At 40.6% G+C, this 144,179-nt stretch overlaps 4 long non-coding RNA genes across 6 annotated transcripts; 1 reads left to right on the plus strand and 3 right to left on the minus strand.

The window, feature by feature from the left end:
- Positions 1 to 307: 307 nt before the first annotated feature.
- On the minus strand, positions 308 to 39,861 carry LOC135284327 (uncharacterized). Of its 2 annotated transcripts, XR_010349754.1 has the most exons (5): positions 16,838 to 17,033; positions 11,950 to 12,047; positions 9,391 to 9,515; positions 8,058 to 8,360; positions 308 to 5,402 (listed from the first exon to the last, which is right to left on the minus strand). It is a non-coding gene; the product is annotated as an uncharacterized LOC135284327 (long non-coding RNA). The 2 variants fall into 2 exon arrangements; XR_010349753.1 differs by lacking the exons at positions 11,950 to 12,047; positions 16,838 to 17,033 and adding an exon at positions 39,046 to 39,861.
- Positions 39,862 to 44,073: 4,212 nt separating this feature from the next.
- Positions 44,074 to 47,629, minus strand: LOC135284169 (uncharacterized). The gene is made up of 2 exons (XR_010349636.1): positions 47,452 to 47,629; positions 44,074 to 44,193 (listed from the first exon to the last, which is right to left on the minus strand). It is a non-coding gene; the product is annotated as an uncharacterized LOC135284169 (long non-coding RNA).
- Positions 47,630 to 61,885: 14,256 nt separating this feature from the next.
- On the minus strand, positions 61,886 to 89,745 carry LOC135284334 (uncharacterized). 2 transcript variants are annotated; one of them, XR_010349756.1, is made up of 5 exons: positions 89,633 to 89,745; positions 82,711 to 82,796; positions 81,153 to 81,256; positions 62,930 to 63,057; positions 61,886 to 62,673 (listed from the first exon to the last, which is right to left on the minus strand). It is a non-coding gene; the product is annotated as an uncharacterized LOC135284334 (long non-coding RNA). The 2 variants fall into 2 exon arrangements; XR_010349757.1 differs by lacking the exons at positions 61,886 to 62,673; positions 62,930 to 63,057 and adding an exon at positions 68,539 to 71,323.
- Positions 77,578 to 81,152, plus strand: LOC135284335 (uncharacterized). Its single transcript, XR_010349758.1, has 2 exons — positions 77,578 to 77,788; positions 80,434 to 81,152. It is a non-coding gene; the product is annotated as an uncharacterized LOC135284335 (long non-coding RNA).
- Positions 89,746 to 144,179: the final 54,434 nt, after the last annotated feature.

Genomic DNA, 144,179 nt, shown 5'->3' on the forward strand with positions numbered 1-144,179 from the left:
TCCCACCCTGAACAGCCTCTGACTCACTTCAAGTGAGGCACCCATCCTCTGCCATGTCTGGGATTTCAGTCTGGACATGTGTCTCCAATGAGAGTTTCAGCCTCCAGACTCTAGTCCCAAGCAGGATATCAGGCTGTGAAAGCACCCAGCACCCTCAGCTTGGGAGCATTCAGCTATGCTCAGTCTCTGACCTGGGATTTTGAAACAAAGCAACATTTTCAATAGGGGATATCTTTATTGAGGATTCAAATCAATAGATCAATAAGAAAATTCCCACCGCACACACCCCCAGCCCTGAAATCTATAAGAGATAAATGATATTAGTTGAATTTTTCAGGTTTATAATATTGAAGAGAATTGAAGTTCTGTGTTTCAGACATGTGGAAGGATGGAAATCAGAGGTCTGATAATTCTTCAGGAAAGTGAATTGTACACCAGGCAAATAAAGTAGGAAACTAATGCTTGAGAAGAGCAACAAAAGAAACAACAAACAAAAAAAATTAATCTGTCAAACATTAAGAATATTAAACCATTCCCTGCACCCCTCACTCTTGAGCTGGCATCAGACAAAAAAGGTACAAAGAGAAATATTCAACACAAAAATGCAGTTTTCTCTTCAGGGAAACCAATAACCTTAATAGAAGGAAAGTGAGGACGAAATACTACATCTAAAAATGTAGTGGCTCACTTGGAAATAACACTCCTTGGTTTTCTTTTGAAATCTCCCCCATACATATGCAGTACAATGAATTATATTGAAATGGATGAGCTCCTGTCATCTATTATTTGAAATGTGAGTTGAGGTTCACTTTAAATCATTCCTCTGACAGAGAACAAATAAAAAAAAAGAGCATCCAATAGTTTCTACCCTGAAAGCCATTTCACTATAAATATTTGTCTCCTGTTGACAATATATTGGATGAGCTTGTTTACTGTTCCTATGGTCTTAGATAGTCCCCAGCCACCGAGCTTTATTCTCACCACAATATGTATTTTAGGTAGTCATGTATAGTAAAGTAATTATGGTTTTAGAAATACTTGTACTTTCCCTTGATGAATTAAGAAGAACTAAGAGAAAATAAAAGATAGCACGTGATACAGAGCTTTGCTTCAGAAGTGGCTTTGACAAATAGTATTGCTGCACAGACTCTGCTCTGGACACTGCCCCTGCTTGCAGAAGGACAAAAGTCATGTTTAATGCATATATTTCCCAGTAAGCTTGTTATATAAAAATGAATGCTGTTCATGGAGGATTAGACATGCTAAGGCAGTCAGAATAACAGCAATCTAATTTTAGCTAATTTGCTTTCTCCCTCCCTTTGTACAGGCCAGGTTATGCCTCCTAAACATGCAAAGCAGCAATATCTTGTTATTTTCCCTGCCATTTCAAAAGCCAGGCCATGGTCATGGTCACCATTATAACAGACTTGAGAAAGTGGTTCTTCCCTTTCACAAAGATATGAGCAGTGGAAGACTTGATAACTGTACTCAACAGCCATCAATCCCCATTTTCCTGCTAATGATAAATACATGATGTGTCCAGCTGATGGATGGCTCAGGCATTGGCTGCTTCCTGGCTTTGGCATCACTGTGACAAATAAATATGGATGTGATGCAGGTGGGCTTGGTACTTGTGCTTTTTGTTTGGCCTTTTTGAAGAGAAATGCTCAGTCTTCTTCAGTCTTCCTCACAGATATGATCTGATAAAATTAACTTCCAGCGAGATCCCTGAATAAACAGTCACATACCCTAGCAACAATTTTTTCTAGCAAAGCTAGAAAATGATCTTTCCTGCCAGAAAACTGCCTACATTTCTTGCAACAATGCACAGACATATTGGTGAGAAACAATAGAAATTATTTGCCTGAATTTCCAGATCCCAAGTACTCCATTCAAACTAGAAACTACATACTAAATGTGATGGATATGTGGGGAAAGCAATGATTGTATATGAAATTGTGTTGGAATGAGGATTATTATTTTGCAGGGTAGAACAGGAACATTTGATAGACTGTGCTTTCATCGATATTTGAAGGATTATTGTATACACACATGTACAGGAATACACACAGACTTGCTAATTTCTAAATAAAACAGTTTTTGTCTACCATACTACAGGCTAAATGATCATTTTCCCTCTGAAATCACAACATCTTATTGAAAGTCCATTAAGCTTTGGAAGAACTTGGCCACTGGGAATTTTGAGGCACACTTGCTATGCAGCAGTTTCAGTTGTGAGGTTTGAAGAAAGGTTTAAAAGGAGCTCTATATTCAAGAAAGAATTTAATATTGAAACAATTTGAATCAAGTCATACCTCTAAATATTTATATGACAATAGCTCCCCAGAGTGCTTACCAGAGAGTAGGACCCTGCTGTCCAAGGCTGTCAAACACACAGACTTCAGCCACACCCAAAAGTTTAGAAGGAAAAATAAATCTCAAGCAATTTACTGCATATCTTTCCAGAGCTACTGCTTGAATCTGCAGTTCTGCTGAATTCTGAGTTCCTTGTAATTAGATTAGACATATTTCTGCCACACATTTGCTTTAAAACACTGAATGCCTGTTGGATTACAAATTACTTATTCCAACATATGTTAAACATTCCATAGCTCTTTGAGCATAAAACAAACAGCTACAGATCTAAAACCACTTATTTTCAGTGACAGGTTTTAATGACATAGAACTGGAACTCAGAGCAGTGTTCAGTCCAGTAAAGACTATTAATAGCCATGGACCATGAATGTAATTCCTACAAATGCAATTTGAAATACCGGTATGTACAATTTTAGTATTATCATTATTCACTGTGGACTGTTAAACAGATCTCTCTCTATATTGTTTCACTGATTCAAATCAACTCTAATTAAAATCTCTAAAGCACTTAGTCATGCAAGACATGATGTGAATGCCAAGGATTTCTGCTTGCAAATGCAACTTTAACAAGTACTCCTACTATTGATTATTTATGAATTATAAAAAGGTGTTTGATACCTCATGGACATACAAAATGACAGATTTTCTGTCCTTGTATGCTGTATAAAATAGAGGAATATAAAAAATAAGTGTATTGGTTTGGTTTTTGCCAGTTTATCTTGACATAACATCAGCCTAAAGATTTGCTTAATCGGAACAACTTGGTGGATCTAAACAGAATCTTAAAACTCTTTTGATTTGAAGCAAGCTGTATTTTGATGCCAAGTACAGAGTCAGACACTTGATACTTTAAAAGATGTTGAAAGGCTTAGGATAAACAATTTAAAACACTCAGCTAATTGCAGAAGAAAACATGTGATTTACTTTAGAGAATAATCTTTTATTTTTCCAAAGCTAGTAATTCTAGCATTTCTCTGAAGGAGTTTTTCTTCCTTTTGGTATGCAAATCAATTTTGTACATATCACTAATTAGATTTATAATGTGCATTTGGAGGAGATGTTGCCCTATTTGCTCATTAACTGAAGGGTGAGGAGGCTGCCTCGTGCTTTGCTCTCAGGGTTCAGCATGTTGCACTCTCAACCACATGCTGCCCACTCTGGCACTTTCTGCAGGGTATGAGCCTGAGGGGCAAATGTTATTTTGATGCTGGAGAGAGGGTGAACTCCCCTCTGCTCTGGTGGAGGTTACAGACAGCCACTGTGGGAGGTTCAATCTTCAAAATACTTAGCAAATCTCCATACAAAGTCACCATTTGGGGTCTGAGGTACAGTGGCTCCTATAATCTACTTTCTACTGTTTTTCATAATTAGAGATTGTAAGTCCACCACTCTTGTTTTGCACACTTGTCAGAGTTCTCCTTGTCTAGTATATTTTATTAGAGGATACTCCCACATCAGCCATATTCTTTATAGGCACTTCATGTGAATACTAAGTAGTCTGCTAAATGATATAAACACTAGGAGACTGAAAAAATATTAAGGGAAAAGAACATGCATGGAAGCAATTGGACAAAATCAAGAAGAGAGGCTACAACTTCAAGAAAATTCAGGAGTCTCTTATGAGAAGCTGTTAATTTAAAGCACTTGAGCATAACCCCAAATGTGCCTCACCAAACCAGGCTGGAAATGGACCTAGTAGGTTAATAAATGACAGGTTGGAATAACTGACAAGTGCAATTACCAAATAGCCTCATGACAGGTTGAACACAGGCTAAGAATGTATATTGTATGATTCCAGCTTAAAGAATGGAAATCAGCATTCCTTGCATGAGGATGTAACTCGTTCCTGGGGCTGTCTTCAACTCCATCTTCTCCAGAATGCCCCAGCTCACTCATCCCAGCCCTAATTCTTTCCCAAACCCCACTGCTACACAAGATCTTTCCCATAGAGCACACCTATATCCTCTCTGAATAACTGAAACCTGGTTTGCACTGTAAATACCTGCACCTCCAGTTTAAAGACAATCCCCCAATGCACTGCAAAGTGATAAAAAAAAAATCCTCACTCAAAACTGCACAGAAAGAGAAGAAATCCTGAACTCCATTACATCAGCTTTTACAGTCACTTGATGGGAAAGGTACACCTTATCACCTCATAAAAATATAGATACATGATTATTATAGTTTTATAAAGCAAACCCATGTTGGATGTTACCAGGCAGGGGCATTGATGTTCTACTCTTTACACAGCTTCTCAAGCTGCTCTGGCAAGGCAGGTGTTGTTACATTCCTACTCCCCATGCAGAGCATAAGGTCGTTTGTCCATGGCACAGCTTGGAGCAGAGTCAGATGCTCATTTCTTCTTCATTTGTGTACTGCACTCGACTGCCAATGCAAAGCACTCCTGTAATGCATGCTGTGACATTGGGAATACAGATATAAAGCTCTTATTGCAGCTGTATTCCTTAGCATTTATAATATGGATGGAGCTGATGGTGAACAGGTCAGACCTTTCTCTATCAATATTCCTTGACAAAACAGCCTTTGCTGGTTGGCAACAGCACATCATCACACACTTCCCAGGGGGAAGCACAGAACACAGCTCCCTCACTGACATCCCATACTGAGCCATTTGCTGCCTTCAGGTGTTTGTGGAAGGACTGTTTAGCATAATGAGAGCCAGCTATGCTTGCCATGAATTTCACAGCAACCTCCAAGAAAATCTATGGGGGAACTATTGGCTGGAGTGGTGTGCCAAGCACAGTTTTGGCTGGAGTGCATCATGACTCACAGACCATATTTGGGACCCAACTGGTCTCAGCAACAGAAAGAGGCAGGAATAAACAGTTTGGTTGATTCAGTATTGGATAAGTAGTACTGGTCACTTAGCAACGTTCACTTCTTGGAGAGATACAGATGGTTAAACACCTGCAGCAGCCTTCAAATCACAGACTAGATTTCTGTTTCATGCCTGTTTGACACTCCAAAAGCTTCTTCCATTTTACACGGCTTCTAATGTTCCATCCCTGCAAAGGGAGGAGAGTCACCAATCAATTGCTGTAAGCAAGGCTGGAGTAACCCATTCAGTCACAAGAGAAAGAGATAAAATGAATGTGAACACAGTCTTGGGCACTGAGAATTTTCCTGGCAAAAGTTTTTGTTTTAAATTCCTTTAATGTAAATATATTGCCAGGAAATATCAATCTGCAATTCAGTATAACAATCACGTTTAGGCAGCTAGTAAGAACATGAATAAAAAAAGATACTCCCTTGACTCTCCCTAGTTACATTTGTTTGATGTGATACACATTGACTATTAGCAATCTATCAGCATCATATTCACTGCTCTTCCTCATCCTGATAATTTCATATACAGTATAAAAGAGATTAAAGAACCACAAAGCAGTCCTTTGTTGCTGCACACGACTGGACAAGTTGTGTTTTTTGTCATGTTCATCCCTTGGCAGAGACCTGGGTCTAAGGGCAGGTGTGTGAGCAAGGCAGCGTTCCTTGCAATGCCACTGACCCAGGTGTAAATTCAGGAGTGACACTCCTTCCCTCCACCTCTGGGTGGATCCAGAGCCTAGGAATCAACGTGGGAGATGCATGGAGGATGTGGATATTCTGAGGAACACTATTGCAGTGACTGAGCTACTGGTCCCATTTTGCAGAGCAGGAACAAAGCTGATGAGTTCACTTCTTTCCAGCAGATTCCAGAATGACTCCAAGAGTCATTCTTAGACTGATGGCAAAAAATGAACAGTCAAACCAGAGAATTTCTTGACTCAGTGCATCTCTGAGTCCATAAGTGAATGAGGAGTTACAGAGATTAGGCATTTACAAGAATATCAGTAATATCTAGTGTTGTGATAATAAATTCAAACCAAAAACCTTATCCCTTAAATGCTTTAGAGGGCATATAAACTCCTGTGCTGCAGGGAAGGTTTATAGATCTTCTCCTGTCTTTGAAGATGGGAAACACTTTCCCCCTAGAGCTCCTTAGACTGTAATTGTCTTTTGTTTGTGTTTGCCTGTGATACAAACCCTTTCTGTGACAGCTATGGGCTGCATAGACACTGCACTGATCCAATGCAGTAACTCCCATGTTTTTCTGTTCTGGAAATACTATCAATTTTATATAAAACTTTCTGCTTTCCTTCTTCATCATATTTACCACATGAATGAGCCAGCAGAGAGGTTTAATCTCTCTCTTTTGAAAGACTGAAGACATCATTCCAGCCTGATACTGATCTACTCAGGCTCTTTTATCTCTCTAATGGTCAATACTGACATGTATTTAAGGAGGCTGAGAAAATAATGACAAAATAAACACTGGCTAAAGAAAAATCATTTCTACCACTGATTAGATAGCTCAGGATTTCTGCACGTTACTGAGACCTCTGTGGCTCAAGTCTGCTGTGATCCACCCAGACACAATGGCTGTGTACTTTACAGCAATTCTAAATGTTCCTGTTGATTCAAACACCCACTGACATTTTTGTGCATGGACAGACATAATTTTAAGCAGTTCTTTTGCTGTAACAGCAAATGTATTTGTGGGTGAGTTCATCACCAGAGGACTGTGTGCTTGATTTTCAACCACTAAGACACAGAATAATAGAATCACTTAGACCAAGAAAGAAATTTAAGATCATCAAGTCTAACTGTGCTTCAATTATATCTTCCTCAAGAAGGACACCCCTTTCATTGTGAATATTATTTATGGTTTATAGGTGTTGTTGTGGCCCCAAGGTTTCTGGTTTAGGTGTTGTAGTTTTTTTTCCTCAACAAATTAATATTCATGTTTTGGGCTTTCATGATGTTCCTTTCCATGTGTGCCTAAGAATGTGGGGCAATGCCTGAGGTTGCCTCACTAACAGCTCTATGGAAGCCACAGCAGCAAAAAGTTGAAATGCACTTTGTGATGTCAAAAATCCACTCTGGTTAGGTTTTATTCTTCCTATACAATCAGATTCAGGTAGAAGATTGTGGGATCACCTTATACAAGTTATCACTCTCCAGTTGTACCTGGTTTGTGCTCTGTTTTTAAGAAGGAGTTGTGGGTTTTTCCCATGGTAATATTGTGATCAAAAACCGTGGCAACCAAGCACTTCACACTTTGGTCACCTAAACTAGTAGGTGCATGTTCACATTGCTACATGAAAAAATACATAAAGGAAAATAAAAAACAGCATGAGCTAATTAAAGGTGCTCCTAGGCTTAACTTAACTAGCTGTATAAAAAGATATTTCTTTTTAGAGCACTTATAAAAATCCTAAACTTTCATAAAGGAGTTATGGTGAACCATTAGTGATGACACACTAAAATGGGATTTATCATCCTGTACAGCTCTCCATACAGCCAGCTCACAAAGGTTTGCTCTTAGGACAGAAATAGACTTCATGGTTTAGATGCCAAATTGTATTTCACATTTAATTTACCATCTATGAAGCTGTAATATTTCACATAAGCAGAAGAGGAAGAAAACAGCAGGAAATTCCATTTGCCAGTAAGAAATGCCAACTCTCCTTGCTCTAAATAATTTGGTGTCTGAAGTACTAGATTACTGATCATAACAAAGTACATCTACACATGATTAATGTGATGGAATAGAGAGGATATTTTGTAGATAGAAGTGAAGGAATAAAGCATATAACAGGAATGAGTGTCGTGGTTCTGACCTGTTTTTCCTGGCTTGGTCTGTAGTAACAGTTGTCAGACAAATGCTGGTCCCAAGCAACATGAAGTTAGAACCAGTCACATTTCCAGTATCAGCAGACTTGGAACCAGTCACATTTCCAGTATCAGCAGAGTTAGAACCAGTCCTGGACCAGGAGGAGGGATGGGGTTTCTCACACAGTGGGACAAGGAGCAAGCACAGTCACAGACTCTTTGTACATCAACATTTTTCACAGTCACTGTGCCTGAATCTTTTGTGAAACTTTGAAAGGCAAAGCTAGAGATGTTTCCAATAACTTCATGTACTGCAAAAAAACCCCAAAAAACCAACAACAAAAAATATTTATTGAGAGCATACCTCAGCAAAGAAAACCTGCATTTCTCCCAAGAAGACTCAGGAAATAAACATGACTACAATTATACCTTGTTCTATATTTGTAGCTGCCAAAGTGATTTGAATATTCTGAGCTATCCAAGTGAAGATTTCATTAATGGAGGACATAAAATTATTCTTACAGAGCATATTAAAATTAATTAGTCTTCAGGAGAAAAAAACTATGAGCAAGAAAATTCAAAAACAACAAAATCATCAGTTACAAAGAATCTGTGTTTAGACTAGATGCCATGGGACTTTATAGTAAATCAGGTTTCAAAATAACCTTTTTTTTTACCTGCAAAAGAAAACTTGTAATTTTGTTGTTGCACAGGGGTTTAACTCTGGTGTCACTGCAAGTGGGCACTGAATGGATTCAGAAACACTTTCTCAAAACAGTAAAATACTGGTTACTTTCCTTTCATCCAAACTATTAACCTTGATACTATTATTATTATGAAATCAAATAAATGTGGCCCACGTCTGAGGCAGTAACATAAAAGACTTATTGTACTCTTAATCAGTTTTGATTTGTCTGTCAGTGGTTACCAACTAAACCTATTTGTTTTGACATTTGCTGGTGCTGTCATGTGCAGAAGAGAAATTGGTTGGGATAGTTTAATTTAAGCTTGTCTTAGCTGAGGGCAATCACTACAGACATTCAGGCAACTCCATGTCTATGGCTTCTCCTCAGAAGTTACAGATGTCCCTAGGCCTGATCCAGTCAAACAAACTTGACAGAAAACACACTATTATTAACAACCACAAATATATATTATAAAGCAGCTTTCTTGCTTATATCAAGCCAGTTCACGCAGAAAGCAACTTGACAAATAAAGATGCTGAGATGCAATTGATTTTAAAAGTGATAATCTACAATGCAGTGGCAGCATCAGTAACGAAACTCAATTTCCTGATTCCCAGTCCAATCCTTTATCCACAACACATCATCTATATATTACTTGCCACGTCAGGTGTTCCCCTCTCAGAGCTGGATGGGCCAGTACAGCTGCACCTCATCCACCATTACCATGAAATCACTTTTTAAATGGTGCCTCTTTGATTGGACTGTGCTGGATAAATCAATCTGTGAATAACATAAAGAAAACAGGTTTTGGTATTTATAGCTATCATGAAGAATTTAGTGATGGCAGTACTGTATATCACTGACATTAATTTCAGTAGATAGAAATTGTACCAGCATGACATTGATATATTATAATTAAAACTAATGATCCATTGATATCCATCCAGAAATCCAGTTAGGATGACAAATATTCTTCTAGAACAGACCAATGAATAAATATTAAAAGCATACTAAAGTCCAGGAGGTAAATTCTGTATTCAGCTATGCCAACATTCATATGCCAGTCATATTATTTAAGTTAGGACTAGAGCATGAATAAAAGGAGAGTTTGTGATGATTTGGAAGCTCACTGTGTCAGAAGCAGCATGCCATCAATTCCCATGAGAAATCTGCTGGAGGATGAGCACTATCAGAGGAATTTCAAGTTGCACAGGGGAACCTCTGCTGTCCCTCACCCAAATTCACATATATCTACATAGAGTCAGAAGTCACTGTAGATTAGAACTATTCAGACGTAAGGAGGAAAATATTTTGAATTCTTCAAATGGAATTTGAATGTCAGACATATCTACACTCCTCCATGAGCACATCAGCTCTTTCTGAGAAAAAAAATCTGCTGGCAGCTACCCAAGACCCAGTACTAATGATCCCTAAGTGCTTAGCCCAAAATTATCAGAAGAAAATGAAAGGAAACAGCAGGAATTCCTCTGAAGAAATGGACTGAATCAACCTAAAATGCATTTTCTTTCATTGTTTACCTCAAGTGTCATTCAGGACAAAGAATAATACAGATTCTTCTTTCCTCCCAGATAAAGAATCACTAGTCTCATGTGTGCTGTAGACACAATTACTTATATCCCTTGATGTCCTTTGCTTTTGTTACATGATTTTCCTACAATTAGACCTTAAAAGAATTGGCCCCACTTTCACTGTAAACTGGAGAGACAACTTCTGAATGTTTAATAAATGCAGTAAAAGCAGATTAGACACAGTCTTTTAACCCAGCAGTAGGAGCATCATCTAGATTTCAGAAGCTGTTCCTGATTCTGTTTTTGACTTGCCAACGGAAACAGTAAAATTTGCCAAATTTTAAAAAGTTTGGAAAAACTTCTCTTGATTTGCGTCAGTATATGCATATTTGTTATAGGCCTAACATCAGCTGAACAGCTCTGTTTAAAACATTTGTTTGACTGAGGTGGCCACCAAGTGGGTAAAACATATCTATTTGCAGATGTGAAAGACTTTCTGCCTGTCATTTCTTTGGTCACCACCTGGCTGAACAAGCCCTTTAAACTTTCTGTTACAGTCCAGGATAAAAAACTGACAAATTCCAAACCATCACAGAGAGATCCAGCTGGTTTAGGACCTGCCTCTCCCATTAATCATAGGACGTATCTGTATCTTTATACAGCAAACACACATCTTTCCTCACCTGCTTGAACTCAGACATGTTGTTTTTCTTCTCTTCCTGACTAAGAAAAGAACATTTTCCCATTCCCCCTCTCCTTGCCTGGACCAGAGACAACCACCCCCCTCATTTCACCATCTCTCTGGAAATGCAGATCTTGAGGAGGAGAGAAGATCAGCAGGAACCCACAGAGCCCCTGTGTGACCTGAGACAAATGGAAACTGAGGTGTGCAGGGCCATCTCCCAAGGGGCAGGATATATTTGTACCTTAATTGAGCCTTTTTCTGCAGGCTGATCTGACTCATTGGGCCAATAGATGCTGTTTTTAGGAGAGCCCATGTTTAATTTATAAATTACAGGATTACAGTAATATGTGTAACAACATATTAAATGAAGCATTAAGGTAATACAGCCAAATGACACATGATAAACTGTATAAGCATATATACAAATTTGATTTAATATGTTATCTTCCTCTGCCCTCTGCCAGTCTGATTGCCTTTGCATAATCCATGTTTCTAATTATCCCCTGGTATGCCTTGCATATAAATAGCTAATTAGATAGTGTCCCTGTCAGCTATGAAGTATGTAATATCTGAAAAAAATACTCCTTTGGAAATTTAATTTAGGATAACAGATTGTGCTATCCAACTGAAGAATTAAAGCTTTCAGTTTACTAATATGTTTGTGCATTTAATATCAACCTCATGCTATTATATTAGTGCCCCCAAATGCATCCAGTGGTTCTATTATTTTTTTTAATCCTTCTGTCAGAAGCTTGTAATTACAGTAAGATGCTTAAGATCTAAAAATCACATTTCAGAAGATGATTTTATGCGTAGGTCAACTGCCTGCTGAATATATGCAAAATAAGTGCAAAATTCTCACCTGCAGCTCTAGAAACTGTTAGAGCAAATCAGACCAAAGGGCTGGGTAGTGCTCTGGGCTGTTCCTAGCCACAGCCAGGCATTCCAGGGGAAGGGGATGAGCCTGCCACATATGGGATAACCATGAGCATTGTGTTACCTTGCATCAAACACCTTTTCTCCTCTCTTGCCTTGTCAGGTACTGCCCAGTTCAGATGCCACCCTGGTCAATGCACACAGAACACTTCCAAAACTGTCCTACGTATATAATAATAGTAATAATAATTTTAAAAAAAAGAAATAAAATCTACTTGTCCATCATTCCAATCTACTTGTCCATCATTCCAAACTTGACCTTCATTCTTCTACAACTACTTAATTTATTTTTCCTCCCAAACCTTTACTGGGCTTCAACCCTTTTCATTTAATCATTGAAAATCAATGACAGTTTTCTGCTGTAAAAATGCAAATATGGAGTTAAAGGTGAAATGTTGCTGCAACAATCACTTTCTCCTTCTTGTCTCCAAGGAGCAGATATTAGGGAGGTCAAGGCTGGGAGGAGCACAGGAGGTGGCCCTGAGGCTGGAGCAGGTTGTGTAGCAGAGCTGATGCCATGGATACACAAACACCTTGCTTTCCTCTCAGTGTACTGCTAAGACTTCCAAAATAATATGTGAAATTTAAATAATATTCCTTATTCATTTTATGGGTAAGAAATGTTCTTTGGCTTTAACAAACTTTGTGACCAACTCTGGAGTTATTTAAAATATGTGTAGATGAGGGATTTAAGAGCATGGTTTAGTGGTGGATCTGGCAGTGCTGAGTAATAATTTGACTTGATCTCAAAGGTCTTTTCTCATCTAAAGACCTCTATGATAAAAAAAATATATGTTTCATGTACAGGTATTTTCATCATAAGCACTGAGCTTAAGTGCTTTATAGGAGTATAAAACTTGAAATATTCTGAAAAATAAAAGTAAGCCACAACCACATGATCCTCTACCAAAACAAAATGGGAAGATTACAGTTTTTTCTTTAAATGAATAATAAATACTATACAGCAATTTAAAAACCACTACTTGATCTTTTATTCATCATGTTGTGTCTGGTAGAAATATTAGTGGATATACTGAAAATCCCGGCCATTGTGCTGGAAATGAGATGAAGGGGATAAAAATCCCAGTTATGTGATCTCCAATTTCCAAACACCACATCAGCTTCCCCAGTACAGCTTCACTGCAGAAGTAGCTCAGTATGTTCTGCTGTGTGTGTGTTATATAGCCCACGTAAAAGGCAATGATGCTCATTTTGGAGTAATTATGGCTAATAAAATACTGGGATTGCAAAACAAGTTCTTATAAATAGCACAGGAATAAGCATTAAAAAGATGGAAATGAAAATCTTTTCCATTCAGGGTGGAGATGGTTTTTAAAAGCAATTGCTTCCTGAGCTCACACTCCTTTTTAAGAGTTGTTCCAGGTGCAGGAGAAATTCACAGGAATCTGTACCCCTGCTCCAGACTATCCCTATCCCCATCAGCACACGGAAATGGGGAAGAGAGCTTCCCTCAGGAAGGAATAAGACAAACCTCAGGAAAGGACACACAGGAAAATCTGCCACAGAACAAGTTACAGCCTGCAGCTCCTGTAATGCAGAGGAAGGTCTCTGTGTGCCCACAGCCAGCTAAAAGTCAGGGTGATTTGTCATCTTAAATTATTCATGAGAGCCTGATTTATGTTCTTAGTGGCATGCAAGCAGCTCTAGATTTTTCCCCTCTCCTATAAAGGTGCATTTGCTCATATGGAGACTTAATCCATGTTGGTTTTGCATTGTTGGGGTAAATGTTGTAGAAAAAGCTGGTAGGGCATTAAAAATTATTTAGTACAATTTATATGGATTTTCTCAACTATTTAGAGCATAGTATGAATATATTTGGCTTTTTTTTGTAGCAGACATTTGTTGTAACTGGGAAAACATAGCCAGACTTCTTATAATAATGTTAATAATGTTTTGGAGACAGAACAATACCCCCAGATCTCCTGAGAGTTATACACTAACTCATGCTGTTATGTGCCAACGTTGTAAACGACTCTATCTGGTCAGAACAAATGTGGGGTCTTTGGATCCCATGCACCTTTCCTTACTTTGTTATGGAAGCCTTCTCAAAACACTGTTTTCTTACAATCAAAAAGATGAAAAATGCATATAGATATAGATATATACTAGCTCTTTTCAGCTAGTATACATATATATATATATATATATGTATGTATACTAGCTGAAAACAGCTGTCCTTTGCTGTCGTGACTGTGCTCCTCAAAGTCCCAACTTTACAGAAAATCCTTTCAGCATTAAATACACCCATACATTTTTAGGGAGTAATTGTTTATACCTGAGATATTAATTAGAAGTGTCAGAATCTTCTGTAGTAGTCTGCACTGTTTCATTATTAGCGGGTTAGCAATACAAGTAAGAATTTCTGAGCATTCTTGATACAACAAGAAGTAATTCATAAAATGAAGCCTTGCAGTAATATCTGGAAGGTGGCAACAAGCACAAACCATTCAGGACTGCATTCTAGAGATGACACAGCACCTGGAGCTCCCTCTGTATGTGCAATCAGGCATCTGAAGACAACACCTTTCTGGTGAAGCATTTTCACTGGCCAACAGAGTGACAGCTTTTCCCACTTGTCTGAAGTATTTGCATATTACAGTCTTTTCCCCACATGAGGGAGTTTATGCTTTTAATCTTCTAATATACCATAGCAACAATCATTACTTGGAATAAATATATTTCTGTGATTATTTTGTATATCATCAGCAAGCTTAAATGAAAATGACAATGTCTAGAGATACTCTTTAGTTGATGACTGTATTTATTCTGTATGTTTATGCACTGGCTGTCAAAACAGCTGTAAAATATTCATGTGAAGATACAGGTTCCTTGGAAACTCAGAAAAGGGAGGTGGATCAGTCTACCCTATTTTAGATACATTTTGCAGTGCCTCTGTATCTCCATTGATGTTTTTATTACAGTATAAAGTAGGGAGGCTTTTTAATGCTTTTCTGGATGTCAATGAAAGGATCTCTATCCAATTCACTTACCAATTTGTCTATTATTAAGTGTTCACCAGGCTGTGAGAACTCTAGTAAAGTGGAGAGAACTCTAAGGGAGCCATGTCTTATGAGTTTTCTTTTTCTTTTAAAGCAGATCTAACATTTTCCCCCTGCTACAGACAAAGTTACAAAAACATGATTCATTGCTATCTTTTAAATGTTGTTGCATGAAAAAGATCAAACTCAGGAAACCATGCAAGATTTTTCCAGAATTTTGCATGCACTTTTCATGCAAAGACTGCAAATTAATATTCAGCTAAACCTCACCCTTTGCTTAATATTTGCCTAAATCCTGGTTTGAGCATCACTCTGTTTAACACCAGTATCAAGTTCAAAGTGCAGGGTCCGGACTGTGGTTTGGTGTATGATTTGCAACCATCCACATGAAAAAATTATTTTTACACATGTCCAGATCACTGGCTGTACATACCAAAGAGCCCTCTTTGCCCATATGGAGCAACATTTACCCCAAATCAGCCACAGAACAGGAGTCAAGCAAAATCAGGCCCAGCTGACAAAATATCCATCAGAAGCCTGGGTAAATTCTCTGGGCTGCATCAAAGATTTTCAGCCGTTAGGAGCAGGGCTTGATTTTTATGCAAAGCCATTCTGAGACAGACGCTTGCTTGAGCAGCCCACACAGTCAAACCCACAGCTAATTACAAATCCTGTCTCTTCTGAATGAATAAGCATCTGTGCATCTGGTACGAGTCATGGTGCTAACAGTTTTGTCAGGTGCTTGTCTTCATTTAGCAATTAAACCAGCACAGCACTGAGAGGAGGCTTTTCAATTTGCATTGTGGCTACCTGTGAGATGTCTGGAAGCAGCAGCACAGGGTAAGATTTCAGGGTGTGGGGGGAAACAAGTTTTGGGTTATAGGCCTTCAAAGAAAGCTCAGAGCCCAGGCAGGTTCCAATTCCTAAGGAATTGTAATGAGAGATGGACACTCTCTTGTTAGTCTGTGTGTGTCAGTGCTGCTGGCAGAGCAGCCAGGGCCATGGATCAGGCACAGGCTGAGTTAAGTCCTTTCTGCAGAAGAAACTTAGATTCTGAGCACATTTCTGCTTTATTTCTAGATGGTCTTCCATGTTCTTTCTCTTGGAAAAAAAAAAAAAAAGAAGCAAAGCAGCAGCATCTTTTTGGATATAAACCATCTTCAAAACACTTTCCCATAAAGAATCTGATTTTACTTAACCTGATACTCCCAAAATAATATTTGCTTTTCTCTTCCTTGATTCTGCCCTTGGAAACTGTGGTGCAGCTCTAACATTCAAATACATTCTTGGCCTATGGAAACCATGTCATACATTCTGCTCTTATGCAGGCTGAAACCAAACTGTGCAGGCATTTTCTCCTGGCTGGCTGGAATAATCAAACAGGTGCACCGCAGGAAATAATTTTTTTAAGTGTAAAGGTAAAGTACATTTTAGGCTGGCAACAGAAGCAGAGCACAGGAGGCAGAGTGGCAGATTCTCCATTCTAATCACTTGTCTCAAGCTCCTTTGCAGGACACTTTGGGCAGTGCTTTTTTTATGATTAAAATCACTTGAGATTGGTAGATAAAGGTGTAAGACTTGGAGGAATCTAAAATGTGAACCTGCTGTCAAGACACTTTACAGCATTACCCGAGGCGTGCTCTATTTCTCTGGATATGCACCGCCTGTCATCACATATTGCTTAAATACTTTAAATCTTTATTGGTATCACAGCCCATGGAAACTTTTCTCATCATTCCTACATTTATATCTTTGCTCCAGGATAATTATCCACTGCTCTAGTTCTCTCTGAGCCGCTTCACTGAGTTTCAGTCTGTCTTCATGACAGAGAAATTATTTTTCTCCTCTGCACTATCTTTGATCTGCCCTCGGATGCAGCTGGTAAGATCCTGACTCCTACTAATTTTGAACTAGACTCCCATTTTTACTTACAGAGTATTCCACAGTTTCTGTTCTTCCCAAATTAGCTAGTGCCATCTAAAGTGAAGCAATCCTAGTGCTTGCAGGGAGGAAGGAAAGGTTCTTTGTACTGCATCACAATTCCACGGGTGAGTTCACAGGGCAGAGGGAATTTTATTCTTGTTTTAGCTACAACTCTAAATGCTTTGCCTTTTAACCTTTCTTTAAGAGACTCTTTAGATGGACTCCAGGCCTTGCTTATTCCAAGCTCCTGACAGCAATAATAGGTTTCAGCAGTAGAACCTGTTTCAGACAGGTAACATTCCCTTAGTGCCAACATCTCCCCACTTAGTCTTACGTACAATAAAACTTGGACAGCTCCACTGCCTCTGAATGCTGAGGACAGCTATGAGAGAGAAAGGAGGAAGAGAAAAGTCTCACAAAATTGCCTTGTGAGTTAAAACAAAATTATGAAGACTAGCATGTTATGTGAATTTAGAGCTAGGTGTTCAAAGGAGCTAAATTCTTGGTTAAGCACCTAATTAAATGGCCAGATGTTTCTCTGCAGGTACTGAGACCTCAGCTATGAATACTGAGCCCACCTAAACATGCTTTCCTGAAAGTCATTCCTCTTAGCTTCCCTTCAGTTTCTCAAATGTAATTAAACTGAATTAAAAAAAAAAGAATCTAGCTGTGAGATTCGTGAGCAATGGGACAATTTTACAAGGAAAAAAAAAAGAAGCAAAGCAGCAGCAACTTTTTGGATATAAACCATCCCTTGCCAACACTGCATGGAGAAGAGAAACACCAGTGGCACTAGTGGTGCCTTCAAGCCACAATGACATCCCAGTTTAGTGACCAAAGGAAATAAGGGAAATGCCTCAGTTTCTTCAAAAGCTGGAGCTGCTATTTCTAGCCTGGTTGCTGCACTGGGAGTTGAGTTTTAATGAGTTTAAAGTAGTTTCATACGTTTCCTCTCTTTTCAAATTAATTAAGGCTGTATCAGGCTGCCACACTGAAAGCTAATCTGTCCAGCTCCCTGTCATACTCTTCAAGGGGATCAGAATAATATATTAAATAAGAGCAGTGACCTGAGAGTTTACAAGGAAGATTACTATCTGTGCTGCATCACTTAGATGCATACACACATATACACATACATATATAAACATATATATATGAAGGTATCTCAGAAAAAGCAGTGGCCATTGGCCCGCACTATAAACAAAATATTTTATGGTTAAAAAAATATGAAATCAATACACTGCCGATCTGATTTTTCAAAGATCTCAATCCAAGCTATCAAAATGAACAGGAAGCCTCACATCCCACAGCAAGGAAGAATAATGTTCCACAGGAGTCACATGTTTGTTACACACTCACCTCACTTGTGCCCAGTCACAGATACTGGGGAGGGCCCAGCTGGTCAGAGGTGATGCTTTGTTGCTACCTCAAAACATAAAAATCAAGTTTTGTGTCTTCATGCAAGGCTTGAAGGAGCACATTTCCCTGTGGCTAAGGCAGTACTTCGGTTTAAGAGAGTCTGGATTTCTCAGCCTGGAGGGAATTCAGGGCCCAGTGCAAGGACAAGCCAAGGCCTTTGCAACTTAAACTTTCAACACCAAACTTAAATGAGGTTTGTGTTTACACCAGATCCCCACTGACCATCTAAGGCTCCATTCCAGCTGCTCTGGAGCCTTCAGGGAGGACCAAGACTGAGCAGCAACAGTAAAGAGAATAATATGAAATCTTCAGGTACAAATTTAAAGACAACCTGGCTCCTCTTTTCTTGGCTTATACAACTTCAGGCAGAAATCTTCTACCACATTTCATCCATCATGGAGTGGACATGAAAACTCTCCAAATGGACTGAGAGGCTCCAGAAACCTGAAATTCTGTGCACCAAGGCTCAAAAGCCATGTGTTGTGGCTGGGGATTGCAACCGCCTCAACCTCAGTACATTTAATTAAATGAAAATCTATAGTGCAGACTTTTTAGGTTTGTTTTTTTTTGTCCCCGAAATAGAAGAGTTTGCTCATGTGAAGCAAAATGCAACAACAACAAAAAAATAATACTGTCATAGCAAGGAAAATGGCTAGAATGACTAAGTAATTAATGCAGGGGCCTTGATTAAAGTCAATTTGCCTTCAGGAGCACAACGTACAATGTGCCCTGGGCCTGCATTAATAACCCACCAGCACATGGCTTATTTGGCTCTTTAATTATTTATAATTTTTATTGCTTATTAAAAAAAAGTAAGCAGAATGAGATTAATAAAATTATTACTTCTACTTACTAAAAGTAAAAAATGTCATTTCAGTGCAATCCTTGATAAATGGGAAGAGAGCCCTCAGCTCTCCTCTCACCTGGCTGGCTGGAATTTTTCCCTCTAAGATAAAGACGGACCCATCTGCTGGTCCTCAACTCAGAATATAAACAAGGGAGGCAAATATCCTCACCAATCCCACATCCAGCCCTGGCGTGGGCACGAGGCCAGCCAATTGCATTTTTGAGGTCACAGCTCTGGTCTGGCCAAAGCAGTTGTATTGGAAAAGAGCTTCTGAGCATCATTACATGGTACCACTTCATTTCAGAAAGCTGACTATCAAAAGCAGAAATGCTACTTGCAATTAGGGAATATTTCCTCAAAATATCACAATTTATTAGTCATGTGGAATTCTGCCTTCTAAACTCTGGGCTGAGTTAAATAAGTGCAGCTTTTCCTCTACAAAATCACCTGCACCACCACAGCAAATGTACCTCTAATCAAAAATGACTTTTCTTAGATTCCACCCTTATAATCCTTAAGATGTCATACTTCTGAGTTGTCACCAAGGGAACACTTTCACACATTCTTATCTAGGAAATGTAATTTTTTTATCTTAGAAGTTATTGAATAAACTGTTTATTTTGAAATATACTTTGACATACTTCTGTGATTTAAAGACATATTATGAAATAGCATTTTCGAGATCAGAAAAATCCCATATAATACCTTTAGAAAGATCTGTTTATAGTTACTGGGATGAAATTCAGAAATACCTAAATTAAAAATACACAAAAAGAATTATTTAGTGCAATTACAAGCATCAGGCTGGGCATTTTCTTTCATATCTCCCTCAAATGTTAAATTTCCTTTGTGAATTGACTTTGGTATTTCTGTGAAGGAAATTGCTTCCTGCAAAAGCACCTACTAAGAGCTTTACTAATTGCAAGAAGACTGCATTTACAAAAAGAAACCTACTTGGGCAATAAATATCTCATGTAATACTATGCACATCAGCTCAAGTGAATTTGCACAGCTAGAAACAGCTGTTCAGAATACTGATAGACTCAAAGAATTTTACTATTCACCATCACCTTCCTTTGAAATATTTGATTAACCTCGAAAGGCACAAATTCAATCAGTCAGAGCCTGCAGAACTCATTCAGTGTAAGGGTTGCATTTGTGCTATTAATAAGACTAATTGCTATCAATCAATTTGTTTCACTAGCAGTGGAGATGAAAAACCTGGAGCAAAGTAAGGCCTTGCTTTCCAGAGCAGTCCATTTCTCCAATTCACCCAGCAGTTCCAACAGCATGATTCACTTAAAAAAAAAAAAAAAGGAAAGCAGCAAAAGAAATCTGCAGGTATCTGGCCTTAAACATTCTCGGGTGGGAAAAGTGCATTTGCATGCAAAAGGAAGTATTTGAAACCTAATAGGAAAAGGCATTTTAATTTCATTGTTCTAGGTAAAGACATCAAATACAGTCCCCCAGCTGCTCCAGAGGATCTGGGGCTGTCACTGACAAAGGCTGCTTGAAGACTGAGTCCTGGAAATGCAAAGGGCTTGGGCTGTCCTCCTAAACCTTCCTGCACCACATCAGCCACAGCACCACCATCCCTGTCCCTGCAGCCTCCCTGTGCACGTCCCTTCCTGCCAGGACTCACAGGGTTCTGCTGCATCCTTTCTTCTGAACTTGGTGCTAAGAACATTCCTTTTAAAACAAATATTATCCTGCTTAATCTTTCCAGATTTCATTGTGGCTGGCACTGTAACCACAGCATCCAGTGGCAAATGAACTTGTGTGCACAGGGAGTAGATGCAGCACCTAAAGCAGATTTATATCTTCCCTTGATATTTTAACACTAACAAGTTTAGTACTCAAGAGTTGCAGGCTTCCCAGTGGCATCTTTATGAGGCCCAACTGACTCTCCACCAAAATTTATCTCTGCTTCAGCATGTTCCCCAAACCACAATCATAGACACAATAAATTTAAAAGCTCCTTTATATGACATAGACACTTTTCAATGCTTCCTGTACATGGCACAGAAGAAACAGCACTCCTTTTATTTGGCAAAACTCTTTCTTGGTACTCACAAATATTTTGCAGTTTGGAAAATACAAATGTCAAGGAGAAGAAAATGAGAAAACCAATTTATTTACTTAATTCTCTCCAAGCCAGAAGTGTGTTTTCATCAATAAGGCCTCAATTTCTTCTGTTCATTCAAAACCCAGCAGTGAAATTTATACACAATACTGTCAATATAGAATGGTGTCCCATGGTGAAGTCCAAATGTCTTCTCCAAATTCATAACCATAATGTGGTCCACTACATGTTTTCACCTTGACCTTTAAAGTAATGACCTCCATTTGAGCAAATAATCTGCAGAACTTCATAAAACCTGACCAGCTAATGTGTTTTCACCTGAGACAACTTCTGAAGAGGAATATATCATATTATTGCTGAAGTTTAAGTTGAAGGAAGGTTTTAGCTGTAAACATAGCTGTTCAAAAGATAAATATTTAAACAGAATCTTCATGTCAGAGTCTATAAAATATAATATTCACCACTTTGTTGTAAGCCAATGGGAAATTTTAACAGAGAATAGACTACTTCTTTTCACAGATATTTAAAGCAAATTAACAATGACAGTAATGTAATTTTCTTGGCACAACTCTTCTTCATTTCTTTTCAGCTGTCTCCTGCTAGAATCTTTAGAGAAGTTTAAACTGATTTCAAGAAATCCTTAAGAAAAAAACCCTGCACTTTGCTATTATATATACTTCAGGTGTTCACAGAAGTGCAGGAGAAAGATCATTTGCATTTCCACTTAAATGCTCTGTTTATACAGAACTGCAGATGGGAAATGACAACATGAGTTTTTTGGGACATAAATATTTATCTTTACTAAACTGAGAAGTTGGTTTTGGACCGTGACCTGTTTCAGGCAACTTGTGCAGGAAATCTCCTACATTAGATTCTAGTAAGGAGGGAAGCCATTGAAGAGCCAGTCTGATACAAAGCCTAATTAAAGGGTGTTACAAGTTCACAACTAGTGAAGGAACCACTGCAAGAGAACCATTTCCAGAATTCTACTTGCTTAGTCTAACAGTGATTCTGTGCTGAAACTAACTTATTTGAAAATATCTCTTATTGCCTAAAATCATTGTTTCATATGTGAAAAACTATAAAATGCACTTGAGAATAGAGAATTCTCATCCACTGAGGCCAACAAAATGATTTTCTTTACATTCAGTTGGGTGTGAGGATCTTTCTTTTTCTTCCAAAGATTGATAAAAACACCTCTGAATTCAACTCATCTTTGACTTCACTTTAGTAGTCCTTGAAAGATATACCCAGAGAATACTTGATCAGAGCTATAAATCATAGATGTCATAGATGAAGTTGAGCTACAGCTTTCAAAGTCCCCTGTATTGAATGGAGATTTATGCTGTTGAGAAAAGACCTCAAAAGAATTTGGACTTTGGGCTCTTTCTTCTCCAGTTCCTTGTGTCTGCCATTGAAGATGCTGGCCAAGAGCCAGCCCATTCCTGCAATTCCACCTAATGTCACTCACTCCTTCTCTGAAAAGTCTTTTCCAACAGCACCACCCCATTATTTACTGCAGAGCACTGGCTGTTTAAAATACAGGGGTCCTGTAGAAACTCCTGATCTTTTTACCTGCTTCTGTCAAGACATTCATGACACAAACCTCTGGATCCTTGGGGAAGCTTATGGTCCCACAACGCCTGACTGCATCCTTAATTCCCCAACTCTGTTCCTAGCAATAGTAATTAATACAGGTCACATCATTTGTGGTAGAGTACAAGGCAATGGAATTAAGTCTCTTGAAAGCAACCTGACTTTCAGGGCTGTCTGCCAAGAAACCTAATTGCTATAACCAATCATTTGTGGAAAACACAGAAAACCAGCTTGCTGGTAGACACGGTGCTGGTCCAGTGGAAGAGGGGGAGGGAAATCAAAGCAAGACAGTTTAGGTGAAGCTATTAGATAAAATGAAAACAAGATTGCTAGGTTTTGTCTTAAATAATCAAATCTATTATTACATTCTCAGAGGGGTTGTCTGTTTTACTAATATCTCAATTTTTCATGCCAGGGTTACAGCTGACACAGCAGGAAGAAAGATGACTTTTTGGGAAAGATGATTTTTTGATCTACTTTTGAGAAGAGTTTTGGGAAAGCTGTCTCATGAAAATAATGCAGTCTTTGGACATAGGTACTTACAAGAAGGCAGCCTCAGAGTTGCACTGCAAAAATCAATTCTTAATTTCTTACATTATCATTATCTAGTATTGGACAAAATTTGCTTCAAGGGAATTGAGTCCATCCCAATAATTGAGGGGGTTTTGGTGAGGGTTTTTCTGTTTGGTTTTTAAATTTCTTCTTCAGGCAACATCTGGAAATGGCACAAAGCAGCTGATGTTGCTTTTCAGAAATCATATCCAGGGCTGGTTCATTTTCTCTGGAGGTTCAGCAGTGCTTGGACTCTACAGACAACAGCTCAACCTTTGCCAGTTTCTGTTCTGGATAAAAAGCTTTGTAATTCACTGAAACAACAGAGCAGGGATAGCAGCTCTTTATGGTATTCCTGATACATCTGTCTAAAGATAAGCTGCTCTCACAGGTGTTTTTATATTTTGTTATTGAGATATGGTACAAATTAAGATATAAGTACAGCTATTTTAAAAACTTTCCTCTCTGAATGATTGTATAAATAAATTTTCCATAACACCCCTCCTAAAATAACTCAATTAATGTAATAATTAGCACCAAGTGCATTAAACATTTCATAATTAATAGTTCCAAATGGCCATATTTTCCTTTATGCAAATAAGCAGCTACGTCAACCAAGTGCTAGCAGAGGGTGCTCTATTAAAGAAAGACATTAGGGGAGTTTCAGCTTTGTTTTTCCCTTCTTCTCTCAGCAGTCTCCATTAATATAATAAAACTCTCATTATAAAATCATTAATGTAAATACAAATAAAGTTTTACATTGTTAATGTCCCCACCATGTCCTTAATCACTTGCCAAGTCATGCTGCATTAAGTATATCATTGATTACACATGATAAGAGGCGATGACGCAGGAGATGTTGCATTACCTCAGACTGAATGATTCATAGGACACAGTGGGCTTTGTGTTCAAAACTATTTTTCTGTGTTGTTCATGTGCTACAATTTTAAAAGTCTTTACTAAAAATATTAGGCTAAATTGTGGATTTCAGCCCTACTCTTCCTGACTTCTCAGTGCCCTTGCCATGTTACCCCGATCCAGCTCAATCCTTCCCCCGTATCCCTGCACCAACTAACCAGGGAAAAATGATGAAACCTCCATTCAGGGATTTAGATTAAATGATGCAGCATAAAGCTACTGAATGCATTTCCATCACAATGTTTCTCCTGCAGCCACACTGCATTTTTCCATTTATCTGGGAATCATTAGTGTGATATTGGCTCTAGTCACCATGAGACATCAAGACAGAAGTGCACTTACCAACCACCAAATTAAAAGAAGCACCTTCTGCACAGCACAGAAAAATCTCTCTGATATAAGGCAATAGCAAGAGACAATGTTGCAGCCATATTTTCAGTTTTAAGTCCTAGCTATTGCTACTGAAAAAATATGTCTTACACATTGAATTATTGGTGTATTTCTTTTTAAAAGAACTGCTGTGTACATTGTAAATATGTGAACGTGATATAACTGGAGTGCAGAAGAAGGTCTTGATCTGATGTCTCATTTTTCCATGGTTTCTACCTACTCCAAGGTGGTTTTGTTCTTCCAGGAGAAAATAATGAGGATTATTCTAATTAATTACTCCAAGAAGGAAGGGGGCTGATTGCACAAATAATTATGAACATTTCAGAGAGACATGAAAAGTAGAAAGCCAGAGAAAGCAAAAAGGTGAAAATACCTCTTCCAGATTTGAGAAGAAGAGTGTATTTTAATGAAAGAAATTCACAACTCCTCGTCTTAAACTGTGAATGTAATTTTTCATAACCCCCCCCCAAATATCAAAACAATAAAAGAATTTGGGACAGAGACTTTGGGTAAACCAGCATAAAAAAATGGAAACTGAGTTTCTTGACTTCTGATATTCACTGTCTGTTAAACCCACAGCTAAGTGCCTATCTCAAATTAACCTGGATCCAATCATGGAATGACAGCCTACAGCCATGGTTAGTCTGTCAGCAACCCATGTGACAAGTGTGTCCAGCTCTGCTGATGCTTTATGTGACCAAGAATTGACATGCTACTCAATGGCAGCTGAAAGTTAAACAAGAAAATAAATTCCTCTAGGAAACTCCTTATAAATACTTTTTTAAGGGGAAACACTATTGAAGTTGCCAGCCAAGTATTTGAATGCCAGGCAATGCCGAAACTTGGTTGTCTGTGCAACTTGAATTCAGCCTTTTGGAGACCCTCCTGTGTGCATGATGATACACTCTTTAATTACAGAGAGCAACATCCAGGTGAGTTCTGCCAAGAGACATGCCAGTCTTCTGAAGTGAGATCAAGGAAATGGTCTCCTTTTCATCTTGAGGCACTGTGTGATGCAGGCATTGTTAGCATATTGTAGCTGCTATTTCCAAAGGGCTTCTGAGATTTACAGCTTAGAGAAGCACTGAATACCTGAGGCTTTCAAGTTAGTGAAGGAATGACAATGAATGCTCTCAACATCTGGTGAGTGTATTGGGGATAGAGGAGGGGAGAGAGAAAAAAAGTAAGAAAATGTCATGTTTTGATATTGGTCGAACACCAGCACCAGAAGGGAAGGCAATGCAGCAGCATTAGCTCAGTTTGGGTGTTCTGCCATGCTAAGGGAGCTCTGCTGCAGCTGGGACTTAGGATACAAAGAAGGCAGCTCAGTCAGAGCCAGCTCAGGTGTCTTTACACCACAGTGGATCTGAAAGTCAAACACATGTTAAAAGTGCAGCTACACTCAGTGCCAGCTACTAGAGTTATTCAGCTGGTCCTTCACAGCTCTTTCCTCTTCCCTTCCTCTGTCCCAGCAGAACCATCCCTGCTCTGGGGCCAGGCTGCTGAGCCCATGGAATTTGGAGCCACTGCTGGAGTCAGGATTAGCTCTGGCAGGAGCAGCACCCTCAGATGAGCTGGAGGTGGCTGTTCCAGAAAGGGGACAAGGGCATTTCACTATCCCCAGAGAAGTATCAGGCAGTGGGGACAGGGAGTCAGGAGTTATCTGCTGGAGCAGGGCATGCCAAGACAAAAAGAAAGAACACACATCAAGGAAAAGAACAAATATTCACTGTTTCAAAAATGCCTTCTTTTACTTCCATTATGAGCAGCAAAGTATTTAGGAATCACCTGCCTGTCCAATTGTTGCATGTGGAGTTTTGGGAAGGAACTGGATTTGTTGCTGTGGGGGTGGCTGTGAAAGATCCAAGGCAGAAATGAGATAATTAAGTAGAGACATTTCCTACTGGACATGATTACAGGAGGGTCACCTGTATGTCTGGAGAAATAGTGCCACTTAATTGTTGGAAGGTTAATACTTAAGCTTCATTCATGCCCAGGTGGCATTTCCCAAGGCCATGGTTGAGGCTTATGCATTTTCTTTTTCCCTTCCTGTGAGAAGTGACACAGATTCACTTCAAGGTTGAAGTTCAGAGGCAACTCAGGCTCAAAAGCTCTCAGAGTAGCCAGGGCAGCTGTAAAGTCACAACCTCACAAACCAGAGGCAAAGCAAAAGGATGAAGAAATGGTTTTGTTTGGTTGGTTTTTTTTTCCCCCTGCTTTTTAAATTTTTAGACAAAGAAAATTTGGTATTACCCTGTGATTCACCAATCTCTTATGGAAATTTTTCAGCTTCAGTCTTCTCCAAAAACTCTTAAAAACTGGATTCTGCACAGTGCAACAGTCCTACATCCTGGAGTTAGATCCTATTAAATCAAGCTTGTCCAGGCAGTCTATTTGGCACCAATTGTGCTGCCAAGTCACAGGCCTTGTCACAAAAATAAAAAGCTCATTGCTTTTTCAATAGAACAGCTAAAAGTAAATTGGAATTAACACATGGTGCTGCCTTCCTATTAATTCTCACTGTCTCATACTTTTTCTTTCACAGCTGTTTACATGGGAATAAAGGATGTATTTACAGTGCCAGCCTTGTTAAACACTGTAATGCTCAGCTGATATTCAAGGAAACCTCTGGAAAGAGAACAAGATGGAGCAGCAGGGCCCACATTGGCAATTTGAGTCTTATTTTCAAGTTTCAGCAAAAACCTGCTGGTAACCAAGAAAAATTGTAACTTGTAATGAAAGGGAGCTTTCCTCTTAACACAGCTGTATGGGTGTTTTGGCAGCACATATATTGGCAGATGCACAGACTCACTTGGGGATTGATTATCTGAGTGAGAGCAGCAAAAGGACAAGATCCAATTCAATTCAACAGCCTGCCTGGCCTCCTGGTGCTGTGATATTACCTCGGTGGTTGGAGGTGTTACATGAAGAGCTGGATTTGTACAATTCATTCTTACTGACCAGCACCACTTGCCCAGGAAGTTCCCAAATCAAAGGGCCAGGGTAGGTGCTGGTTTGAATAATTTGTTTCAGCAAAGAAACACTGCTAGGTACAACCAAATAAAACCAGGTTCAAGCAGAATTTGTTTTTTTTAGATGTCCTACCCCTGCTTGTGCCAGTTTGGCACATGGGCAGAGCAGGTCCATAATCAACGAAGTAGAAGGTATCTGTCCCTAGAGAACTGAACAATTCAGTGTTGCCAGCAAGAAATCATCTCCACATAAACATCACCCAGAATATATACTTCTGCTCTGCTTATGCTGTGTTTTTCCTCTTTAAAGAGCATAAGAAAGGCTGCAAGAATGCTTCACTCCACTCTCCATGCTGGCTGACAGCAGGGAAATGTGCACCCAGCATCCTTTTGAACAACAGAGCTCTGGAAAGGTTTGTTATCTCCGGGGACACAATCTTCTTTTTGCATGATAAAGCTCTGTGCTCCAAATCTCTTCCAGCCTGAGCCTGCAAATCCCTCACTGTGTATTTAACAAATAAGTGAGCAGAGTGTGATATTGCTGGTGAGCAGAGTGCTTCCCAGCCAGAGCCACCAAACAGCTGCTTGAGGAGCTCCCAGGAGCCTCAGCCTCAACACTCAGAATCAGCATCGGAGGAAGGCACACAAGATGTCAGGCTCAAAATTTAATATGATGGAAATGACAACAGAGGCCATTCTGACCCACACTCTTCATTCCAATGAGTGCACCTGAATGCTTAATTGTCATCTGCTGTCCTCATTAGCACTGCTGTGCCAAGGCACAGGGCACTGCCTCGGGAAGTGTGATGGATCTTGTGCATCTGAATGGAAAACACTCTTTCCTTGTCACATTCCATGTTAGCAGCAGAAAACCAGGAGCCATTTCAGGGCCTGATTTGCCAGGATGAGGAAAGAGGGCACAATTTCCTCCAATTGATGGGGATTTTGTTGTTACTGGGCTGTGCACTGAAGCCTCAGGGAAAAGAGGCTTCACATGGGTAACACAGGGCACCCATCTGTGCTCTCAGCCTTACTGAATGTTCAGTGTGGCTCCATCAGGGCCTACACATTTTCTAACAGGAATCACCACTAAATCTATTGTCTTTTAGTGCACTCTCATCCTCCCTGTGCTCTCAGGGAGGTTCCCCCTTCAAACTAAGCAGGCACTGAAGCAAATCACACACTGGCCATGTCTTTGCCCCCAGTGTGCTGCTGGACCCAACAACAGAGGCTGGTTTGGGAACAAGACTCAAATGTAATCAAGTCATCATTTCAGAGAAAATAATGCTTCAGAGAGGAGGGCAGGCCCTCAGGCCCCTAACTGACTTTTAGCACTGACTCACAGAAAGCAGTTTGCATTATTGACCTGATACCAACAACAAGCAGTGTCTGCTCTGAGCTCTGGTGGAGCCAGGCACCAAACGAGTTTTATCACATAATCCAGCTAAGCCAGATATGCAAAAGCTAAGCCAGATATGCAAAAGGTCAAATATTAGAACACATTAAATATACATGCACTGCTTTCAAACATGCAACAGCAGCATTGACCTGATTCATCAGGATTGTCTCAGTTTCCTACGTGAAGAGGTTCCAAACTTTAAAAAGACACCTCTATTCCTTATTAAAAATTCCTTGTCTTTATGAAGGTGTATTTCATGGGGGGTTCATGGACTTAATTTATTTCACTTACTTAAGGAAGACAGGAAGAGACTTAAGAATGTATAAAAATATTGAGCTATGTAGGACTGTGGCAAAACTACCCTCCACTGTTCCCTTCTTTTAGAAAGGCTATTTTCTAAATTTCTAACTATTATTTTCAACTATGCAAAATAAAGGGGCAGGGGGATCCTCCCAGCTCCACTTCTTTATTCCTTTCCTGCTAATAGTTGTCATTGAGTCCAGTGGCTACAAGGCTTCAGGAATCAATGATCAAAGAAAATATTAGTATCAGAGAAGAAAGACAAACATGGAATTTGGATTGTATGAATCTGAAGGGTGCTATTATGAGCCTCCTACATTTTAAATCACTGCATTTTTGTTTAGCTGGTTTAACATACATTCCTAGAATACCTTGAAAAAATAAAATAAAGGAAAAAAATAAAACCAGGCTAAACAACAGCAGCATTATTGATTTTTTTTCAAAGTTACAGTTTAAAAAATGTATCTATTTGAAGATAGAAAGGGAGATGAAGCTCATTTTTCAATTATTTGGGTTGGCAACACCCTATCTGTTCAAACCACACCCAGACACACTCAAACCTGCTGTACCCTGCCCTGATCTCTCCTGTAGCTGCTGACAGGTGACTGACAGAAATGAAAGACATTAAATACTGAAGTTTCCCACTCCTGTGTCTAATACTGAGGTTTCTACTTGTACTGTGTGTCTGTCAGGGAAGTCATATCCTTATGAAAGAATAATGTGCCAAAGTTTGTATCACAGAACTTTCAAGTGACACATCTGGGTGCATCCCAATGAAGTTCAGTTTGGCAGTCCCAAACTCAGAACTCAAGTCTCCTGTGAGTCTGATCCCTTTATGTTCAATCCTATGTGATTGTACGGAGTGTTCTGCAATTATTTCCTAGTTCAGACATTTTTTCTGATGCACAAGAGGATTCATTTTCATTGATAAACCCCTTAAATATGGCCTGCCCATACACTGTGTGTAAACTACACAATTAACATTTTGCTGTTGCTGTGATTGAGCTTAAGTCCTCTGATTAGGTCTGATGCCCCCAAAACAATTTTCTTCTTATCAAATTAGTGAGAAAGTTGTGCCTTGCCCACAACAAGAGAGAAAACAAACCCACCAAAAAAAAAAAGCCACAAAAAGACCTGGGCTGTTCAGTAGGGATCCACAAGTCTCAGCCTTAGTTTTTTTCCTGGGTGGCATTTAAACAGCAGAAAAAGAACATTAACATGGGCTGTGTAGGCTGGGGGTGTGTATTCTACTCCCATCTGTTAGAGGTGGGGCAGTTTTCTTCTGTTAATTGGGCAATTTTCTTTATCACCTCCCCAGACAACCCTCCCTCCAGGAGATATCTGCTGTTAATGGGTCATTGAGTGTCACTGCATGGCTGATAAAGTTCCATCATCCCATTGGGAGATGCTCCACCCAGGGGGAGGAGCTAAGCATTCCTACCTGGATATGATCTGAGGTTCGGAGCACCACAGCAGCCTTTGCCCACTGGATTCTCAGAGGAGCAGCTTTCTTCTCCACTGGATTCCCAGAGGAGGACCAGGCCCATCTCCACTACCCCTGGAGCTTCAGAGGAAAATTCCACCCTTCTCCAGGATCCCTGCTCCAGCAGAAGCACAGCTGGCACTGCAGGAGGGCTGAGCCCCCATGGGATGGGACTGTGCCACCACCCTGACCCACAGGGGGTCAGCTCCTATTCTGACTCTGTCACTGGTTTTTCTTTTTGTGCTAGTGCATTTGTGTTTCTTTTTAATTTTCCTAGTAAAAAACTGTTATTCCTACTCCCATATCTTTGCCTGAGAGCCCCTTAATTTCAAATAATTCAGAGGCAGGGGGTTTACATTTTTCATTTCAAGGAAGGCTTCTGGCTTCCTCAGCAGACACCTGTCTTTTCAAACCAAGACATGTACCCACAATTTATATGTGATTTAGCTTTTAAAGTGAAACTCTGCAGTCCTCAAAGCTTATTTTGTGTGGTAACTTTTAGTGTAAAAAAGGTCAGAGAAAGTATCAGCTGTGGTTCTTAACTCCCAATCAAACGTAAAAGCTTTCAGTTCCCAAGTCTGAAAGTACAATGATGTTTTCCTCTTTCTGTGGTTGCCATCTAATGTCAGTGTTCATTATTCACTGGAAACTCCCCCAGTCTTTAACACCAGCTTGCGTACCCTGCATTTTAAGATGCACATCCTTTATAAAGGATTTACTCCTCAGGCTTTGCTCAATTCCATCTTCTGCTTGTTTCACCCACTGGAAATCTGTTCATGTGCCTGCAAATCACTCATCTCAACCTCTGACTACAACTAACCATGGGAAAAAACAAACCCCTTCCCTGTTTATTTTGGCTGAAGGCAGGACTGGGAATCCAGGGCAGTGCCTGTGTGCTGGCACACTCGTGGTATTAACAACCTGATCATTTCACATGCTTGAGAATGGCTTCTTGTCAACATTCAGTCCTGGGGCTCAGATGGATACAGAACACAATAACTAATAAAATTTCACTTTTCCCATATTTTTCTGGTGATTTCATGGAGAGAAGGACTCAGTGTTGCACCAAGAAGGCACAGTGAGCCCAGTGTCAAGGCCAGTGGCTTTAGGAGGACATGCAGGACATCCCAGAGGACACAAACTAAGGGATCAGCTGCTTGGAGAGCTGTTTTCCCCATAAAATGATGCAATCTGCAGCTGGTTCCTGTACTACAGCCGTATAACAAGACTGTGAACTTTAAATATATATATTTATATTTAAAATCCTTTCAGGATTCTCAGCAGCTGAGTGTTTCAAGGCAACTTCTCTTGAGGACAAAAATAAGAGCACTTAGTAAGGACTTCAATGTTTTAATTAGGTTTCTTTGTGAAAGGAATTTCTCCTTTACTTCAGGTAGCCCTGTTCACATATTTCTTCTATGGTACAGCTGCACTGCTGCTGTTAAATATTGCAACAGACCTAAAATTTATTTATTTTATAGGTGATTGGAAATTCTTAGCTTTCATTCCTATTTGGATATTTATTTTTTTAACACAATATCCCAGGAAGTGCTGATGCAGGGCCCTTTCTAACATCCCCACTGCTCTTTCTGGGTAGGAAGGGAGGACCGGGAAGCAGCACTTAATGAAGCCACAAGTTCCCCATGGAACTACTTCTGTTACATTACATCATCCCTTACTGAATAACTCTGTTTCTCTCAAAATGGTACTTTGTATTTGCTCTGACCTCCTACAACCTTAGGATAATCTGAGGAAAGAAAAGGAAAAAAAAAAAAAAAAAGAAAGAGAAAACACAAAACAAAAGTAGTGGGGAAAAAAGCGAGCTGTGAGCTCTAACCTCACCAAAGCCCCCACTACGAATTCAGGATTACAGCACACAGCCTGCTTTAAATATTTCACTTGCAGGCAGCACAGAGAGGGACATAAAAGCACTTTGAATTATTTCTTCTGAGATGATGTATCAGAACAAGACAACAATGACTTTAAAAGGAACAGTTTATCTCTACAAAGTATTAAACTTTTGAAACATTTTTCCCCTCTAGAAAAAAGCCTTTTAAATCACAATGCACTGAGTCACTGGATTAAACCCTGGGACCCCACTCTGCTGCTGCAGCTGATGAGCAGCTCCTCTTCCAGGGGAGTTATTCACACACTGTAACAGGGGAAAGGGCAATCCACAGCAGCAAGACTCTCTTATGCCTTCAAAAGAATTTATTTCCTGAGCAAAAATTGCGTGATATGGGGGTCACTAAAATTTGAAGGGATGGGATGAGGCCAAGAAGAAAGGGGAAAGAACCTGGGCATGAACAGAGAAAAGAGGAGATGATGTTACTGTCTCAGAAAACGTCCCTGTCCTGTATTTTACCACAGCCTGTCTGTAGCACAGCTGCAAAAGTGCTGCTGGCAGGCACTTGTGCAAATAAAACTGCTTGGGCATGCAGAGAAAGCAAACAGAGTCACAAGTTGCCAGGGTCACCAAAGCAGCTCTAGTGCAAGCAAATAGTTAAGATCAGTATGTCCGATTTTATTACTGATTTGTTTTGACTTGGGTTTTTTCCTACCTTGCTCCAGGATTTGACTACCTCTGTCAAAAGCCCCCCCAAAAATGCCCAGTTAAGGCTGTGAATAAAGCAGCACATCCTGATCCATTATTACGTTAATTGTCTTATTTCATACACGGAGTGAAACTCAAAGAACTCTTACAAAATCAATAGTTTGAATCCCACTTTCCCCCTCTTCCTTCCTTCAACCCAGTACTTCTGTACTGAAGTATTGCAAAAACATATTTTTATTTTCTGAAACACTTCCAGTGAAATAAACATGTAAATAGCAGATCCAGGGCTAAACCTGAAGATTTTAGCTCCCCAGCTAGCACAGTCCAAGCCAGCAGTGGAAAAATCTTTCACGACCAAAACCTCTTCATAGCCCTGCTTTGAGTTAGAGCACATCTGCTTTACTCGGTATCACAAGCTCCAATATACAAAAAAGCCTACTTCAGATCTCATCCATGAAGGCCAAACAAATAGGGTTACATGTACTTCTTTTGTTTATGGCAGACTACAGTGGAAAAGTTTGCACAGAGTCAGTACTGAACCTCATTTCATTTTACTCATTCTCATTTTGGAGTATAAAATGAAATTAGCAGAGCTCCATCTTCCAAACATAAAATTGTGTTGATATCTGAAAAGCAGACCGATTTGTAAATATCTATTATACGCCACTTGTGCTTAAGCAAAGATCCAATTAGGCAAATTCATTCTGCATTTTTGCTCTTTGGTTGCCAGAAATCTTTACCACATGAGCAGAAGCTGCCCCAGCTCACAGGGAGCCTGGGGCTAAAGTTTGAGCTGTGTCACCCCCAGCCCCTTTCCTCCTGCATTCCTATAGGATTTGATCTCAAACAAGATTTCAGATATGGCCATGTCCAGAGATATTGCTGCAATTTCTTGTCTCCAAAACCAGCATTAAATGCAATTTTTGAAAACCACGAATGAAAAGATTAAAAGGTAGATTGATTTTCAAGGTAATTTCAAGCACAAAACACTGAGCTTCATTAATGTTTTCACACAAATATTATGGGAAATATGGTTTTCTGTTTAATGAAGGATGAACCAGTCTGGCTGACTGCCTGGCTTCAGTATTTGCCTGCTGCTGAATGTACTTCAAGCTACTTTTCAAACCTCATGATGCCAGGACAGCCTTCTCTATCACTGGGACAATTTCTGTGAAAAAATCAATGTCTTGTGGGAGGCAGCTGCTTGGAAATGGAACACCACAGGCCCGGGTCCGACTTCCAGCTTCCTTTATGCTCAGCAGCTGTGCAGGTTTTAAGTCAGTCAGAAACCTAATTCATTCCAGTGCAACCTGATTTTTGGCTATCCAAATGCCAGTTTAAATTGAGTTTATACTGGTTTGGGTCGCTCCTGCCAATTACCTGCAAAAGCCACATGGACATGAGCAACTCATTTGCAGAGAATGACATGATGCTAAGGGTGAGGTGGAAGGAGGGTTTATTGGGTGGGTACCTCTGGCTCACGCAGCTGGAGCCTGGCTTGGGTCGTGTATGGAGAAACAGCAGCTCCTCCTGTCAGACTGGAAGCTTCTGAGGGTGGCTCAGGACTTGAAGGGTATCAAGTTTGTGTTCATCTACCTCTGCATGTCCCAAATTAGTATTTAACACTTAGTGTAGCTGGACATCTGCTCTTCAAAATGAGCAGCACTGTTTTGCAGATGAAGCACTAACAAAACCTGATCTCCTGCAGTCTTTAAGACTACAAGCCAAGTATCACAACTGGAAGGCTGAAATAAAGGCTTTACATTATTCATGCCAGTCTTTAAAATGCCAGGTATGTCACTAATTATAGCAGCCATGTACAAAAAGTAACTGTTACAACAGAAAAGTAGCTCTTGAACTTAATTGAAAATTTGCTTTGATGCTTAACTTCTCTGAGTTACCCTTCACCAAGAAATGAAACAGCCTAATAGGCTTCACTTTTGTCTGTAACTAATCTGGGATCTTTTCCACTTCCTAATTCATATGCACTTGCTGTAGGTTGCAGTGTTTGATTTTTGTATAGGACAGCTCTCTCTCTCTCATTTGGGAGAGGAAGAAGGCTCCCAGTGCAAATAATGACACTGGAATTACCAGGCTGCTGGTGTTTGATTTCACAAATGCTAACTTTTTAAATTAAGAGTTTTTAGTCAAAATTGACCACATAGTTTGTCCTTAAAAAGGAAGAGACTGCAAATTAATTAAACATTGCAACCTACTGGATACATTAAAAAGATTTTTGATGGAGGCAGACTAGAAAATTAGGAAAGCAGGGATGTCACAAGACCTATTCAAAGAAAATTTGTTTTAAGTATGTACCTCCTGGTTAAGAAATAACATCTCCAAAAGTAAAATTCTTGTGTGTTAATTTGAGGGAAGTTTAGGGTTGTTTTTTTTTTTTAATTTTAGCACCTATCCAAAAATTCCTAATGCTGGCAAATATTCCAGACATTCTAGTTTAGCATTTTTAATGTTTTTAATTATGCAGAGAGAGACAATATCTTTTATTATGAGAGATGTTAAAATACAGCAATTAAAAACAAACTGCTTGATTTGCAAGTTTGGTGCTTTCATTTGAAAGCAGACATAGCTAATTAAAACACTATTCTATTGCAATAACATTTTTAGCATAAATACAGGGTCATCACACACAACAGTTCACAATGGGCACCACAAATTAATTCTGGCAGCACACTGACGCCCAGATTCTAATTCTTTGCTGTCACATGTGTAACAACATCCCTGGAAAACACTGAGGTGTGGATCTGAATATGAGTTTATGTATCACAGAGGTACAGATCTTCTGATTGAATTTAAAGCTCAGATTGCAGTACCATGCAACACTTAATACCAAACAGTACTCAAGCTCCACACAGCTTTAGCTGTTGAGGAACAGCATTAAGAAACAAAAATTTAGCCCATGCAGTTTGTACAGTGCCACAACTAAACTCCAGAGATACAGGAGCCTGGCAACGCTTCCCTCAGCCACTCTGAGAAATGATGTGAAGCATCTCCCTGCTCCAAATTCTCTGTCCAGGGCTGATTTTTACCTTGGCCAGATCCAGCTTAGGATCCTGGTTTGCATATAACTGAAGGAGCTGCTCTGGTAAATATGGAGTTTGGCTGAAGAGACCTAAGAGCAGCATCCACTCACTCTGATGAGCAGGGTTTGTCCCAGATAGGCAGAATTTTCAGTAGGGCAAAGTTTCCAAAAACACTGTCAATGGAATTTTAGATAAGAGAAACCAAAGCTTCCCTAAGCAGCATAATTAAATACCACTAAGCCTCATTCATTTCCTTGGAAGATATCCCAGTTTAGTAGATTTTTTAATTAAAGATATCCTGATTATCTGAGGTGTCTGTAGGTGAGTGTTCAAGTGACATTAAAAATAAAATAGAAGAGAGACATGAAAAATGTGTTTACTAGGTCTTGCCCCTTCAAAAACATGGGATGGTTCATCTGTCAATGAAAATTAAAGTAGGTACATGATTTTCCAGATGGATCTCTGTTGATAATTGCAGACAAAATAGAAATAATGATGACCATGAGGTCAAATGACCCATCACTTTCCAAAGTGATTCCATATGAAATAATGAGAATTGGACCTGGTGAAACAGAGCAAAATTATGCCTTCAAGGACAGAAAGGCTTGAAAAGACAGGCTGTTTAATTTTACCAGTGTCAACATTTTCAGTCCATTTTTGTCACAGATGCTCCTGTGGAGCAATTAAAACCCAACTGATGCTGGGCAAACTGCCTTGAAAGACTAAGCTAAAATCTAGCTTTACCAAACATAAATTAGCTTGGGTCACTTCACCTCCCTGAATTCCAGCCCATGTGCTGATGCCTTGATGAGGCACAGGAATTTCTGCTCAGACAGTTCTGCATTTATATTTACCAGTACTTGCTGCGGCATTTTCTATAGAGGATGTGGGCTGAAGCTTCCTGATATCAAAACAGTAATTTTAAAATATTTTCTTTAGAATTTATTGTACTCTTTAGAGTTTATGTAGCTGTGCTACAACCTTTCTAAGGGCAAATATGGTACGGTTCTATACCCAAGAACACACTAATCGTAATTTGGGCTGCACATCCAAGATGCAGTGTTTAACATGTGCTTCACAGACTTTTATACCTTTTCTTTCCCATCTAATCATCAACCTTTCAATACTATTATATCAACTGAAAAATGCAAATAATTTAAAAAATGTTCCCATGCTTTTAGTCTTTGTAAAATACAGAATACAACCACCAAGTTTCTGCTGGCATAACACATTCATCTTCACTTCTTCTAAAGTATGTTCTCATTTCTGTGCTTCAGCTCCCCAAACACCAAATTGGAGAACATTTAGGTCTTTAGTAGTGCCAGGTAGATGTGTGCTGAAAGTGTGAATAAAGACATATCTCACACAAAGTTCATATAAAGCAAAAAGTGTCCCAAGGTGTTATGTGCAGGAGCCCGTACAATACTACCAAAAGCTCTTTAAGATCATGGATGGATGACTTTCTTAAAATCCATCATGACTTTAATGCCACCTTAGTCTAGGGGGGCTCCCCAGTAATGATAAGCTTTGCATGACAAAAGGGAAGAGACTTACTCATGTTTTTAAGAAAAGCTGACAAGAAATTTGAATCTATATTACAACCCTCATGTGAGAGAGGGTGGGCACAGATCACACAGCTCAGTTAGGAAGGATCTTGATATGCCATGAATATTTTCACAGCAGGCAATAATACCTCCAATTATACCAGATAATACCATCATGGCTGAGATAGGATCAGCATTCTGAAACTTTCAGAACAATGCCCCCAGAAGGCACATGGCCATTCAGAGAGCCACAACACTGCTGACTTTTAAAAGGTCTGACTTAAATTCAGCATAAGATCCATCTTTAACAGCTACAAAAGGCACAGCAACTCTGTCCTTAAGCACTGTGCAGAAAAGAGTTAAAAAACAGGAAGAAACCATAGAAAGTTATGAAGCATTTTATTCTTTTATGTATTTTCTCTCAACTGACACTAAGCAAACAGTAAAGACAAATGTAAAAACTCTGATTACGTTTGGAAGAAATCAAATCAGCCAACAGAGCAAATGCTTACAGATGTCTGAGAGGCAGCAGGCTCCAGCAGTACTGATCGACCAGCAGCACCATGAAGTGACAGAATGCCTCTTCAGAGCTGCTGTGACTGATCTGTCCCCATTATCTGCCCTGGCACCTGGCATTAGTGCACAACAGTCAATACTAAATAGGAGAGAGGAGCATCCCAGGTCAGGTGTCTGAGGGATAACAGGTCTGTACAGCAGGTCACGCATCTAGGAGATGACTTTTAAAAAAATAATAAAAAAATCAATCATTGCAAACAAAAATGCTATGGAATGGAAATTATGTTCTTAGGTGGCTTAGCACCATCTAAAAAAGGAATCAATGCTGGGTACTGTGCCTCACCACCTACTCACTTGGCAATATACACTAAAGCAGCAAGAATCATAAACAAAACAGTTTCTGAGAGTTTCTGCTATCTCACCCCTGAGTCACAGTACAGCCAGTCCCTCAACAGTCACACATACAGAGGAACCACCATCATTTGCATTGGTTGTTCCACTGCGGTTTATCTTTCTGACTAACCAGTAATGAGCTCTAATCCCTTTTCACCTTGCTGTCGTGGTTTGATATGGGCCTCACTATGACTTGTGGAGGAATCTCACCTCTAACACTTTGAGCACCTCGTCTCTCTCTTTCTTTTCCACTGACCTTGGTGGCCCCATGTTGTTTCCTGCACATGCTCTCACTTCTTCCTCTTCTCCGATTAGAGAAAACTGCTGATTGTAGGTACCAACCTGTTCCACTAATTCCAAGATTCTTGCAAGGTCCCTCAGTGCCGAGAAGTTGATCTCATCTAGGTTCCATGCCAGAGGTCTCTTGCCGTGTTTCCTCTGCAGGCCGTGCGGCCCTGCCACCATTGCACAGGCAGTGGCGGCTGCCACGACACTGGTTAACGCCTCTCCTCACGCGGGGTGCTGGGAAGGAGAAGATGCCATCACTGCCCTTTTGCCCGCAGCACGGCTGGCAGGGGCAGGCAGGCAGGGCTGGCTGCAGGCCGTGCCAGCGTGGCGGTGGCCGCAGATCGCCACAGGCCATGCTGGGATGGTGATGGCTGCAGTGGCGGCCGCAGGGCTTCCCACCCCTACGGCAAAGCTGTGAGTGCACTGTTTTGATTTTCTTCTTAAATATGCCATCACAGAGGCATTATCAACCTCTCTAATTGCATGTCCATCTTCAGATCCACCAGAGATTGGCTCTGTCAGACATGATGAAAGCTTCCAGCAGCTTCTCACAGAAGCTGCGCCTGTGGCCCTGCCCCGCTACGAAAAAAATCAGGCTGTGCCAAATCAACGTGCAGCTTGAAGAGCAATGGAAGACAAAAGGGATTCTTTCCAGCCTTGAAACATTGCTCTTGTTTCAGAGTTTCCCCCTCCTGAGATAAGTGTGTGGCCACAGCCGGTGTTTGCTTTCAGCAAACTTTCTGCGAAGCAGCGAGGGCTGCTCTTGGAAGAGATGATTTGTTTCTTTATTGTGTTTGGGGTTTGTTTTTCTGTGTAAAAGATAACAAGTAGTTAAGCAGAATGACATATTGCTGAAATCTTCTCCCTGTAGTTTATCTCTCAAGTGCAGACAGATATACAAAATAATTTAACAACCAAGGAAAACCACCTACTGTAGCCACAGATTTACAGCAAAATGGTGTTAGTTTTGGAATTCATGAACTTCTGAATCTCATTTTCCTGTGAGCAAAAAAAAATCCCAAAGCTTGAATTTTCCTTTTGTGTAAACATGCCTTAGGATATGCCTTAAACATGACTTAAGAATAAAAATAAACTTAAATTTGAAGCACCTGTACAGAAGATAGGGTGAACAGATCTTTCTCCTTTCATGCACCAATTCAAACACTAAAAATATCTTGAAAATGTGAGTGAAAGATATGTCTCTGCCTGCCTAAACAAAACATTGCTAGAGAACCACTTGCTTTGAAGGTCAGCTTAACCATAAGGAAAAAAAAAAGTTCAATTATGAGACCTGGACAGGACCATATGAACAGCTCATTGGAGAACAGAACATGGAAGGGACAATAGCATCTTCATGCACTGCAACTTCTAACTTTGCATAGATTTGAATAAAAAAAGTGGAAGAAAAGGTCATGGCATCTCTGAAGATAGGAACTGCTCAGAGCTGTGGGCTTTTTTCCCCCCTCTGGTACAGGAAACACTAAGAGGCAGATGGCAGGTCCCTGCTTTCCAAGCCAACCCTACTGTAAAAAACAGAGAATCTTCTTAACCACAACCTTAGTTCCAGATACACAAATATGTCCTTGAACAAGCCTTTCTCCTGTACTCAGGTTGAATTGATCTCAAGAATTTTCCTGGTGCTTTGGAAAGAAGCCCTTCCTGTAGCAAAGACAGAGAGCTTTCCAAGCAGACAAGTCATCTCTCCCATTCTCAGTCCCAACCAAGTCCTATCTCCTCTTAAACCAGGGAAAACTCATTTTTTCTCATCATCTGACATAGTAAATTGAATTAGCAGAGGGTGACAAAGCTTTGAATGCTTGTGCTTATTCTTTTTTAAAATTCCTATCTTGAAATACAGGCAGACCCCAAACCTGCAGCCTTTATGAATGAACATGTTTGTAAGGGACAGGTTTTCCCAGCTGTCAGGATAAAGGCTGCTGCTCTGGAGCACTGAGGGATGATTTATTGCTGGGGCAGAGATATTTATAAACAACAATTACAGACATCTGGGAGGGGCAGGGCACATCTACCCCTTGCTGGTCTGGACCACTTGGCACTCAGAGTAGAGCAGTTTAACAACACATTACAGTGCTTGTGTTTCATTTTATTCTTTCAGCAGCTTAACAATTTGCAAAAATCACAAGTCATTTGCTTCCTGTTCATTTCTGGGTGAAGGAGATGCATTAATCACTGGCACACTACATGCACAGACCTCCTTCCCTGTCTATGGTTGCTTGATCAGGGTCAAAGTGGCTGCTGCTAGAGCAGAGGGATCTCCTGCAGCAATTTCTTGCACAGCTGAAAGGCACAGGACTAAACTGGGGCATCAGAGTCCTTGGGAGACAATGACAAACAGCACCTTGAGAGAACAAAACTGAATGATGAAATAAAACAGCCATCAGAAATCAGGGCATGGAGCCAAGGCCATATTTAAGCTCCAGCTTGTGGCTCTGACACCTTTGGATTTGGGAGTAGAGAATAAGCCTGTGAGTTAAAAAATGCCTATAAAAGAAACTCACTCTAATCATAATTGTTCTGTGAGGCATCACATTACTGCTATGTAAAACTTGCTGAGATCTTTATCTGAAGAGTGCTGTGTACAGTGAGTTCCAATTACTAATAGTATAATTAAAAATAATTAGCTGGAATAAAAATGCTGTTTGTTGGCAGAACGCTTGAATTGTCTGTGGCATCTTCCAGTGGCTCCATATGAATTTTATGAAATTATCTTTCCAGTAAATCTGCCTGTGTTAATTAGAGAGACTGAAAGTAGCTTCATTCAGGGAGCATCACAGCAGAGTCTGACCCATGATGAATGCTCTCAACTACAGCCTGAAGAGCCCTGCCTCTGGTTTCTGACACCTGAGGTAAAACTAGAAAAAATAAAACGTGTGAACACTAATGGCTAATTAGGATGCCTTCATTGCATCTCTGCCAGGCCTGGTACATGTTTGCAGAGCTACAATGATGACCAAAGAGCAGTACATAATGGGGGGAAAGGGAAGTGTGCTAATGGGGTTTGGAAAAATCCATGCTAATGAGCCCTTCAGAAGGCAAATGGGAAATGAGGAGAAGATTCTGCAGCTGCAGTTGTGTCTTGCACATCACCCAGGAGCAGGTCACACACTCCCCAGCACAGTTTCTTCCTGGAAGTGTTCATCACCAAACATCTGGCTTTGGTTCTGGTCTTTATCCAGATATGAAAAGGGACACACTTTGGACTAGACTAAAGTTACCTGCCACCCCTGACCACATGCTTCCAAGTCCTAACAGGTCAGACTTGGGAAAATTTAAATTTGTAACTTTGTAGGGAAAAAAAAATCAACACATTTAAAAGCTTCTAAATACTTGGGCATGTGAGGATATACAGTTAATTCCACACTAGCAACAGCACAGCAACCAGTGCAGATGCTTGAGTATAAACCAAAAAGAAAACCACAAACATGCTAATTTTCTTTTTAAACACTCACTTGAAATTTACTGTTCCTGAAAGTTAGTTTTCAAATTATGCTATGACCTACAGCCTTACTGTGAAAAGAATCAATTTGGGGAAAAAATAAAAAGAAAGAAAAAAAGGATATATGCTTGATAGGTGTGACTTGGAACAAATCCCAAGCTTCTGTAAGAAATGATTAGGAGGTTGATGCAGTACAAAGGGCAACAGCTGTGGTTGACCAATTAATTATTTTGCTAAAATATTACAAAATAGAGTGCACAGAAACAAACAAGCATAATTAGTTTAAAAATTCAATTAAAATTAAAGAAGAGATCAGTATTTGCTCTGCAAAACACTGCTATGGAAACCACTACTTTTTGTGATGAGGTAAAAAATGGCAATTTATGCTGTGAACCAGCCATCATTTTACAGGTCTGCTGGTTCAGTTGCTTTCTTAGCCCTTAAGAGGAGCAGGGGAAAGAGGCATCAAGTGAGAAAAAAAAATCATGGGTCTCATTCTAAAGAATTCACAGCAGTAAAATCATTGTCAGTTGAAAGTTGACAATGATAGTGTTGTCATACAACACAACTAAGCAGCATCCAAATTTGGGTGATGATGAATACAAAAGTCAATAATATCAGAGCACTGTTAGGAGAAGACATACAGAAGTAGACACTGAGCAGAGAGTAAATTACCCCCAGCTCTTCCCCCAGACTGCAGCTTCCAGAAATGCTGGTTTCTCACCACAAATCTCAGTGCGGAGGGGAAGACAAAAGGGACACCGAGACACAGAGGACATTTGCTGTGTAAAGGGAATTGCAATTCTTCATCTCAACTGAGGGAAGCTCTTAAAACCTTCCATGGCTCAACTTTGCTAGTTGCAGACCACATGAAGCTGATTTGATTTGCATGAATGCAAATTGAGTAATTCAGCTCAACGCCCCAAATCCTAAATTTGCATGGATGCTGCACAAACCCCACAGACTGCCAAGAAACACCTGAAAAAAGTGTTTACATCAGTCAGGTTGGTGTATTTCTACCTGCTGGAGAAAGGAAAGGAATACAGCTTCTGAACTGCCTGGTGTTACAAGTCATTGTGCATAAAGGGAGAGAAATAATCTAACCTCAGAGATTTAGCTGTTGGTTTGAATAGTGTATTATTATCCTTCTGTTTGTGAATACTATTTATCATTCACATTGCTCCAACAGTACACCCAGTGCTTTACAAAGACTTTACAAAGGATGCTGTTTGATTAGAAGGAGGAATACACAAGTGATGACTTGTAGCTACACAAACTACCATGATATTTTTATACTAAATTTACGCAGCAAACACAGCTCACATTTTTGCTGAAGGCTTAGATAATTAGTAATTAGTTAGTAAATCTTTGCATGTTTTGATACTACATGTCAATGACAGGAAACTGGTTGCTTATGATTTGTAGAACAAGTCTTTGCAGCCATCATTGTGCCAGGCTGGCTGATTATTTTTCCTTTTAGAACAACCCAGCCAACATGATGCACTAGTGACAAAGGGAAATGCCAGCTCATAAAAGCAATAGTCTGAAACCACTCTGCTGGAGAGGGGTAAGAGGAGCGTTTCAGAAGTGCCCGTCATCATCATCTTCAGATCCTGAAATAGCAAAACACAGGAAAAGTTATTGTAGCTTCTGAATTATAGTGGTCATGCTCCAAGTGAAATTCTCTGTTGGAGCAGTGTTAGTAGGGCACCCACCGTCCTGTCCTTTTGCTTCTGTCATGAACAAAATACAAACCCTTGGAGTTTACCAATTACCAATTTCCCCTAGGAAAAGCAATCTGCGTGTGTCTGTTTCTTAAAAGATTTCTCATTGTGGTGACAAGGACTCTCTCAAAAGTCATTTTCCCGGAACATAATTCAGAGCAGCTGCTGATCTAGCAACAAGTTTGCTGGAGCTTTTATTTAAAAACAAATCTCAAGGAAAACCCTTTCTGCTCAAGTGCATTTTCTCAACCACTTCTGTTCTCCCCACTGTTTATTACTGAACTGCCTCAACTGGAGGTTTCAATACTGCTCCTCTGACAATGGGCTGACACAAAGTGGAAAGGCTGACTAGGACAGAAATTACGAAATGGGAAACAGAGGGGAGAAAATAAAGAAGATATATGTGATGTAAAAATTAAGTATTTTACACCAAGTTAATCTAAGTATTCAACCTGGACCTTGGAAAACCATTTAGAGGAGGCCCTTGGAAAGCTTTTATTATTGATATTGAAGAAGCCAGTGGGAAACATGGTCAGAATTAACACTGAGAAAGCTGAAAATCATTCAAAGACATTCTTACTAGCTTCAAAGACTTTCTGATGCATCAAGTTTTGTCAGAGGGCATCCTTGTGCCTTATTTTTGCACAACAGTAGACACCAGCCTTCCCATCAAGACCAACCAACCAAGATCCACCTCATTACTTGAGGTAATGAGTTGTTTCATGGCTGCAAAAACCAGATCCAAAATTAACCAGGCAGAACTGTGAGGGTTTTAGCAACCAGTTCTGAGGCAGCAAGACAAGGAGGGCCCAAGAGAGATTTGAGTTTCTCTGTGTTCTTTGGCAGGGTAAGGGGGAGTCAGGACAGCAGGGAAAGGCGAGGCACCTTGGCAGAGCTGCCAGCTGGCCCTGCCTGAGAGCACTTCAATCCCACAGCCACTGTAGTTTAAGGTTTTTTAACATTTGCATTCCTAATGCTTCTCTTGATTAGGAATGAACAGAAACACCTACTTACGTGCTCCATTACATTCAGGCAGGCGCAGGCAGAACCTCTCCCCATTCCACAACACCCCTCTTGCCACTCCCAACATCCCCTCTCCAGCTGCGGCTCCACCTCCTTTCCTGGTGTCCCCAGCAAAAATTCTGATTTATATCAGCAAACTGGATGCTGAGCTGTGCTTGCCTGGATGCTCCTGCCCCCTTTACCACACTGAATATGTGCCACAACCATTACACCAGGAGCAGAATTCAGGTGTGGCCCTGCAATCACTTTACTGAGGAGGGAGCACAGTACAGCAGCTTTTCACATTAAACCACCTTGTGCCAAGGTTGCAATGCAAGTAACATTTAGAAGTGATTACCACAGTCTTGTTGATTTACAAGCGTCTACCAAGCTAGTTAATGAAGAAAACAAAAAGGAAGTGTCTGGTTTAACCACAATCAAACACTAGGATATTAAGCAGTGTTGTTTGAATACATTTGGACTTTTTTAATTTTTAAAATTTCTCTGCAGTAAGAGGGTTTCTGTAGCTGTTTACCTTGAAATCTAAAACTGTCTCATGCTTTGCTCCATAGAAGCTCTTCTATTTCTTTTCAGTTACCAAACATGAAAAATAAAAGAACTTTTTTGTTATATCATCTTTATTTAATGTCTCTGAACTCAAGGAATGGAAGAAACTATTTAAAATTGAAAAACCCAAATGGTTTATAACTTGAAATGACCTTCCAGGAGATTTCTGTATGAAATGCATAATAATCTGCTTTTACACACCTGGCTTATACATCAGCTGGTAGGCTTTAAGCTTTAATTCCTAAAGCTCTCAAGACAACAGCTCTCTGTATTTGTAGCTAAGTCTTCACATTTATATTTCCATAATTTGCCCAAACCCTCAAGCTCCAAAAATGGAGCTGATAGTCAGTAACCATCTACCTTGGAAATGTTTGGTAGTTTTGCTTATTAAAATTGTCTTTATGAGACATGCTGGTGAAACTGGCCAGGAAGCCTCTTCTCCTGATTATTATATTTACTCATTTTCTGATTTAACCACTGAACTCTTACAGTACAGATATGAAGTGTGTTTAGACTCTTCTTGGTGAGGAAGCCTGAGCAGCCTAGGATAAACTTTAGGAACAGCAAAATCTTGGGGAAATTTGGGGGTGGGGGGGTGGGTGTAATTTAATAGAAAACCTATTTCTTCATTGAAATTTCATGGAAAGTTAACAAGGAAGCTGTGATTTGTGCTTTGAAGAGGAGAACAAGAAGAGAAAAAAGCTGTCCAGAAATGAGAGGAGTGGTTAATCTCCTCTTTTTTGGGCATCCCTTTAGAATGACAGCACCACCAGCAGCTCCCCTTCCCTGGCCAGGCACATGCTCACTCCCTGCAGATGGGCTGGGGCCTCCCATGGACCACCAGGCAGCTCTGACAGGATCTGACACTGCAGATGCTCCCCCAAGAGGTGTTGCACCAATGCCCTGTACGTGAACATGAAAGGTTTCACAGCCCCCTGCAACCTTCAGCTGAGGCTCTGCTCTCTTCCGCACTGCTACATGTAATTAGAATTTAGCAAAGAGTCTGTAATTGATTTAATTGCTGCTGTTTTTCTCTTCAGGAAAAACATCTAAAACCAGATCATTAACCCCTCAGCTTTCTCAGCTGTCTGGGATTACTCAGTAACTTTTCTCAGAAGTTCAAAATTTTATTTTGTTACATAAATGCTGAAATCTGAAGTACTAATTCTCAAGGCGCTGTGTGTGCAGGGTTCTGTTCAGCAGTGACAGCAGCTGAAGTTTTTGAAATGGCTGAGGAAGGAAGGAAGGAAGGAAGGAAGGAAGGAAGGAAGGAAGGAAGGAAGGAAGGAAGGAAGGAAGGAAGGAAGGAAGGAAGGAAGGAAGGAAGGAAGGAAGGAAGGAAGGAAGGAAGGAAGGAAGGAAGGAAGGAAGGAAGGAAGGAAGGAAGGAAGGAAGGAAGGAAGGAAGGAAGGAAGGAAGGAAGGAAGGAAGGAAGGAAGGAAGGAAGGAAGGAAGGAAGGAAGGAAGGAAGGAAGGAAGGAAGGAAGGAAGGAAGGAAGGAAGGAAGGACATCCACCTTCACAGAAGACCTGTCCCCAGCTCTGTTGCTCTACTTGTGGAGTAACCAGTTGAACCTACCTCTTCACTCCCTTTTCTCCTCCAGAAATCCTTTTGTCTCTGTGTTACCTCCAGACTTACTGTCTGCACATTTCTTGTCCAGCAGTAACTCCCCACCCAGATATTCCTGCAGAAATGCAAGTCCCCGTAGGAAATAATGACTTGGACAATAGAAGGGTAACCCCTGAGCTGAAACTCAATTTCCTCCCTCATTACTTAAGCATCAAAGATTGAATCTTGGAAAATTTCACTAAAAGAGCACAATGAATGGGTGCCAACATAACTGAAGGGAATTCATTTAAGACTCCGGATGAATATTCATGGGAAAATATTTCTGCATTGTTTGCCTAGCTCTAATTGTGTTCATTAAAGAAAAGCTTCATTAGTGAAGGCAGGAGCATATTGTTGTGCACAGCAGTAAAAAAAATACAATCCTAGAAATAGCACTTACTCTTTTTTTGAATACTGTGTACAGGTTTTTCAGCTACTGGTAATAAAGGAAACATTTCAGAGTTATAATGAGCTCAAATGTTCATATTAACAATTCAAATCCATAAAAGGGACAGGCACAGTTTGAGCTTCTTGCAAAACAAATAGGACCACCAAAAATATTGGCACTGAATTTTGAGGTAAAGGGTTAGATTCTGGGACCAGCTAATGGATAAATAATAGAATTACTGCCATGCATCTGGGTAGATGTGCATCTTTGCCCAGTGATGGATGACTTCTGGGTGCTTGTGAATATGTTCCCATCTAATTGCTGAGGCACAAAGGTGCAATTTCTTGTCTTGGTGCCAGCTAACAGAAGAGGTCTCTGTTTTTCAGCAAGAGCACCCTCAGTTCTGCAAGCCATTAGCACACATCAACACAGCCTGGCTGCACACTGGAGTAGGCTTGAAACTGGGTATTTACTGGGCAAAATCAAGGTTTGCTCTCTCTGAGAAACATTCAACCCTTTCACTGCCATTAGCAGGGTATCAGCAGTGACTCTCTGGGTTACAGTCTGGGGACACTGCTCAGCAGTTCCACACCAAGATCCTGCATTCCTCCTGGGGGCAGTGAACCACCCCAGGAGCTCTCCCTCCATCCTGAGGAGAGGATTGGGAGCCAAGCCTGGATCTGTGCCTGATACTGGGCATTGCAGTGCTGGTGTTGCAATAATCAGATTCATTTGTGGGCTGAGTGTTTTATGGGAACTCAACTCAGGGGACACTGCAGATCCTTCATCAATAAACAAAGCTGGTAACACTTGTCTTCTTCGTGGGCCTGGGGAGATTAAACACAACAGGATGCACTTTTACAGCCTTAAAACCACACAGGTACCACAGTGACAGATCACCTTTGATAAAAATTTAATGTGATGTCCGGGAATCCAGCCAGGGATTTTATGTAAAGCACAGTAAGTTTTGACTGGAAGTGTCTGCCTCAAATGCCCTCAGCCTTAAACCTCAAAGGTTTAAGTGAGGAGTGGCTCACTGTATCCTGCACATACCCAAGAGAGGGATAAGGGTCCTGAATCCAAAGCTGCAACTCATTTATACAAAACAATTTTGCTACTTCCTTTGCTTTACCAAGAGCATCTCAGGGAGGATCATCCACTATCATTAGTAGGTTTCAAATAAATAGGATAAATGCACTGCATTTTTTTTCCTTCTCTCACATGTTCCCCCTAGATTTATGTTCCAGTTTTCATCAACATACACCTCACTGCAAAAAAAAGACCATTCAAATAGCAGAGTAACATTTTTTGGAGTAGATATTTGCTACCTGTATGCATGTGTCTGTTATATTAATGTGCATTTTCATACTTTTACAGCATTTCTGTGTGTAACAGAAATCATTCTCTCTGAAGAATGATTAAGTGTTGGTTTGTTTTATTCCCTTAAAATGGCTTATTGTTTAGGACAAACACTACGTACTCAAAACTTGTCCCTAACCACGGCAGGGGGTCAGAAGAATTTTAAGATCTGTTCAGCTCAAACCACAGTGGTTTTTCTCCCTTCTTTCTCAGTTTTCCTGCTGAGATTCTGGATTTTCCCCTTTTGGAGATGGACAAATTACCTTTATTTGCTCAAAATATTTCAGGTTATGTCAGTTATGCAGTAATTTGGTAGTCCTAATACCCCTTTTCTTTCTCCTCCTTACAACCACTTTTGCATACAGAACACCTCTAAAGCTTCTCAGTGATATAGGAATTTCCCACAAAAGCCCAAAATATTCCTCTCAAATATTTATTTATTTTTAGAAAATCCATTAAAGGAATTTGAAAAGGACATTACAAAATAGTGTTACTGCTTCTCACTCAATTTCTCTCATTATTTTTCCTCACATACACAAGAGGTTTGGTCTGGCGGAATCACTCTTTCTAAGACATCAAGATTTGGTGGCAATACCCTGACTCTGCCTGCATGCAACCCCACCACTGACACAGGGCCAGCTTTCCTTCCAGCCCACCTAAGCAACAACAGAAAAAAGGATGAAACTGGAACATTTAAAACAATATTTTCTTTTACATACTCTAACAGGTGAGAACTTCCCCCTGCCCTTTTTTTTTAAACTGTATATGAGAATGCCTCTGTTCCATAGTTCCCTTTCCTGACAAATAGCAGTTCCCACCTCAATTTATTTTTATGTGTGTGCTAAGTCATGACAGGTATTCATCCTTGCCAACTCTGGCATGAAAATAAGGAGACCCAGGAGAGTAACAGCATTTCAAGTGGTAAATAATATCAATGAAGTCTGAAAGAGAAAAAAGATAAGCCTATACTTTCTGTAAAAGAATACCCACCTGGAAGAAAGCATTCTGTCAGATGCAACACAGGCTGAATTAGAACTCTTCTAGCTGTAAGAGCCAATGAGCTACCAATAATGAGCCAAAAAACCCGAGTGTGGTAGATAAAATTGAATGAATAAACTTGATATTGCGGTTATATTGGCTTCCAGAAATAAAGTCAGAAGATCCTGACCTGCAGTACCATGTGTCCCCACAGGCACTCAATTCACCTGTTCCCACAAACCTGCTGGCACTGACCAGGTTCACAAGGAAAAGATAAACTGGGACATGGCTCTTGTCCATTGGTGGGTTTTGCTCTGCATCCATCAGATGCAAACAACATGATTGAGGAATAACCTACCAGTGTTACAGGAGAACAAAATGTAGAGGAAATACTGCTGTTACCTGCCAGCCTGGACAAGTTGAAGCCAGAATCAGAAATCTGGTGAAAGCCTGAGGAAAATAAAAATCTTGAAAGTAAATGACAATTTAGGAGGGTTATCTACCCCTTGGATCTTCAGGGCATTCTCAGATGCCTTCTGGCACCAACTGTGAAGAAATCAATAAGGATATCTATAACATCAGCTTATTAGGGGGATTTAGCTTTCTGATGCCCAGTCTAGGATGTTCCACTCATCTAGGAATTAGTGTTTTGCAGGAGTTAATGCACCTGGCTCCCATTAATCATCAGGGGGTCACACATGTGGAAAGAGCACATAGAGATATGTCTTGGTTTGAAACACAGGTGTCTGCTGAGGAAGGCAGGACCTCCCTTGGAATGGAAAATATGAATCCCCTACCCCCAAATTATTATAACTTTGAAATTAAGGGGCTTTCAGGCAAAGATATGAGAAAAGGAACAACGGTAATCAACAACCAACAAGAATACAAAAGCAAATGAACAGTCTCTGCCGCTCCGTGAGCAGTTTCCCCTTTGGTGCAGTTACAATCCAGCTGGTGGGACAGGATGGAGAAGGGCTGTCCTCTACAAACTCCCCGTGGCAGCTGGTCCCCATGCCCCTTCTGGACAGCACAAGCAGCTGGAGCAGGAACCTGAGGAGAAACAAGCTGGAAGGGCAGGGATGGGCAAAGTCCTGGAGCAGTAGATGAGATGTATCATAAACCCTGCAGCTGGAACCGCGGGCCAGCCTGGCAGGGCAGGGCTGCGCAGTCAGAACACACCAAAAACCTGGAGCAACGTGGGAAGGGTGGGGCCCCTGAACCCAGCTTGGGAAAAGGCTCTTCGGGATTTCCTCACCAACGCTTGCTTCAGTTCGGGCTGTGCAGAGAATGGGGGCAGCCCCTCAGCAGGGAACGAGGGACATCCCCAGTCCTGGTGGGGAACATGCTGGCTCTGGGCTTCCCAACAGCACAGCAGCAAGAGATGCCCAGCCAGAGAGCTCAGTCACAGTGCTGAAGCCAAAGAACAAAACCCGAAAGCCACCAAAAAGACGCAGGCAAACCCCACAGAAACAGCAGGAAACAGGTGAGGCTGCACCTTGAGTGCTGTGTCCAGTTCTGGGCCCCTCAGTTCAGGAAGGACATTGAGATGCTCAAACACATCCAGAGGAGAGCAACAAGACTGTTGAAGGGCTTGGAAGACGAGCTGAGGGAGCTGGGGTCGTTTAGCTTGGAAAAAGGAGATGCAGATACCTCATCAGTCTCTACAACTCCCTGAAAGGTGGCTGCAGCTGGGTCGTCTCTTCTCCTAAGAAACCATGGACAGAATGAGAGGACACAGGCTTAAACTGCATCAAGGCAAGTTTATATTAGACGTTAGGAAAAATACTTCACTGAAAGAGTGATTGGGAAATGGAACCATCTGCCCAGGGAGGTGGTGGACTCACTATCCCTGGAAGTGTTTAAAAAAAGACTGGTTGTGGCACTCATTGCCATGGTTTATTTGACAAGGTGGTGTTAGGTCATAGGTTGGACTGGATGATCTCAAAGTCTTTTCCAACCTCATTCACGGAGTGATTCTGTGCTCTCTGCTCAGGATACCAGCCGTGTGTGCAGTCCAACAGAAGCCAGAAGAAGCAGCTGCCTCTCACCCCACCCCAACGCCCCCTGAAACCCTGGCCTGGCTCCCACTCACTGTGGCAGGCCCAAGCCCAGAGGATGGGGGCTAGGGCAGGAACAGCTGCCACCCCTGGGCACAAAACAAAACAAAACACATCAAAAAACCCCAAACCAGGATGGGATAATAAACCATCCCAAAATAGGATACCATAAAGAGTGCATAAACACACCAAAACCACTCATGCTCTGGGGCACACAGGATTATTTCAGCCCTCCAAAGTAAAAAAGAGAAGGGAGCCCCAAATCACAGCACAGTACATAATTATACTGACTGTAGATAAGGTCTTTATAATTATTTTTGCCAGGGCTATACATAACAGCACTTTAAGTTGGATTAGGTGTCTCTTCCTGACAGAAATATCACCAGATAAAATCAATAAAGTTGTTAAAGACCTCAGCAGATTTATTATCTACATATTACACCTGATATTTTCCCATGAACCCCTCTAAAGTGCAAGCTTTTGTCTACTGGCATTTCCCAAATGTGAGAAGCTAAAAAGATTCAAAAGCCAGAACTGCAGGAAAAGGAAGGTTTCATTGCTAAATCAAATTAGACTAATGTTGCCTGATACAACAGGAACACCTTCCAACAATTACTTTCTGACATACTAATCTATGAATTGAACACTCAATTGCAACAATTTAAAATGGCTGTTTTAGATGTCTGCATGTGTTGAAAAAAACCCCAAACAGCTGCAGTTGGGTGGATATTTACATGGATAGTGAGAATTTCCACTTCAAGACAACTTCTAAAATCATAGAGAGAGGAAACAAAGTAAAAAATTTGTAGGCACCATCATGTTTGTTTTTATAGGTTTTTCCCACTAGATCTAACCTATGGACACTATGGAGCAGTTCACCCCAGACAAGACCAGGTACAGGCAGTCCCAGCCTTGTCCCAGCATAATGCTCAGGTGAGAAAATCCATCAGCACTGATAATAAATATCCATTAATAACAAGTGGCAATACTAAATGCTGCCATAATAATACAAACAGTGGAATTAACACCTAGATTCCAGAATGCTAATTAAAGTGCACCCAGGGTGAAACCCAACCTAAACGTTATTTAAGACTTTGAACAAGTCCTATGATGCACATAGGAAAGAGGAAAGAGGGCTTTTCTGCTTTTACAGCTGTACAGCAAAGGTATGACAAGGTGGGAACTGAATGAAGGTCCCTGAAGTCCCAAATATTACCTTAATCTACAGAATATTTTTTCCTGACAGAATTTTCAGATGATCTTCTAGCAATCCTATCCACCTTCCTTCATTTTTCAGCCCTATCTTCTATACAGTACATTGATTTTTGAATGTCTGCTCCAAGAGCTTTCTTTGTTTAAAGAATTCTATTAAGCTCAGCATGCAGGAGGAAGGAGTCATAAGCATTAGCCAGACCATCAGAAAGAAAAAAAAAGTTACAAGTAATAAAGCATAAAGTGAAATAAATAATGAGGGGGGGAAATCAGATTAAAATGAAGCTCAAATATACAGTCCCCTCATCTGCAGAATTTAATATAATTTATAGTCTTAATGATTCCATAGTCCTTCCTTATTGAATTTCCTCTATTTAACTGATATTGATGTTGTCCCAAATGTAATTGGCCTATATTGGTGCCAAGAGAAGGAAGCTCAGCTTCAGTAGTTTTCCAGAAACAACTTCCTATTACCAACCTTCCAGCTTCAGTAATGCAGTGCTCCCCATAACACGATGGGTTCTGATTTGTATGCACAGTGCCTCTGTAGCAGGAGCAGTCCAGGATCACATCCAAATGTCTTATGGGCTTTTTATAGCTACAGTACATTTGATTTACTGCTACTCCAGAAAACTGTTGTGCTCATTACCATTGTAAGCCAAGGCACTTATATCCTTTTTTGCTTTTCATGTCCCTTGTATTATTGCAATTTTAAGAGGCTCCAGTGAAAGATCATCGATGAAAAAAGATCAGACTCATCTTATATTTTCAGCTTATAATTGTCTGATTTGAAGACAGAGAGTATTTCCTGGCCACAACGTGGCTGCAGCACTCTTTTTAGTAATGATACTAAAATTTATGCAAAACACTAATTTTTACTACCAAAAACAAACAAATAAAAAAACCCCAAAAACCATAACTCACCATAAAATATTTGAGTGATTGAGTAACAGTTCTTCAAATGCTTAATACTGTGGCATACTGGTATTCCAAAATGAATTTAAGAAACTTGAACTGCACTTGAATTGATGTTTATCTTAGATTTACAGGAACATCTGCACCCAGAAGGGAAATTATTTTGGTAATTAGAAGGCAGGCATGCTTTTGTTTGATTAGCTGACAGGGTCAAGGATTACAAAGTAACATGTCCTGACAAAAAGATTTCAATAATAAAAGACCAAAGCAAATCCGTGAAAAAACTTTGCACACCTATACTGACTCAGTTTTTAAATAGCACACCTTGACTTCATTATTACATCTACTCTAATTTATGATTTCTTGTCAAGAAGCCAAGAAAGGAAACTGCAGGACAGATTAACCAACAATCTATCTATTTGGATGTAAAAAGGTTTATTCTAGTAAAAGTTTTCTAGGTAGTAAATGCAAAGACAGATGATTAAAATAAAAAGTTTTCAGAGCAAGCTCTTTCACTTTTTTTCCTCTCTGAGTCATAAGAGAGTCACAGATCCAACCAACAGTCAGAGAGATCATGAACTCCCAGTCGCCAGAAAGGGCACAATGATTTTGAAGGAAAGTCTTCACTCCACGGTGATTACAAGACAATGGCCCCAAAATTAAGGCCTGATGGATGCTTAAGACGGTTTGCCACATCCTCCCTTTTCCCCCTCAAGTGCAAGGAATGTTATTCTCACACGCGCACTGATTACATATTCAAAGCTGCTACAATGGTTAACCAATCCCCCTTTGCAGATTTTCATTTGGCTTCAATTCATAGGCAGAACCCATGGCTAGGATCAAGATACACTTCAAGGTTATTTTCAGAGCCCTCATAATTTCACCTCAGATTTTGATCAAAAATTGCCTCCTATTTTTTCAGAAGGAAAAAACCCCAAAAGCTAGTCACCTTTGGAATCTCTGGTATCCTTGAAGAAATCTTTACTTTAAAAAATAATTATTATAGCAAGGTCTACACCTTGGTCTTTAAGAATAATTAGGACCTGTAGGGATTCCAAATGATATTAAGATGCATATTTATCATAGCCAAGTTAATTAACACTCTTCATTAAGGACAAAATAATTAAACTAGTCATGTTTAATGAAATTTCAGTGATAGTTGATGTCTCCAAGTAGGAAATCTAAAATACATTAGTTGGACTGATTTGTTACTAGTCAGATTGCTACTAATTAAATGTCCTTCCTCAATTTATGTTGAACTCCCTTTTCCATTTCTACTGCTATAAAACAAAGGCCTGATAAGCTCTCATCTACTTGTTTTGGTGTTTGCAAAACTACCTGAAATTTCACACTTATGCACAATTTCTAGAAAAGCATTTATTTTTACACGCACATTTTGCATTAATTTTAATTATTCCTAGACATTCAAAAGCTTCTCCAGGCTGCACCAAAGCCATCTCCCTCGCCCTGTCCCCACTTTGTCTGGTGTTTCCTGAGCTCTCCTTGCTGTGGCAGCATCCCAGCTGCTGGATGCTCCCATGCACATCCTTATCAGAGCACAGAACTCTGCAAGCAGGGACCACAAAATGACCCAGACAAACCACCTCTGTCCCATCTTGTATTTATTCAAATTAGGTATCAGTGGTAAAAGCAGACTCGAAGCCAACACAGCTTTGATTTCCATCAGCTCTGTTTCAGGTGTGGGACTGCATGGACAGATCCTGTGGTTTCAACCCAGGCATTTTCTAATGAGTAATCAGCACGTGCTAATCTGTCCTGTCCCTCCTTGGATGCTTTCTAGACATGGAAAGAAAAGATCCAGTTTGAAGAATGTGTAAGAACTAAGCCAGAGCTGAAGAACTGCACCCTCCCCTCTGTTTTCTTTTGTTTAGGGACAGAATTAAACAATTATTTTTTGGTCATCGGCTGACACCTCCTCTGTAAGCACTTGTGCAACATATGGTGTGGCTCCTGCTCAGCACAGCCAAAGCCAGGGCACACCAGGGTCACTGGAAGCATGGTTTGGATCCAAGGTCATTTGAGATAATTTCTCCATTCAGACAGACTGGCTGGCCTCCTATGAATAAGCTCTGGACTGAGATCAAGATCCATGATAATTAGGAGATAGATCTGATCTAATTGTGTCTTCTTCCTCAGCCTTAAAAAGCAGTGGCCCAGGAACTGGTCATGACATGACTGCTTTACTGCAAAATCATCCCTTCAGAAAACACTGACTGGTGCAAAAAATAAAATTCAATACTGCTGCAAGACAACTATTTCAGACAGGCTTATTGATCTGATGATTATCTTTTTGTAATATACAGATATTTTGTGTTGTCACACAATGTTCATGTATCTGTTGGCTTTTAAAATCACGTTTGTCTCTGTATCAGTACAAAATAGATAGAAATTACTAAATAGAGGTGCATGGCATTGATTTAGTGGTTTTTACTTCCATGTAACAGATTCGTTTTCAAGAGCTTTATATATTTCAACAAAATTTTTCTCCATGGTTTAAAAACATGCTATTTCTGCTTCTCAGCTGAAGTGGGTTGTGAGTACATGATACAAAGTAAATGTTTTCACAAGAATCCTTGTAGGTGCTCTTCACAGAGGAGAGAATCGCTAGCGTGATTAAAGCTCAAACACTGGGGGAAAAAATTAAAACCCAAAAAATATATAAATCATTGTGCTCATTACCCATGCCCAATCATTTTTGTGTCTCACCATGAATAAGGTCCCCTTGATACTGAAATGTGTGACCATTACTGTGGTGGCTTCCTTCGTAGGCTCCTGAGCATCCAGCAACATGAGATGTCCCTCTATCTAAATTACAAACTCTGAAGGATGGCCTGTGCCAAGCAAGTTGCCCAGGCAAGGGAACAAAGCAGCTGAGAGTACCTGCAGTGAGCCCAGGAGGGAGGGCTTACAAAGGGCACCATCAGTTTCCCTCAGAGAGGAGCTGGGGCCCGAGTGCCAGAGAAAACTGGGAGCTCCAGCTGGGGACTCTGGGCAGGGCAGCAGTGGCACGGAGCCCCTTCTGACCCTGCAGCTGCTAAACACACAGCAGCATGTGCTCAGATTTGCTGATGGGGACACTTCCATGCCCCGTCATTTATCGGGCTGTGTCTCTGACCCTCGCGTCAGGCTGAGCATTCCCTGCCTCCTCCTTGCACTGCTGTCACTCAGTTTATTATCTTGATTTATTCTTTCACACACACACATATATAACCAAACAACCCAGCTGGCTGGCAGTATTTTAGTGACATGGAAACCAGAGGGAGACATTAATACGTGGAGATCACACATGCTGGTATTTAGCCTGAGGACTCACAAGTTCTACTGAAGCATGATATGAAAATAATAAGTGCTTAGGAGGGTAACCAGGAAGGGAGAGGCTGATTAAATCAGTGCTTTGGAGGGCAGACACAGCTCTGACTCCTGATGCACCTGAGAACCTCCTTTTCATTTGTTTTTCTCTATTGACAAAGCACTTCCCCTGGGCACTGGAATCATTCTCCAAGCACAGACTTGGAAAAGAAGAAATGTCTCCTCCCCTCCACCCACACTTAGACATGGAGTCTGAAAATCTGCTTCTGGGTTGATTTTATTTCAGTCACCAAAACCCAGTTATATTGTAAAGTATTACCGATAAGTGACATTTTAATTATTGCCCTAATAGCAAAAAAAAAAACCCCAAGGTCACAAAGTCTCTGAACAACGTGACATACACCTCCATTCAGCAGGATCCATCCCTCCCAGGGAGAAATGAGTGCCACCTTAAAAGAGTTCTGCCAAAGGGGGATTGAAAGAACAGCTGCAGCTGGGAAGAATTTTTTTTCTCCCCGTTCAGGACTGCAGTCTGAGTCTCCTCACTCAGACTCAGGAAATATTAATTGGCTGCTGGGAACTGGGCTGGTAAAGGGACAGTCACACCACTTAGTTTTAGTTATCTCCTTCAGTGCTTTGGTTGGCACCTGCACCTCTGCGGCCCTGAGAGGAGCTGCTGGAGGGGTTATCTGCCTGCTTTGAGAGCAATACATAAAGCTAAACAGCACAAACAGCCCCTCTCCAGGCACACTTCATGAAAAGGGACATATTAGATAGAGATTTATAAAATAAATACAGTTTTGTCAAAGCAGTAGAACATGACTCTTGATTTCATTTCCCCATTTAAACGCAGTGACTGAAAATCTCCTTACTTAGGATCTGATATCCAGGCACAAAGACACTTTTCTTACACAGGAGAAAACTTCACCCCAATAAAACAACAGCAAAAACCCCATGATTGGTTATGAAATTGGGCAGTGATAAATCTGAAGGTGACATACTATCTAGGAAGGAAAATAGCCTTGGGACAGACAATTCACTGCAGCAAAGACCTTTAACAAAATGTAACAAGGTGGAGAAGGAGTCTGACACCAAAAGCAGAATGAAATTATGGTGGCTCTCTGTCCCCCAAAATATCCTGGTAAGCTTTTGTCCACACAAGCACAAAAGGAATCCTGTTGAGCACACAAACACCTCACAGCAGAAATAGGCATCATCACAGCAACAGCCCCAGCCAAAGCTGAGGGGCCCTGTCCTGGCAGAACAGTCCTACAAAATTAAACTAAAAATACAATATGGAAAGGCAATGATGTACTTGTGAGGAACAGCTGTCTTTTTGAAGAAACACTTAGGGCTTCACCTTCTTCCCTTAGGCCTAGCTCATAACTATGGGCAGAGCTCTACCCATCATTTGAAGTTCAGGATTATTTCCTTCACCTCCTCTCCCTCAGTTCAGGTCCTGGGTACCTCAGGGCGCCCCTGCCTCTCCTTGCTGCAGCTCTTGTGTGTAATTTGTGGTATCTTTCAGTTCATGTCATTCATGGCATCTTTTAGTTCATGTCTCTGCTGCTCATGGGGATGTTGAGGCCAGAGGACCATCCCCAGTTTCTCCCAGTGTCCGCCTGTGGGACCAGGGGCTCTTCTGGCCCCAGATATTGCCCGTGCTGGAGGAACATCCCGTCTCTTCTCAGCCCTTTGGGGAGCAGAGGTTTTGTGGCAATCTACAACCTCCCGGTAACCAGCAGCAGGGTTTGATTTATTACCGTACTCTCTGGAGAAGCAGCTCCCAGACCTTTGGGCAGACCCCATGTGGGTGGCACACCCTGTGTGGGAGTAAAAGGAGCTAAATCCACAGTGATCATCCAAAAACAGCCTGGAGTGCTTATGAGTGTGCTGACTCCAGAAGGCATGAGAGCCTCCCTTTACGAAGTGCTCATCCTTCTGGGACCTTGGCAGTGAGGCTGAGGAGTGGCAGCCCAAGATCTGGGTTAATTATGGAAATTACACATTAAAGCCTGGCCCTGTGTTAATATTGTCACACCACCTGGGGTTTTATTACCTTATGCCATAGCCTTCTCTTGGCTGTTTCACCTTAAGTTCACAAGTCTAGGAAACCCCAAAGATCTCTGCTGGTTTGGCAGTTTCCATGACCTCACAATTTCTAACACAGACACAAGAACAAACGAATTCTTCTCTCGACAGAATATTTTTCTCCCACGCACCACTTTAATTTTTGTAGCTTAAGTGCTGTATGTCCTTCCCAAATCCCACCACATGGCACTGCAGCATCCTCTGTCACTCCCTAAGTCAACAGTTTTCACAGCAAGTCGGCCTAAAGAATGAATTCATATGCAAAAACTACATTATTCCTGTAAGCAACTTGTGTTATGAATAAAGCCTGAAGACAGAACCCAATTCTCCACGCAAAGCCAACGTGCAAACTCCTAAATTAAAAAGAAATCTCAGACAGGTAGAAGTGCTGCTTTGGGACCTTTCTGGTGTTGCAGTTGCCAAGGAAACCTCTTCCTTTGTGCCCAGTCAAAGGCTCTGGCTGTTTGGAACCTCATCCCAGCAATGCCTGAATGTGCTGCAGCATCAGGATTGAAGGGAAACTGCTAGAAATGCTCTGATAAAAGAAAATATTCAAAATAAGGGTTTCCTCTTGAAAACACCTCTCCATATAAAAAAAAAAAAGGGGGGGGGGAAGGAGTAGCTGCTCTTGTGAAGCCTGGGGGCTGTGGTTGCAGACTCCCACAGCAGGTGGAAGGGAGAGGCTCACAGGGACAATCCTTTTTGGGTGATGCACTCCAGCAGTTAAAGGTAATGCATTATCATGCAAACAGCAAAAATTTAAAGGATATTTCTGACTTAAAAGTCATGCTCCTCCCTATTGCTTTGACCTGCACCAGTAGTTAAAAGAACTGTCAGGAAAGAAATAAAATTGATTCTTGTTTCATGACTACTTTTCTTTTTGTACATAATTACCTTGTTCAGGGGTTTTCTATGGGTTCTGTGTAGGCATCAGGGGAATCTCAAATAGAGTTGGCTTTTTTTTTTTGTCTAGAACTGAATTATTTCCTGTGCTACTGATTAATTTTGTATGAGGAATAAGAAAAACAATTGCAAACTCACTGGAATGAGGAGGACATCTCTCAAACCTTGGCTTGATCTTGGTAAAACTGCTTAGCTGCTGCTAATATATTTACTTTTCTGACATTGATTTACATTAGAATAATAGCAAAACAATCCTGGTTTAATGGATTAGCCTTCATTCCTTGATGCCTTCTTAGTCTAAAATTAATAGCACCCTCAGGTTACTTTGTTTTTCTGTAAGCGGTTTGTATTAGCTACAACATATTGATGTGGCTTCAGTGCATTTAGCTTGCCCTTATTTTAGTATGGGCTGATGTAATGGTCACCCTACATCCATCTAAAGTCAAAGCAGGACAGGAGATTTACAGAGATAGGGGACATAAGCAAAGCAGGAATGAAAAGTGATACCCCAGAATCTGAGATGTCTTTTCAAAATAAAAGGGGAGTAGAAATTAACAGTTTAAAGAAACTCATCCTTCACTCTTTGGACCCGAATGACTACTTAAATCTCTTGAACATAAAGATGTAAAACAAAAAAGTGTAACACAGAGCAGAAGGGTGTTTGAATTCATGATGTTACTGTGGGATGAACTGTGCCACAGAACAGGGTTCCATGGATCTCAATAGTTACTCCATTGTACCCCAAATTATTACAGGACTGAGTAAAATCCCCATCCCCCCCCCAATAGCCATGTGGTTTGATAATTTCCTATATATCCCAGGAAGAACTATCTAAAATGAATGTAAAACTGATCAGGAAAATGCATTTTTGGTAATATCAGAAATCATCCAGTAGACATGGACATGTATTTTAGGGAAAGAAAGAGGAAGCAAAACATTAATCATTCCAAATGCCATTTGGCCTTTGAGAGTCAGAGCACTAGAATAACATGGAAAAAGAAACCAGAATAGAGCAATTATTTCAACTTTTATTGTGGAAAAGGTTCCAAAGCATTTTTAACTTCATTGGCAAATGCAACTGCAGACAGAAATGGCTCTTGTATCTTCCAAAGGGCAGGAGCTATGCCTTTATTGTAGCAGTTTCAGAATGTCTGAGAGAATTTTAGCGATTATTTGTAACAGGAAACAAAATACCAGTCAGCTAGTGCTAGATTAATACAATGGAGAGGTGAAAATATTTTCCAGAAAGAGTTCTTCAAGTTTTGTTTATTCCTTAAGAGAAGGAATAAGCAAAACTTGAAGAACTTTCTTCCCTATAAAAGGAAGAAACTGTTTGAAACAGTCCCATGGATGAAGGTGAAAGCCAAGCTGGCAAGCATTCCAGTTTATATAAAAAGGTCAGGAATGTGACTGGAGAAGCTGCTTCCCACCAGTGGTTGGGAATCCTCTGTTTTCTCCCTCCTGTGCCAGTTGCTGATGAAACACCTTCCCTTTGCACCTGTTCTCCTGGAAATCTCATGACACTTCCCACTCATCCAGGTGGATTTGCATACTCTCATATCACCTGAGAGAGCCAGGAATTTCTGAAACCACTCTAAACCATCCTGGCTCCCCCAGCACTCTCTCCTTTAGTGCCTTTCTGAGCCCAGCTGGAGTAAATCACCCCAAGCTCTGGGATCGCTGCTCCATCTTTGTGTGCCTTCAAAGAGCTCCAACACATACCCTGCTCCAAATCACAGGACTGCTGGCAGATCTTGCTGGGACAGATGCAGGGGTCCTCCACAAGTACCTGTTTGGCCATTCTAGCTGGGCTACACCAGAGCCTGGTGCACATGTCCAGCCCTTGGCAGGAGCACACCCAGGTCCATCTGCTGCCTGCACCAGCCAGCCAGCTCCCGTGGCAAGATGACACAGGAAAACAACAAAGTCAAAGATGTAAAAAGGGTCTGAGCAAAAAACCTGTGAGAAACGTGGAAAATAAACCCCTGAGAAATACACTTGGTAAGTTTTCAGTTATTTTTTTCTTTAAAGGAAATAAATAACTCTGTATAATCACTGCAGTGATCAGGTCTGTCTCATGGGAAGGAAGGAAGGAGGAACTACAGGAGGAGTAATCAAATCACTAAATTATCTTTTACTCTCTGCCACAGGGAAAGTACATAGTTATAAGGGAGCCATTAGCTTCTAAGAAAAAAAAATTAAAAATCATGCATACCATTCTCCTGTGTTGTCTCTTCATTTCCAGGGAAACTCTTGTCTTTTCAAGGAAGCAGTGTTGCATCCAGGAAATTGGATTTCAGAGAAATTTGATGTCATATCTCTTATTTTCTTTCTGTTCATTTCCTGGAATGATGACATGTCACAGAGCAACTACTCTTGGTACCAACAGCAATGGTTGGGATCTTGGTTGTCAGCAATGGATTAATAGAGAAATTCTATAATTTGTCTAACTTTTTTAAGACATTTACAACAAATGCCCATTGCTTTTAAAATTACTGTCCTCGATGGAGATCCTTTGCATGGATATGTTTCCTTTCAGCTGCCTCTATTCTAACCTGTGTTAAGGAAACAGTGATAATGTAAAACTCATATTCTGAGTTTTAAAAGAAAGATTGATGCTGATTCTATTTTTAATGTATAAATATCATGTGAGATGCTCAATTTAAATAAATCAGAGGAACTTCAAAGCTGGCACTTAGGACACTTAAAAATGCCACTGACATTTTACACATGACAAGACTGAGGCAGAGATGCTCTCAAAAGACAATTGTAAATTGCCATTTGATTTTGCTACAATTTTGTCATCATCCCCAAGGACTGACAGGGAAAGAAGCAGGAGATCAATACAGCTCGTGGATCTCTTTACCCATGTATTGCTTTTACTTAGCTAAAGCTGATAAATACTGCAACTGAGGTGCTAAGGAGGAACAATAAGAATCTGCAAGACTTACTGCAAATTAAAATGAAGAAGAGCAAACAAAACAGACAAAAAGATGGCTTAGGACATGTTTTAATATGTGCTCAGATATCACTACCACCATCCACTATGGATGAACAGCCAGCAAAGATATGAATGTGCACTTGTACATTAGAGATTCTTTGAAAGTTATCAGTTATGTGTCATCAGTGAGGAGTAGACAGGACATAAAATGAATTATTATCCCCTTTCTCCTCCTTTGGCATAAAATACACCAAACTGAACATAGATCTGATTATCTGCCCACTCTGTCTTGGAACCTCAGACTCCTTCCTTACCACAGAATTAGCAACAGCTCCAGAAACAGCTGCTCAGTCACACCCAGGGGAGCACCCAGGCCATGGGGTGCTCTTGCTACTTCTACTAAAGAAAAGTTTCCTCTAAGAAGTCACTTCAGGGTTTGAATGGCGACAGGAGATACAAGTGGCAGAAATCAGGGATCTGTGTATGGCAGCACCATGGCAGGGGCTTAATCATCCCTCCACTTCCTTCAGCTGCCACACAAACACCACCCACTCTCAGGATTTCAAATGAGTTAAGATTCCTTTCTTTTTTTCCTTATACATGCAAATCATATCCTCTTCTCCTGAGCCAGGCAAACAACTCCCATAGATTTTGCTCTAGTAAGAGTCCAGTCCCAGAGCCCAGAAGCTGTGGGACCCTCAAGTCTAACTCATGGTCACAGGAAATCAAAGAAAAAAGAAAGTAAGAATGATGTTTCTCTCACTATGTAATTTGCTTTCCCTTAATGTCCACATATTTATAGAAATATTGCTTTGGCCTGTGCAGTAGAAATGAAAATTTCCCCATACCTTTCATGTTTTGAAATATAAATAACTGATTGAAGCTGGATGATAAGATCTGAAATAGTCCCCAACCCCATCCAGTCTAAGTAAAGACAGATAATTTCTAGGTCAAGATTTATCTCATCTTTTAGTAAACACTGAAGATAAGTCAGATGAATCTCTCCTTCCAGAAGCTAATTATCAAAGGGCCATAAGGCAGCAACTCAGTGAGCTACAGACATCTGCTGGTGGAGGGTTCCTGTCAGGAGAACCTATTCCCCCTTTTCCCAAAGGAGTCATTCCAAGTGCAGTCGTATCAGGGAGACTTTTCAGCAGGATATTTCTTCTACTGACACCTCCTACATGCCACTGCAAACGTCTACCAGCTGCAGCAACACGTCCCAGAGAGCCTAAACTGGAGTCCTATCAGTTGCTGTGAGCTGACTGTGCTCAACCCAGACCTTATTTCAGAGGGACATTTCTCCTCTTTGCAGGATAGGTCACCCTGCCATTTAATGGTGTCTCTAGTTTTCCATCTGCTTTAGTTCTACCCACCTGGTTTGGTGTGGAATTACACCAGGAGTCATCTGGTGTTTGACCAGTGTTGGTGGTGCCATCTATGCTGAGCATCAGGAGGTTTAATGGCAGCAGGAGCTTTGCAGCAGCCGTGGGAGGATATTGTCAAAATGCTCCACACCAGCTGCTCTGCTTTCCAGCCAGCAGCAAATTAATGTTTAAACCATGTTTCATTTTAATCAAATGGACAACCATCCTGCAATGTATTGCTTTCTGAACAGAGCTGTGTGACCATTATATTTTATGTTAACTTTTAAAACATTATGAATGCATTATGAAGTCCAGTAAATAAGGATTTCCACACATATTTATCTGATTGAGCTCATCTTAACAATTAAAAGGTGGAAATTCTTTCAGTTTGACAAGCAGGAAAAGAAGAAGCATAAATGCATTGGGACTGACATTTTCAGAAGTCCAGACCAATTGTGATGCCCAAGGCTGGGAGCCAGGCACTAACATTTGTATGAATTGTTGAAAATCCCCAAATCTTTTTCTCTCAAACCACTGGGGATCAATGATCCCCATTTTCCAGGTAATTTCCTCTAACAAAGTGAGGTTTTACCACTTTGGGTAAATGAGAGCAATAACAAAAAAGAGCTTTATAGGAATGGGCATCCATCCTTGTTGGCAGTCTGGCTTTTAGGGGACATGGCACAGACACCAGTTCAGTGACACAGCTTTGGGTTTTCAGGCTGGGACACGTGATGTGTGATTTCACTTGAGATGTGTTTCCAATAAATTTTGGACAGAATCTTTCTATTTTGCCTCTATTCTTTGTGAGGCCAAATTCACAGTGGTACAGTACAAAATCAGTTTGACCCAGTCACATATTTTTGTGGTCTGCTCCTTTGTATTCAGGCCAGCCCTGCTCCCAGGGCCTGACTTTATGAACATTTCAAGGAACAGACACACACACAGCCCCTGTGAAAGGCTGCATGAGCTCCAGAGTGCTGAAAAACTCTTTAACACGTGGATTGTGATCAGAATCAATCACTGGGCTATTCATCTGATGCTACTCAAAGGCCTCATAAAGTATAAGAGTAACTTTCATTTCAGGATTTTAATCAAGGTATTTATTGAAAACTGTGCTGTATCTTCTGGTTTAAAAAATTTTTAAGGGATGGAGTGGGGCTAGAAACCAATCTAGCCCCCAAAATGGAAAAAGATGCACTGATAATGAAGTAAATGCACTAAAAAAATGCACTAAAGTAAATGCACTAAAAAAAAAAAAAGAAGAAGAAATTAAAGTGTAGTCTAAAAATCCCAGAAATTCACACATAAGAAATTTTAATTTAATTAAGTGCTTCAAATATCAGATTTCACCTTAAAAAAAGAAAATTGCTAATAGAAGAGGTGACCTAAGGTATTTAAAGGTAGAGCAAAACATAGAGGCTAAGATTTTTCAAATGAAGGTAAAATCAGTGAGAGGCAAATTCCTTCAGAGTCTTTTTAATTTTAATCTGATCCAGACAAAAACCTTCTTAATTTTCTTTTCTAATAGTGCATTAAATTATCACTTACAGAAGATGTTTATTATTTGAATTATATTTAGTAAAATAATCCTTTGTTCCTTACTGTTCCCATTGAAAGAAAGAATAGGTTTGTACTGTTTCCCACTTGAGATTGGTCTCAAATGAAGAATCTGGTGTGTGGTTCAAAAGTGGTCAAAATTCTGGTTTGTCTTAAAAAGCAGGAAACACTGCAGAAAATCAAATCTGTTTTCAGAATGGAAACCCTTCTTTGGGTATCTGGAAAGTGGCCACTGACAAGGCAAAAGAGAATGAGCAGGTCTAATTCCAAGTAGAAATATGATTATTTGAGCTTCTCATGGTAGCAAAAAAGAAAAGTCACTAATTTACCCAGAGTTAAAATAAGAGTGATTTCATGCCAAAATATGACCCAAGGCCCTGCTCATCTTGACTGTCCTTTGTGAAAAACAATTGGCATTTCCATAACGCTTTGGAGAAAAACAGTGTAACTGCTGGCACAATTTATCCCCAGGGAACAGGCTGTACCCTACTTCCCTTTCAGCTGCTGATCAGCCTGTCTGCAATAAAAACACCCCCTCCAAAATACTGGGAGAGGTCCCTGTCTCCACACAGGCACAGTGTGAATCCCACACTGCTGCTGAGGACGGAATTTCTTATCCAGGTTCTTAAATCCAGATGCCTAAAATCAAATACCTCATCCAAGACCTGACTCCAGGCCTAAGTAGAAGTTTTAACCTAAAGGACAGACAACAAATCCAACGACATCAATTTTACTCAACTCAGTTCCAAGATTTGAAATGGGAAAACAACATGATAGATTCCATATGTTACCCATTATTCTCTTAGAATCCCAATACTTCCCAGAATTATTTCCCCCCTCCCCAGCAGTAATCAGAACAGCACCGTAGCCCAAAGTTTGGGGAAGATGCAGATGTTGTAGTAAAACAACCCAAAGTGAGAGAAGCAGAAACATCAAGGGAAGAGACATCAAGAAGGGCTTTGCATCATTCCATCCAATTTTCATTGTACAAATGTAAACTTAGGTCTCAAGTGTCTTATTAGGCAAGCTCAGCAAATAGGAAGCTTGAGCAAATGAGTTTCACTTTTGCTGGCTGAGATTGTTTTGGCATCTGGAAATATGCTTTGGATGATTGGAACATGGCTGGGAATTTGAATACTTTTTTTTTCCCCCCAGTCTTGTAATAACCTCCTTGAGAGATGTCTTCAGACTGTTGCATTTATATTACTGGCCTCAGATCATTTACATCTAATCTTCCAGTGCTGTTAACAAAAGCTGGGCTAGCATGTGCAAATATAAATAACTTGGTTTTTTAATGTGAAATCCCAGTTTAACTACATAACAGACTTCAAAGCAGGTTTAACATCAGCAGTGTCTGCCACACTGGTTATTAAACTGCTTTCTGTAAGAGTTATGGCTTTAATTTATTCATCTGGTTTGGCTGCAGCAAAGCCCTGTTTCCCCCTTTCATGCACTGAAATACTTTTTGAATGAAACTATTTCAAAAGTGAGGTGTAAGCCAGCAGAAAGAGGAGTTGGTAGAAGAAAGTATCAGGGGATGTCCTTGTGCCTCACCTGGTTCCTGTGATATCTGAGGGGCTGGGTTCAGGTGTCCTGCTCCATCTCTGACAAAGGAAGCTCCCTGCACGCTGTTCACTCAGCCCCATCACATCCTGTCACAGAGTTCCGTGGCAAAGCAGCCCAGGAAAAGTCATCTGGGTGCAGGAATCCCAGTGTGGGAGTCCTTTCCACAGCTCCCAAAACAGGCTGTGGGGCTGCACAATATCCACAGGACACCAGAACAAGAGACCCACTTGGGTATCTTCCAAAGACTGACTTGCTTAGACAGCTACAGACAAAGAATGAGCAGTGGAGAGGGAAGTGAGGGAAAGAAAAAGAAGAAAAACCTGCTCCCGTTGTTTCAATCTTTATTATAATCTTTTGATAAGTGCCCCTTGCCCTCCAGAAGCTGGATTTGCCATTACATAAAGTGCAAAGGAAAGCAAGAGAATTATGTGAAATTCACTAGTTTTTTATCAATAAGAGAGCAAAAGGGCAAATCCAAAACAATTCACGTTCATATTTCTCACATTGAAAATTTCAATAATTTTGTATTTTTTAATATTCAATTATACATAATCTCATTGGAAATCAAAATAAAATGCAAAACTGTTCTTGCTGTCCATAGGAAACAGATCCACCTACTTCAAGATATTTTTCAGGCTTTTCCTTCACAGAAAAATCTGGAATTTGGAGGGAAAACAGGATTAAAAGGAAGCTAATGCTTCATAGATGGGAGTTCCCATTCTCCACAGAAACTGAGTGGTCAGAACAATCCTTATCAAATCAATAATTTGAGAATCACTTTCAAAAAATTAAAAAGTTTATTAAAACCTTATAAAAATACAACAGAAGACTGACTAGAGAAAATATTACAGTGCTGGGAGCAAAGGATCTTCCCCACCATGTGCTCATCCACACAATGGAGGTTTTGCCTTTTATTAGGAAAATTAATCCACAAACATCAGTGGTTTATGTCCAAAAAGGAGACATAGGAGTCTTTTTACTTTATCTGAGTAAAGGGAGTGGCCATGGGGCATTCCCCTGGGATCTCTCACATTTTTGGAGGATGCAGCCTCCTTTTTATCCTAATTTTCCAGCCACATTTCCCTTCTCTCTTTCCCCATTGGCTGAGGTACTTGAGAAGTTCAGACTTCCCCATACACCTGATACCAGAGATTTCCCTCTAATGTATAGTCTTCCCTTTTAATTTTTAATTCTTACGGAATTTAGGGGTTTTTCTTCCCCATTGTTTCTATCATCTTTCAATGTCTAATTTCCTTTATCAACAAACCTAAAGTTCATTTGTAAAGGCAAATATCTTTTTCCATTCATCAATCAGTGGAATCCTTCCCATTGTTTCTTCTATCTCCCAGTGCTAGTTTTATCTACCAGCAGACCCACAGCTTGTTTGTAAAGACAAATCTGCTATTCCTCCTACTTTTAACCCTTTATCCCCTCCCAAAGTCTTGTCCATCGACTCCTGTGCTGTCCAGTGGTGGAGTTCACTTTCTCACATCTTGCTTGGAGGTCAGGTGTTGCCATGGTAACCACCGACCCTCCCAAATGCCCCAGCTACCAAGGCCATCCCATGATAACAGTGCAAGGGGAGCAAAACATAACAATAAATCTATAAAACTTCTCTTAACATATACATAATATTTGCCTGTTAATTGTGAGAGTCAACTATCGCATTACTCATCTATCAGAAATCAGAAATATTAAGAAACCGTATTTCAAACAAATAATTTCAGGGAAAAAACACTGGATGATACATTCCTGGTGCTCACTGCAAAGCTTCCCAGCCCTTTGGAAAGTGGTGGTTTATTGTAACATGTAGGTTTCCATGGCAAACATCTTATTTCAATATAAACAGGGTAGGCTAAAAATGTATCTGCTAGCAGCAGTTAATGCCCAAAGGCTGTGGAGATCACCCTCCTCGTTTCAAATTAGTCACAGCTATTTATTATAAACAGATGTTAGAATGGATGCAGAATTGTAAACTCCTTAAATTAGTATCTCATCTACATTCAGCAGGGCACAAAAGCTGAGAAATTCACTGCATTATGCAAATATGCAATTTTTTCCAAATGTATTCCACCTTCTTCTGAATAATTCCCATGAATGTTTACTTAATGTGGCAAACTGCATGAGCAGAAGCAACTTAATTATATTATTTTGTACAAATCTCCACCTTGTTACTGCCTGCATCTGCCTTGCTGTCGTAATATTAGTGCAGGGTAACTGAGCAATAACAAAAATGTGGGGTGTCCACAGGAAGTGGACAGTGACAATGGAGCAAGAACTTTCCTGTTTAACACAGATTGTTTTTGAGGATTGAAAGGGAGGGAAAAGCCCCATAGGGTCACAAGTGACATTCATGCACTGCCCTGTCCCTCACTTATTTTGGAAAATGCACACAAATAATTAAATTATTAATTTAGTTTCATGTGACTCAAAAAAAAAAAAAATTACAATTCTCTTTCCCTATTCTTGTGTATGGGGCAACCACAGTTTGCAAAAGCCAACAAAGGAAATTGGTTATGGAGCCATTATTAAAATACAGACCTTCCCATCACTAGGTCAGCATCACACCAACTGAACTATGTCACATCTCACAGGTAACAACACTGCATTTTATTTCTGTTTGTAAAATACCAGAGAAATAAAGATCTGCTCAATTTAGGCTAATTTCTCTCTCAGAGATTTTAATTTACAGCTTCAAAAATCCCAGAAAACACATTAAATTTGCACTTTTGCACATAAAAAAAACCACAGCAGGCAGAGTGATATTTAAAAAAAACAAAACCCCAAAACCACGACCACCATCACCACCACCAACCAACCAACCAAAACAAAACAAAACAAAAAAATTCCACAAAAAACCCAAACCACAACCAACAAAAAGGAGCTTCCACAACTCTCCAAGACATAAACAGCAGCTGAGTCCTTTTAGCTTCATGGATGAATGGCTAAATTGGTTTGGGAAGTCAGCAGTTCAAGAATTAATTGAGGATAGTTTCCAGTTTACTCTTCAAAAGTTGTCTGCCTTTTTAATCATCACAGCGCTCACAGACTTGTTTTTCCCTTGCCACTTTCTTCACCAACCTGGAAAGCTTTACTTGTTGATAAAAAGCCACATTCTGCTTCTCTCCAGCTGAAATACTGGCATTTCTGAGCAGAGCAGCACCATCCTGGGGAACTGAGCAAGAGACAGATGAGACAGCACAAACTAAAAAGGTGATTTTTGCTCCACTTCCAGTTCTGGGGCATCTGTTCATTGCTGGAAACAATGGACACCAGTGGTGGAAAAGGACCAAGAAATCAAGCAGAATATTTAATAAAGGAGCCATTTTCAAGCAACCAATTTATCTCAGCAATCAAGTCTGCAGGATGGAAATAAGATAATGAAGGAAATAGTTGGAGAGATGAGACAGACAAGTAGCCTGAGAAAAGGCTCTCAATGTGTGTTATTTTGTTAGTGCATTTCATCATCAAAGAGACAAAAAAAGTGAAATTAGGCTCATAATCATCATTGGCCTTTATACACAGTAAGATTTAGTGGGCATGTAAATGCACCGTTGATTACTTTTATTTTTTAATCTGCTGTTACTACTGTCAACATTTCAGCTCGTTTGTGCTCCTGTCTGACAGCAGTACCTAGAGCTGGTCAAACGCTGCCAAACTCTGTTTACAGAACGGGTTCATGAATTCTGAGCAGCTGTTTGGTTCAGCCGTGTTTGTGCCCTGTGTTGTTCATGAATATTCAAGAAAACATGTTTTGTTTGCACAAATGGTTGGGGAGTGGCATTTTCTGTATGAATATATTCTCAGGCAAACAGATATTCCTGGGAGAGCCAGAGTGTTTACGAATTCACCACTAACTCCTTGTTTAAAAGTTTGGGGCATTTAGTCAGAAATCAGAAACACTGTGACCTGACTCAATTAACCAGCTGCATGCCACCACACAGAAGAAGCAAACAGTAAAAAGGGAATAAAACTTAGGTATGGCATGTATAGATTTGAGCAAAAAAGCTCATGGGGGGAAAAAAAAAAATCAAAGCCTTTTGTGAAGAGAATAAGAGAGCTAAACAGTGGCTACTGGTCCAAATGGATGAACAGCCTGGTACTCATGATGCATCTCAATTTGAAGTAAGGTAACCATTGTTGTTAGCATATTTAAGAAAAGAAAAAAACCAAAACCAAGCTAGGCTAGCAGATGTTCTCCTTAAAACTCCTGTCTTAAACTAATCTATTTTTGGGTTACATATGGCACAGGAATCTCTTTTTTCTTTAATGTTTCTTCCAGCAGAAAAAGCAGATAAATGATGTATCAATGAATCTCGCTTAAAGATGAGTCAGCTGTAAAAAATGTGGGCACGAGTGCCAAGCATGGAGCAGACAGGGATTGGGATTGGGATATGCTGCCTGGGCTGTGCCGTGTTTACCAAGTCACAAACACCTTCTGGCTGTTCTGAGAATTAAAACACTCAGCCAGGATGAACATATTGGGAGTTTGGTTTGGGGAGATCCCATGGAGCTTCAGACAAGACCCTCAGGAGTTTGAAAATAGAGGTTATGGTGTGCCTGAATGTGTAGGATTCCTCCACGAGTTTTTCTGTGTGGGAAGCTGGACTTGGGAGAGAGAGACAAAACACACACTGGGGCTATTAATTATATAGATACATTGATCATTAGCAAATGAATCTGTTGTATTTTTCTATAAACACAAAGGAAGTGGCACAGCAAAGAAAGTCAAATGTCAGAGAGCAGCAACACACAGACCTGACACTGGTGGGGTGGCTCCTTCCTGTAGGTAAAATCTGTAGGTTTTATTTCCTATGATTTCAGGAAACACTCCCAAAACTGACTTTAGCATGTTAATCTGTTGCTAAGAAGCAAATGAGTACATATAGTCATGTCCACTGTTCTCCTTGCTGTTCTCCACAGTGTGCAAAGTTTCTGGAGATTTTGGTTAATGACAGAAAGGAGCAAAATCCACATTACATAATTTTTAGAACTGCACCAATTTATCATCACATAAACATTATTATCTCAGTGTTGCTCAACTTGTAATGATTTTGAAAATTACTGTTTTTAAGATACTAATCAGGTTGTTAGGGAAGTAGAATTAACTACACAGAACATATCTGGTACAGTAATGTAAAGCCTTTCTTGCCTCACAAAGCCCTTTTCTATTTCTCTTCCTTTATGCGAGTATCTGTACATGGTGATATCCTCCTGGCCAAAGGGAAACTTCGAAGAGCATTACACAGCTCTGCAGAAAACCCTCCTGCTGGCACATATCTGACTTGTAATACACCCGGCTAAAAATTATCTGACAGAAGTTAATTAATATTCTAGCTTCTGCAATTAGATAATGTTATTCACACCTAGGGATTCGAAAGCGCATACATATTGAGCAGAAATTAATATTTATGCTTATAAGCATAATTATTCTGAAACATGAAAAAAAGATAAGAAGATATTATTTGATTATTGACCTAACAAGACCCAACTCAAAAGCTAACTACTTCACATATTTCAGGGCATGGACTTAATTTGTGAGGAGGATGAGATTTACCATCTCGTATTATAAACCAGACAATTTAGTTTAAGTGTTGTTCAAAATGCCCCACCCTTTAAAGCATAGAAAGTATTTCAGCCTCCAAAATGATAAGTATTCCTCCTCAGGGCAGACACTTTTATTAGGTTATTCCTTCCCAGGCACTCATCTTGGACAATTTCACCCATTTACAATAGACTTATTTTTCTGGTGGTGGTGTTAACTTCATGCTACTGCAGTGGGGAGCAAAGATCTTCTCATTCCCCTTTTTCTACTGCCAGGAGAGGAGAACAGAGCCATTCCTTCCTGGAAGTCCTGCACCCTCAAATTCAACTCTGGCTGACCAAAAATCCTGCCTAGTGGGGCTTTTGGTGCTCTTTGCAAACTTTCTGTTGTGGGAAACACTGTCAAAGGATAACAAGATTCTTCTGAGGAGTTGAGAAGGCCACCAGGAAATCAATCCCTCAGCCCCAATGTGGTTTCTCCTCTTTCAGCCACCTTCTCCCTATTCCACTGCAACAACTGGATGCTTCACCTGTGACAACATCCAGCTTGGAATTTTTGTTAGCACCCTGTCCAAAACAAGGCTGACAGAAAGGGACAGCAAGAGGCTTTGTGAACAGCAATGAAAACAGAAAGTACTTGCACAGCCCTGGCTACAGGGCACAGGGGCTGCCCTCGAGCAGCAGTGACAGAGAGGGAGAGCTCTGGCCCTGCACCTTGTCCAGTTGCTGGCTCTCCCTGCAGCTGAATTCTTCCTAACATCTCTGTCTGTGCTGGTTATTTGACAGCAGAAAAGGGTCTGAACTTTCCATAAAGCCCCTTCTTCAAAAGAGTGCTCTCAGTGGCTTCACCCAGCCACCTCCTCCTGTGACATGCCCAGCAGCTGATTGCCTCTGAGACACTTTCTGCCAGCTCAGCTGACCTACTCAATGTACTCAAATCATGGAGGAGAGGAGTGGGGGGTGAAGCAAGAGACAAGTATTGGTCCTTTAGGAAATAAGGCTAAAAATGGAACTCTTGCCATAATAGGAAGAAATAGATTTTCTACTCTTGTAGTAAATAAAGTCTCACAGGATGAAGAATAGCAGTATCAATTTCTATTTTAACAAATTCAGTTTCAGGAGATTTAATTTTTTATCCAAAGACACACCAGAGAAAATTAAAAGTCATTGATCTTGTTCACCTATCTCCCTTTCTTTCTCCCCCCGCCCCATCCCAGTTTCACATTTCAAGCACTTACTGGGAGAACTAAACAGCCATGAAGGCACCACAACAAACCACTGCTGACAGCATCTTATTTCCTAAAAGGAAGCCTATAAAAACCTTTGACAAGCAACAGAGCACCCACCTCCCAGCCCCCAAAGCTTTCATTGTTTTGGGAAAGTGGTGGCCCTGCACTATTCTTACCCCCTTTAACTCCAGAATTCATGCAGGTGAGGACCCAAATTTATTCCCCAGGGCCTCCTGGGTCATGTTATTTAGTTTGGTCTTGTTACCCACTTATGGCAGATAAGAGGGTTGAGGATTTATTTTTAGTCTTTCTCTCTCAACTGACTCATTCTGAAGAAAAATAATTATTTGTTTCTCTCATCTTTTTTTATGAGTTGCTCAAAAGAGGGATGGCTTTCAGCTTTTTTAAGTTAAAAAGTAGCAGAAAAGAGGAAGGGTGTCCCACTTTTCCAACTAAAAATCAGACTGATTTAAGCACTACTACAAATTTAGAGGAGCCAGTCCTAGAAGAGAAATATTTTCAATTCATCTCCTGAATTCACAGGAATGCAGTTTTAATAGTTTATTTCTAAAGTTACTTTATCAAAAAGAAGGGTTGTTGTTATGGAATATCTGCTCATTTAGGTAACTGCTTTGTGTCCATTTCTTTTTTGTTTTTCCTCTGTCCCAAACAGAAACCTCAATTACAGCACTTAACATTTGGGCAAGATCTCAGATGAACTGGAATACATATCCTTAGGGAAACAGCTGTGCATAACAAAGTTCATGACAATACTGGAGAAACATCATCCAGATGAGTAAGCTTTTACATTTTGTGGTATTTTTAATCTCCCCCTACTTGTTCCTATAAACATGTCAAGATTTTCTTTTATCAGATGAGAGAAAAAATGGGCCAGGTTGCTGATAAATCCCTTACACAGCAAGTTGGTGATAAAAATGCAACAAGAAAAGTCTGAGGATCAGATTTTTTTTCTTGGAAACTGATCTGGATCATATTAGACCTAGATGATTCCATATGAACCTGAGAAACTCCTGATGCTATCAAATCAAATTATTCCAGCAGCTGGCAAAAACCAAAAAAGGAAGCCTTGTATACAGTCCAAGTGAAGAAGAGGATGATGGGCAATGTTTGTTCTGAGTTTTACAGTTCATGGGGAAATCCTGTGATGCAAACAGCAGAGTGTTTTTAAACTTGCAGCTAAGAGAGAATTCCAGTTGCACATTTGCCCCAGAAAGCTTTAGGGATTCTTGTAATCAGCCTAAAATTATTCTATTTTCTATTACTCTGAATATATTATTTTGAATATATTCCACTGCAAAGGTGAAATGTTTCATTTTGCAGCTAGATAGTAGGGAAAGTATCATGTTAATTCATTGCTAAAAGGGAATATAAAATTCTAGTTGAGATTAAAAGTTACTTTTTTTTTGGTACTAAATTATATTGCAGAATATGTCTGGAAAGTATTTGCATATTCAGAAGAAGGCTATGTAAGGCCACAGCAACTAACTGAAATAGCAAATATGTCATATGAAAATACAAGGAATATGTTAAAAACCTAAAAAGTAGTACCAGGAGCATGGAAATCACTAGTTTGTAACCAAACAGATGATTGATGATTGAGGAACCCCAAAGCTTTCTTCTTTTGTCTGAGAAGTAATGCTGAGCAGTGGTTTAAATTGTGAAAAGTATTAGGTAGAAATCCATAAGGCCAAGCTGTTCCATAGAGCTGTTAAAATGAAACAAAAATGGGTAAAATATTAGCAAGTTTTTTTTCCACCCACAACTTATCTGCAGGGGGAAGGTAAAGCTCAACATTTACTACAGCTAAAAATATGAAAGTTACAAATAGCATAGCACCACATAAATCCAGGAAGAATGGACAGGTGCAACTAAAGGTTAAAAACCCAAGTCTGCCCTCATGGAGACTCTGTGAGAAGGGGCAATACTAAGCAGGAGAATTTTCTGTGTCACACAATTTAGAATTTATTATTTATATTTATTTATATATAAAAAAAATTTGCTTCCTATTTCCCCACGTTACGAGGCAGCAGCTTCTGTCTTTTGTCTCAGGGACATGCTCTCATGCAGATGCAGCTTCCCAAGGATCTTTTTGATACAGAGGTTACATTGACTTCAGTAGGAGTTGGGTTCTTAAATTCTGCTGTATCCAGGCCTGAGGCAGAAAGGACTTCCCATCCTTTGGGCAGAGGCATGTGCTGGCTTGTTGGACAGAGCAGCACAGAGCACACCATCCAGTGAAGCTCAAAGTGCTGCTCTGCATGCAGGAGTCATACAGAAGAACTGAGAGAGAAATTCTGTAAAAAATTTATCAAAAGTGTTGAAAAATCCCTCTCTCGAGTGAGGCTGGGCTGCTTGCTTCTCTCCTTACTGAGGGCGAGTTGGTAGAGAAATGAACAAATATAATCTGTTTTATCTTGGGGTTGCCTTTCCCCCTCCCCAGCACTGCAGTGTTTTAGTGACAAAATAAAAACCAAATCAAAGAGAAGACAGTCATCCATGCAGCCCTAGCTTGAGGACAGGTTTGATATGCCCTCAGAGGAAAAAGAGCCCATTTTTTTCTCCCCCAGAGAATGAGTATTCTGATATTTTTGTGACAGTCTCTCTGTGGTGCTTCCTCCACTGCTCATCCACAGCCGAGCACAGGATGACCATGGGGCACTGGCAGGACCCTGGCATGAAGGAGAATCCTCCTTGGAGAAACCTTCTGAGGGATGATAGCCCTGCTGGCCCCACTGCTGCCCTAATGAGGATTCCACTGGGGTGTGCCTGGAGGGCTGCAATGGTCTGGAGAGCTCAGTTCTGCTCAGCACAGCCTGTCTGAGTCCTCAAGCAGCTCCCAGCCACAGGCAAGCTTAGCAAGCTCAAGTGATATCAGCTTTTAGTGATTATCAGCTTGTTTGTGATTTCAGCTCTTTAGCTTGCTAGGTGAAGGGCAGACACAGGGAGAGAGAGGAGAAGGCTGTGTGGGGTTCTGAAGAGATTCTTCATTGGTGTCTTCTATGAAGGTTCTCAGTGACAGCTCTTCTGCTGAACTGGGCAGAAGTAGGGGTTAATACAGGGTACAGGGGTTTTGGAAATTGTCCAATAGTAAGGGTCAAAGGAAAGTGATCTATAGGCTTACAGAGAGATAAGCAGGGTCCCAAGGTGGAAGAGAGGGGCTTCTAAGGCCCAGTCATCATGAAGTGGCATTTCCTAGCTTAGCCTTTTGACCTCCAAGGAGGCCTTGCAGGCCCTGGGCCTGCTACACTGCCCCAGTCCAAGCCCCAGCCAGGATTGGGGTGTTGTTGGATGGCTCCAGTGTTTCAGGGGACTTGTTAGGTCCACTCAGTTCTTTCAGGGTTGCCTGACTGAGGCACCAGTGGGAAGAAGCTCCTCACCTACAAGTGAGGGCTTGGCCATGGAGAAGCCTTGAACGAGCGGTTTCTTTCTGGCAGTGGAAGGAAATGAGAACAGCCTGTGTGATGCCTAACCCTTTACCATGTGGGTGCTGGCAGGACTGGGGCAAAAGTTGTCCTTGATGATCTTGAAGGTGTTTTTCAACTGTAATGATTCTGTGATTCTATTATTTTCCAGCCTTAATGATTCCATGATTCTGTTCAATGTCTGCTGAGAGCTCCTGTGTGAGCTTTGTGCCAGTTTCTCCACTTTAGGTCCATGGTGCCCTCAGCCATGGCATTGAATATGGGCAGGTCAGGTCACCTTTGGTACTGAAAATTACCTTCCATGCCATTTTTGGATGTGCTGCTCAGCACAATTCTCACTGCAAAATCCACTCAAGAAAAAGAAAATTAGAGCAGGACCAAACCCATGTCCCACACGCCTCTGCACATGTGAGTCAGTGCAGGAATCAACCAGCAAAGCAAAATGCCCTTGAACATGACTGGGAAACTGCACTGCTGTTAAACAGGGATTTGCACTGACTTCGAAATTAGCCCCAATTCCTCTCACTGGATAACAGAGAATGAACATGGGAGCAGTATGGTTTTGTTACATTACCTGGATTTTATTCGTACACATATTCAGAATTATTCCTTTGGAATAAAAAAGGCCTCTAAACACATAACTGTTCAGCTTTATTAACTAACAGATAATTATGTATTAAAATGCACTGAAAATGTATTGTAATTTTTACCTAAACTAAAATGTAATTACAGACTTTGTAGTGTAGGGTATGACCGAAACACAGTGATGAATTAAAGATGAGAAATAAGAATATAGACCAGTTTGTGTTTAGAGCAGACCTCTACACCATATTCCCCTTGTGAATTCATTTTCCTTTACACCGCCTGGGCCCAGAGCGGAAGATTTGGGAACCACCAATCTGCACATGAGGAGAAGAGGAATCCTTTTGTTTTGTGCAGCCAAATATGATGTGCCTGAATTATTACCAATTTCCTGAATTGCCCTAAGAGGGGTAATTTCTCCTTCCTCTGCATTTCCCCTTTGGAAACAGCTTCCTGGATAATTTGAGGCCGGCAGTTTTCTCCACCACAGTGCAAACATGAATGGGACCTGCTGGTGTAACAGCGCTGCTTGTTAGGCAAATGTGTAAAATTATAGCTTTTTAAGTGGAAGAGAGACTATAAAAAAGTTGGGCTTCTCCCCCCCCCCCCCGCCATTTAGTACAAATATTCCAGTGTATCCCAACTAACTCTTCAGTTACAAATTAAAAAAATGTGCTTTGCCAAGAATTTTAACTGGTTGTGCAAATCTTTGCCATCTGTTGCACTGTCTAACTGCAGAGACAAACCCAGCATAATTTGCCACTGTAGCATAATAACATTAGAAGGATGATTTATGGGGCCCTGAATGTTCTTTACTCAGAGCTGTGAGCTTTTGTTGGCCCTTGCACAAATTTCAAATACAAACCCAAACATAGGGCTGCTCCCTCCCTCCATTGCAATCTCCTCATGTCAAACACAAATCCTCTAATATCAGTTACCATATCACTGTGTGTGCAATCCCCAGCTTACAGAGTAATAAATCCAGGGGAAGGATGCTATTATACTCTGCTATCTTGGAACATATATAAATAATTCACACCTTTCCTATAAATATTTATCCCAGTAACCATAATACTCATTCAAATAAAGGTTTCGTCTTCATCCATGTCTGTTTGCCATATACAAGCCTAATAAATGGAATTTTCCAGCTCTTTCCTCCACTTAATTTATATTTTCTTAAAATTCAGATGTAAAACTTTTCTCATAAACAGGTCACCTAGTTTTCCTTTGTCTTTTTCCTTTTAACTTATTCTTTGGCTTTAATGGAACTGCTGTGGGTTTACATGAAAATGAGAGACAAGTCTGGGATTGCATCCTTCTATTAGTGTCCCATGGTTCTAAACAAAATCAAAATTATATTATAAGCACAGCTGTACGGTGAAAATACATCTGAACTGTAACCCAGGAGACAGAAAATTTCCATGAACTTTCCACACCTCTAAATGCTAAACTGACATAATTGTTTTTTCTTTTTTTTTCATCTGCAGTCTCTTCAATTCTCTGTTGAAAAGGACATCCACAAAAAAACCCCAAACAAACCAACCAACCAAACCATCCTGAAATGAGGCAGCTTTAAAAGCCAAAATTAGACATTTATCTCTTATTTGCCTCAGGAAGAAAGGGGAAACAGGGGAGTGAAGCAATGGAAGCTATGAATGCTCATAAGCAAGAATGGAACAGTCAGTCAGCTACAAAATGACTCCCTGCAGGATGCAGCAGCTTGGTTTTGCCAAAAAGTCATCACCAAAAATGCATCCTGGGAGAAAAATTCCTCTAAGTGCCCACCTTTCTCCTGAGGAGAGATATTATGAACTATAAAAATTATGTGCTGCTTCTGTTTCATGAACATTACATAATTGCCAGACTAAATAGCCAGAATAAACAGAGAACAGACATTTTTACTGGGCTTTGGAAGAATAAAGCCATAAAGAAAATAACTCCATGAAATTTACAGGAGAGACCCATTTCAGACCATATGTTGGGAAGGAGCTACATCCAAATGTATGAGTCGATGTGTTAGCAAAGTGTTGCATGTGGAGTTTGTGAGCTTGGGACTGTTGGGGGCTTGGGTTTCTCAGCACTTTTATGCTGGTCTACTTTTATCTTTCAAAACGTGGCACATCTACTTGACTTTCTGCAGCAGGAATTTTCCTCCCACTCTTCACTGTGAATCTGTGTAGAGAAATGAAAAAAATACTTGACTTACCCATGGTGTGGACACTTCATCATCTGTATAATTTTCTTTTAAGCTCCAGAAACTTAATTGATTGGTTTAGGCTTGACAAGGTGAGAAAGTTGAGACTGTTCAGCCTGGAAAAGAGGAGGTTGTGTGGAGACTTTAGAGCACCTTTCAGTATTAGAATGCGCTGCAGGGAACTGGAGAGGGACTCTTCAGCAGGAGCTGTAGTGACAGAACAAGAGGGACTGGCTTCAAATTGAAAGAGGGGAAATTCAGATTAGGTTTGCGAAAGAAAATCTTCATTTTGAGGGTGGTGAGGTCCTGGCAAAGGGTGCCCAGAGCAGCTGTGGCTGCCCCATCCCTGGGAGTGTCCAAGGCCAGGTAGGCAGGGCTTGGAGCGCCCTGGGACAGTGGAAGGTGTCCCTGCCCATGGCATGGGGCTGGAACCAGATGACCTTTAAGGTCCCTTCCAAGCCAAATTATTCTATGATTTTATTTTGCAATCATGGGATTATATAGCCCAATTATAGGCAGCACTGACTGTATTTCTCCAGGTATTTCACAATTCAGATCCCCAGGTTTTTTTTTCTCTGTTGTCGTCAGACCAGACTCTTGTCTCCATTTATTTTTATGGTGTGATTTATATAGCTTATAAAAGTATTATTTCAAACCTGCCTGCTAGCAACAGCTGTATGACTGCATAATTACCATTAAAAAATGGCAATGCTAGGAGAAGACACTCTCACACAAAAAAACTCATCTGGCATGATCACTCATTTATTTGTTTAATAGATGAAATTAGTGAGAGAACAGAACAGGGACAATAATGATGGTGTTACAGACGAGCTTTGCTGCCTCACTCTGCCAAGCTCTACCCACCAGCTCAGCATCCCCTAACTTGAACAGAAACTGCCAAGTACAGCTGGCCCAAAAAAGAGTTTTACAAGCTTTTCTGTTTCACAAACTAAAATTTGTTTTTCCTCCATACTGAATAGTGGAGCTTTTAAAATATATTTTTGGTGTTTTGTGAAACAAACTGCACAGGAATATTCACTGGATATGGAAAAAGAAACAACAATGAAGGGGATGATTTGGGAACTCTTTCTTCTAGCAGTCAAAAATCCAGGATGAACTTCAAAAGGTCATCACTAAATTGGGAGCTGGAGAGTTAAGGATGAGCTCCCTTGGGTTATGTAGGGGCCACATGTAGCAGTCACAAAGTGACACAAGTGGGTGCTCATGTCCTGCCCCCAAAGCAGTGGTGTCCCTGTGGCTGCTGTGAGCCCAAGTGCTGGTGCTCAGAGCCAGAGAAGGCTGAGGGCCAGATGGACCAACTGGCCAAACTGACTGGGAGGCAGCAAGGTCTGTCCCTCCTCTAAATGCACTAAACATTGTTCAAGGCAAGGACAAGACACTGAGAAACTTCCCCTTCCCACTCCCCCACCCCCAACCATTAATTTAGATTTATTTCACTTTTTCTACCTTTCCAGCAGGACATGACAGTGAGAACTGTCTCCACCACTCTCATCACCCCAGCAATCAATATTAATTTATTTCCCTTTTTCTAATTTTCCCAGCATCCTACCTGGTATTTCAATGCCATTTCCAGCTGCCTTCCACTCCTTAAGGTTGGCTGATTCTGCTGCTGGACAAGTGGGCTCTAGTTCTTCTCTTGCAAAAGAAAATCATGTTTTAAATAAATTGTAATGCAAAAATATGTGTGCACATGTTCTACAGCTTCTGTTACTCAATGCCGAGGATGACAAACACAAACAGAGTACTTGACTTGTCTAATTTGGGCATTAAGCCTTTTATCTCAAAACTGAGTATCAAGCAAAAGAGAAAACACTAAGTCTTGTTTTCTAACATGAAGCCATTTCACTGACAAGCAGCTCTAGCTTTGTCTGTACCTCTGCTACAACTCCTTGAAATCCTAACATTCAGTCTGGATTAAGGGAATTTTATTTGCAAAATTACAAATACTACTTGAAACAGCCTAACATGTTTTCCATCCATATTTACCAGCAGAAGGCACAGTAAAACCTCCCTTGCACCTGACCAAAGGCTTCCCAAAGCCACTGCATATTAGGTGACCATGGTAACTAACAAATACAGGCTTTTCCAAATTATTTTGGCTGTTGCAGATATTCACAGCATCAGTGACAAAAATACCCCAAAGTGTTACTTAGAAGCCAGGGTTTTACTGACAAGGCAGAGCCCAGGATCTGGCACATATGCTGAGGAGAAAAACATGCCAGAATCATGTTCCCCTCCCTCCCGTGTGGTTCCAAGCCTGGCACAGGGCTCACTCCATTAGTATCACACTTCATCTTGTTAATTACTTCTCGGATTAACACAACAGGTACTGAGCTGGAAGAGACAGCAACAACTTCCAGCCCTGGAATTAGACACACAAGTGTTTACCCGCCTCAAACTTGCTCAGATGGATAGGAAAAAACTATTCAGGGATGACACTGCATGAAGGGGAAGAGGCTGTGGGATACCAAGTGCAGAGGAAATGATGGGAGGGGATGAACAGAGCCCTTCTCAGTAAAGAGTTCTTGCAGTGGCCCTGTGGCTTAACTGAGGAGTCACCCAGGGTCTGGTGACATGGGGATTTTTTAATTCTAACACAAAAAGTAAAGGAAACATTCACTTACTAAAAAGAATGGTGAAAATCAACATTTTCTGCCACAAGGCAGCACAGAAGAGCAGGATGGGCACAGGTCAGCCATTTATGCCTCAAAACAGCTTTTAAAACTCTTCTCAGAATGAACGAGTTAGCAACCAATAAACATCAAAATGCTGTCACCCTCTCCAAGTGGGACATTGCTTATTGTGGTTTCCAATGTAGCTCCCCCTACTCAACTCCCTTCAAAAAGCAAAATGGAGAAAACAAAACCAACCCCACCCAGACCCAAAACTCAGTGTTTTTTATCCATACAGACACTTGTGTTACTGCTCACAAAGACCAGTTCTTGCAATCATGACTTCCGTTGGTGGGGTTGTACCTGTGGGATAGGTGCTCTCTTATTTCCTTGTAAAAAAAAGTGCTTGGTGGCAATTCATCCCAATCAAAGTAAAAGCCTATGCCTGGAGGGTTCTGTTGGATCAGTCATTACTGAAGGACATCAAGAAATGACAATAAATCATGTCAGAGGAAGTGCCTTTTCCCAAGTGGGGAGGAAAGTTTCTGTTCAGAAATGAGAAGAATGTTTGCTCTTTAAACTCAGATCTCAAAATTTGCCAGAATTAATGGATATTTTTTCTTAGAAAGGCTATTGCTTATCTTGTCTTCCTTGTTTTTAAGATTTTGCTTCAGCAGGCTTCATGGCAAAAAAAGGAAGGAAAAAAATAGTGGAAACAGTACTGCAGGAAAACAATAAACATGAATAAAGCATTACACCTTCAAAGAAGAACATGTGAGGTTTTTCTAACCTGAATACTGAGTCAATCACAAGCCTAGCAGCTGAAAGAAAACACAGGAAGCAGAAGGGAAAATCCAGCAAGAGAAAACAAGGAATATATTTTGGGCACTTGGTCCCTGATGTCAGATGTGTTACACAGTTTTTTTATTCCAGGCAAAATTTCATATCTATGAAGTTATTAGAGTGACAGAAAGGACTGTGGAAAGCAGAGTAAACTAATTTCCTTCCTGACTTTGCCTCCTCACAGCTGCGGAGCTGGGTGGGATCAATGTTCTGCTCTCCACTGAGGCACAAAGCAAAGGAAAACTTCTGGATCCCCAGCAGAGCCAGGAGCCAGTGAGGCTGCAGGAGGCAGGCAAGTTTGTCCCTGCCCGTGGAACCTCTTTATTCTGCCAAGTAGCAAAGGGACCCTGTGGCTTCCAAGAGAAACCCCTGAACTCAGGATCTGCCCTGGGATGTGCGAGCATGAAACACTGCAGGTGTTTTCCAGGATGGTGTTCATGGAAGTGGTGGCACATGTGTTTGTTTAAGAAAGGAGCTTCCTGAACTACAAAGCAGGGGCTGGGGCAGTTCTCTGGTGGGCTGTGACCCCAGTGATGCCTCCTCTCACAGGGACCCTGGGCTGCTCTCCTGCCTTGGAGGGACCCAGTCCCAGAAAAGGTTCCAGGCTGAGGCACCTCTCACATGCTCTGACTGACCTGAACAGGTTGCTCTATTTGTAGGACACGCATAATGCCACAGTTGTGCTGTATTTTGCAACTTTTTCTCATTTTCAGATACTTTTTAACCTTTAACTGAAAAAAAAATCACACGGGTACAGAGTGTGAAGAATGACTTACCACACTTTGCATGTGGCACAGTGGGAAATAAAAGGGTTGCTTGTTTCTAGCTTGCCTTAATCCTATTTATGGGCAATAACCAGCATATAAATATTCTGAAAGGGGAGGTGTCTTCACAAATAAACTGTAGGCTGGTAGATAAATCCAGGTACTGATAAGTGAAAGAAACAATGGGAAAGAACCAGAAATTCCACAGGAATTCCACAAATTGGCACAGACTGTTGCTCATCTAAGGCCATGCAAAATTGCTGGACATAGAGAAAAAAAACAGAGACACAAAGAAAAAGCAGTGAGGGGGTCCACATTGGAAGGAAGTCTGTATTAGGCAATCAGGGAAGTCTGTACATTTCAAGTACCTCAGCCAGTGGGGAAGAGAGAGAGAAATGCAGCCAGGAAATGAGGATAAAAAGGAGGCTGCATCCTCCAACAGCTTGAGAGACCCCACGGGAAATGTCCATGGCCTCTCCTTTTATTTGAATAAAATTACAGGACTCTGTCTCCTTTTTGGACATAAACCTCTGACATCATGGATTAATTTTCCTGACATGCTAAAAACATCTTGATCTATGCAAATGCTATGCTTATGAATGTGACAAAATAAAAGCAATTTCTAAATTTGTGCAATTCATACATTGTGGTAATTTTCTTTTCCTTAAGTAATTTAGCACCATCATTATCACATTTGATACATGGCTACAGCTTGTGGGATTTCTCTTTCATTTTTAACTCAGAGAAGCTCATATTTATGTTCCTTAATGGCTTGAAATGTCTCAGTGTTTTCAGAATCTCTACTGGCCAGGAAAAAAAAAATTCAATATTTTTGTGCTATTTCCTTTTGACAGAGCGGAACGCTGAGGGCAGAAAGACGGGGAGTGCACTCAGTTAACTCTGTGCATGATTGAGAGAGGAGCACAAACTTGGACAACAGTGACCACAGAAAACAAATTAAGTGGCAGCAACTTACATAGCAAATGATTGGAGAGACAGAAAACCTTTCCTTCCTCCCCCAGGCAACTGTAAATTAAGACTGGGTGGAAAACATGGCAAGGAGACAAATTGCCCATTTCCAAGGCACTCAGGAGGCTGGGTCCACGGTCCAGAGCAACAAACCCTGAAGTCAGCAGGCACAAATGGTTTTCCCAGCAATCCTGACACACAATCTATCCATCCTCCTTGTATCCCAGGGAAAGCTACTGGTGAAGAAACTCACCTTTATGTAAGGAGAAAGGGCAGAATTAATTGCTGCTGCTGCTGTAAAACCCTTTTTTTTTTTTGCTTTTGCTCTTCAGCCTTGGCATTTGGGTCACAGGACAGGACCTTGGATCACAGGATGCCTCAGCTCCATGAATTCCAATTTTTAACAGACCATTTCTTTATTCCACATCAGATTTTGGTCATGATTTCTCTCAGGAAAACAGCAAGACTCTCACGGTATCAGAAACCCCACAATTTTGACAAAAATTGTGAGAAAAATCAGTCAGGAAAGCTGTTTGCAGTCTGTCACCAAGTAACTATTTCAGTAGATGGAGTATTCGCTGTATGGAAATGGGAAAGAGGTTTTTTCCTTTGAGTCAATAATTAAGTCCTTTTTCAGGTGTTTTTTTTTTTTACCTTCTTCTCTCCTTTCCCCCCGATCAAGTGTCCTCTGAATCTAATGGATATTTTCAAGAGAAAAGAGTGGACTTTGGATCTCATACTTCATGGCAGATGGTATAAAGGACTACCAGCAAGAAGCACTCCTTACTTAGAGGTCAGAGGACACCTTGGCATCCCTTTAAATGGCTTAACAGCTCTGCAAGAATAACAAATCTGTTTAAAATAGGAAATCAGAAAGAAATAAAGCTGTGTCAGGCAACATTAACACTCCCATGTGCAATTTGACCTTGGACAGCTCATCAGATCTCTTATTCAGCTCATTCATCATTATTCTGAGCTGTCACCATGAACATTCTTTCTCATTAATTATACATTAACCTCATTCATGACTTTTAATCTATAATGGGTCAGGATGTTTAAAAATAATTAAATAAGAATGTGAAAAGGTAATAAGGATAATACAAATACTGGAGATTAGGACATCTGCCTGCAAATCAAAAATAGGTGATGCTGAACAATTAAGTGGAAAATGAAAACAAGAAAGGAGAAGTTTCCAAATCTCAAATCTTGCATTTAGAACAGTATTATCTTTAAAAGGTTCCCAAAATATTCAGCTTGTAGACTTCTGACAATTTTTTATCTTAACTTTCAAAGTAAGGGAAATATCTGCTGTAAGCAGATTAGGGGATCCAACTGTTAAGGAGCCAGCTCAGATAAAATAAGGATGGGTCCTTGACAATATCCAGGATCTCTTCCTGCTGTTGAACTGCCCACATTCCTGGGTGGGAGGGTCTCCACTGGGTGGGACAGTGTTTGACAGTGTTTTCAGAGTACACTGTGTCCCTGCAGCTTGGTGCATCCATCTCCTGGAGGTCAGACCAGTTCTCAGTGGGTCCTCTAACCCATGCAGTGTCCTGATTTCCCAGCAACCTGGGATTACAGCAATCCTTTGAATCTGTCAGTCACTCCTCTGCTCTGAATATTGGATTCAGGAGAGGATTTACCTCTGTGCTTCCAGCACTGATAATGTTTTAATTCTGAAATTATCATATATTGTTCTTTCCTGTAATTAATTGAGTTTCACATCACACAGCACTGGGGCACCTTGCTTTTCCAATATCACAAAGGACTTTTCATACTGTGGCAGTTGACTGCAGTAAGCTGAAAGTGCCAAGGTTTCCAAAACAGGCTTGAAGCAGAAATAAAATTTTATACCCCAGGAAGAATTACTACATGCCACACAACACAACATTTCAAGCTAAAATAATGTTTCATCAAAGATTTAGGGAACAAGGATTAGTTTTTTAAACCCAGCTAAGTCAATGAATCTTGTATTCCATATACTGCTATACATTATGCCCTGGATGGATTTCACAATGTAGTTTGAGGTTGCTCTAGAGAGGTTGATTCAAAGAAAAAAAACCCTCACCAGAGAGGACATTTCACTGACCTACTTTAAAAGAACTTGTGAAACTCACCAGGAAAAGGATACCCAGAAAGGAGGTAAAAAATATTGCACTGCCTGGAAAGCACTCAGTGAATTTTAGAATGGTAATTTATGGAGTTCACAAATGATAAATTATGGAGCCTAAAATATATACAGAAGGATTTACCTGAAAGAGACAAACCAGAAGAATCTGCCCCAGCTTAAGTGGATCCCATTTGAAGTATCCAGACTATGCTTTATTATTTCCAAAGAATCTAAAAAACCTTTGTAAATCAGTTTTTACCAGCTCCAGGATTTTCAAAGGACTCCAAGAAAATTAGGGCTAGTGAGCTCACCTCTCTTCTGTAGAAGCTGGGTACCCAGCTACCCTGGGGAGCTTGGAAAATCCTGCTTCTTTGAACAGCTGGATTCTGCTCAGCTTTAGAAAAATACATGTATTTCAAGTATTTTTTAATAGGATTTTAACCTCAAAAATATCCAAATCCAAGGGTAGGTGCTTAATCTGATTGCCTGCTGACGATTCTGTACAACTGTCTGTGGCATTGAATAACACGTTTGGGTAATTCACTGGTTACAAGTCCCTGTTGTGTGACATCCACAGGGCTGTGAAGAAGGTCTTAAAACCCAGCCCTGCTCTTCCCCCTTCACTGCAGCAGCTCAGGCTTTCAACTCCAGCCCAGTCACCTCTGGAGCAGGGGAGCCAAGGGAGTCATCACCACATATTTACCTTTTCCTGATGATTTCCAAACACTCACAGCCATTAGTTAAACTCTAAGGGCTTGGTAATAGGTTGAGAGGAATATTTTCTGCCATACCTCAGGCTGAAGAACTGTTTCACTTAAACATGAGCAGAAATTGGTTTTAAACCTAAAGAAACCGTTTTTATGAGCAATCACGGATCTGTGTGTAGTAAAAAGTATGATTTGGTGGGGCAGATTCAGTTTGTGTTGAAGGAAAGGAGATTACTTTTCATTCAAAATACCTTTACACGAATGTATTTCTTTCTTAAATTGAAGTGGATATATTGGGCTATTTATTCCCACACGGAATTCCAGCAATAGGCGTTACTGATAATTTAGTCCCTGAAATTTATTTTTCCCTTAAATCTCTTTCAGAAAATCCTATCCCATGTATTATCAGCATCAGAACTAAAGGACTTGTCAGTATTTGTAATACTCCCAAGCTAACACATCTAACCTGCATTTGGGCAATGTAAAATCAACTCAGTATCTGTAAAGCAACAGTTGTTTGGCTTTTTAAAGGGCTGTTAGTTTACCTGACAGCTCCAGCTGGCTGCAAGCTGCACAGGTAACTTGGCCTAACAAACACTGGCATGAGCAGCCCGGCGCGTTAGCGGGCAGAAGGAAACGCATCCCTGAGCTTGTTCCTGATAGGACAGATTCAAACCCAAACAGGGGACCTCAGCCAATCCCTTTGAACCATGAATGCAGCCACACCATTGGCCAGTGAGCTGGGCGGAGCTCACAGCCTCCTCCAATCACGTCTGTAAGTGCAAGAAATTTGGATCCCCTATAAAAGGGGGAGCCCAACAATAAATCTTGGCTGTTGCTGTGTGAACTTGGTGTGTTCTTGTTGTTTGCTTGTCCCCAAAACTGTGATAAATTTACCCCTTATAAACTGGCTCTAACCTCCATGGTCAGGGAATGTTGTCTTTCACTCAGAATTCCAGCTTGAGGAGTGAGACCAATGAACAGAAACTCATACAGGCAGAATTTCTCCTCTGAGGGAGGAATCCGTATTTCAAAAAAGTTATAAAGAGAAGGAGTATTTTGAAACATTCTCTCTGTGTGGAAAATAACAAAAATATTATTAAATCAATGTTAAAAATAAAGAGCCACACTTGACAGCATAATTAAAGGGGTAACATGTTCCAAGCCCCCAAATGTCACCCCTTCTCCGTTCCTCAGTATCCCCTTCTCTAAAACTCCCACCATGGCAGCAGTTGCCTGTCTGGTGAAACATTTCCACATCACCTGGGAAAAAGTCTCACCCAGAATTTTACTGCTGAAAGTGAACAGTAGAAATTTGTCCAGGTAAAATGTCAGGCATCCACAGAATCACAAAATTCTTCCAGGCTGATTCCTACAACAATAAGGAGAGATTCCCCTCCCATCCCAAGCCCACACTGAGACCAGCTGTGACCAGCATTTCAGCTCTGTTCTCTGAGTGTTTCTTCTGTTTGAATGCAGAGCATTTTTCTTAATTATTTCTGACTTTTCATCCAGTGTGCTATAAGCTTCTTATGAAGAAAAGGACATAAATAATTCAACTTCCACTTATTCCGGGAGGAGACTGGCTGCTCTAATCTGTCCTCTGAGAACAAACGAGCTGGCTGTTCACACATGGCTTGTTAGAGCACGACAAATAAACATGGGCACGATATTGCAGTGACAATAAGGATGGGGAATACCAGAACTGCATTTTGGGCTGGAATCTGATGCTGGGACCATTTCCAGTTCTCTCTCTGGGGCTTTGAAGTTTGGTTACACTTTTGCCTGTAGCTGCAAGGCAGAGACTGGTAAGAACTGTCAGTTCAATGAGGAGTGAGGAGAGAAGGATGGAGCCAAGGAGAGTGTCGGAGCATGGATTAATTCCCCATCATGAGTGTGCTCCAGGCTGCTGTGTGCAGTGTTTGGAGAGAGCCCTCCAATGAGCTACAAATCTGACTGAGAAATGTGTTTCCTTGGCCACCCAGGAGTGAGACTGTCTGGTTGGGGTTTAGGGAAGTCTTTTGGAAATATTAATGTGTCAGGGCAGCAGGCTGGGAAAGCTGCACCTGCTTCAGAGGAGCCTTTCAAAACACATATTACTTGCTGCCTCCAGGAATGTTCCTGTTTTACTTGGAACAAGTGGGGGATGAAACACTTTACACACTTTTGGACCATAATCTAAGTCTTTCCCTCTCCCAGGGAAGGAATCTCTGAATCTCTCTCTGTCTGGCTTAACGAATCCAGAATTTCAGGATCATTACTTAAGGATGATCAGGGCCTCACCCTGGAGGAGCCCACAGGGTTTTTGTGGATCAGGTGAAAGACAAGAAACAAGCTTGCACCCCTTGAGTCCTAAGTAAGAAGACTCATATCTAGGCCCTAGCTCACTGATTATAGTGGGAAAACAGAGAAAAACTTCTAACAGTCTCTGTGAAACTTCCCTGCACCAATACCTGGCTGCTGCCCTGGAGCCCTGCATGGCTGTGGAGCACCAGCCTTGCAAGGAGGGTGGGTTTGGTACTGGAGGATGCAGCCCATTTACAACAGCACCAGAAGAGGACCCGTTGTCCTAATTTGAAAATGCTTCAGCAAAATGTAAAAACTTTGTATTCTTTCCTCTGACACAATTAAATAAGCAATTGGGTTGGAATTGGCTCCACACACAGGAGATATCTGACAATCTTACTTGCTAAGAGAGAGAGTTGTCACCAGACAGAAAGATGGAGTGTCTGGAGAAGAGGAAACCATCTATCTTGCCACCCTGACCTTTCTGATAGCCAGCTAGTGGTATGGGCTGAGCTCAACTGATCACTTCAGACTTTATTGCTCTGTTAGTCCTTTTTGACTGACAGAGCACCTAATGGATAATAAATTACTGCCCTCCACTCAGATTGGGGGCTGCCTGCTTGTTGCTAACACTGAGTTTTCAGAAGCTACTATCACTCACTCCCAGCTTTTGCCATTTAGAGGCATGCAGCTTGAGAGACAGTAAATAAATACAGAGGACTTGAACCTCAAGGGGACGTGTGGGGAATTAATAGCATGGTGCCCTCTGAATTTCAGTATGCACAGTCTCCCACATCCTTTGGGTCTTTTGAAAAACCTTGCAGCTTTTCTTTTGTGCCTGCTGCAAACCCAGAGTCCTCTCCCTCAGGCATCTGGGGGTGGGAGAGCAGAACCATTTTCCTTGGCCCCTCCACAGATCCTTTTAGCTACCATGAGGTCTCTTAGTTCTTCACCCATGGAGCCATCAATTTTTGAACAGGCATCTTTCAGTGTTTTCGCGAACAACAAAAAAATCTGTCCCTTTGGGGTTTGGTGCCTGTCTGCATCTCCAGCCCCTCCAACACTGCAGAGACTCAGAGCTTTCCTTTCACACACTTATTTTCCCTCTCCACTGAGGGAACAGTGAGATTTCCAGAACCTGTTTATTTATGAAGTCTGTGCTACTTGTACTTGCCACATCCTGTAATGTTTATTTTTCTCTCTCTTTGGAAAGCATGGAAGTTCAACACAGGCCCTTAGAAACACAGCTGCTGTTACCTTTCAGCTGGATGCTGCTCTGTGGAGAGATCTTAAAAGGGATGCTGCAGTGTAGGAAATTAGAAGCAAGTTTCCATCACTGTGGACAACAACACATGAAAGGCTGTAGATTTCAATCCAAGATTTTTAATATGAATATTTCATCCTGGAGCCTTTACAGCTGACTGGAGGTTTGGAAAAGTCTGTTTATGTACAGATCCATGGAGAAGTAGACAGTATTTACTGTTAGGATGGAAAACCTGGTGGGTTACACAACAGCCCAACTTTATATCCTCAGTTTAGGAATATGCTGTGGCTGTTGAAGACAGCATTTATGTACCCAAGTGAACTCTAAGTGTAAGCTGAATGTTTAGCATATATTTCACTGATATTTTCACAGCAGGGTCTATAGGCAATGTGTTCCCTTTACCCATGCTTCTTACAATTCTACATTCTTATATTGCAGCTTATGGCTTAAAAAGAAGGGAACTATATTGCTTCACTTACCAGTACCAAATATTTTTGCTGAGAGTAATTGCTTATGCAGAGTTTGCTTATATAAGAATTAAACACAGTACTCCATTAAAATTATTAAAAATATCTTTCTATATCTTTGCTCTCTCAGTTTCTTTTCTAATGTTCAGAATCACATAAAATAGTAATGAGCATACATAGCCTTCTGCTGTTTTCATAGACAAGGCAGTAAAAGAGACAGTTGCTGTTCCCTTGAGTGCCAGCCCACGAATCAGAAAGTCTAATCAGCCACGGAGTCTAACACACTCGATAGTCCCTGTATTTCATTACTGCTATATTATAATCTTTCCTATTTGAATTCTGTATTCTCTTTTAAAAGAAGTGGGAAATAACAGAGATAATCAAATGAGGGGGGGGGGTAAGAGAGGAGTTAAAGTAACTCTCCTAACTCCCCCAGCCTGATGTTTTGGAATTCTCTTTCCAGTGCAAGAGCTGGTCTGAAAATACCTGGCATAGTGCAGCCCTCACACTCTTGTGGGGCTGGCTTGGAAGGATTCAGCTTTGCTAGCCTGGGCAGGAACCAGCCCTGGTTTGTGGTTCTGCCTGGCAGCAGATGCTCAGTGAAATCCATGGGCAGGGCTTTGTTCACTGCCTGCCCTCCCCACTCACCTCCTGTGCCTGTGCCTGCAGCACCAGGGCTCCCTTGGTTCAGTGTGGGGATGGCAGAGGGCAGATGTTCTGCAGCTGCACTGTGGGGCAATGCCAAGGCAGATTTCCTGTGAGAACCCTCTGCTGGGTGCTGCCAACCTCAGGCTGTCCACAGGGGGGTAATGCAGCATGGCTGGTGTGACATCAAAGCAACATCTGCTGACACTGAAACAGGAGACGCCTCTCTCTGTGCATCAGCTCCCACTGATCTGTAAATTAGGCTGTGACAAAACAAATTGGGTTTAATTTTGCATAGCTGTCCAATGGCATTACTACATGTGCCATTACCTAATTCTGTGAATCAATAATTTGACTTTGCATGCTTGTAAATTATGAAATTGAGATAGTTCAATACCTGTATGCAGTTGCTAAGAGTGGCACAGATGTATATAATATCAAACAATAGATGTCACTGTTATGCCAATAAAAATGGGTTATATTTGCAGTTATTGGTAGTTTCAACCTCCATTGCACAAAGCTGCTAAGTCAAAAGAGTAAAGCCAGGGCACTCACTGACACACAATGCTTTTCTAAACATGAATCCTGCACTTCTTTGTGTTTTTTCATCTATAAAATTTCACACAGAAATACTTAAATAAAATAAAAGCCAGTTTAAATAAAATAAAAAATCTATTTTGCTATGGCTGTATGCAAATTGGTCACACAAGAATAGCACCACTGTCTGTAAGTGGGAGAAAAAGCAAAAGGGATGTAGGAAGCTTAACAGAGAAAATACCAGAGATGGAAACAGTTCTGTTTAGACTTCTTTCCTTCAGAAAGATGGGCAGTGTATTTATTCTTCTCTCCTTGGAATGATTACATGGAGATTGGCACATAAGAATTGACCAAAAGGAAAGGACATAGTTATAAGCACTGAGAGAAAAGTAATGAAAGAGAGGCATTACAGGCAACATCCCACTCCAGTTAAAGATGGGGACAGTCTGCAGGAGGGTGGAATTAAGTATCCAAGCAAAATTTGGGCTCTGATGTTCTATTTCAAAATTCTTAACACTTCTTGAAATGATGCAAAAATATGAAAACTAGACTGTGAACAATATATCAAGCTCCAGAGCAGTGTGGTACCCTGATGCTCAGCTTCAAGCAAGACCTGTGCAGAGCCAGCTTTTGGGTGATGAGCAAAACCAGTGAAGTCTAACAAATGGGAATGAATTTAAACATCAATTTCAGGGAGAGACACAGAGGAAACCAGACAGGTTATTACACAGCAGCTGTTCACCAACTACCACTCTACTCCTTAATATCAAGAACACAGTTCACGCAGAGAAAACAAAACCTCTCTGCTCAGTGGTTGTAGGAGCCCATTTGTAGCCATAACACAAGACACAAAATGCTTCTTTGTGACCAGCTGACTCAGTCAGAAAAGGTGGACAAACATTTTGATGCATGGTACTGTCACCAGTCGGTGCCCAGGAGGAGCAGGAGGTTCCCGATGTTTTGCATCTTATCATGAGTTTGGGAAACATAAATTGCTTCAAGCAAAACCTTAGTCTATAAAAAAAATGAAAGCCATATGGTAGATTTTCATTAAACCTCTTTCCTCCAAAATGTGAAGGAGACCAATTATCATTTTCTGATAGAGAACACCTGAACTGCACACACAAATAGGAGTTATTGCAAACAAACCCACCAATGCTCTGGAAAAGATGCTAAACTTATACCATGCAGATTTGATCAGACCTGCTCAGTAAAACCCCAGTGTTACAATGAGGAGAGCAACTCCTCCCTCCAGTCCAATGCCTGAGAGAATCACCAGGAATTTTCTATTTTGCAGGCAGAACTGTTCTTGCTTTGGAGAACATTGTGATGCAAATTTAAACATTTCTGTGCTTATTTAGCCAAGAACTGCAAGTTTTGCGTGTAACCAGGATCCTTAAGTGTAAGATTTCCTCTTCTCTTGAAGTCATCTCTCCTAATGTCACCTTCTAGCCTCTGGCTGAAGAAATGATTAGGTCACAAGAAGAATAACTCAATAAAAAATAGAAATGAGAGAAAACTTGAAGGAACAATCTGAGTAATAACAACATTGCTTTATGACATATTCTTTCTAGAGTTAAAGGAGAGAGTGAGACAGAATACCAGGTGAATTGCTAAAAACATGAAGTCTTTCAGCATGCCCTATGAGGTATTACCTGCTTCTGTAGAAAAATAAAAGGAAAATTATACAAATATCTCATAAATCATAGTTGACATGCATATTTCAAAGATTCATGAGAGTCTGGTACCAGGTAGGAAATGGGATGGTTTGCAATGTGATGTTGCCTGATAGCACAGAGGAATTTCAGCCAGTGGGAAAAGTAGATATAAAAATCCAGTGTTTTACACAGTTTTAAAGCACCGAGATAAAGGATGCTCATGGACAGGATGACTTTGAAAATACAAAATCTTAGCCACTGTGAAAGCACAAATATTGATGTGTATCACTAAACATATGTTGCTGACTAAAGCTATTATTAGCGACAAGTCGTTTTCTCCTCTGGAAAATCCCAGTTGCCTTGGGCTTTGTCTGAGCAGAAAGCAGAGAAAAATCTGAATAAAACCTTGTGAGTTAGCCTCATGTTAACAGGCTGAGCTGTAACACTCAGATAAAAACAAAGCCAAAAATACAGGGCTAAATTCAGCTATAATTGATGCTGAACAGAGCAAATTGCACAGTGCTGTCACAGAGGCAGGACCAGGAGGTGTCTTGTTCTCCCAGACTGTCTTTGCAGGTTACAGATTATTTTGATCCATTCTTCACAGCTCCCATTTTGACTGAAACCTCAGAACTGAGTTAGAAACTCCAGGTGCTGCATTTTGGGAAGCTGGGGACTGCTGGTGGGGTTGAACCTCACTTATTTCACTGCCAGTTCTACCCTTGAACCCTCTTAGAGCAGCTTGGGGCCACCTCCTATCACAGGTGCTGTGTGCCCCAGGGGAGCTCTTGCACCACATCAAGATGTGGCTTTTCTGGGCCCCAAGAAAATATGTTGTTCCCCTGGACTGGCACAGAAACAAAGCCAAATAATGATGCCTTCAAATGATCAGCAAAGTCTGTGGTTATTGGAGGTACTGAGGAGAGCCCTGCACAGACTTGATCTCAAGTGCCTGAACCAAGAAGGTTTAAGCAGAGCTGTATTGCCAAAGTCAAGCTTTCAAATGTTTTATTCCTGGTGCCAAAACTCACAAGATTAAACTCACAAGATTTCTGTAAATATTTTTTCAGCATTTAAATGCTTTTTATAAGCATTTATATTGTATCTTTCCAAGTTTTTTCTGCTTTCTTGCTACCAGGAAGTCTAAAAGTTTAATCACTTTAAATATAATTCTGACAATTGAATAGTTCTGGAATGCACAAGGGGAATGAAAAAACCTGCCTTTTGTGAGAGATGAGAGCTGGCACTGCTGGCAGAAATTTTGAAGTGAAAGATTCTAAGATACATGCAACAATATTGTGGCTGATTGTCTGGTGTGGAGTGTCACAGCCAGAGAGGCAGCTTGAATAGGAGTGGGAGATGGGAAGGAAAATGGGTGTGAGAGCAGAGGGCAAGGCAATTAAATGCTTCAAAATTGTTGTGGATGAATCAATTTTACTTTTTCAGCCGTCACACATGTAATGGGTTGAATTGTCCTGCCTGTTCAAGGGAGCAAATGGTCATTCCTCAGCTGAGGAAATTCTAGCCTTTGAGGACTGCATGGGCAGTACATGCAAGAGCTGGAACCAGCCATGAGGAAACCCAACAAGGAGCTCAATCAAGCTATGGAGGCGCTTCAGTGCTGCTCTGACAAAATTAAGTGGCAAACATTAGAGAAGTGTGAAAAATATGAGTATATTTTACAGTCAAAGCTGTTCCCAGGTCACAACTAAGAAGGCAGCAGCTCAAAAATTAGACCAACATTTATGTATCTGTCTTTGCAATGGGAATTGCTCTGACTTGTTGAATGTCTGTGTTCAGTCCTTATAAAACACTGAAGTCAAGCAGGGGCATCTGAAATGTGGATGTGTAAAGCTCGTAAGTAAACTATCTCACTAGCCATGAAATCTCAGCCCTAGAAATGACACAGGTAGTAAGAGAACAGATTTAAGCCCTTGAAGCATAACAGAATAGCAGTATTTATGGTTAATTATCTGCATTAAATGATTAGATTAACCAGGTCCTATTTATACAGTCAATGCTTCTCTCATTCATTCAGCTACAGCCAGTTATAAACAAAAACACTTCGCATAAAAGGGTTTCAGTTGTTTAACAGGCTAAGTGAATGGCTAACCTCACTTTAAGTAATTAGGGATCTTTACTTAATTGAACGTTTATGGTCACCAGAGCGATGCAAACCTATACCGCAGCATTCTTTGATGCTGGTTTCATTCCCAAGGCCAGTAAAAATTGGAAGGAATTTTCATTGGTTCTCTGCAACTTCATGAGCTGGTCTCTGTAGTCACATGTAAATATAGTTAAATTTCATTTCCAAACCCGAAATACAGAGGGCTGTTTACTCTGTGGCTACAAACTCATGGAAACCAGGTAGAAGTCATTTAAGTCCAGGTAATGGGAAGAATGGGTTCTGCACTCTCTAAATACATAGGATTTACATTTGGAAAGCAAAGGAAAATAGGAAATTAAGTTCGTCAGATAACGAAAAGAGGTTAATGAACACTTTACTCAAACACAAAAATTGAGGGAAAAAGCCAATTTAGGTATTTAGTTAGTTAGCAATTCCTTTTGCATGTGCTGTGGGAAGCAGTAGGGTGTGCTCAAGAGTCACCTTCGGATCTCAGCTGCAAACAACTGCCTGAACGTACAAGCATCAACAGGCTGAGAATGAGAGTCATTTTCCTATTCTCTGCAAACCATCCCACCCCGGTATGACCTTGTTCCAGCTCATTAACACCGTGTTTCCAGAACTGTGCCCAGTTCAGTTAATCTGCAGCCCTTTTTGCCAAAGCAGCTTGTGCCCATGAGTTACAGATCGCTCACAGCCACATCAGAACAGCAGGAACTCAGCCCTGGAGGAAGGACCAGAACACAAGCAGCCACAAGACTCAATCTATCTCATGCCTTGCGTGGAAAACCCTTCCTACACCCAGAGAAAAAGAGAGGAAGCTTGATAGTCCCAGGCAGGGGACTGAGACCCTCTGCTTGTGTAAGCCCCTGTGGTGCCCTGCTACATCCAGCACTTCATACAGCAGAATCCAAGAGAAACTCTAAGGAACCTCAAAAAAGTTTCTTTTCAGAAAGGAGAAAACCCTCTTATGGTAAATCCCCTCTGTAAACAACATATTTTTATCTCAATCTGGCATGTAGCACCTAGGAGCTGCTGACGCTGGGACTACCGAAGCAGATAAGATGCCAATGAATAAATGCTTGTAGAGTGCACTGGAGCTGAAAAGCAGAGTGTATGATTATTAGGAGATGACCAGCATTTAAACAATATTTGCTGTTTAGTAATTTCATCACTGAAAATAAATCTCTGGTTTGGTTTAAAGGCTGCTGAAGTCCTTTTGTTGTTTTCATCAGACTTCAGACCAGATATTTAAATATTTGCTGCCACAAACTGGTGTATGGGACCAACAATCAGAGTGTGAGGAAATGGAGGATGATTATAATCAGTTAATTAGATATTATTTATGCAGTTTAACTTCATCCTCTTCTTTGTTATCCTTTCAGTATTTTATGCTAATATATTTCCAAATGGAATTGTAATCATAGATGTATACTTGATGCTTTGACCACCCTGCAAAGAGTAGTTTTGGCAATATTTCCCCTCAGGAGTGATGCCCCAGTCTGGGCCGTGCACTGATAAGCACTATCAGATGGTGCTTTTTTGGATGCAGCTTTTCTGACCCTTTGATCTGGCAAATGTCTCATCAGGCCTCTGATACAGGGCACTGACTCCCCTGCTTCCCTCTGCAAAGCAGGCACATCCTCTCCCCATCGCCCAGGCAACTGCCATCATCTTTAGTCTCATTTTTCTGAATACAGGTTCCAGCATTCTTTAATGTCTCATGAGAACATAGTTAAGAAAGAAGGAGAGAAGGAAAGAGAGAATAACGTGAGCTGATGCTGTAATAAAGCCATTGCTTATGCCATGACAAAATAACCCTCATTTCCCAAATGTATCTTGCTCAGAGATGACAGCGTTTTGCACTCCAACGCCTTTTTAAATCACTCCAAAGCCTCCTGCCCTGGAAAAATGACTTTGATTTTGGTGCTGTTTGACACAACCCTGGAGCAGGCCCCATCTAGGGAGTTATAGAGGTGTGTGTGTGTGTGTGTGTGTGTGTGTGTGTGTGTGTGTGTGTGTGCATTTTACAGGCACGAGGGGGAAACCTGCCTATATAAAGTGAGACACATTTTTTGTAAATTCTTGCCTTTTCCTGCAGTTTGATCCTCACAACTGCCCAATTTTACTTTCTACAATGAAAAATAACTGGAAACAAAACTGTAATATTTTCCTACACATCTAACCCCCTGCTTTTAAGTGTCAAGAAGCTTTTATTAATATCAGTCCCCTCCAGCCTGGTTTGCCTGTCTGCAGTGGAGATGTCCATGCCTTACTCATTCCCAGCCAAATAAATTAGGGAAAACTCGGTATACAAAATTTTATCTCTTCTTGAGAATGGTCTGGAAGGACTGAATGTTGCAGAGGTCTTGCCTGAAATGCTTCGTGACATCTTCCACACTGGTGACCCCTTCCTCTGACAGCCTCTTCATTTGGATCATCTTCCCACACTCTCATCCTTTTCTTCCATTTCACATGGTCATACAATTCAGTCCCATAAATCTTGACAACCAAAGTTGTGGTCAAAGAGGAAGACCTGGTTGTCCAGGTACCATGTGAGGTCCAGCTTCTGCCAAGCTTCGTACACAGCACTGTGTCCTGCCAGGGTACTGCCACTACACCCAAGTGGCCTCTATGCTGGTCATGGATGTGCTTTTGGGACCAGGTGAGGACTGAGGGGAAAAACAAGGTGGAGATTCACCTGCTTGCCTTTTCTGGCCCCTTTCTCAATTTCCTCCACAGTGGTGCTGGCAGAGGTTTCCTGGGGCTCCATCACCAGCGCCAGGCGGATGTGCCCATCCCTGTGCTGGGTGTCTGTGGAGGTGCCCAGCTGGATGTACCCAAACTGCCCAGCTGTGCCCACAGCTGTGGGCTGGAGGTGAGGGCTGGAGCTGTCAATACCCCATGGGGCTCAGCACTGGAGCTGTCAACACCCCGTGGGGCTCAGCAGTGCCTGCACCCAGCTCTGTGCCACTGTCATCCCTCAGGGGATTGAGGGAAGGGTTTGGCTTCCAGGCTGAAAACAGCTGTGTTTTTAATCACAGGTGAAAGGAAAACACAAAGCTGCCATCCCCTGATAGGCCTCTCCCAGCCTCCAGACTGGTGTGCAGCTGCTGGGACACATCCTGTCTAATTAGATCAGTCACATTGTGTTAAGGTAATGCCGCTGACACAGGAATTTATAGCAGTGACACAAACACAGGGACTCAAGAGAGCCTTTTTATCCTGCAGTGACCACACAAAAATGCTGAAAACACCATGTTGTTTTCACATGCCTCAAATGTAAACTTTGAATTCTTATAAAAGGCTTTACATGCTTTGAAATCCCACTTGGCTTTAAAGAAAAATGAAGTTGCAGTGGGTGTTTGTGCATCCACAAGGAAGAACTTAACATCTTATTTTGATAACTGGAACAGCTAATGATGTTTTTAATCCATTTCTGTAATGCTCTTCAGTCTGGTTCTCTGAACAGAGAATTTCAAAGTACTGGCTGCAGGAAATTTTTTTAACATCTTGGCTTACATAAGATTTTTGGTTCATTTTGGTGGGCAGATTCAGACCTCCAGCGACGAAGACTGCTCGTTACAAAAACATTCAAGTGCTACAAAAGCTGTAAGAAGAATGCTTGCAGAAAGTGGCAAATTTACATAAAATTGAAGGAAAAAAAACCCAGTTCAGAACGTTTATTGTAGAAGGTAATTATTTATCTCCATTTGCCTTTTGACTGCTAACTCGAAGCAGGCAGTCTGAGATTACCAAAACTTAAAAATACAGAGAATCTCAGATGTCCTTATTTACCAACCCTCCTATGGACCCAAACCACTAAGTAAGTGTGCAATAATTTATTGAAGGCGAGCAATTAATATTCATATTTTCTGCCTGGAAATGGAGGCCCCATGACTACAATTACTTTCAACTCCTTGTGCTTGACTAAGGCCACACGCCTTTGAATGAGCATTAAGTGTAATTCCAAATGTTTTTACATGGAGAAAACATATGAGTAGAGAGACAGATCCAGTTCCTAGGTCCTCACCAGGAAAGGCCAGCCAGGCTGTGGAGCAGTCAATCTTGTTGTAAATCTAGGGAGTATCTTGTTGGGTAGATTTTGGAGCTAGACCCTGCCGTGTACACAGCCAGATAAGCTTGGAGAAACAGAGAGCACCAGGGATATAGGGCAGAGCAAAGCTTGTTCAGTTTTCCATGGCAACGTTGTCTCTCTCAGCAGAGATCTTTGCTTGAATTCTTTTGTCAGGTGCAGAGGTCAGAACACCTGGGCAGAGCCAGGGGGGCCGTGTCCCACGAGCGGGCTGGAGGGGTGGGATGAAATCAATCCTCATGGCAAGCTGCCTTTTCTGTTTGGAGACCTTTTCAGGATCTCAGATGGGCATCACAGTTCATTCAAGCCCTTGCCTGAGGAATCTGACACTCGCTCTTGGGCAGCTTAGCAATATTTATCCATCTGATCTTCCTGGAGGATACATATGCTGCAACATGTGCTCGAGCAGCGCCGCTCTCGTACCCACCAAGCTGTGGAAGCAGTTGCTCATCTTGGGTTTAATTAGTGATATCCTTGTAAAGAGAAGATGACTCAATTCCATAAAAGTGTTGAAATAGCCCCAAACAAGCACAACAGAAATCTCATTTTGGAAGTGTTTGGGGAAGGGAGGCTCCTTAAAGGAACCAAACCAACTGGATGGCATGTTTAAAACTGGCAAAGTCAGTAGTTTTGATGGCTATGTATTTACAAGCAGCTTTTATCATGGATGGGGAAAATGAGACATTAAATCAGCACTGTTATCAATTAACCTGTAATTTAAAACAGAAGTGTAAAATCCTCTTCAAAAAGAACAAGGTTTCCTGCATGCACCCCGAGGGAGTTGATTAAATCCTTGGCAAATGTGGAGTGGCTCTGGCCTAGCCCTAATGTGAGCCAAGGGGTCCCACGTGCTCTCAGCATCACCCTGGGAGACCAGAGCAGCTTCCCATGTCAGCCCAAATTCATGCAGAGACCAAAGCCCCTTTCAGTTCTCAATAAGAATTATTTTAAACCTAGACCCAAGAGGATATTTTGATGCCAATTTCATCATTGGGTTTCAGACTCCAAGTAGAGAATTAAGATGAAATTACTGCCCCAGTGTTGCACCTTCCCTACAGTGTCCTGCAGGAGCAAGACACAGCTGGGCAGAGCAGGATGAGTCTTTATGGTGGTACCAGGGAGTTATTCTGTAATATCACAGAGGTTATGCTGGATTACAGCTGAAGAATTGTCAAAAGGAAATTTTGATGCATACCCAGATGCTGAGTTTAATGAAGATTCATGTCCATGGGGATTTTTAGGGTTATTTACTGACCAGAATAAAGGTGGCATCTAAAGACCTCAGGTTAAAATCAGGACTCTGTTGTGCTGAATAGCATGTAAATATTTCTAGAACAGGAGAACTTCTTATTAGGTGAGTTTTCTGTTTGGGTGATAGCAATTAGTGGTGAAGAAAGGAATGAGAGGACAATGTTTCCAGAGGAAGAAAAGGGCCACCTTTTCCCAGAGCCTTTTGTTCATCTGCAAAGAAACTCTGAAACAAATGCTAACACATATAGTGCCACAGCTTAAAGCCTGGTGACTTATTAAAGTAATTTGAAAACTTATATGAGATTTGGTTTTTTTGCACTTTAAAAATACCACCATATTAAGGAAGAAAATGCAGGATTTGCCATCATGCTATGAGTCATCAGAGAATAAATGCAACATGCAGCAGAAAGATTTAACGTGTGGTCTGTTAAAAGAAGATGCTTTACTATCACAGGATGTAAGAAAGAAATAAAATTCCCACATTTCTTCTGTTGCTTCTCCACTGCCACCCAGCCAACTGGCAGCTCGTTCTACTTGCAGAAAGCTGTGGTGGCAACCCACACCATTAATACCAACAGTCCTTCCTGCCAAAAGCCAGCCCTGGGATGGGACGTGACAAGGCAAACAGCAGTTTGCATTTCACACTTCAGGGGAGAGGAAGGGATGCACAGCTCTGCCCACACGCACACTCCCTGCAAGACCAGGATCCTAAATGCAATTTGTGAAAATAAAAAAGAAACAAAAAACCAAACCCCCCAAAAGCCAAAAATATAAAAATACCAAAATCCCAAACCAAATCAAGAAACTCCCCCCCCCCCACCGAAAAACTAAACAACAAAAAAGCCCATAACAAAACATAAACCCTCCAAACAAAGCACATGTCTTGATAAGGGAAACAACTGCTGTTCTGGAATTAGGAAAGCACAGATAAGTTCTCCCATCTGAGGGGCTGGGAGGACTTGTGTAATTTTGTGCAGAGAAGTGGGACCATTGCCAATTCCACAGACACCTCTCAGAGCTAAACTGTGCTTCTCTAAGCAATGGAAACAACTTCCATTTTTATTACGAAGCTATAAAAAACAAAGCAAGATAATTATTGGTGTTGTTATAAAAGAGGATAAATGCTAGCAATCTCAGTGAAAGTCAGGGATTATGAGTTGCCAAAAACCCCCCAACATTTAAAAAATGCAAACCGTATATTCTTTTCTCAATGTTCAAATGAGGCACAGTCAATTTTTAGTATGGTGTTTTTACCAGTCTCTTCCTGGCAGAAAGTAGAATTTAAAATTAATGTAACTAATCTGAAAAATCAGAGAGTGAATAGTGTTAATTCCTACAAGTTTGGTTAGGTCTAGTTCATTCCATAGTTAGAAACATTCTGTTAATATTTAATACATGGAGAAGGCTTTTAGTAACAAACTCTAATTACTGAGTCTTTTTGACTATCCTCATCTGATTGAACATGTAAACAGAGCTGTTCTTAACTGCTCCGAGATCCCTCTTACAAAACCTTGATTGTCAAAATTGCAGAGCTGTGCAGTCACATAATTGTTTTAAATCTTAACATTTCAAAGAACTTAATTAAAATCTGATCCTACTCGTAGGGCCATGCAGACATAACTGTTTTTTATCTCTAACCAGGATCCACAGCTCTGAACCCTCTCTGCAGTCAGGTAGCAGCAGCCAGCACTGAGCGCCAGCTCCCCTCTTTTCCAGGCCTTTCTACCTGCAGTGCTGGACAACCCCCATGTTTTCTGAAGTTGTGCAAGGAACACAAGGTTTGTGCAGCTCCAAAAGCCACGCTGGCTTTCTGAGTGCTCACATTCAGAGATTTTAAGTCACTTACTTTAGATTTTGAAGTTTGAAATCTGAGACAGGGAATAATTTTTGAAAAAAAACCCAAAAACATGCTGAAGACTGTTATCCTCTCCTGGTCTGTGCAAGCAGGAGCCTGCTTCCCAATTACCTGCCTGCCACTATGATGATTGATTTCAGTGCTTTATGAACAGCATATGCAGCTCTTCTATGTTTAGATAAGAGATTACAAGGACTATCAATCCTCATACTCTTGTATTCAATATTAACAGAATTAAGCTGCTTCTTCCATGGACTAGTATTTTGTAAGTATATTAGTAGTAATTCCAGCATGCAGAAGGGAGGGATCCAACCTGCCAGGTATAGTTGAGAAATGGTTTTGGCTTGTTGAGTTTATTTCTTCTGCCAGGTTGAGGATGTAATATTCGAGAATAAATAGTCTCAAATGACTATGAGGATCTGAATTAAAGCTCACCTAAGAGACTGTTGAGTTCTGATTTTCCTTCTTTCTCAGTAGAGATAGCATGGTCTAGAACTTTTGGGAAGATGCATGGGAAAGGAGTAATATTTTGAGTTTGAGGTTTAATCCTAACAAAGCAAATCCATGAGCTCAGGACAGGTAGATCATGTCTCTACCCATCTTACACAAATCATAGAAAAAACATCTTGGCATCTGTCATGGCCCTCAAAAGGCTTAATTTTTTAAAAGGGCTATATTTGTGCTCAATATTAAAACAGTCTCACATGAAGTAGTACACTTTAAGTATTAGGTGATGCTAAAAAAAACATGACTCTAAAATATTACAGATATTTAGAATATGTTGTGTCCTATGGGGGAAGGATGTCTGGAGAAACAGCTTTGGTATCCCACCTTGTACTGGCTGTCAGGTTCTTTTCACTCCATGAAGTGTGTCCCTGGCTCCAGTGCCCTGGCAGTGCTCATCAGTTAGCTTGTGTCAGAACTAACAAACAGCAATTTATACCCTGACAATGCACCTGTGTTCATACAGACTCCCTGAGAAATCACAGGTTCTGCCATTGGATTTCATAGTCAGAGACAAAATGTCTAAATATTACCTCTGTTTTGCAATGTGCTGTCTCTCCTTTTGCTCTCTATGACAGCTCATCCAGGAAAACTGTAATGGGCTTCAGTTCTGCACAGCACTCACGAGATTTAAAGAAATAGAAGTGAACCCTTCCAAATTAGGTGTTACTCTGAAAGCCAAGAAACTGCCCTGACAAGATGCCAGTGTCTTGTGGTCAACACAAGCGGTGATTCCCAGCTATGTAGATGCCAAGTTCCAAGCCAGTTACATAACAACAGATATAGAGCCAAATTCTGACACCCTTCCTGGCTTGAAGTGGTGATTTATTATGATTGGTCCTGCTGCAGTGCCAGACTGAAGGGCTGTGCTCTGCCGTGGGTGAGCAGTGACTGTCACCAGCCTCATCCTTACCCTGACATCCCCGAGTGGCTGTGCTGACTGGAACTGATCCCACTGGACCAGCTGAGTGCTGATCAGAAAGGAATGTGCAGACAGCCTGGGAGAAGCCAGCAATGCGAGGGTCTGGCATCTCCTGTGAGTGCTCACAGACAGAACAGCACAGTGATCTGACTACCAATAGGGCAGCCCACAGGATTTACCAATAAATCCCTAAGCAGAGTGCTCCCTAATGCCTGCTGGAAATCCATGCATGGTGGGTTCTTGGAAATCAGTGCCTGGTGGTACTTTTAAACGTTTGGCATTTCTTACTTGATACATACCTACACCTTTGCAGTTTGAACAGCAGGTTTACAAATGGATTTAGCACCTAAAATCCTCTTAAAGCAATGAGAAATGAAAGAGCGCAGCTTTATTTTTAGGATGTGGAGTCACATTTTCTGGGCAAGCTGTTGGGATTGCAGGTGTCCTGTAGCAGCAGTGCAGTAGCTATAAGATCATTCCAACAGAAGGAAGTGTGGTTTCATGGTGAAGCCACTGTGCTCTCTGCAAGAATGCAGCAAAGAACTCATTCCAGAGCTACAGTTCCAAAATATTTGCACACAAGTGTTTTAAAGTTTTCTAAATTACTGCTAAGAGTTGCATATTGGGCAATATATGAATTTGTTCTCTTGTGCTCTTCTTCCCTTTTGTGTTTATGTATCTGCTGGCAAAAGCACCTCATCCATAATGCAGTGCAATAAACGGCACAGGGAGCGGCTGCGCAGCCTCTCCGTGTGGAAATAGCGAGAGAATCTATCACTCACAACGTCTCCTTCCAAAACAATTCAGGTCTGACAAACATTAAACAATCTGAACCGACTGCAGCTTGCAGGGCTTCCTTTGAGTGCCTTTTAGGAAGCTCATCATCGCGCCATTCGTCAGAAAGGCTGGGCAGAATTAATGATTTCCGTGAGGTAAATGGCTGTGTGCTGAGACAATGCTGGGATGCACCGTTAAGAAGGTGTGTTGTTCCCCAGCTCCAGCATTTGTCTTGTTGGATTGTTTTAAAACAGCCTCAACCACTTTGTGTGTGTGGTGCCAGCTGAGTGTATGGGGCTTAAAGTTACCATTTAATTACAATTTAAGACACAGCTTTTCCTTCTGTAAGGTGGCCCAGGCTCATTTTTTTTTTTGTGCTTCATTTACATAACTGCAGAGCAACTCCATTTTTGGTTAAAACAGATATCTTATTTTAGAGGATTTAAAACAATCAGTGCCAGACCATAGTATGTCTAATGCAAAGCATTTTTCTCCCCCACCAGCATAAGGTCATGAGTCACTGTATTAAAACTAAGCTACATCCAGATAAAGTTAATTTATAAATAGGATCACTACCTTTAAATAAAATCTTCCTTACATTCCCATTGACTAAAGAATAGACACGGCACAGGAAAGAGTGATTCATGTTCTAGTTTGTTTGCAACTCCAGTCTGTTTGCAGCAGTACAACATGAATTACACTGCTTTGAGCACTGCACAGTGATAACAGAGTACTTTTCCCTTCAGCTGTGATTAGCCCTGTGGGGGCTGCTCTGCACATCCACACTGATGTAGCAATGCAAGTGGAACTTTTTCCCCTGGGCAGTCCCAGTGAAGGACGTGCTGCTGGGAACCCAAATGAGTTGTTTCAGGAGAAAGAAGAAGCAAAGATTCTAATGAGAAACCCTGAATTCCCTTTTAAAATTTTCCCTCCCCTTTTTAAATTTGGGACATGAAAAATTCCTCCCAAAACTGAAAATACCACAATCAGTTCTGATCAAGGGGTATTTCCCAAAACTGCTGCCATGAGTTTCAGAGCTGCAAGGACACATCCTCTGACAAACACACCCCACTGCTCATGGTGGCCTTGTTGGCATTTCAGAGTTTCTCATAGCTTTGACATATCAGACTACAAGAGGAGCTGGAAATGCTTTAGGAGTCAGAAAAGAACTTCTTGCCCTGTGCCAAGCCTCAGTCAATCCACAGACAGGCAGGTTGGTCAGAGGAGAAGGAAGCAGAGAAGGAAGAAAAGTTCATGGGCTGAAATGGTGGGGTTGATTCTGTTTTCTGCTTGCATTTAACTCAGAATATGCTGATTCTTCTAGGGAATCAACCCCTGTACTCTTTGTGGGAATATCTACCAGGTAGCACAAAGGAGTGGAGTAACAAAGTGCCCCATGCAGTACAAAGCCTGGCCTTCTACTAAAGGGATCTCTACTAAATGACAAATAAAGGGTTTCTCCCTGGAGAACTAGCCCCTCTACCTCAGTATTTATAGATTTTCAAGTTATTAGCTTTTTAATTAACACTAAAAGATTTTGAAAACACCTAACTGTATTGCAGAGTAGTTGTATTAACAAATTACAGACATGAAAATTAAAATTCACTTGCTCTAACACTCTATTTAGAAATGTGCAAACAGAGTTGGTGTTTTGCTAATAAATGATTCTCAGATATTATGTTTCCAAATGAAAAGAGAAAACCTACATTTATTGTATTTCTTTAAGTGCTTCTGCCCTCATTAGGAATTAATCAGCAAATACAAACAGCACTCCAGGCTTTGGAAATGTCCCTTCTTTACCCTCACTCCTGTTGTAACAGTTCCCTAAATTAAAACTGTTTGCATATTAAGGTAGCAGCTTCACACCAGTGTTCTGGATAGAGTCAGCTTCATTTCCTCTCCCTTTTTCTCCTTTCTGTATTGATAAGTGCTGGGACACACATATGCGCCAGGAAGGGATTGGAACATTAGGTGTCAGCTTATACACATTCAGAAACTTCCTCATCTAGCCAACCAAATACACAAATCTGCCTTCTCACACAAAAAATCCATCCAAGGCAAGCAGGCATTTGACAATCCCTGTGAATAACATGCCAAAGCACATGGGCAGCATTTCCAATCAGGACCTACCACATTTCCCTAGTTTTGCAAATGGGGCAGTTTAGGGTTTGAAAGAAGGGGAACAAGGGGGAGAACAGCCTGGCTGATGGATCAGATGGAAACCAAACCTCCAGGTGAGACACTAGGGAGGGGGTGCCAGGAGAGCTCCACATAGGGAGCCACTTGATTGTGATAAACCAACTTGATGGTTTGTGATAAATGTGTGGGCAGTGTATGGTGTCCAATTGCTCCATGAACCCCTTTGCAGAGGCCCAGAAAAGACTTATCTATCACTAATATCTAACATAAGGCTGACTAACAAGCTGCTGTTAAAAGCTTCCAAGACCAACATAGCTCTCCTGCCTTAAGGAAAGTCTCATACCTTCATTAAAGTTATCCCTAGGTTACCTCAGTGTAACAGCCAAAGCAGCCAGACCCAGATTCTGTCATATAATCCAAATTTCTAGCTAAGCCTTTCCATACTGAAGTGACTAAAAATCCCCACTGAAGTAGCTAACACTGCTTCAGGACTCTCCAAATCATCTGTTGGTTTGTTTTGTCTCACATATAATGGAAGTAGCAGGCTGAAGGTTAGGTTGTAGCCAGATAACTTGAAAATTATTTATTAACTATTGCATAAAGAGACAGTGGTATGTGTGATTGGGATTAAAGCACAGAGGGGAGAGGGAATGCCAGGCTGAAGTATTTCACAGTATAAATCCATCAGCATTTAAACTGGCTTAAGGAGCCAACACAGAGCTTCTGGTTTAGAGATTACATTTATCTGCGTTTTGGGAGGTTGACTTTGTTAAGTGATATCTTTTGACACTGGTGTCCCCTTTGGAATTAGTGAGGCATTATTTATGATTGTTGCATACATATAAAATGCATGACACCTCCTCCCTAATTCCTGCCAGTTCTTGCTGTTGGAAATGTCCACTGTGGAGCAGCAGAAGGAAGAGCCTGGGCAAAGCCTCATTGCTCTGCATCCATCAGCAGCTGGGACAGAGGATGTCACTGTTATGTCCCTTATCAGACTGGCTGCTGTTCCTGTGCCTGGCCTGACATCTTCCCTGGACAAGCCTGGGGGCAAAGCCATGGCCAAGCTGACTCATAAAAATTTGTGCTTCTGGGCCTATTTCTCTGAGCATCAGGGAGCTCAGGCCTCTGCCATTCAGCTCTGTAAAATCCAGGGGAAATGCCCCACATGCATAACCTTTTGAGGGAGAGGTAAGGGAACATTTGGAGGGCAGTGGAAGGAAATCAGAAATTCAGAATTACCCTTTTGAAACATTAATACTCCAACTAAAACAACTCCCTTGGATTTTAGTGTTCCAATCATGATGACTTTGCAGACCCACTCATTTTGGGTGAGAGGGCTGTGTTTATCCATAAAAGCTGATTTATGGGATAAATTGTGCCTGGGGAACAACCTGTGTGAGCTCAAGTTCCAGCAAAGGCACAGGCTTGGCAGTGCTCCGATGCCAGAGAAGACAGCACCTGGAAATCATTGAACATCAGGATTCTGTGGTGGCTGGAACTCCAGGAGTGCCTCGTTTCGAGTGCTGCCAGCCCAGCAGATTTGTCCTGTGTGCACTGGGGGGAAAGAGCAGTGCACAATTTTTCAATTGCAGTTTCACTGCTGTGTAATAACACAGGACTGAGCAGAACAAATAAAACCAATGTGCTGCCATGGACACAGAGAAGTGCCAGCTCCTGAACCCTTTTCAATAGCAGAGACTCCTGCAATCAACCTGTTGATTCCTAGGATTTATTTTTTTGGATATAAATCCTGCTGTATTTTTATAAATTTGAGCAACTGTGTCCAGCTTTTTGAAAAGACATTTTTAATAGTGTGGTTAAGCAAGGCATATAAAAAATGCAAACAGAAACAAGCACTTCAGAAAAACACTTGCCAATTCTAACTTCATCGTTTTCCAAGGAATTACAGCAAGTATTAATTTATTTGTTTAACACATCCAGAAAACATCAACATGCTGCCCAGCAAGTTTTGGCAGTCTCCAGTTTTGAAGAAATTGAAAACCCAGTTGGAGAAGGTCCTGAGCAACCTGCTCCAGGTGGCCCTGCTCTCACCAGGGACTGGGCACGTCAGTCTCCAGATCCAGCCTCAGCCACTCTGGGACTCTATAGACATTCCTTCTTTGGAGGTGCAATAGAAAATGTGTAGGACACAGGGCCAAAATCAGACCTGCTGATAGTGGTGACCCCTGTCCATCTGAGCCCTTTTCAGAGCCTCACTGCCTCTAACCCTCACCTGCAGAGTCCTCCCCTGTCCCAAACCAATGACCAAAAGAAGAAAGTCACTCACTCTTGTTGACATCAGCTTCCCTGTAAATGATAGGGACATATGTGACAGCTGTGACTATGCTGTCCCTATTCCCTGTTCCTAAAGCCCATGGATGGGCCTATGGGTTCTATCCCCTACTCCAGCTGTATATCATATTCTAGTGACCACTGTATAGAAATATTTTATTCTTTTCCTGTTTCTTCAGGTCTAACATGATACAGGAATTAACTGAGCCCTTGAGTTACTACTACATCAAAAATTCAGCTTGACTAGAAGCAATTAGACCAGTGATTTCCATCTACCCTGGAAAAAGCTGAAGACATTCACCTGTCTTTGTCTACATTTAAGATACTTTAACAATCCTGAGAAAAGCATGGCTGAGATTGAGTATTAATTATGTCTGAGATCTTGGTATTTAGAATATCACATCAGCACTTCCCTTCCCTTATGGAATCAGTAGATTCATTAGAGGGTTTTTATGTCCTCTTTAAGTGACTGGAATTAGTCATTGATGTAGGCATGATACCAGACTTCCTGGGTTTATGTTCTCATTAGGAACAATCAATCCTGATCATTCCACTGGGACAGAAATCCATGCAGTGAGCTGCATGCAAAGTGCAGTGCTACTTCCTGGGGACCTGATCAAGACCGTTTCAATCACTCAACTTTTCCCACACCCCCAGTTCCTTCTTTCAACCCACACCTTTCACTTTACTGGCAGAATCATAAACTGTCCTCAAATAAAGCCAACTCGCTGCTGCTGAGAGTCATTAGTGCCCATTTAGAATTCAGAGGGTTGGCAAATAACAGGCACAAAATGAAGACTTTCATTCTTAACAAGTGAAATTCAAGCAAAACAGATTAAAAAATAAAAACCAAGTTAAAAAGACAGTTGTGAACTCTGTTCAATATCCCATCCACCCCCAAACACATGACCAGCAGTGGCTGAAATCAGTTGTGAAATTTTTCCCCTTTTCCCTGAGTGCTACCATATCTGCTTCTAATTATTACAGTTAAATGTAGAAAAGTTTTAACAGTAAGCTTTAAACATTCTTTTAAAGATAACTTGAGGGAGTTGAGATCAGGAAAATAAAGAATTAAATAAGCTTTCTGTCTTTTCCAATCTGCATTGCTTTTCCACCCAGTGCCCTGGCCTTTCATCCTCCTCTGTGACTGTTCAAGAAGGTTCATTAACAAGCATCTTCAGAAAGAATAAGAAAAAAGGATGGAAAATATGATTTCTGGCAGATTGAAATGCATCTCTATGGCTGGCCAGGCATTCAGGAGGAAAGGGAATCTGACAAGATTTAGATTTCTGTGTTGTTCATGAAGGATAACTATTTTGAAGGTGTTTTGTTTGTGTTTAATTCAAGAGCCAATGCAGAGACTTGTTCAGGATATTCTCTTTGATAATTATATGAGAGAAATTTGCAAATCTGAGTTGGCACTTGCCTTTCTGTTGAGAAGGTTCCCGAATGACACACAATTATATCAAGGACTTAGTCCCTGGATTCTCTCTCTGGGAGATCCACAAGGGCCTGGTATATGTGGAACTCAATTCACAGGCTGCACTGTAAACCAGTTCAAACAAATGGTGTCACAACACCTAAAGATCTGTATGGGTCTATGAGAAAAGGAACTCAGGTTCAGCTCATGTCCTAAATTGCCAAGCAACGTGTATTCTATTTACCATCTGTTAGGGGTATGGCAGTTGTCTTCTGTTAATTGGGCGGTTTTCCTTTTGTCTTCCACAACCACTCCTCTCTCTGGGGAGACATCAGCTGTTAATGGGCTATTGAATGTCACTGCATGACTGATAAAAACTCCATCATCCCATTGTGAGAGGCTCCACCCAGAGGGCGGAGCCAAGCATTCCTAACTGGATATAATCTGAGATCCTGGGACACCAGAGCAGTCAGTCTTTTCACTGGATTCCCAGAGGAGCAGCTGCCTCTTCCTCTGGATCTTTGGAGGAAGACTACACCCTTCTATAGGATCACTGCTCTAACAGAACCACACCTGACACTCCAGGAGAACTGCAGCCACAAGTCCAATTGGACTGTGACCAACGTGCTTACCAACAGGGTGTCAGGTTGCATTCTGACTCTGTCAGTATTGTTTTAATTTACTGCATTGTTTTGGTTTTTTTTTGCTTGTTTGCTTTTTGCTTTTTAAATTTTTTTTTCTAATAAAAGAACTGTTATTCCTTCTCCCATATATATGCCTTAGAGCCCACCTTAATTTCAAATTTATAAAAATTTGGAGGGAGGGGTTTACAGTTTTCAGTTCAGGGGAGGCTTCTGCCTTCCTTAGCAGACACCTGTCTTTCCAAACCAAGACAGCTCACCCTTGCCAGCAAAGCAATATTTTAATTTTCTTTCTTTGCATCTTTTTTCTTAAATAAAAGTGGGGAAAAAAACTAAAAGAAAGAAGATCTACAGGTCTGTCTCCTGTGCAGTGACACTCAGCTCTCACCAGCTCCTCTGTGCATTCTTCTCCTTCAGCATTCCCAGTATTTCATTTTGTTGACTCAGTTTTACAAGGCCTTTCTCACGTGAGCCCAATGGAAGGCATTTATTTTCTCCTTAATATTTTTCCAGCATATGCACCAGGAGAAGCCAAAAGTATTTTGGCTGTATTTTACCAGGATGGCTATGTCCCACTCCTTTATCCTGCAGCCAAACAAATAATCTAAGAGTGCAAGGAAACACCACAGTCAGGAGAGGAGAGACACAGCAAAAGTCAGAAAATTCACATGGACACGTATGTGGTCATATATGAAAAAATATAATATATAATGGCTGAAAATAGGCTGTTATTGAGTACCAGGAATTTTCATTCCTTCTGCATAGTCACAGACCAGAAATTCCCGTGTCTGCCTTCAATGGATGCCATTAAAGACCTATCAGGTGGCAGTCAGCACACATCACTGAGCCAGGAAGGGATAGAAATACTATGAAAGATTCAAGCAGAGTCATTGCAATTTTAACTGACATTACTCTTGGTAGCAGGAGCAAGTTTCCAAACCGTAACATTCACTGAAAATTGCAAAAATCAATTAGCAGGAATGTTGGTTGGCTTTTGGGTTGCCATCCACCAGTGAAACCAGAAGGACTGAGAAGAGTTGAAGTTATTATGTGTGCAGGAGACATAAACATCTTAAAGATTCCAGCTGGCACTGCAATCATTAGGATGGTAATGTTTTTTACCAAAACCAACTGTGTTTTCACCCAAACAGTATAAGAAGCAGGCACAGAATATCTGCTTACCCTTCCAATTAGGGAGAAAGTAGGTATGAGGCAGCAAATATTGTTTGTATCATACTCTGACTGACCTTTTAAAATTGCCTGTATTCTTATTTGCAACTTCTTGGACTTGCACAAATTAATATATTTATCTTAGCTAGAAATATAAACAAAACCAAATTCATAAATAGAGAATTATTTCCCCTGACTGCCTCCAAAAGTGAAACATTTACTATTTCATTCATATCATTTAATACCTGTTCAACAAATGCATTTTCAGGAGAAACACATGCAGTAAATAAATAAAATTTAATCCCTTTGGTCTCCAGGTGGGTCCTGATTTGGGATTACAATTTCCTGTGCTGAGCATATTCAGGGTGTGGGCACTGATAAAACCAGGTCATGGTCCTCAGAAAATATATTTATTTTAGCAAGATTACAAAATGATCATATAAATGGACTGAAGAAGTTGGAGCTAAAATTCTCAGTTCAATGATCAGCAATCACTCGTGACCTCTCACTGCATCAAATGCTAGTTTTCTTTCAATATACTCAATTATTTTCTTTCATCCCAGTTTCTTTAATTACTAAGTTCTTCTAGGCAGTGGCCCTCAGGAATTTCTAACCCAGCTTTCCTAGTAGCAGTAGTTTGGAATCATAGAACATTAGCCAAATCCAAGGAAAATGCCATCATCACCAGTCCACTGGAAACAGATTTTAAGTGTCACTTCCAAGAAAACAAACAAACAAACAAACAAACAAACAAACAAACAAATCCCAATGCAATACATGCACTAGACTGTATTCTTTAGGTCAGTGGTGGAAAGGGCACCAAGGATGACTCAGAATATTTTTTTCTCTGCTAGAGAACTGCATTCTCAGCTAGGCTCTCATAGATTTACTCTGTTTAACCACCACGCCTCTCCAAGTGCTTGTACCCACAAGGAGACTGTTCTTCCCCATCCTAAACCAGCTCATCTACTCAGAATTTATAAAGCAGGGAGAAAACAGCCTCACCTGCCACAGTGGGGTCCTCTATCACTGCCAGGTACTTTTATGTACCAGATAATGCACATTTAATAGGTATTAAACACATGGAAAAGAGAGCAGAGAAACTCAATTAACTCTCCCTAAAACAGTAGGGTGCCTGCTGTATTTTAGGCCTCTGAGGTGCAACTAAAATAATTACTACATACATTCATGAGAAAGCATTTAGGTGGGAATGAATGAATGAAAGGAGAGGTATAGACACAGGAAATAAGATAATTAATTAATAATTCAATCATGTGGTGAAATAGTGGCCTTATCACCACAGCTGCTGAAAGGATGGCAATGCCCTTACTGGCATGCACCAGTCTCCTGTCATCTGGGCAATTGGTGATTGCTCCACCCATGGGTATCAGAACTCCAGGGAAAGCCTGATGTGTGTTTCCAGTGAAAACTGCCACGGGGAGCCAGGAACAGAGCAGAAATCAGAGCTTCAAGGATACAGACACATTGAAGGCCCACGTTCCACCACAGGAGTGCAAGAAAACCAAACCAAGCATGTCTGTCACTGAGGTGGAGAAGTAAACCATGTAACTGCACAGTGTGATCCTTGAGGAAACTGTACCTCAGTGGCTGTTTACAGGGAAGACAGATTCCTGAGATGTGCCACAGGCATCTAGAACAGCAGACTCCATTATTTCCCCCCAGCTGCCTAAGCCACGACTTATGGAATAGGTTATGGAGAAGTCAAGGCTCAAAAAAATCATCCACTTTTGAGTCTTCCTTTTTTAAGAAACAAGCAATACCTAAGTACTAGTGTTCAACTCTGAATCTGAGCTTTAAGACAGGGAAAGGGAAAAGGCTTTATTAGTTTGCATAGCATATGTTGTCAACAAAGAAGATGGATTAGTACTGATAGAAGTTCAGGGTCTGATTCTCTCTATGGGGAACCAGAGAACAGCACTACAGATTTACATATTTATTGCTAAGGTAAAGAATATTCATGGATTGAAGAATCAGGGTGCCCTGAGTTCACACCAACGGCTGCTGTGCCCAGCAGCCCCAGTGCTGCAGGGTTCCAAGCACTCATCCTTCTCCCTTCCCTCAGAAATCACACATATAACCTACACTTCAGTCTAAATAGAACATTAGTTGGGCTTTGGACAAAAAATTACTGTTGTGTTGGGGTTTTTCCTTCATTTTTAAAAAAGAGGTGTGAGACTGTTAAGTAAATGTTCAGGTAGGATCATTTGGAAACTCCCCATGCAGTGTAAAAAGGCCCTCACTGACTGTAGGCAGACCCAGGCACTGGATCCCAACCTACAAACAAAAGGTAATGTGGCCAATTAATGTAATTGTTTTGTAGCAAAGTACACTTAAAGATGGAATATGTATCTGGTACCCTGGCTAGTGTGACTAAATCTGTGCCAACATTTGTTTTTGTAGATACAATTCTCTGCTGCCTGTCTGTTTTACAGTTCTTTTCTGTGTGTCTGCTTCTTTGTCACCTCTTTTTGTTTAAAAGTATTGTACAAAATACAATGCACGGTGGTTTTTTACTCACATGCCATTGGAGAGGTACAATGAGTTGGCAGAAAATATTCTCTGATATATCACTTAATAATTGATTTAAAGTATTGTAAAATAATTGAGCATTTGGACATGCATAGCTTCAGCAGTAGAAAATTTAACCTTGAAAATTATTTGGAGATCTGACTAAAGTCACAGAAGTTATAATACATAAGGAATATACACAAAGACAGTAGTTTATTGGGGTTTTCAAACACTGTATTTTTAAAGCTTTTCAGCCTCATGTTTCCCCTAGCACACCTACTATTTTGCATCAGCTGCCACATATTCAAAATATGATCAAAGTGATAAACTGAAAAGAGGTTGCTTAATGTGTAACTAAGAATACATGGAGAGCTGCCTCTTCCCAATGACATGCTTTAATGGAAAGGCTCATTAGTCACAAAAAGCAATTAAAACTCTCCAAAAGAATGGTCCAAGCAACCTCAGTAAACTTAATGAAACCACAAACTCCGCTTTATAATTTGAAATCCAGAATAATCTGATTTTTGTACATTTATACCCATTTTTTCATAATGCAAATATGATCAGATTATTATCCCACCATTTTTTAAGGAGATGATAAAATCCTGATATACCAAAATTATAAAAACAACAAGAACAAAAAAATCTGACTATTAGTTTTCTGAAACAAAAAAGCTTTCTGCAAAATTGAAAAATTCTACAGGATATACCAATTTTGATGAATTTCATTTCAAGACAAACAATAAGATGGAAACATTTTGATTGTCAGAGTGAAATAAGTCCTCTGTGTCTTCAAGTGACATCTCTGTTTGCTTTTTATGCTATTTGTAGCATCTCTTAATTTCAAAGCTAAAGGAGTTGTTCCACTCTCACACATTGTTTTTCAAAAGAGACATTTTCTAAGGTCTGTGATTTTGAGTGATGCTGACCAAATCCTCTGTCATGTCTAACTACTCATCTGGCTGTCTCTGCCTGTTGTCTCTGTTTTTGTAAACTTGAAGGCTTTTGGGGCCAGAAGAATGACTCATTCTTTCTTGTGGAAAGCCACATAAAATGTGCCTTTGATGAATGGTTGAAGCTGTGCTGCAAGGAACTGCCTTTGTGCAAATAAATAAATAAATACACTTTTTCTTTTCAAACTTTGTAAATCTTGGCCAGCAGGTCTTCTAAGGAATCTGTCGTTCATTGGGATGATATAAATATCAATTTAGTCCAAAAGAGAGCCCCAAATTTTCCACAAGTACAGGAATATTCCAACACCTGAAATGGGAGGTCAGGTTTCAGAAAAGCCTGTATTATGTTCCTGTTGACCAGATTTCTGCCAGAAGGATTCAGGGAGTTGTTTCACTCCTTGCACTGCATAGGACAATGATTTCTGAAATACAAATGGCTCTGGACCAGATTCCAAAGGGCCACACAACTTTTGGTAGGGAAACCCACGTCTATGCTGTCCTATTTGAATTTTTGTACACATTTCTCTCCTTTAGATAAGAATCAACATACCCTATTGAACAGGATATGTTAATTAATGTCAATTTAATATGTTCTTTGAAGTGACAAACTTGCACGATGACTTTTCTTTTTTTTTTTCTTTTTCTTCCTCGCTGTGGAACTAATTTTGTTTCTCTCTGTCAGAGCCACACCACTAGGGGAGTACCTTAATGGAGTTTTTGAATGAACTGTGTTCCAAGCAGATTTGCACAAAAGAGAATTTCTGTCTCTTTCTTGTCAAACCCTTCAAGGATGCTGCTTCAGAATCCTAAAGGATGAGAGGAAGGGAAAGCAAGCCACAAGCACTGTGAACTTTGATGATGCACGTTTGGTAGCACAGCTTCTCTCAACCTGGCTTGGCTTTAGAAACTGCACATTTTTAGAGAGGCACTTTTTTTTCCCCATACAGAGAGGCATCTCTGCTTAGAGTTTCACTGCAACAGCTAGAGAAAGTTTTAGATTGTCCTCATCAGACATAATTCCAGACGAGAAAACAAAGTCGCACATTAAAAAGAAGCTGATGAAACATTCCCCGTGCCGTGGAGGCAGCAGCAGTGTGCAGCTGCTGGCTTCTGTTTCAAAAGCTCTTCATGAGCATGCTTATCAAAGCAGCCTGTCTGAGGGCTGGGGAGGATTATTCTGTGAGCATTTCAGGTGACCTGCTCACGCAGAGTTATAGGAACTGCAGAAATTAGAACATGTGTATTGAGAGATGCCCTGCAGAATTGAGAGTCACTATAGGAGAACTACAGAAAGATGGTCTAGTATCATTAGTTCATGCAACAAAAATTGCTTTAATTTTAATAAAATACAGCTCAGAATTCCCTGGCAGGGGAAGTGGTTGAAACCCCGGTTATTTTCCATCAGTGATTCTTTCTCTACTGCCCAAACCTGTCTCCCAAGTCCTTGTTTGCATCCCAGGGAACCTTAGAAGCTTCCAGAGTTAAAAACCTGGAAAACTCAAAAACTTAACTGTGGACATGGACTGGTCACAGACATCATCCATTACCCACACATGGAATCAGACCATGTTGTTTGGTCTAGACCCCTCTGTGTTGTGCTGTCATCCCTCTACCGTGCATTTGGTTTATGTGGATTTACAAGGCAACATTCATCTTCAAAATTTTAATGAAACCCAGCACCTTTGGCATCAGCACTCCCAAAGCTGCACAGGCTGAGCCAGGAGAATTCACCACTGCTGACTGTGGAGAAACATTTGGTGGGGAAACAAAATGTTTTCATCTCCCAGCAGTACCTCACTGAGCACAGAGCCAGGTCAGGTCCCCACCTGATTGAAAGCTTCCTAAATTCTGCAGTCAACTCTTGTTTGTGTCAGTTCCTAGCAGACTCCATTACGGGAAACTCAGAGAAAAAAGTATGGCAGGATCACTCCATCACTCAAAACTAATGGGGCAACATTTTGGGGGTTTTCTCCTAAAAATGATTTCATGGTTCTTTTTCCTCACTCATTTGATTAAGATAGTCATAGTGATCAGAGCAGAGTGTCAGCTACCAGCTGCTACCAACAGGAACAATTATCTTTTGAAAATACCAGTGACGTTATGGCTTTGCACAACTGTCTGTCTGTCCTTGGTGTATTTAACAAATGCTTATTCAGACTGATACTGACTGTGTATTTCTGCTTTACTGCTGCTTTTGATTTGACAGCTGCGGGCAATTCTGCTGCTGGTTTATTTATCTGTTGTACCCCTGCTGTTTCTCCAAAAGCACCACTTCCACAGAGTTCCAGGCAGTTCAATATAAGCTGCCTCAATCTTTCCTGTTTTCTTCCTTTCAATAGTCCTGAAGTCCAAGGCACCCATTTTTCAACTTAGGACATTCTTTCCAAGGGTAGTATTTAATACTCTTTCAGAACCTCAGTGCTCTACCTACATGGGAGAGGCAGGGAGGGGCACAGAGTGCACAGGAGAGCAAGAAGCAGCTCAGTGATATTTGTTTTTCTCTAGTACCCTCCTGTCTCTGCAGCTATCCATGTTCAGAGAAAGAAATACTAAAATGCTGCCTTTTGAAGCAAGCAAACCTCACCCCAGTCAGCTATTTATAGCAGGACTGTGGCATGACAATATCTGTGCTTTCATTCTCTCCTGTAAATCCCAAGGCTCTTCAAAAGAGCTACAGGATAATGACAATATGGCTGCTCACGAGTTCCCACTTCAAAAATTGGAAAAAAAATTTAAAGAATTAGATTTTCAGCAACACAAACATCCTGTAATCCATTACAGTGATTTGAGCATTATGGTAATTAAAATTGCACCATTTAGCTTGCACAAACAAAAGTTACAGACTATCAGGGACTATTATGCCACAGCAATATCCATTCATCTGAGACCAGTTTCTTTTTCCTGTTGTTTCTTACATGGGCAATTTCATTTTTCTGCAAATGAGTACCAGTTATACAGGCAATAATTTCTCCACTTGCATGTTTTGACTTAACTCCTGTAAAAATCCATAAGATTTAGCAACAAGTTCAGGTCAAATACAAAAACTGACAACCATGTGCACAAGTTCCTGTGAGAATGCACTTCTTAGCCTGCATTTAAAGAAATGGGGGTTGTTTTGGTAACCAGAGATTCAAAGACATTTTAAATATTTTTTTCCATGGTAACATAATGGGGCACAGTGGTAGTCAGGACTGAATAAGGACAAAATTTTTCTTCACAGTTGCAGTTTCAGTGTTTTGCTGTCCTGGCCTTTCCTATATCCAGGATCAGTTTAGGCATAAGGTGACTTTCTTGGGCTGAGTAAAATCAGGAGTTTTGCCTCAGAAAAGAAAATGCTGCTTCAACCTAGTTCAATATTCTGGTACCACGCTCCTTTTGAAATTTAGAATCATGGAATCATTCAGGTTTGGAAAGACGTCCAAGCTCATAAAGTCCAACCTTTCACTGAACCCCACACCTAAATGTCAGTCTGATACAGAAATGGCCCCTTGAAAATGAACAGCCCCCAAAGTCCAGGGTGTCCCCAGCTGAAATTTGTTTTGTTGCACAAACCTGAATCTCTTTCTGTGCTTTCAGGACAGCAGAACATGCAGGGACTGCTCCAGCCCCTCCAGCAGCTGAACCAGCCCCCTGGGGCTGCATTTTTAATGCATATCCAATTCTTCCTGCTCCTCACAGCCAGGTCTTGAAAGCTGCAACTTTATCATCCTTAATGGCTGCTGACAGCTCCATTAGTTGCACCTCAAGACCGTGTACTTCATATGCATCGTGTATGGCTGCCACAACAGTCCTACAGCTGATTATGCCCCGTGTGTCTGATTTACATGCATTTGCTCTAATTTTGTAATTACACCAAAACACAGCTATTGCCCAAAGGATAATCTGTTCTAAGATATTACAGAGAAAACAAAGACCATCATAAAACTGATTTGCTTTGGCTTAGAATTTAGGGACTGAAAGCTGTTTATAAAGAAATTGAAAGAAGCAGGAATGCTATTTTTTTCTGTATCTTAGTGAGCTTCAATTTCAGACTTTTTACCTTGTGTTTTCACACAATAAAGCCAAGGGACAACTGCAGAACATCCAGCTCTGGCAGCAGAGCAACTGTCTTGGCAGCAAAAATGCCAGTTTCCACCAGTTGCTGCTGCCTCCCCCCCAAGGGCCATCTTTGTATCTTTGGTGAACGGAGTATCTGAGTTTCTGCATTCTCAGATTTGGACCCTCCAGTTCAAAGGTTCAATTTTTACTACTCTTTTCAATTTCAGCCAAACAGATGAAATTCTATTCATCCCTCCCACTATTATGTGACTTTCTTTTCTCCTTTCTAAAGCAGAAAACAGTAAGTTACAAAAAAAAAAGTTAAAATAATGAAAGGGTAGAAGATTGCTCCCCCTCCCACTCTTAATGCAACTCTTCAATCTTCATGTGAACAGGGAGAAATCAAAATGGTTCTGCTTGATCTCCAACCCACATGCTCTTCCTGTTAGAATTTGCTGGAAGGCAGCCCCAGCCTCTTGCTTTTAGCAGCACAAATCTCCATCCATGGGATGCCGATTTTTCCAGCAAGAACTGGTGATGTTAAATAGCTGCAACTCAACCCTGCTATCGTACAGTGCTTAATCAAAAATCACTGAAATCAAGAAGAAAAGAAGCTCTATAAACTTTCTCAGTCTTTGGATCTATCACTTGCATGATGAAGTATCAAATCTGATGAAAATAAATGAACATTTGTTATGTGGCTGATTGTTTCTTTTCTTTCTCCTTTTCCTCTCTCAGAACCACACACATCTGACATTTCTATTAGGCTGCTGAATATTTGTGAAGTCAGAAGCATCAATTTTTCAGACTTGACAGTTCAGTATATGATATTTTTCAGTGTAAACAAATAGAAAATATTTTTATTGCCTCTTTATCCAGGCACCTCAAATGCTGCTCTGGTTTCCAATAATTTATCAGATACAGACTCTGGAAAGAGTTTTTGTCTGAGATCCAGAGTCTGACAATGAAAGCAGGGTGCTCAATTCCTTATTTAATGCTTACCAGGATTTCTGGACAGAGGAATATTGTTGATAAAAATCAGAATGTAGCCACTCTTCCCTTCAATGAATCCTGACAAGAGTAATATCTTCATTGCAATAATCTGCAAATATTTACTGCTAATTTCTTTGTTCACATGATCACATGAAATAGCAAAAATTCAGAAACAGGGAATTCAGAGTAATTTATCCACACGAGCAATGTTTTGTTTGTTTATTTGGCTTTGTAATGAGCTCACTGCAACTTATAAGATGCAGATGAGTTTAATTAAAGCCAATGGAGCAAAGAGATTAAGCCCAAAGTGGGACTTATGGATCTTGAATAAGTCAAATAATCAAATATTAATTTGCCTGAGATTATGCAACTTTGGCATGGAAATACATGGGCCTCACCTCATTCCACCTGTGTATAAGGATTTTTTAATCTCTCTGCAGCATCGTTTTACAGAACCTTCCTTTTATAGCACTTCTCAGTGCTATAAAAGCTGCCCAAAATTAAGTCCAAACTTTGAGAGGCAATGCGGAGGCAGAGGATGAGACTGCAGGGATTCAGGCTCACTGCATCCCCTCAGTATTCCCTAACCAGCAGCAGGATAGAAATGCCAGCAACGTCTCACCTGAGACTCAGATATTGCCAGAGCCTTTATTTTAGAAGGCATTTCAGTAATTTTCAGATTATTTGAAAGTAAAAGTGTTATACATATGTCACTATTGGTTCTTTCCACAGCCTCCACCCAAAGAGGGTGATCAGAGCTTGGAACCAGGGGCAGCTCATTCCCCATGAAGGCTGGAGGTTATTTTACCTGCCCTCACTCAAGATGGGAGCATTTTGCACAACTGTTTTCCTCTGCTGCAGAATGTGCTGGAGCCCTTGGTCCTCAGCCTTACCAGGGCTGTGCCTCCAGTTCTGCCTCACACTGATTATTTAGATGCCTTTTTGGGCTTACCTAAAAACAGAGGCCAGACAAAATTAAGAGAATAAAATGCAGTTATATTTATTGAAGGGTCTTCAATACATTTAGGGCAGACGAAGCACCCCCAGGGGCTACACCCAAGAATGGATGATGGGTCATGGGTTTTCACACTTTTATAAGTTGGGTTCATTTGCATATTGGGGGTTAATCTTCCAATTACAGCTTCAGGTAATGAAGTCATTTACACCAAGTTTGCTCCCTCCTCATCTCACTTTTGTTTACATTTCTCAGGGCCTGAGACAGTCAGGTGTCCTTGACTCCAAGGCCTAGAGAGGAATTGTTCTGTTTGACCAAAATGGGAAAGCAGTAACTAGCACTGTATATGGAATTTAGAGTTACACACTAAAGAATGGCAGGATTACAAATACATGAAAAATACAAAAGCTAAAATCCTAAGGCATGAATTTCAGTGCAGACACAGCCATTCCCCACCTTTTGGCTGTGCTCCAGTGCGAGCAGGGACCTCCTCCCTTCTTTAAATACAAAATCCCCCCACATCCAGTTCTGCCTGGGAGCTGAAGATCACGGGGAAGGCTTCAAAGCTCTCCATGAGCTACAGCCTTCCCAGGAGGAAAGGCAGGTTGCTCTTGGACAGGTGGATACGTGCAAGAATTGCACTGACAGCCTGTTCCTGATCCAAAACATCTCACACCACATCTCATGCTCTGGCATTTACATGACAAGGGTTTCTTCCAAACCAGCTACTGGATTTCAGCCTTGGACATTCTTCCAGGCATGGGATAAATGCAGTAAAAACTTGGATACCCACCAGTAAGCCAGGCACTCAGCACATGTGATACTTTCATGCTGCCAATGTCTTGGATCACCCATCCTTGCAGAAATTATTGTAGTTTAGTCACATTCTTTTTTAAAACTCCTGCACCTGGCTCTGAGCTGGATTAATTTTCTCTAGGTTTTGCTTCTGTACTCCCCCCACGTTTCCCTTTGCTTTTACTCTTTCAGGTTTCTGAAATGAGAGAAAGGATCAGCCAATTTCACTATGGCTAATTTCTAATCTTTTTAAGTGTTCCTGTTTAAAGTATTTATGGTTGCCAGCAATTGTCAGAGTGAGACTAAGAGTTATTTCTTCTTCTGAGAAAGTTACTGAGCCTGGGAGCCCCAAAATTCATTTCATTACAGAACATGTTGATAAAATTACTCCAAAATTTCCCTTGTGGTGGTGAGCAAAATTAACTGTATTTTATATGACAAAACCATATTGTGTTTGCAAACTTCATATGCAAACTATCACTCACTGATGAGATAAAAATTCTGCACTGTCATTTCAAATCAACAGAGTCTCCAGAAGATTAGTTAGTTTATATCCCACCTTGAAAGCTAATATTTCTACATTTAGGCCTCAAAATCATATTTGTTTAACACAGTTGTTTTTTCTGTGTGCAGTTTTAAGAGACCAACACAAGTGCTCCCAACCTCTAAATTTTTGTCAAATTCTGACTTGTGTACGAAAAGTCTCGTATCAGGTACCATAAAAAGCCTAAGATGGTGTTTGAATTGATTGCAAGAACCATTTGAATGTTTAATTAACCATAAATAACCATCTAATCATACAGGTAATTCTTAGTTGAACGAAGCAGTGACTTCTTACACATATAAGAAAATACAATGTCTTTAATATCCTTGTTATTTCCATCTTCTAGCTCAAGCAGTTCCAGCAAAGAGGAATTGGATTATAGGAGAAGAAATTTTTCCAGACTGGTTCAAAATATTGAAAGGATTTATATTTGTCCAGGGTCTTTCATCCCAGAACTAAAAGCATTTTTTTTCAAATATGGGTTAATTCTCACAACACACTTCTGAGACAAAAAAATATTGTTAGTTGCTTCTACCAATATCCTGGATGTGACTGCAGCAATACTCTTTTTATATATCCTTACTTTTCTGTGGTTTTTCACTTAATTGGAAAACAAGCACTGGGGATACTCCAATCACACAGAGAATATATTGCATTGTTTTCCTTTTTAAGCACTCTAATATTCATAGCACATACCTTATATTTACTTGCTGTAAAGAACTTGTTTCCTTAAATCAGTGGATATGTAAAAAATACCTAGAAAAGAATTTAATTTTTAGCTGCGCATTTGAGCTTTGCTGCATGGGGAGTCTAAGAAATTCCCTAATTCCTGCAAAGAGTAGTTGGGAACCTCCTGGGATGGGCTGAGCTTTCTCACCCCTTTTTAACTAAATTGAAATTGTAGCAGTAGGCACTTCACAGGAGCCTTGAATTACTGAAACTTCAACACGTGAAGTGCTTTGTTAAAGAGAGCAGAATCCAAATCCAGTCTTAAACTCAGGGTGTGCACATTTACTGAATACAGGGAAAAGGCAATTAGCCCAGAGCTGATAACATTCCCATTGATTTAAGTTCTGCTGGGTTTTCCTGCAGTGACCTATTAGTTCATCCTGGGGAATCTTTTCTTCCTCCTTCCCAAGTTTTCATTTACATTCTGTCAGTACCAGTTGAATTTTCTATTTGGAACTCCCCTGCTTAGTCACAATTCATGAAAAAATCCCAAAACCTACAGAGAATCATTGTGTCTGTGAGTCTGGCATTCTCTGGAGGTGACTGAGGCTGTGACACTGTTGTGTCACTTGGCACTGCAAAGATCACTAGTGAAGACACAGTTTGGACCAGCACAAACCTCACATTTGGCTTGCTGGGGGCCAATTCTGTGCTGGGGGAAATGCCACCTCTGTCAAAAATCAATAGCAACCTTCATCCCAGTGATTGACAGGAGACACTCACCCCCAGACTAAGGAAATGCATGGAAGAGTCTGGAAAAGAGCAGCAGAGTGCAGAGCCCACCACAGAGACCGTTCAAACAGTAATGTACAGGCTGTTCATCTCCATTCCCCATGCACATTTGTAATGCCAAAGGTCATTAACACCTAATCTCTTTGGATGACTAACGAGCTTCACAGAATCCCAGATCTCCTCCAGATGACATCTCAGGCAAAGCTGTTTACAATCTGAGGAGAAGAAGCAGCTTTGCCACCTGAATGTGTCCTATCTGCTCTGCCTTGAGAACTTGGGTTCCTGGGAGCTCTCCTGCTCCTCATCAATGTGATTATAGAGATAACCTCAGCTGAAAAACTGACCCCAGCCCCCTGAGTGAGGGAGCAGGAGGTATTTCCTCAGCAGTGGAGGAAACTGAGGGAGAGTTGCACTATAAGGGCAACCTGCATGGAAAATGTAGAAGATCCTGGCCAAAATACAAAGCACTGCTTTTGTTCTCTCCAGCATCAAATCTCTGCCTTGCTGTGATGGGTTCTTCTACAAAAATGGGTTGGGAACAGCAGTTAAACCAGCTTGTAAATACAAGGGAAATGTGAAAAAACTCAGTTCTGATTCTGTCTTGGTTTACTATGTTTTTCCATTGACATCACTCCACTGACTCTCTGTTAATTGTGCTTTGCATCACTGCAAACAGGAGCCACAAGGATGTGGGGGAACCATGTTCAGTCCTGTCCTCATCGTGGTCCACACAATTCTGGGAGATTTGCCTTGCATTCAGACCTCCATACTGATGTTCCTGCTGATGTCACATTGCAGTGATTGCCCAAGCACTATTGAACAGTACCATTTGACTTAAGAGAAAGCAAATATTTTCCACAAAATTCTTTTATTCCATATTCAAATACTTAATGACAACTTGTTTCTTTGAGTTTTATTGCATAGCATCTCTGATTAGCAAAAAATGAATGTATGCTCACAGCAGATACTTTTCTAAGAGTAGGATCACAATTTAATTAAGCACTCTACTAACACATTCAGAGGAGAAACTCAAAGTGGTTCAGATTAATGATTCTGTGTTCACCGCTCTGGGAATTTCTTACGCCCTGCTGGTTTTAACTTCAAGTTTGTTATTTAAAAACCTTAATCAGGAGGTTTTGTATGGCACCTGATTAAGACTTTATTTAAATGGTCCTGCAGTAATTTCCACCTGAAAAGGATGAGGCCACACAGCTATTGCACTTAACCCAAGGTCTGGAATCAAGTAAGAGCTGTGGTGTCAATGATCACATCTGAAATCTGAATCAAACCCATAATGAGTCAAGTTTTCCCACTCCCACTAAAAATATTCAAGTCTGGATTAGTTCCCTTGAACTTGATCCAAATTAATACCTGTAAAACCCAGGTTTAATCTTTCGGTCATTCCATAAAGTATCACAAACACTCATTCTGCTGTGAAAATAAGAATAGAAATTAAAGCACATTTCTGTCTTTAAAATACAGGTTACTGGTGACAGGAGGAAGAAATGAAAGCCCTGTAAAACTCCATCAGAGGAGTTTAGTTCTGCTTAGTTCTTAGTTCACTTAATTCTGCTTAACTAAAGACATGAGAATGAGATCACTCACCAGAAGTTAAGTTCATTAACTTCTCTATATCAAAATACTAGACAAACAGGTGTGTTTCTGAATGAGTCCAAATGCTAAGAGATGCAAAAGCTGCATCTCTTTGATAGATATTTCCAAATGTCCTAAAACAACTCATTTTTTCAAAATTTTTCTACTTCAAAGCACCTTATAAATTGGCTATGGATCAATAGGATGAAAAAGTCAATTCAGCAAATACTACTTCATGTATTTACAATTTGATTAGTTCTTTTTAAAGACATTAAAAAATGATGCTTTCCAACTTGAATCTCATCCACCAGAGACTTCTAACATCAATGCCAAACCTAAATAATTTGTGCTCTCTGTGTGGTAGTGATGGGGAGCACAGACCTTTTGGGTAGCTGATAATAGTTTGAAGCAGTGTTCAGTCAGAGCCTTTGTGCCAAGAAGCCAGAATAATAGACAAAATACCTACAGTTATTTCTAGCATTCTAATAAATCAGCTAAATTTGCAAGTGCCAAGTAAGTACTTAAAAGGTAATTATAAACTGCATGAAGCCAGTAATTTGTATGTCCACTGAAGGTGACTGTGTTATGGTGGAGAAGAAAACTGTTAATGGATTTATTGGATAGATTTCCTTGTGCTTGTGGAAGTCCAAAGCTCTGCAGTTTGTACGGTAACTCAGCTGGGTTACTCTGGCTGCAGGTTTGTCTGAAATACAATCTATGTCATTTCTTCTGGGTGAACACAGGGGAATTGCTTGAAAGCTTTCCTACAGATCTTTGCTCCACCAAATAAAACTGATTTACAAAAATCAGAACACATGACAACAGATCGGATTACTCAATCTTCTGTGTGGAAAGTTATTGTGGAAATGATACAAAGTTTATGTAACTTTAGTCAGTTTTGTTCACCTTTGCCCTGGAGAAGGGAATTGAAGTATCTTTTCAGGGGATGTTCCACCAGGCAAGGTCTGATGAGCTTAACATCTCAACAGACTGGGAGTAGTGATGAAGATCCACAAAACATCAGAACCATTAATGACCATTAAAAACCATCAATTCCAAACATCACCACTGGCATGGTCATAGACACCTGTTCTGGGAAAAAAAGAGATAAAAATGAGAACTTAATTAGCATCGGAGGTGAAGAAATCCATATCCAATAGAAAACCAGACACCATAGAAAACCACACCAATGATTTCTATGGGTTTTGACTGTATAAAATGTGTGAAAAGTCTAGTAAAATGCATGTGTCATGGAATGTTTTCTCTGCACAACTGGGCAATATGTGGATGAAATTATTTCTGCTGCACATCCTGGACAGAACGACATTCTGGCCAGAATAAAGTACCATCATTCTCTAACACTAAAAATGTTGTTGGAGAATTTTTTGTTTTCCCCACAGTTTCAGTGGCATTAGAACAGCATTTCATTTCCATTGTCTCAGCTGTGCTGTACCATCCAACAGAAACACTGAAGTCACTGAAGTGAAACAAAATTTGAAACTATGAAATTAAAACATCTCATTAAATTTAAACTCTGCTTCCCTCAGCCCTTTTACATTTGGTATGGTTTCTAAATTAAAAGGTTATGCCTATGGAATGAAAACATTTTCAATCTATTCTGGTTACTATCTCAGATTTACATGAACAAAGGCAGTATTTCACGCATTTGCTTTTTATTTTTACTTCTGCTTGAGTTAAGTCTGTTATGCTGGTGTGAGAAATAGCTACTCACTTTTCTTAAATTTGGAAAGGTTTATTAAACCTTATCAAAAATACAACAGAAGACTGAATAGAGAAAACATTACGGCAATGGGAGCAAAGGATTTTTCCCACTGTGTGCTCGCCCACACAATGGAGGTTTCACCTTTTAACCCTTTTAACCCTTTTGCCCCTCCCAAAGTTCTGTCCATCGATTCCTTCTTCGTTGTCCAGTGGTGGAGACCTCTTCCTCAAATCCTGACTGGAGGTCAGATGTCACCATAGTGACAAGCCAGCCCTCCCAGATGTCCCAACCCTGGCTGTCCTTGATAACAATGCAAGGAGGTAAAACAAAACTATAAATCTACAGAACTTTTCCTAACCTGTATACATGATATTTGTCTGTTAATTGTGGGAGTCAATCATCACATTACTCATCTTACAGCTGGGTAAGAAGGAAGGAAAAAAACCTGGCTTCTGCTGTGTAAAATTTGGACTAACATACAGAGATGCTACAGTCACATAAAACTGGGGGAAGGGGGAAGGAGGGAAAACAATTGGAGGAAGTTCAGCGGTTTAGAAATTAATTAGGTTAATCTGTTTCTCCCTACATTAATGTCCAGGGATAAGGAGGAGCTTAGTACAGTTTTTACTACTCAACTCAGCTGCTGCCTGGCTCAGTACTCCATGAACCTCCTGAGCTATGTGCATGACCCCACAGCAGAAGTAGCTGGAGAAGCTGATATTAAGGCTCATTTAATTTGAAAATTAATGACAGAATTTTCTCTGCTCATTCCTTGTGAGAAAGATATAAGCAAAAAGATTTGGGTGCTGGTCTAAGGGAAATCTAATTATTTTTCCATTCATACTGGAGAGGTTCTCAGCTGTTGTTTTTATCTTTCTCCCTGCTTGTGTTCAACTGCATGAAGTTCACTTTGACTTTTCACATCTCTCAGGCAACACAGCCTGAAGTGAAGCAGGCACATACAGAATGTTCATTAACACAATGTCCTTCACCTGGAAAACATAATTTACAGAGCCGAGGAAAACATCATGACAAGTCTGTATCAGCAGTTTTCGAGTCAGCCAATTTATGCAGCTGAAGACGAGGACTGGGGCATAAACCACAGAGGAATAGACACAAGTGGGCTGTCTGTGAACAGCAGTGAAGTAGGGGGTTGATTAAACTAGTGGCAGCAGAGAAGGAAAATATGAAATAACACCATATCAACAATGTGGTTTTTCCCCCCCCCCCAAGTACAGGCAAGTCAAGGACAGCCACCATGATTTCATGAAACAGCAACGCACACTTACTTCTTGTTTCACATTCTGACTGAACCTGGCTCTCCAAACTGGATAACAGACCCCCACACCTTTTTCTTCCATGAGAGAAAAAGCTCACTAGCCCACTGTCACTGTCATATTTTCTGGAAAAATCCCTCTGCCAGGATTTCTCTCCTGGGAAGCTGAGAAGCCTCAGAGAAAAAGGAAAACAATATTATCTCATTTGCTTCTCCCGTGTTTTGCTGCTTTGGAATGTGGTTTGGACATTATTTACCAACAGGTGTTTGTTTCATTGGTTGCATGTGAATTGTTTTTACTTATTGGCTAATTACAGGCCAGCTGTGTCAAGACTCTGAAGGAGAGAGTCGTGAGTTTTTCTTTAGTATCTTTTAGCTTTCTGTCTGTATCCTTTCTGTATTCTTTGGTATAGTTTAGTATAGCATTCTTTAATATAATATAATATCATAAAATAATAAATTAGCCTTTTGAAAACATGGAGTCAGATTCCTTAATTTCCTCCCAATGTTGGGGATCCCTGAAAATACAAGAGCCCACTACTTATTTTAGTGTTTAAAAAGTTGTGTTGTCCAGAGGAGGGACCACTAAGCAGAAAACCCAAAGGAGCAATGACCTGTCCCTATGCGAGGGTTGTCCAGAAGTGAGCAAGGAGGACCCTCACAGATGCTGGGCTGGGCTAAAGCTGCTCTGCAGGAGATTTTTGCTACTTGGGCAAATCTCTACCAGAAAATAATGTGGGGGGGTTGTTGCTCTATTTTCTTAACTCCACATGTAAACCAACTGCTTGTAACATCACCTATTTTCTTGTGTGTTGGCCTGGCTTTGTTTCTCTGTAAATCCTGTACCAGCTTGCAGATGCTGCCCCAGACCCTGCCAGTTTGTTCTTTTGGACAAAGATGACTCCTTGGTTGTCTCAAGTTAGCTCATGAAAACCAAGACTCACTGGCAATAAATTTTTCAGGCACTTCCGACATTTTAGTCCATAATCCCTGGTCAATATCTCTCTCATGTAGGAATTCTTCAGTCAGCTGCCTTTAGGGAGACACATGAGATAAAGGTCAATGTTTGCTAATAAGAAGTCCAGTTTCAGGTGTCTCCATTTGTGGAAGCTGAACTTTTGACTCTCAGTATTAAGTGTTTGAGAAGGGAGATAACTCACCACCTTCTGAGAGGAAAGCTCTTGATGTTACCTATAGCAAAGCACTGATAGTATAAATGACCTGAAGTCAATAATCAAAACCCTCAAAATAATAAATAAGGTTCATCTTAAACACAAACTATTTCCACTACCAAATGTTGTTTAAATTATGGATGTACTCCTCAACATGATCAATTTGAAAACAGTTGATTTATTTTAAACAAGCAAAGCAAGTCTTTTAAAGAAAGAGTACAATAATCTTCAGCTATGTTTAATTATTAGAATATTTCTCTACTTCCTGCTAATAACAATCTGTAATTAAGCTTATGAATATGCTGAATTTATGATACACCTGTTTAATTGAAAGCAGATGTTCATTTGGCAGTGGGTTATTTTCATATTACGCATCACTATTAGTTTGCTATTGCTTTCACAACACACTGGGAAAAGTAATATACAAATAATGAAGAACAGTTTGTGTCATTATAAAGCTAACTGACTATTTATTCTATTTTTAATACTCTTTTGTCACCATCAGTGATTTCATAGACCATTGCATTGGTATAATTTTTATTTTTGTTATATTGTTGATATTATTGTTTTTATCGTTGTTGTTGTTGTTTCCAACATTTTCTTTGACTGGTACCAAAATTCCAGTGCAGGTTACCCATTGATTTGTTTGTTTCTATAATAAACAATTAGTGATGTGACCTGGGCTCTGAGTGGCCTGTCATAGACAGGGCAGATAATCCAACAGAATTCACAGGAAAAGGGGCACTAAATATTCTTTACAGGGGTAACCTCCTTCAGCACTGTTAATCTGCACAAGAGGAGAAGAGACCTAAAGGTTTCAGTCCCTGTGTATCCTTATTAACTCCCTAATTCAGTATTTTAATAAGGAATTATGATGCAAGGTACTGAAGCAAAAGCAAAAATGAGCAAGGCATGTTGAATGCATTCCTTTGGAGAGGTGCAAAATGCACATTACAAAAGAGAAAAGTACATGAATTCCAGTTTTTATCACATATTTTCACTTATTAGTGAATATAATGAGCCTTAGGTTTCACAAGTAAAAATACACGATTAAATCACAAAGAGAGAGCTCTATTAGATACAATTAATGGAATAAATCAAATGGCATTTGTGAGAGGAGCCAATAAAAAATGAATACTTTTTTAAAATCCTGTAATTTGATAATTACCAGCAGTAATTATTAAAAAGGCTTTGTGCAGAAGCCCCAGGCCTCAGAGTACCAGAGAATTCCCTTAAAAGAACAAGGGACCTTACTCCACTAAACTTATATATAAGTGAAGAAAATTCCAAGTGGGAAGGAGCACCACAGGCATTTTAACAGGACAAAATGTGCTCAGGTGATGAGCACATTGACACAACAATCTGCATAAACTCAGCACAGAAAATTCCCCAGGATGGAACCAAGGAATTAAATTCAGAGCATTATTCTACATTTTATGGGCATTTTCAGGCTGGATGGACGATGGTGCCACGAAGCATCACTGAATGGGACCCAAGGCAGGTTCCTGTCAGGGACTGCTGTACCTGCAGACTAAGCAGAGGAGGAAGGAGTTTACATGTTCATAGTTTTGGATTTTTTCCCCTGTCCATAATATATCAAACCCCACAGAGAGAGTGAAGAGCTGCTATTATGTGCCTGACTCCAAACCAGCAAAGCAAGATGGAGTGCCAACCAGGAAAAGCTATTTCTTCTCAAGAGAGAGACTTCAAAGCTCATAATCTGGTCTCCAGGGAATACACAATATGAAATATAACGTGAGTGGATGGAATAAACTTTGATTTGATTTTCTTTAGTGATAACGATTTCAGAAAACCAATTTATTATAAATGCACCTGGGACAGACTACCCAGGGTACAGATTAATGGGTGTGAAGAAAAAAGAGTGGGCAGCTGAATTTTTTAAAAAAATCTGAAATAGAAATTAAAGCAAAAAACCCCTATACGACTGAATAATTTAACTTTTGGTGTATTTTTTAAAGAATAATTATTAAAAATTCTTCTCAGGTCTGTTGATTTGCTACTGAATGCTTTACTCCTAACTAGTGATGCTGGAGCCTAATGAGAAATAAATTAGAGATGGCTATAGTATGGGAACAGTGGGAAAAGTGGACTGTATTAGAAAATTATGCAGCGGATCTGAATTTATAATTGCATTTTCTCTAATCTCAAGCACAAGAAATGACATTTTACTGAATATAAACATTTTCAAGGGAAAGAAAAATTCAATCATGCCATTAACCATGTGGTAGCAAGAACACTAAACGAGGCTTTCTAAATCTGACTAAATCTGACTTTCTTTTTATTATTGTCATAATTCTTCATTTTTTTCCACTAGTAATTGATTTCCTACACTGGAAACATGGAAATTACAGGGGAAAACTGACCTAGTTTAAGGAAATCAGCTAACACCTGTTATCTTAAGGGTCATGGGCCACCTACTTCATGTGTCAGAGTTTAAAAACCTGCTCCAGAACAGGTTTGTTGCTCTCCCCATCCATATCTGACTCTGGTATTGAGTCAGGCTGTCCCATGAAAACCTACAAAAACAGGTATTTGCCGAAAGGGAAATGATGGGGCAGAGACAGACATGTCTAGGCCTATGTAGCAGTAAAAAATGAATGAGCAATGGCAGCTTTTCCAAAATCGTAGAGAATTATTGAACTCATGCTATCACTGGGCAGGGATTAGCCAAGTGGCAGATGTTAAATGTTACAGCATTTTAAAGCTTCAGGAAGAAATTTCCAACCCTTTGTCTTGTGTTATTTAATACTCTGAAAACTACCCTAGTACCACACAGCTCTGCCTGTCTGACTGGGCACAGCAGGTTTAAAGCTTTGTGACTGGAAACCCTTAAAGGTTCAATCCATATCACTCTCCAGAGTTTTGTTCATTTTTCAGCCTTAACTGATCAAATTTGGGGTGATCAAATTTGCCCAAATCTGGCAATGGAAGTTTACTGCTGGCTTAAGCAAACATTGTGAAGGGGAAGACCATGCACCAAGGATGGTCTTACTGGTTGTCTCTCCTGTAGTCATGAGAATGGCTGGATTAATCTCTCATTTGAGATTTCTGCAGGTCTAAGAACTATAAATACTTTCATTTTTGATCCTTTTCAGCAAAATCCATCATCGCCCAAACACCCACATACAGGTTTTATTGGATGGCTCTTTTTGTGCAGTAGCTAAAGAGGGATTTTGTAATTAGAAGTTTTGGATGCAGTTATGTCATCCCTGTTTTAGGCGCTAATATCACCTTGTGGATATGGCTTTCCCAGAGTCAGCCAACAGATGACCAAATGTAGCTGATTCTCCAGGTTCAGAATTGTCATTTGAACCCTTATTCCTGTGAATCAAACCCATAACCACTGCATTCATAACTGCATGCAGTTTAATGACTACTCCATGCAGAAATTACCCAAAATGGATTCAGTTTTCAAATGATTAAAATATAATTTATTGCAGGGCTTTTACAACACACGAGTCATGCAAGTGATCCAGACCTTTCTGCTGTGGTCCAAATATTAACTGTGTCAGCACGGTATTTTCTCCCCATCCTGGAATAAAAATTTAGCAATAAAATCCAGAGGCAAAGTGGCATCTAGCTAATGGCATTCAATCTAAGCTTATTGCAGATCGACCTTGAATGCTGCCAAGTCCCCAACAGGCGCTGACAATACAGCATCGTTGCTAAGCTACCTATTATTAATCTTTGCAATGAAAAATGAAGAGGTCAGAATATGTTGAAGGTGTGTTTATTACAGAGCTTGCACAGAGGGGCTCATTTAAAAGCTTGGATATTTCACCATTTCTATTGCTGTGAAAATCCTTCTTGTAAAGATTTGAATATAACTGACAGATTATGACCCTGATCATCCATTAATTAAACAGCAGAGAAAGAAATGCAGACATATTTTTTGAATATTCATATGTCTACATTCAGGCCAACAGAAAAGGAGGTTTCAGCCATTTGTATTTAGTACTTTATATCTCATGGTCAAAATTTGGTCTAGAAAACCTTATATAAATGCCGGAAATAGTCAGTGTTTAGGAAAAAAATATTATTAGAATATTCCCTTCTCCATTCTTGTTGTCTACTCCTATCTCCTTGGTTTATTCCTTGTGGCTTGGATTTTTATTGAGCTTTGTGATGTTTTGGTTGAGGATCAAGATTGTATAGAGAAACAGGATACATTTTATTTATCAATAAATCATCAAACACAAAAAAAGGACAGACCAACGAATGGTATGAGAACATAAAGGATAAAAAACAGGGAAGCTCCAAATCCTTTGAAAGAAGAAAAGGCCAGGATAAGAGCACAAAGTGGCCTGGTGTCACTCTGTTGCCAAGGAGATTGATGTAGGAGGTGAGAAAGAGTCAGAGTATATATTTCAAGAAAGTGCATAGATTGTCAAAGTCCTGTATTCAGGAGCTGCTTATACACACACAGGAACCCCCCAAAAAGCACCCAATACTTTCCAGGAAGGAAGAAATCTCCTTGAAAAAGCAGAAGTTGAAACAAACAAACCAAACTTTCCAAAGTTTGTTTTAAAGGTAAGGTTCTATCAACAAAAGCTGGTGTGTATTTCAGGACATGTCTGCATGGAGATTTTTTTTTGCCATAGAAATAATTTTGACATGGATGATAATTTCTATTGTGTTTCTTGTCCCTAGGATGGTAAAGGGAAGTTGTCTGGAGGTGAACAAGTACTTTGTAACTCTAATTTAAACTTGAATTTGACTTGTCCTTGGCAGAGATTCATCATGTAAAATTTGTTCTCACTTCCATTAATACTAAATACATGAGGACATGGGCTACACAGAGATGAGTTCTACCCACAGAAATCTGCCTCCTGAGGCTGGACTGAAGTTGTTGGAGGCTGTTGGGGCTCTGTCACCCCAGCAACAGCTCGTGAAATGAGCAGTCATGCCCCAGGGGAATGATTTGCTCTGCCCAGCCTCACACCACCTGCCTGAGCACAGGCTCAGCTTTTCTGTTCTGTGTTCACAGCTCTGAGGGCTCCCACCTCCATCTGTGTCTACACAGAAAAATCTGTTTTGTCACAGCTGCTGCGTCCACATGAACACCAAGTCACTCTGAAATACAGCATAGCTGGCACAGCTCAGCAAGGACACTAGAAACAAATGGTTTATTATCAAATTCTGTAAAGAGATTATACCTCCTCAGTGCTTCACAGGAGAGAATGTTTCCAAGCAGGGTGAGGATTTAGGAAGGAGTTCCCACAGAAGAGGATCACTGGGTTCAGCTGCATTGGTCTCTTCACCTGCCTCAGTCCCAGCAGCAGCAGCCCTTTGGTTCTAGGTTTGGAAAGGCTCTAAAGCTACCCTGCAGTAAAAATCCTTCCAGCCCCTAAAGACACACTCATCAAATACCAGTGAAGTTTTTTCCAAGTGTTTGAAGGATGGGTTTAAATCCTATGCTTCAAAAAATAGATGGAAATGCCACTTAGAAAGATGAGCTATTCCTGCTGGAAAAACTTTGTCTTATATGACAGAGGTGTCCCAAGCACGTTGTTATCAAGCACTGCACAACCAGAGACTCAAAAACAAACCAGTGTGAAACCTCTCATGAGAAGCCTGATAGTGCCAGTGGATATGGCATATAACCCCAGCTTTCCTTCCTTTTCTATTTCTCCTTGTAGGTGTTTTATTTGCACTGCAGCATTTCAGAATAGCAGAGTGAGTGGTGCTGTCTGCAAAGGAAACTGTACAGCCAGGATAGGATCTTGCAACTGCAGCAGAGAGCTTCTCATCCAACCTACAGAAGGTTAAACTACATGAAGATTGTTAAAGACACCCTGTGGCCTGGCTAGATATACATAGAGATGTAGCTTTGTGGTTTGTGTTTCTTGGAACCATCTCCCTATTTTCACATGCCTTTAGTTTAATAATGTAAAAACTTTGACTGCGGTGCATGGAAATGGGGTTCTTTCTCTCTGCACAATTTAAATTTAGCAACATTCATACAGACTTCCTGATCCTCCCTAAATCCTAACTTGACAGGGCTGTCTTATGATGTGCTAAAGTACAGCTCTGTTTTGGCTAGTTCTGCATGTCAAAGCTACTCTGGAAAATAAATGTATTGATCAGGAAAGTACTGCTTGTGCTGAGGCTGTGAGGGGGGATGGAAAATAAGAGATGCTTTGTCAGCAATTTGAACCTGGAAATTTAGGGTTGTTTTAAAAAAAATTAAAACAAGAGACACCTTTCAGGATTTTTCTTTAGATGATGCAACAGATAGTCATGGAAGAAAGGCTTAGTATCCACTGGTTAAAAGTTTCCTCTGCTATGTGGTACATTTAGTCCTGTCCTGCTTGGAGAGGTTTGAACTGAATTTGCTAATATCCCCCTGGAACATATCATTCCTCTGTCACTAGTGCCAGAATGGTGCCCTCAAAAGGTTAGTCAGATCTTAATTAGGTTAGTCAGGGATTTATCAAAAGCATATGAAGAAATACATTAGTATCTCTTGCTCAGGTCTACAAGTAGACAAAATAATTCAGGGGAAAATCATAGATTTTTCTGTATTTGGCCTAGTTAAAAGTTTTGAGTCTTAATAACCAATATTATTTTATTTTGGGTCTATGTATAATTTCCATGAAAAGTGGGAGTCAATAAAAACCCCAGACTTCTTTATAGAATGGTACAGCTAGAGCACAGTGCTATTTTCCCATGCAAGTGAGTAAATTGCAGAGCTGAAGGCAGAGCTGCAGCATCATTCCCTGATCCATATGCAACAGGAGCATGAAGGGCTCAGCTCCAGCTGAGAGCCTGCAGGATCTCTCCCACTGCTTGAAGCAGAGAGGCAGATAAAGAAAGGCACAGATTGAGAGGGTCATGTACCCAACAGGTGAGCAACTACATAATGAGTGTCTTCAATATTTTACTTCAGCTGAGTAGCTGCAGCTTCCAGCAGCACAGAAGCTTCCCTGTGTGCTGAGAGGGGTACCCAAAGTCTGGGATTTCTTGACGTCAGAGACCAGATTTTCACAGATTTGTCTGCTTGATGAGGATTTCTTGCCAGAGGAGAGGAAGATTTTGAGTTACAGACTATTCCAGGCAGCCAAACAGAATTGAAGCTGTGGCACGCTCTTGTGTTTATCCTCAGATGACACAGGTCCCATCAGAGGCACACACAAAGTGTTGAACTGGTACTGGCAGCCACTGCAGTACATGTTAAGTGACATCCACTGACAGGGTAAAACTCACCACCTAAACTGTAGCTTTTCACTTATAATGTGCTTCACTGTTTTGCTTTGCTGCGGTGGGGTTTTACTAATTTATATTAATAATTTAAATTAATGTAGATTAATTATATCTATGATTAATATGAACAGGGTGAAGCTAACTATCAGTAATTCAAATAATGGAAGAAGCTGTTAGATAAAGGGTAATTTGAAAAAGCATGTTGAATCTGGCCAAAACCCATGAGGAGCTTGCAAGAGTGGAGTTCTAGAGATGCTCTTTGGAGGGTGCTGTGATAACCAGCTGTAGATTCTCAAATACATTGGTGCAAAAATCTTCTTAAATAGTAAATTTATCTGAATGACCGCTTGTTTTCATGTGTTTAAATCCATAGTTCCAAGATCAAAAGCACTCTGAGTCTAAATTTCTAAGCCTTGGTTATATGTCTTGTACATTTCTGACTTTGTAGACTATCAGGTTCCTGATAAGGAGAGCAGAATAAATAATTTAATACAACACACTGCCTGAAGTTGTTATTGTTCATCTCTAAAGCACAAAAATACTGAAACTGATGGATAATTGGGAAAAAATGACAGTGCAACAGAAGGGAAAAGAAACCATTTAGCAACCTAAATGAAAGATAAATTTACCAGCAAATTGCTATGAGAATTTAGAATTGGGGCAGATATGGAAGATTTCCTTCAAAATGCTTTAATGCCATAAAATCAGCATTTTCAACCAGAAGAAACATAGGGAAAAGAAGAAAATTGTAGGAAAAAGGTTTAAACAAAGATGACTGAGCCTGTGATGAAATAAAAAAGGAAAAGACAGACAGAATAAAAGCAGTAGAATTGTTAAGAGAAAATTAAAAATTAAAAACTAGCATATACATAGATATCACTCATATGTTCTGCCAATTTAGTTCCAGAATACCAGAGGCTTCCTCTGGTTTGAATTTTTTTTAAACATGTTTCCCTTTTAAACATGTTTCCACTTTGCTCAGACTAGAGGAAACAGAAAGATAAAGGATCTGGTTAAACTGTGTGATTTCTTTTTTTTCTGGAAAGAAAAAATAAAGAGGAGAGGGGGACGTAAGTGTTGTTGAATCAGAGGGTTAAAATATGATCCTCAAAAACCTACCTGGCAATCAGATATCTCAGCAAGAGAAAACACGTCCATTGATCAAAATATTGCATAAAGAAAATAGAATTTGACTAGCATTATATATTATTGCTGGACAATTTTAAATTGTAGTGAAAAAAAAACCAAGTAGATTGTGCAGTTATAGTGATGTTTCAATACTATTTCAAAGTCACAGCTCTACTAAAAATGACACTGTGCTGATGAATTTCCCAGTAAAACACTTCTGTCCTTCACAGAGACAGCATAAACAGAGCCTGGGCACAGCCAAGCACCACTGAGCTGAGAAAGCAACTAAAATGCTCTGGAGACTCCAGCATGGCCATAAACCCAACCTGACCTTGGACAGCTTCATGTCCAGCAGGGTTTAGCAAAGAGCCACAGAGGACAGTGCTGTTCACTCAGGAGTGCCAGTCTCCATGTCTTGGGGGTGATTGAACATCACATTTTACATGAGGATGGTGAAAAAAAGCTCTAAAGAGCTTCTGCTGGCTCTGTGAAAGCTCCCAACACAGCTCCCACAAAAATCCCAGAAGCAGCCCAAGGAAAAGGGGGCAGGATCCCCAAACCCCAAGCTGTTAAAGGCAGAGAAAGGCAGAGAAAAGCTGTGAGGTCCAGCAGAATGATGCCAGCAGCCTTTTCATCCTCTTAATGCATCATTTTCTGTTGATTAAATTTTCCATTGGAAAAAACCTGACAGGCTGCTATTTCCCTCAGACCAAATCATAGTAATGAAAGTTTATAAAGTAGCCATTCATTCAATCAAAAATTATTACTTGAAGCAGAGTTCTTTTTTTTTTTCCTCCTGTATTCTGCATTAGGCATCCCTATTCAATGGCTGTTATTATGGGAATTGTTCTGTAATGAAAACATAAATCCTCCCAACAGGAGTGCATTTCTGCAAACAATGTAAGAGGGGCATGTTCCCAGCACCTCCTATGGCTATAATCTGTGGAACTCATTCATATGCTGTAGTTAATGCCACACTTAATGGCTTCAGGGTGGAAAAAGCCCCCCAGGCTGAAGATCCATGGTGCTCCAGAGGTCTGCTTGGCAATTTATTCTGTCCTTAAGGAATCTTGGTCTCTTTATCATAAGAAATACAGTCACCTAATGTAGCATGACAGATCCCTGCCCTAGCTGGGGATAGTCAGCCTTGGTTTTGCTGAGCAAAAGATTGGATAACTGAAATGTTCACATGTGAATGTGCCATATAGCTCAACCAAATGAGAATAGACCATGTAAATAGGTAAAATTTTCTACCTGACAGTTCAACTGTTGAACAAGCAGGAGTTAAATTCACCCCACTTTAGGGCACAAGAAACAGTGTTCCTAATTTCCTTATTATGGCACCACTGGAAAAGGTTTCTCTGCAAGTGCAGGGTGGGTGAACAGTGTCTGAATATTGTGCTCTCTCAGTTTCTCTGCTTCATTTCCACCTGAAATGCCTTGCCAGGGATGACTTGGCTCCCTCAGGAAGCTGAAACTCAGACTAAAGTCATAAGGGTTGTTGGGCTGCTGCTGGGCCAGGCTTTGGACAGCTAAGGTGATTTGCCAGCCTGCCTGGGAGCTCTCTGTTCCTGGAAAGGGAAATGGGCTGGGAGGGACGAGTATGAGGGTAGTGGGACAGAAAATACAGATCCCAATCCATCTAACACTGTTATCTGGTGCTACTGTTCTTATTGGGAGCCACACTCTCCACTCTTGAGCCAGGTAAGGCTGGCAGGAAAGTGGGGAGGGAAACTAAAGGGAAGCAACAGTCTCCAGTTACCTCATGGCAAATAATCCTCTAACAAAGCAGATCTTCAAAGTCAAAATTCTTGATACCATCAATGAATCTTTTGCTGCTACAGATACAGCAAAAGTCTCCAGTAGCTCTGAGAGGTTTTTATACACTTATAACTACTGCATTATACCAGATCCTGATTTTTATTTTCAAAGGGGTCAAAGATTAAACCCAAACTGTCCCTTTGATGGTGTTTCTTCTCCTGATCTTAAAGTGGCAGCTGAGACATGCATAATACTGGAAAGGGTGGTCTTCAGGCTGCCAAAGCAGCTTTTTCAAGCCTTTTAGTCAGCCTTTTACTGACTATTCCTTGTGGCATGCAGAAAATACAGGTGCCACTTTCATTCTTTTTTTAAATCTGTGCTTCTCAAGAGATTCATCACAGATCTACACACAGTTGGGCTGGCATCAAGATCTTTAAAAAAGGTGAAAGTCAGGTACTGATTTACTGTTGGTGGGAGGAAAAGGGAACATAATCCCTCCTTCAGATGACCTGGGTACAGCATCTTGCAGGGAGCCAAGTGTTCTGCAGGACTCGTGGTGATGGACACATTCCTTTCTCTTTTGGTTTTCTTGGCACATCCCTAAGCTTCATTGCAACAGGCACAGTCTGCTGAGAACATCAGACTTCTGATAATGCAGCACAGAACTGCAACATGGGTCTTTAAAGAACAATTCTGCATCAGCACAAGATAGAACAGAGCTTTATATATCCCAGGCTTTTACCTTCAGATTTCGTTTTCATCCACAGCATAAAAACAAGAAATGAAACTGTTGAATGAAGCAGGTGTAAAAGCAAC

The sequence above is a fragment of the Passer domesticus genome, chromosome 20, assembly GCF_036417665.1.
Source record: "Passer domesticus isolate bPasDom1 chromosome 20, bPasDom1.hap1, whole genome shotgun sequence".
In the NCBI taxonomy this organism is placed as follows: Eukaryota; Metazoa; Chordata; class Aves; order Passeriformes; family Passeridae; genus Passer; species Passer domesticus.